The sequence below is a fragment of the Pipistrellus hanaki genome (genome assembly GCF_964339955.1).
Source record: "Pipistrellus hanaki genome assembly, chromosome: 17".
Classification (NCBI taxonomy): Eukaryota; Metazoa; Chordata; class Mammalia; order Chiroptera; family Vespertilionidae; genus Pipistrellus; species Pipistrellus hanaki.
The window spans coordinates 46,038,305-46,148,082 of record NC_140519.1 but is presented as its reverse complement, the minus strand read 5'-3'; the positions used below and the strand labels follow the sequence as shown (position 1 = coordinate 46,148,082).

The 109,778-nt window shown below is 47.3% G+C and overlaps 1 protein-coding gene and 1 long non-coding RNA gene across 3 annotated transcripts; one reads left to right on the top strand and one right to left on the bottom strand.

Moving 5' to 3' along the window:
* The first annotated feature begins 564 nt into the window (after nt 1-564).
* CYRIB (CYFIP related Rac1 interactor B) lies at nt 565-104,267 on the top strand. Its single transcript, XM_084864731.1, has 14 exons — nt 565-1,091; nt 29,087-29,139; nt 63,710-63,748; nt 77,664-77,746; nt 84,778-84,899; nt 87,444-87,549; nt 93,027-93,163; nt 94,367-94,444; nt 96,323-96,439; nt 97,675-97,754; nt 98,902-99,028; nt 100,199-100,269; nt 101,812-102,934; nt 103,133-104,267. The coding sequence occupies exons 4-13, from the start codon at nt 77,674-77,676 to the stop codon at nt 101,873-101,875; spliced, it is 975 nt and encodes a 324-aa protein (XP_084720857.1). The 5' UTR covers nt 565-1,091; nt 29,087-29,139; nt 63,710-63,748; nt 77,664-77,673; the 3' UTR covers nt 101,876-102,934; nt 103,133-104,267.
* Nucleotides 94,500-97,818, bottom strand: LOC311612049. 2 transcript variants are annotated; one of them, XR_014793203.1, is made up of 3 exons: nt 97,688-97,818; nt 97,112-97,534; nt 94,500-97,077 (listed from the first exon to the last, which is right to left on the bottom strand). It is a non-coding gene; the product is annotated as an uncharacterized lncRNA (long non-coding RNA). The 2 variants fall into 2 exon arrangements; XR_014793204.1 differs by having other exon boundaries at nt 94,500-95,627; nt 97,262-97,534.
* Nucleotides 104,268-109,778: the final 5,511 nt, after the last annotated feature.

The window sequence follows — 109,778 nt, the reverse complement described above, 5'->3', positions numbered from 1 at the left end:
TAGGGCCTCGGCGGTCCCGTTAGATGGGGGAAAGGGCCATCTTTGCTGGTTCAGACCCCGGGGAAGGTGGGTCCCCGTTATTCCGGAAGCTGTAATTACAGCGAGGAGCTTATTGTCTGGGAATCTCTGGACTGAAAGTCCTGGGGAGCCCCTTCGGAGAGCACAGACACCCCCTCCCCGGTCCAGCTCTATTTCCTCCTGGCACTAAGCCACTCTACTGTTATTGCTGCCCCCCCCTCTCCCCCCACCCCACAGGGACCTGTTTAGGCTCCGCTGTGCCCCCAGGGCCTGGCACCGCCGGCACTCAGCAGGCCCTCTGCACAGGTCCGGGGAGGAGTGCATGTTCTGGATGCACACGCTCCCCCTGACCCCGCTGCGGGGAGGGCCGGACCCGGCTCACCCTCATCCCCAGCGCGCAGGTGAGGGGATGCGGGCCCTGCCTGGCACGGAACGTGCTGGCCCGGAAGGCCAGGGGACTCGGGTTCGACTGGCGCCCTGCCCGGCCCGCCGTGACCTCGGGCCCTCCCTCTGCGCCTCCCGGAGCCGGGGTGCCCTCCTCCGCGCCGGGAGGGCGCCGGGCCGCGGGCGCTGCGGCGGTGACTCGCCCAAGGTCACCCCGGCCCCAGGCCCCGGCGCCCGTGTTCGGGGGGCGCCCGAGCCGATCGGCACCGCGTCACCCCCCGTTTTGGGGTGCGGGCCTGCGCGGGGCGGTCCCCGGGCGCTGACGCGGGGCCGGTGCGCGGGGGGAGGCGCTGGGCGGGCGGGGGGCGGGCGTCCTCCTTTTGTGCGAGCGCCGGCGGCGGGGCTCGGCGAAGGTAAGCGGCGCTTCCTCTTCCTCCTCCTCCTCCTCCTCCTCCTCCTCCTCCTCGCCGCGCCGCTTCCTTTTATAGCGATTTCTCGCCCGGCCCCCGCCCGCCCGGGCCGCTGCCGCTGCCGCTGCCGCCGCGGCGGGGCCGCTCGCGAACCTGTGGCCGTGACGTGCGCCCGCCAACCCGGAAACGGCGCTGCGACCCGAGGCTCCGCGCCCAGCCCGCGCCCGCCGCCCCCCGGCCCCGATCCCCGCCGCCCCCCGCCCGGAGCCCGGCCCCCAGGTACGTGTCCGCCCGGAGCCGCGGGCCGGGAGGCGCGGGTGCAGGGCGCGCGCTGGTGCGGGGAGAGGCGGGTGCGCCGGGCCGCGCCGGGCGCCGCTGGGGTTTGGGGGGTTTGGGTGGGAGGGACGCCGCTGGGGTTTGGGGGGTTTGGGTGGGAGGGACGCCGCTGGGGTTTGGGGGGTTTGGGTGGGAGGGACGCCGCTGGGGTTTGGGGGGTTTGGGGGGTTTGGGTGGGAGGGACGCCGCAGGGGTTTGGGGGGTTTGGGGGGTTTGGGTGGGAGGGACGCCGCTGGGGTTGGGGGGTTTGGGTGGGAGGGACGCCGCTGGGGTTTGGGGGGTTTGGGTGGGAGGGACGCCGCAGGGTTGGGGGGTTTGGGGGGTTTGGGTGGGAGGGACGCCGCAGGGTTGGGGGGCGGAGGAGGGACGCCGCAGGGTTGGGGGGCGGAGGAGGGACGCCGCAGCGTTGGGGGGCGGAGGAGGGACGCCGCAGGGTTGGGGGGCGGAGGAGGGACGCCGCAGGGTTGGGGGGCGGAGGAGGGACGCCGCAGGGTTGGGGGGCGGAGGAGGGACGCCGCAGGGTTGGGGGGCGGAGGAGGGACGCCGCAGGGTTGGGGGGCGGAGGAGGGACGCCGCAGGGTTGGGGGGCGGAGGAGGGACGCCGCAGGGTTGGGGGGCGGAGGAGGGACGCCGCAGGGTTGGGGGGCGGAGGAGGGACGCCGCAGCGGGGAGGCCGCGGGGCCCCGAGGATGCTCGGGGCCGGGCAGGGGGGAGGGCGCGGGGGGCGCACGCGGGTCCCTCCAGCCCGGGGAGCGCGCCGCGGAGCCCGCGCCGGGAAGGGGGGCTCCGGCCGGCCGTCCCCGCCCCCCGCCGGCCAGGTGAGGGCGCAGGGCGGACCCGGCGCGGGCCAGCTCCCCGGCGAACTTCCATCCGGGGCTGGCGAGGCCAGCAGCCGCTTAGAATTGAGGAACTGGAGGGGGGAGCGGAGTCTCCACGGGCCTCGAGACTTCCTCCTGGGGCGAGCACCCGCCCTGCTGAAGGAGCACTTCCTCTTTGCCCTTTATCTTCCTTTCCATTCTCTTTATTTTTAAATGGAAGTTCACGGTCAGCCCGCGGTGGGTGGCGGCCCCGGTAGCCTGCAGGGCTCTTCTGGGGCTGGAACACACACACTCCCGGGCTCGAACCTGCGTCCTGGGTTGGGGTGGGAGGAAAGAGGAAGCGAGGACTTCCCCGGCGGTCTTGGATTCCCACCTGGTTGCCAGAAATGGGGGGGGGGGGGGGGGGGGGAGGGGAGGAATTGAGCGGAAGGTGCCGCGAGGAGTGCCAGGTGGACTTTGCCCCTCTGGTTGAATTCCTGGTTCTGCCGCGGAATGGCTGTGTGACCTTGGGCCAGTCGCTGGCCCTCTCTGAGCCTCAGGCGCTGCTGGGTCTGCAAAATGGGTCGCCTTGAGTTGGCTCTAGAGAAAGTGAGCCTGGACTTCCTGAAGGCCAGGAGGGGTGCGGTCAGGGAAAGTGTGGTCAGGCACTGTTCCTTTCTGGCTCCCCACTGCCAAGCAGGGGTGCCCAGGGCACAGGGAGGTCCCCGTGGGCGTTTGGGAGATGAATAAGTGGATGTGAATTTGGAGAGGTGAGTGGGTGTGGCTCCACAGAGTTGTCTTCCTCGCTCCGTCACCTCCATCCCGCCATCCCCGCCATCCCCGGAGAGCCACGTTCAGCCACCTGGGGTCTGTGTGCGGCCCCTCCCTGCCCAGGAGGAGGATTGCCTTGGGAAGAGGGAGACTCCTGGCGAAGAGGAGCTGGCGCTGGCTTCCCGCCTGCCCCTCCCCGGGAGAGGGCATCCATCGGGTGGAAGTGGCGGGGAAGCCTGGTTCTGATGGCCGGGGCCAGATGCCTGGCGCGGGCCGAGGCCCAGGCGGGCTGCCAGGCTGACAGCCGGGCTGGGTTCCCAGGCCCAGGGGTTCCTGTAAACGCGGAGGAAGCGGGGCGAGTGGGTTTTCCCCCGTGGCGGGCATGCAGAAGTGGTCAGCTGGCCTGGGCTCTCTTCCTGCAAGTCGGGGGGGAGGGAGGGAGGGAAAGGCACATTGTGATTTGCATGTTCTAGAGCCCTGGAGGGGCGGAGCGTACGGGCCGCGGGGGTGAGGGTGCCTTCGGGAGGTGAGGGTGCACAGGGGAGGTGAGGGTGCCTTCGTGCCCGGCGGCTCCTGGAATGGCCCTCAGACAAAGGCCCGGCGTGCCTGTCTGCCTTCGCTTCGGGAGATCTTCAAGTCATTTCGCTTTTTCCGACGGCCGTCCTTTCTCGTTCTTTCTCGGCTTCCAGAGGCTCTGTGTCCCTTTGGGGTGCCCAGCTGTGCGTGTGTCACCTCTGGAGGGCAGGAGCCGAGCCTGAGGGCAACGGCAGGCACCTCTGCCCGGCCAGCTGCAGCTGGAGCCAGTGCAGGATCGTTTATAAGCTGTGGCGTGGTGCCCGTCCGGCGTGGCTCCGTGGCTGAGCGTCGACGATGAACCAGGAGGTCACGGTTCGATTCCCGGTCAGGGCACAGGCCCGGGTTGTGGGCTCAATCCCCAGTGTGGGGTGTGCAGGAGGCAGCTGATCCATGATTCTCTCATCATTGATGTTTCTATCTCTCTCCTTCTCCCTTCCTCTCTGATACCAATAATTTATATACATACATATGTAAATTTATTTATATACATAATGTGGTGTGGCCATGGTTACCTGAGGAACAGCCTTATTCTCCTTTGCTGAGACTTGAGAGAGTGTAGGGTTTGGCCCAGGACCCTCAGCCGGTAGGGGGCAGATTCCTATGGGCTTTGGCGCCATCTGAATGGCCTCTGTGTGTCCTGGCGCCTGGCAGGCTGTCTGGCATAGGCGGGCACGCGGTCCGTGGTTTCTGGCAGAAGGAACAAAAGGGGAAAGGTTTCCCCATTGCTCTCCTCGGAGGTACATTCTGTCTCCACCCCAAGGTCAGCGCACTGGCCTGTAGGTGACCTTGACACTGTTCTCTGGCGGTTCCTCCCAAGTGTGTCTAGATTTCCCCTTGTGCAACCCCAGTCTCTGCCAGCTCTTACCTCAGGGTCCAGCGCTGTGACAGGAGGGACCCCTGGGGGATGCGGGAGCCAGGGGCTGGGGCCTCAGTTCCAGCATTTCCCCTGTCTCCTTGATTGCCTGTGGCTTCGCCGTCCGGGACTCGGCCATCTTCCTTGCAACCGTCTTCCTGCGAGCATCATGGAGGCAGCGCCGTGTCGGAGAGAAGTCAGGTTTAAGACTGTTACCCTTTAGGCCGTAAGGCTGGCCAGGAAGCCTTAGACAGGTCACCGACCCCTCACAGCCCTCTTTCCCTCACCTGTCCACAGGCAAAGCACTCCCACCTCACCATCTGCCTTCTCACTGGTTTCCTAGTAAGAGATGGGATCATGGATGGTGGGGTGGTTTTGCTCATTGGGATCGGGTGAGTGAGGCCCTTAGCACAGGCCCCCATAAATGGCTATTGTCATCAGGACTGTTATTATCATCAAGAGTAATTATCGTAGCGCCCTAGCTGATTTGACTCATGGAGAGAGCATCAGCCTGCAGACTGAAGGGTCCTGGGTTCGATTCCAGTCAAGAGCACGTACCTTGGATGCAGACTTGATCCCAGCACAACCCCCGCGCCCGGTTCCGGGGCCTTCCACTCGCTCTAAGGTGAGCATTAACAATAACAACAAAAAAGAGTCATTTTCGCTGTTTTTCAACGAGTCCAAGCATTGCAGAGGCCAGAACCACTCCTCCCTCCGTAAACTTGAACTACACCTTCTCCGGAGAAGTAAATGGAGTGGGGGTTGGGGGGCACTTTTATTCTTTTCCTTTCTCCCTGTCGGGGTGGGGACATGTGCTGAAGGCCTGAGGAAGGAGAAGGAATCACTGCGATCCTGCTCCTCATCCATTTCTGAGGGTAGAGGGTCCCTTTCTCTCTCCCTCACAAAGTCGGCTCTTTCTGTGTCTGACACCGGCGTCATACCTTCTCACACTCGCGGCGACTCCTTCCCGCGGAGGCCTGACGCCCCCGGGTTCTCAGAGGGACCTGTCGCCTCCGTAGAGTTTTGGCAGTTGGCCCTGGCTGGGCTCAGCAGGTTCGATCCCCCGTTGGGGCACATACAGAAATCAACCCAGTGAATGCATAAATACATGTTTCTCTCTCCCCTCCCCCTCCTCTCTTTCTCTCTCTAAATCAAATACAAATAAAAAAGAAAGAACTTTGGCAGTGAAATCTGATGGTCTTTTTTTTTTTTTTAAATAATATATTTTTATTGATTTCAGAGAGGAAGGGAGAGGGAGATAGAAACATCAATGATGAGAGAGAATCTTTGATTGGCTGTTTCCTGAAGGCTCCACACTGGGGATCCATCCCACAACCCGGGCCTGTGCCCTGACTGGGAATCGAACTGTGACCTCCTGGTTCGTAGGTCCTCAACCACTGAGCCATGCTGGCTTGGCAAGTCTGGCAGTCTTTTTTTTTTTTTTTTTTTTAATATATTTTATTGATATCTTACAGAGAGGAAGGGAGAGAGAAAGAGAGCCAGAACGTTGATGAGAGAGAAACATCGACCAGCTGCCTCCTGCACACCCCCCACTGGGGATGTGCCCGCAACTATGGTACATGTCCTTGACCAGAATCGAACCCGGGACCCCTCAGTCCACAGGCCGACGCTCTGTCCACTGAGCCAAACCGGTTTCGGCAAGTCTGGCAGTCTTAAAGGGAAGGGGTGATTGGCCTCAGCCAGTTGGGAGGAAGACGATTTTGTAGCCAAGGATACATAAGGTTAAGGTCCATCTTATTTTCCTCTATTCGCTTCTACTTCTAGAGGCAGCATGCATATGGACGTGGGGGCCAGACTGCCTGGGTTCCCATTCTGGTTCCTGGTTCTGCTACTTCCGTGCTCTGTGACCCTGGGCAAGATTCTCTCTCTCAGAGTCTCTCACCGCTCAGGTGAGGACGAATAATCTCCACCTGCAAGGCTTTAGTGAAGAGCAACGCAGAGGCAGGATGGAGGTCCGCCCGGCCCCGTGCATGGCACAGAGTAGGTGCTCAGCAAATGCTGGTGACTTTCCTCCCACCCTCTGGGCTCTTCTGGGCCCTCCCCCAGTCCCATGGTCCTGTCCCTCCACCTTTAAAAAATGTTGTTATTCTTTTTAAAAAATTTTTATATCTTCATTGATTTCACAGAGGAAGAGAGAGGGAGAGATAGAGACATCCATGCTGAGAGGGAATCATTGATCAGCTGCCCCCCCCCCCCCCCCCCCCGCATGCCCCCTCCTGGGGATTGAATCTGCAACCTGGGCATGTTCTCTGACTGGGAATCGAACCGGGATCTCCTGGTTCATAGGTCGATGCTCAACCCCTGAGCGACGCCAGCCAGGCTGTCCCTCCGCCTGTAGGGCCCCAGTCTCCTCAAGGAGTCCAGCCTGTGGCTGTCAGCTTCGTCCCAGACTCAAGTTCCGGCTTCTGAGCTTTCTCAAACCCGCTGCTGGCTGGTGGTCGCAGGGCAGCATTCCTGGGACGGAAAGATGGGGCGCAGAGCTCGTCAGGTGGAGCCCCTGGGGCCCCCCGGAGTCTCCCTCTCCCATTGATGTCTCTCCCTCCTTCGCAAAGACTTCCTAGCTGCCATCTGCTGCGGGGAGGAGCCAGGCGCTCAGGAACACACAAATAGCCAAGTCGGCGAGGACATTTGTTTAATGAAGCATTGCTGAGAGTGATTTTTATAAATATTTAAGATCATCTGAAGCCATTAGAGGAATGGCAGGGTTTATTAAAACGCCGAAACGGGGTTTTGGAAGGGTTCCTTTCCTTTCCCCGCGGGAGGGATGTCAGGGTGGAGACTGAGGGAGGGACGGGGCGGGCCCAGGGGGGCCAGTGGGGCGGGCTGTTGGTTTCTGCTGTCGGGGTGGCAGCTGTGCAGTCCCTCATGTGTGGGGGCTGGAGGGCGGGAAGGTGAGGGCAGCCAAACCCACAGGACCAAGGTGGAAGCTGATGTTGGTTGCAAAGCGACATTTTTGAAAGCCATCTGGGCCAATGGGTCACCCGTGCCAGGAATCACCCTGGGCTGCACCTTTCAGATCCGCTTGTGAGTCACTGGCAGGCTTCTGGAAGGTTCCTGAGCCCTGCAATGGCCCAGAAATGGGGGGCTTTTTTTTTTTTTTAAAGTTCTTACCCAAGGACATGTTTCTATTAATTTTTAGAGAGGGAGGAAGAGAGAAACATCAGTGTGAGAGAGAAACATCAATCGCTTGCCTCCTGCACCGGCTCTGACTGGGACTCGAACCTGTGACCTTTTGGCATATGGGACGATGCTCTAACCATTTAGCAACCCGGCCAGGGAACTGGGAGGCTTTTGGTTGCCCAGTGTGAGGGATGTGAGTAGGGACACCTCAGAGCTGGGAGGGAGTTTGGAGCAGTGCTTCCCACACTGGAGTGTACCGTCCCCTAAATCTCGGGGATCCCCCTGCAGACTCTGAATCAGAGCCCCGGGGTGGGCCAAGTTCACGCATTTCTAACCCTTTTCCACGTGATGGCGTTTGCGCTCTTCCCGCGCTCTGCTGCGTGCGTGGTCCCACTCTGAGTAGGGGGAGCTGGGCGGTCCCCACTCCCCTCCTTCATTCGGGACCAGGATGGACACTGAGGATCCAGGTCTGAATGTGACACCGGAGGTTCCTGAGGCAGCTGATGGCTCAGTTAGTGGAGGAGGCAGACTTGTCCAAGACACGCATGACGGGAAGACAGAGGCCACAGGCCGCGGGAGAGCCCGGAGGGGTTGAGAGGAGCTCCGCTTCGTTAGCCCTGCAGGACTCTCCCGGAGCTCGAGGTGGGGAGGAGCTGGCGGGCAAGAAAGGGGAGAGCATGAGCCTGCCGGGCCGCCCACGTGACCGTGGTCTGGAAGGACTGAGTGGGACCTCATGCTCACAGTTCCAGGTTGTAGGCATCCAGTATCATTACTTTATTTTAGTTATAAATACATTTTTGTTGATTTCAGAGAGGAAGGGAGAGGAAGAGAAAGATAGAAACATCGGTGATGAGAATCATTGATCGGTTGTCTTCTGCACGCCCCCCACACTGGGGATGGAGCTGGCAACCTGGACATGTGCCCTGATCAGGAATCGAACCGTGACCTCCTGGTTCATAGGTCAATGCTCAACCACTGAGCCAAGCCGGCCGGGCAGACATCCAGTATTTTTAATGTAACGGATGAGAGAACCGGGACCCAGAGGGGGAAGGAAGCATCTTGCCCAAGAAGCTGAGTCAGGACTGGAACCCAGGTCTTCTGGCCCCCAAGCCAGGCTTTCACAGGCTCCATGGTGTCTGCCCATGAGGCTCTGAGGCCATGGGGATGCTGGGACTGGACTTCCTTTCCCAGCACCAACGATTCCTCTGCCCCTGCCCTTCCTTTGGCGGGAGCCTAAGCCCTTAGGTCCACGGAGAAAAGGAGGCCCAGCACCGGATAAGAGAGACACCATGTCAGAGACTAAGGGCCTCCTCTCCCCACCAGTGTCCTTGGACAAGAAGAGGGAGGGCAGCCCTGGCCGGTTTGCTCAGTGGATAGAGCATTGGCCTGTGGACTAAAGAGTCCTAGGTTCCATTCCAGTTGAAGGCACATGCCCAGTTTGTAGGCCCGATCCCCAATAGGGGGTGTGCAGGAGGCAGCTGATCAATGATTCTCTCTCATCATTGATGTTTCTATCTATCTCTCCCTCTCCCTTCTTATCTGGAATCAATAAAAAAAATAAATAAATAAATAAAATAAAATAAAATAAATAAGGGGGGAGGACAGTGAAGTGCAGTCCTGCCCAGGAGTTAAGGATGGGAAGAGGCAGGGCCGAAAGGGGAAGAAAGCTCCATCCTTTACTCGTCTGCTTTAGAGGGTCTCTGGCTGGCCAGGGGCTCTCTTCAGAATTTAAACTCAGTGCTGGTCCAGCAGACACTGTTGCACTGAGGTGCGGAAGGACCCTGGCCCTGCCCCTCCATGACTGTGTGACCTTGAATCATGGCACCTGGGTGAGCCAGAACTGTCACGGGTAAAACTGGGCTGATCTCACCTGCCTCCTAGACGTTTGGAGGACTCGGTGAGCTAATATGCATAAAAGCTCCTAGCCACAGCCCCTGGCAAAAAAAATCTCCAAAAATGTATCCCCTCCCCCAAGACATAGTCACAGGTGGGCGAGGACCGATTGTCCGGTGCTAATTCTGGGCCAGGGCTATCCTTCCGGCAGAGATATGGGGTATGAACTTGATGGCAGGGCAGGTATTTCTTTAGGATAATTTCAAACCGTGTGGCTTTCTGCAAACTTGAACCCTGGGGCTGGCCCCTCTGGGGTTCTCCTCTGAAAGGGGACTGTGGTGGGGTGAGGAACCAGGGGCTTTGGGGCCAGGTACGTCTCTGTTCACATCTGGCTCTGTAACTGGACAGTCTTTTGCAAATGGCATCCGGGTGCCTGTTTTTGTGTCTTGTTGTGGTTCTTGACTCAGAAAATGTCTGAATGTGCCTGGCTTAGAGCTGGGGTCTACGAGGGGCCCAGGAATTGGAGTCCCTGGACCCATGCAGCCCTGGGGGCTGGGACTCTGGAGAGGAGTCTGAAGACTCAGGCAAGTCTGTGCCCTGGCGCCAGCTTTGCTCAAAACCAGAGTTGAAGTAGAATTCAGAAGTCAATGTGGAAGTGAAACTCGGGCAATAACATCCTAAAATGTCTGCTCTGAACTCTGGTTTTGGGTAACTGCTCTGAGCTCCCGGGGCCCCAGGGACCAAGAGGCACGTACAGATCAAAGAGTCCTGCTCGTGAGCACACAGTGGTCTCTTCCAGTCATTTCTGAACCTGCCTTCCTGGCTGTCAGAGTTCAGTTTGTTGTGGAGGAATCGGGCCCTCCCTGCTTGTCAGCCACAGTAATTGAGTACCTACTATGCGCGAGGCCTTACTATGAGTACCTACGATGTGATGGGTCCAGGTAAGGAATGACTACTGAGCCCCACTGCTACCCAACACAAGTCCTTACGGGCCTGAGCAGCTTGGGGGAGGCGGGACCTTGGGCTAAGGCCCAGCTTGGGGGAGGCGGGACCTTGGGCTAAGTCGAGCCCAGCGCTTGGCCCTTCCTCGTCACTCAGGAATGGGAGATGCCCTCTGACTAGGATTGACGGTAGCAGGGAACTCGCTGGATGCCAGACGATAGACAGAGCAGCCGGTGGATGCAGGAGGAGCAGGAACTGGGCGTGAGGCTGCGTGTCTGATCCTTTGCACAGGCGTTTTCAGCCCAGACCAAAGCCTCTCTAATAACGCAGCGCCCATCAACATCGTGTTGTGGGGGCTTTGTGATTTGGGGTATTTTTGTTGGTCTTCCCCAAATAAATAACAGGTTTTCCTTATCGAGTTTGGGCAATGTTTACTTTGTTTATCTTTTTTTTTTAAAGATTTTAAAATTGATTTTTGGAGAGAGAGGAAGGGAGGAGAGAGAGAGGAACGTCGGTGTTGTCGCGTGTCAGGGACGTCTTCAGACTGCGCAGTCGTCCCATCCCAGTGGCTGGTGACAAATAGGACACGTGTGCCATAGTGATTTCTGGGGTCTCCCCTCTCGAGTGTGATTACTTTGGAGGGGGTTTCGGGGGGACACAGCTGTTCCGGGCTGGGAGACCCAGCGGACAGGAAGGGCGCAGCCGCCCTTGGCCTGGCGAGGTCTGACTCACTGGGTTTGAGTAAAAGCAGTCTCTCTGGTCCCAAGAGCTTCTAGATTTGTTTCGAACCCTTATGCCTGCCCTTGAGCCCCTGGGAGGTGCCCCTTTGTGGGGTTGATCAGAAAGGGGCTCCTGGGCCCACAGGGCGGGGGGTGGGGGGACCCAGCCTTTGGAGGTGACCCCCTCCCCGAGGCCCTGCCTCCAGGGGACCAGCTCTTTCCCAAGCACCCTTTCTCAACGCCTGGTTTCCTGGTTTCGGTGGTGAAACTGGCGGGAGGCAGGGGAAGTGTGGAAAGACATTTGCATGCTTCTGGCCTGACCTTCGCTGAAGCAAATGCGGAATCAACAAGGTCTGGCCTTCAGCGTGTCCCCCGCCCCCCCCCCAGGCGCCTGTCCCTGCGACCGTGACCGGAGCGTGGCTGGGAAATGCTGCTCTCCACGTAAACATCTTTGTCCCGAGACCTTGGGCGCTTAACGCTGAGAGAAAGGAAACCCGAGCTTTTGTTCGGATCCTATTAGCCAGCGGCGGGGGGCAGGAGGCGGGCGTCTTTGCCCGCAGGGAGCTGGCCCCCGTGCCTTATGGAGCTGGTACTCCATCAGGGAGACTCCGAAACGCCGATGTGCAGAGCCAGGGATGCAGAAAACCCAGCGGGGGCGGTGTGCTCCCCGCGCGGCGCCCGGGAAGGTGTCACCCTCGCGGGCACCCGCAGCTCCTTGCCGGTGGCCCACGGCATCCTCCAAAGAGCAGCCCAGAGAGCCCGTCTCTGGGGGACTTCTCTGTGGACACAGGGCTACACCAAGATCTTCACACTATGCCCGGCTGGTGTGGCTCAGTGGTTGAGCGTCGACCCAGGAACCGGGAGGTCACAGTTCAAATCCCGGTCAGGGCGTGAGCCCAGGGTGCAGGCGTGATCCCCAGGGAGGGGTGTGCAGGAGGCAGCTGATCCACGATGCTCTCTCATCATTGATGTTTCTCCCTCTCCCTTCCTCTCTGACATGAATAAAAATACATTTTTTAAAAAAGCTCTTCACAGGAACAAAAGAAATCAGAAACCACCGGGGTGTCTGACAGTAACTGATTCTCGCACCGGTTATACTGCCGTCACTCAGAGGCTGGGAGGGAGCCGAGGAAAGCAGTCATTTTTAGGGAAAAGCTTGGAAGGAAACACACAAAAAGGGTGTGGAGGTGGCTGGAGGCTCTCTTCCTCTCTCTCTCTGACACGCTTTCTGTAATGCGGTTCTGTCATTTCACCCCGTCCCCTCCTCTCTCCTCCTCCCTTCTCCTCTGAGGAACTAGGACTCCTCTGTTTCCAGGGACGGAAGAGACCAGCGTCCTGATCCCCTCGTAAGTGTTCTGCAAGGAACAGACCAAACTCACCAACACACAGCCCAGGCCGCAGGAGAGAGAGCTAGCGATTCTTATTTCATTTTATTTTTTTATTATTTTTTTGTTAGCGATTTAAAAAAATACATATTTTATTGATTTTTTTTACAGAGAGGAAGAGAGAGGGATAGAGAGAAACATCGATGAGAGAGAATCATCGATCAGCTGCCTCTTGCACACCTCCCACTGGGGATGTGCCCACAACCAAGGTACATGCCCTTGACCGGAATCAAACCTGGGACCTTTCAGTCCACAGGCCGACACTCTATCCATTGAGCCAAACCGGTTTCGGCTTGTTAGCAATTCTTAACTACAATAGCTGTCAGGGATCAGACCCCGCGGGGCCTACGAGAGAGAAGATATCATTGTCAGCATTTGATACGTGTGGTCACGTGGGGTCGAGGGAGGTCACGTGCCTCTTCCAGAATCAAACACTCGCCCCTGGTTAGAAGCTGTTGGGGCTGAGGGCATCCAGAGGGACCCCAATACCAGCAGCTCCCTTCAGGTCCCGTGGACGTTATCCTGGGGGAAGGCAGGGTGAGTGACAGCCGCGGGCTGGTAGCCATGGCAAGCACAGTAGTTTTCTGGTGGGTGGCCTTGTCTGGGTAAGGGTCCGAGCAGAGGGGGCTTCTGGGTCAGCGGTGAGCTGCTGTCCTGTGTGTTCCCAGAGAGGACCGGTAACCTCATGTCCACAGTACTCGCGTCTCCCCCCTCCTGCACGTCCGGAGAGCGGGGTGCACTTGACCTCCATGGAGCAGGGGCAGAGTCTCCCTCTGCCCGCACTCCGTGCTGGGCCGCCAGGGGCAGGGAGAAATGGGTGCAGACGATGCTGACTGGGTGGGTGGCTGAGCTCTGATCGTTCAGGGAGCACCAGGCTCCCCACAGCCTGGATGGTACTGAAAATGTCGCGCTGAAACCGGTGTGGCTCAGTGGATAGAGCGTCGGTCTGCGGACTGAAGGGTCCCAGGTTCGATTCCGGTCAGGGGCATGTACCTTGGTTGCGGGCACATCCCTGGTAGGGGGTGTGCAAGAGGCAGCTGATCGATGTTTCTCTCTCATTGATGTTTCTAGCTTTCTATCCCTCTCCCTTCCTCTCTGTAAAAAATCAATAAAATATATTTAAACAAACAAACAAACAAACAAACAAAAAAGAAAATGTCGCTTTGGCCCAGCCGGTGTGGCACTTGCCCAGGCTGTGGTGCGTGCAGGAGGCAGCCCTTCAGAGATTCTCTCTCCTCATTGGTGTTTCTCTCCCTCACTCCCTCTCCTTCCTCTCTGACATCAATAAAAATATATTTAAACATAAAATAAAACGTCGCTTTCTGCGGAGGTCTTTGCAGGCATGCGGCTCCCTCCTCCCCGGCGCCCGACACTCCTCAGCCGCACGCTCGGGAGGCACAGAATCCGAAAGGCGGGGACCGTGGGCACCAGGCGCACCTCTGATGAATAAGGCCACGAATTCATTTTCTGCCTCGGGAGGAGAATGCAAATGGCCATATTTTAAGCTATTTCGGGTGCCAAGATTCATAGTTTGACTCTGTGTGTATGTGTGTTCCTATGAGGAGATGGGAAAGAGGAACCCATCTTTAACATCTCACACAGGCGTGGATTGCATGTCCAGAAAATCCCCCTTCTTCCCCATCCCCTTCCCCTGCCTGGGGTCTGGGCGGGGTGCTCCTGAGCGCCCCCCAGAGGAAGCCACGTGTACCTCAGGCCGCCCTGCGGCTCTGGAGGAAGGAGGGAGGGACCCAGCCTCCCATTGCTTGCCCCCGGGTCCTGGACTGACCCAGCTGAGTGGGGCAGGGTCCCCTCCTCCTCCTCCTCCTCCTCCTCCTCCTCCTCCTCCTCCTCCTCCTTCTCCTCCTTCTCCTCCTCGCTGTTTCCGGGTCAGAGGCAGAACAAGAAGCTGCAGGCGGGAGAGGACCCCCACCGCATCCATCATCTCATTTAATCCCCCACATCACCGCCTGCCAGCGGGACTAGCTCAGCTCAGAGCCCTCCCGGCGGCCCGCGGTGCTGAGCCGGGCTGGAAAAGGCAGCTCCAGCTTTAATTACCTGCGGGCGTGGGTGTCCGCTGCTCCTGGGGCCTGGCCCCTGCGGTGTGTAACCAGCCCTGCCATTGGCCTCCAGCAAGCCCCTCTGGCGAAGCTGTGTGATGGCGTGCCTCTGTGTATTCCGTCTCCCCTTTCACTCCTTTCTGTTAAGTAATAACCAGGTTCCTACAAAGCATCCCTTAGACGTGGGGAGGATGCACTTGGGTGTGTGTGAGGCCCTGGGTAATAGGTCTCTCTCTCTCTCTCTCTTACAAATATTTTTATTGATTTCAGAGAAGAAGGGAGATAGAGAAAAATAGAAACATCAGTGATGAGAGGGAATCATGGGTCGGCTACCTCCTGCACGCCCCCCCACAGGGGATTGAGCATGCAACCTGGGCATGTGCCCTGACCAGGAATTGAACCCTGACCTCCTGGTTCAGAGGCCAATGCTCAACCCCTGAGCCACAGCAGTCAGGCTGGCCTTGCATTTCCTACACGCGTGCATGAAGCATGAGCCGTGTGCCCAGGTCTGGGCTAGGGGCCATTTGCAGGAGGCAGAGGGGCCTGCACGGTGGAGGAGATGGACATAAAAACAAGCCGTTGCTCAGGTTATAGAAATTTCAACGTTTGCAAGACAATGATATGCATTCTTTATGGGGGCACCGTCTGCTGTAGTAAAATGTAAAGAAATGCATGGCAGGGCTTACCCCTGGGGAACTGGGGTGAGTGGTGTGTGGGGACGGGGCACCCAGGGGACTTGGTAGTGACTAGACTTTACTCCTTAAGCTGGATGGTGAGATAAGAGGTGGTTTGATGATTCTTTAGGTGCTTTTTATACATTCTAGATCTTGCACAGTAACGTTTTAAAAATAGTGTTGGGAGCAAGACATTATCGGAGACGCTAGCCTGGAGGGTGTCCAGCCAGATCAGCGCCGGGCTCGGCCAGGCTCATGCACTCAGAGCCTGTCCAGCTGGATCTGGAGGGGCCGGTGAAGGATGATAGCGAAGGGGACCATTTCAACTGAATGTGAAGGCCAGTGCTGGGAACAGCATTTTAGAGAAAGGGAACAGCATAAGCAAAAATAAAAAATAAAAATAGGTATTCCAGCATTCCTGGAACTACAAGGTGTGAGGGGGACGGACTCCGCTTTGGAGGAGCAGGCCTTGGTGTGCTTTGCTCTTGATCCCTCATGCGCAGAGCGGCTGTGAGTCCAGGGCAGCTCGGAGTTGACCCGGGATGGACTCCGCTCTGGTGTTAGAACCCAGGCTGTTTCCAGGGAGCTCTGTGATGGTCGCTGGGCCTCAGCCTCGGGAGGTGGGCCCAGGCCGGGGAGACGGGCTCTGGCTTCAGGGGCAGAGAGCGCTGGACCTGCCCAGGGCAGACCCGGGGAGGAAGCCGCTGGGACAGAGGAGCCCAGGTTGCAGCCTTGTCTGACAGGAAGGCCCTGCCTCTCCGAGGGGGGGAGGGGGCAGGAGGGTGGCCACTCTGTGTGGGGCTAGGGTAGGGGTGTCGAACTCAATCAGAGAAGGGGCCAAAATCTAAAATCCAGCCTAAATCGCGGGCCGAATGGTTTACTAAACAGTCATAAACTGACAATGTCATAAACTGACAGCGGAGTGCAGTGATGACAGCGCGGTACAGGCCACATTGCAAGGCCTGGCGGGCTGGATTTGGCCCGCGGGCCTTGTGTTTGACACATGTGGGCTAGGGAATCGTGTCTATTCAGGATTATTTTCTTTGAAAACCGTGCAGAGCCAGTGAAGGCCTGGGGGAGCCAGTTGAAAGCAGTGATGGAGGTTTCATAAAAGGCACGGGCTGCTTTCTGGGCTCATGTTCACCCTCCCCTTCACCCCCCCATTGCTGCCCTCGGCTGTGGAAACTCGTTCATTGGGTTCCATTAAGGCTGGCCCGGGGTGTCACCCCTCATTTCCCGCTCTGATCCCTGGGAAGTGATTCTTCTCCAGGGAACTCCTGGGGGTTCCTTGGGGCTCCTCGCCCCCCGTCTTTGCCACTCAGGTTCCATCCAGCCCAGACTCCCGGCTGCGTTTCAGAAGAGAGGTACATCTCTACACCCCACGTTCCCGCCTGGACCCAGGAAGGGTGGGGTTTGGGGGAAGCAGCCATTGGAGGGGACCTTGGCCAGGATCTAGGGCAGTGGCCCCATGAGGAGACAGCCCTGCAAGGCGAGATGACAGGGAATGTTCTAGAAGGGTCCGTCTCTGACCCTTCATTAGGGAGGCTCTTTTCATCGGAGCCCACAATCCAAAGGCTGTCTGTCCCCAACTAACCCCCAAGTGCGCGGGACTTAAGTGCAGTCTTTCTTTGTTGTTGTTAATCCTCACCCGAGGGTACTTTTCCCCCACTAATTTTGAGAGAGAGAGAGAGAGAGAGAGAGAGAGAGAGAGAGAGAGAGAGAGAGAGAGAGAGAGAGAGAGAGAAGCATCTTTGTGAGAGAGACACATCGATTGGTTGCCTCCCACCTGCTCCCTGACCAGGGCCAGAGGGTCTTGAGCCTGCAACCCAGGGTATGCGCCTTTGACCAGAATCGAACCCGGGACCCTTCAGTCCTTGGACTGACGCTCTATCACTGAGCCAAACCGGCGAGGGCTTCAGGCCGTCTGGAAGCTCCGTGACAGCCTCGTGGCAGGGCCGGGAGGGAAGGCCACGTGAGCTGCGTGGCCGCAGGAGCTCCGCAGACCTCTCCCCGGGACCAGTCAATCCTGCAGGAAGCCCAGGTGCACGCTGCGCCGGGAACCCCGCGGCGCACATTCCCGTGCCCTACTTCTCCGCACGTCTGTTTAATCAGAGCCACCAGCTCCCAGCCTTCCCCCTGGTTTTATGAGCTGGTCCGTACCCACATTTCATCTGCTTTCTCTTAAACACTTTTTTTTTCTTTTTCTTCTGTGTTCCTAGATGCTGAGTAAACACAAATCCTCGACTTTAATGAGGAAGCCAGCAGTGGCTGTAAAAGGGGGCTCATTCCATCTGTTTCTCCTGCCCCGGGGGTGTTGAAAGGAGAGTCAGTGAAGGCAGGGATCCCCAGTAGCTGACAGGGACCTGGGAGTGAAGAGTTGTATGGCTACCCCATCTCCCAACAGGCCATGTGTCCTGTCCATCCATCCATCCACCCATCCGTCCATTCACCAAAGGGGTACCATCTTTTCTGCAGTTCATTCATCTATCCACCCATTCACCATAGGGACACCATCTTTTCTTTTGAAAAAAAATTTTTTTTATTGATCTCAGAGAGGAAGGGAGAGGGAGAGAGAGACAGAGGTATCAACAATAAGAGCGAATCATTGATCGGCTGCCCTTTGCACGCCCCTGAGGATTGAGCTTGCAACTGGGGCGTGGAAATCAAACCGTGACCTCCTGGTTCATAGGTCGGCGCTCAGCCACTGAGCCACAGCCACCTTCTCTGCACTCCATCCATCCATCCATCCATCCACCACAAGGACACCGCATGTTTGTCACACTGTTTCACAGTCAGGCCTGAGAGGGCTGTGACCTGGCCTGTGTTCACGCCTGCGTCTCTGCCCTCACACGGAGCATGCCGTCGGTGCTCAGGAAATATCTATTTAATGAATGAATGAATGACTGCCTGGCGTTCCATTAGCAGGAACCCATTCTTTGTTTCCATCACAGGCTTAGATCTTCATCAGATCCTACAAATGTTCCCCGGGAGCTGGGGGGAGGGGACAGAGGACATGAGGTCCCCAACAGTGAGTTGATCACAGGGAGGCAGATGGCACTCTGGTCCCCGGGGAGACGGGGAGCCAGGAGCTGGCTGGGGTGTCGAGTCGGGATAGAAGTCGGTGTGAAGAGAGAGGGAGTAGAGGCCCCGCTAGTCTGATCTGCAGGAACGCCCTGGGGATGGCACCTAAGCTCTCCGAGAAGTGAGTGAGCTGCTGAGGGGGGATGGTGATGCCCAGTTCTTACCCTGAGAGTCTCACCTGCTCCGTTCCCTTGGCTTTGGGTCCGGATGGGCCCCGTGAAATCCCAAGGGTCTTTGTAAAAGGGGGTCGGGAGGGTCACAGTCAGGGAAGGGGTGCGCTGAGGGACCAGAGGGTCAGAAGCAGAGACCTGAAGGTGCTGGCTTTTAAGGCGGAGGAGGCCTGGCCGCCTGGGACTGCTGCACCCCCAGGAGCTGGAGGAGGGATCTCCCAGGCTCTGCAGCCGGAGCCCGCAGCCAATGCACAAATAGCCAGAGGGCCGGAGGCCTGAGCCCCACTCCCTCCTGCACTCTCACCACCAGGTGTGTGTATGTGGGGGGGAAGGGGGCATTCGCAGGGTGAGACCCGATGTTGGTGCTTGGAATATAAACCACCAGGCAGGAAGCTGAACACTGAGACACGTGGCGGGCGAGCCTGGGCTTCCTCCCAGGCCGGTCTTCCCCCCGCAGGCCCGCCACCACCTTGGCCCAGCGTCTGCTTGGGACTTCCGCTTCCCCCTTGTTTGAGCGAGTCTAGACCCCCCCCTGGGTGGGCTGGGGAGGGGGAGCTGGAGCACACACAGGTTTGGTTTGTAGATGGATGCCTACCTGCGGGGGCTGGGAAGGTCTCTTCTGACCCAGCCGTGGGGCGTCATTGGCGGGGGCGGGGTCCTTCTACCTGGGCAGCAGGCCACTGTGCCCCTCCCTGACAGCCGTCCATGGGACATGGTATAACTTTGGACGGAGATCTGACAGCAAAGGAGTCTTGTGGGCCTTACATGATCATCATGTGGTGCAGGGCCATAGGGACTTGAGTGCCGCAGAGTCCTGTTTGGCCCCCTGAGGAACAGTGAGTAATTTCAAGGTGACTGTCAGAGGTCTTAGGCCTTTGAGGAGAACCTTGAGCATGGGGCTCCCATTCAGGCCTGATGCCCAGACTGCAGAGCAGGAGCCCAGGGCTGGCGGGGTCTGAGGGCATCTGCCCAAGGGGTGGTCAGTCACCCGGGGCAGCAGGCAGCCACCTAGGACCGGCCCTGCACCGGGGCGGGGGTGGCTGGCCAGGGCCGCACGGTGAGTGAAAGCTGCGGCCAGAAATCCAGACTCGAGGCTGTTCCTGAAATCGTCCTCCCTTTGCAGGATGCTCTTTCCTTAGAAATGAGTAAGATATAGCCGAGACCGGCGTGGCTCAGTGGATAGAGCGTCGGCCTGCGGACTGAAGGGTCCTGGGTTCGATTCCGGTCAAGGGCATGTACCTTGGTTGTGGGCACAGACCCCGTAGGGGGTGTATAGGAGGCAGCTGATCGATGATTCTCTCTCATCGATGTTTCTCTCTATCCCTCTCTCTCTCTCTGTAAAAAAAATCAATAAAAATATATTTTTAAAAAAATGAGTAAGATATAGCCTTGACCAGTTTGGCTCAGTGGATAGAGCGTCGGCCTGCGGACTCAGGGGTCCCAGGTTTGATTCCTGCCAAGGGTATGTATCTTGGTTGCGGGCACATCCCCAGTAGGGGGTGTGCAGGAGGCAATTGATCGTTGTTTCTAACTTTTTATCCCTCTCCCTTCCTCTCTGTAAAAAAAAAAAAAAATCAATAAAGTATATTAAATTTTAAAAACAGAAATGAATGAGATATAAACAAAACAACACGATGCTGCGTGTGAACGCACCTGGGGCCGGCTGGCTGGGCAGGGGGAGAACAGGCGTTTGCACACAGAACCCGCTGCCCGGGCCAGGAAGCAGGGACGCCTCCCGTTGCACAAGCAGCAGCTGCCCTTGAGGGCGGCGGAGGGGTGAGAAGCCGCAGGAGTCTGAGGCCTGGAGGCTCCCCTCACGCTGCCAGGAAGCGATGCCCCGTTTCAGACGCCCCGTGAGCGGCAGCACAGAGCACAGAGAGGCTCCTCTGTGGCCAACATGGCTCAGTGTATTTAAAAAAATATATGTATTTTTATTGATTTCAGAGAGGAAAGGAGAGTGAAGAGAGAGAGAGAAACATCAATGATGAGAGAGGATTATTGTTTGGCTGCCTCCTGTACTCCCCCTACTGGGGATGGAGCCTGTCACCCAGGCCTGTGCCCTAACGGGGGAATGGAATGGAGATCTCCTGGTTCATAGGTTGACTCTCAACCACTGAGCCACACGGGCCTAGCCACATGCCCATTCTTGAATCTAAAGAAGACTCTTATTGGCCACCTAGAATCACATGACTGTTCTGGAAGCAACTATTGGTTCTGGAAGATTGGGTGCTGAGTGCCGTGCCCTAGGTAACATGCTGGCCCCTGGAGCCCCTGCAGGGAGGGCTGAGGATGCCCCGTAGGAAAACGGGGTGCCTTACTAGAAGGGGCATGGAATCGGGGGGCATTGCAGGGAGCGCAGCCCTGAGCTCCTTTGGTGGCCTCGTTGGGGCTAGAGTGAGAGCTTAGCACTGACTTTCCTCTCCCCTGGTTGGGGAGGAGCCTGGGCAGGGTGACCTGAGTGTCCCAGAGGGAGGGACATGACCCTGGAGCCACTGCCACCTGCCTCCGTGGGTCCCTCCCCTCCCTCTCTCTCCTTCAGCGAACATTGAGTTCCGGTCCCTCTTCTGAATCCCGCAGAACGTTGTTTGCACTTTTCATGCCCCTCCCCGCTGCCCAGGGGTGCTGGTGAGCAGGTCTAACCTTGGGCACCCGTCAGGGTACTTTCTGGAAGCCGCCACGGTGCCCCACGTGAACGCGTCCCCTGCTGGAGCCTGGGGGCGCCTGGCAGCGCTGAGGGCGGGCCGCTGGGGGAGAGGGCTCTGCAACCAGCTGGTCCCCAATGTGCTGGAGGATTTCAGGGTTTTACCAGCGGGTGCAGCCTGCCACTTCCTGCTGGCAGGGTGGGGCTGGGGTAGACTGTGCACTTCATCCCTCCCGCCCCCACACACCGAGGGGTGGGCCGTTCACTTCCCCTGCTCACCCCGGTGCTGCGCAAATTCAAGGTCGTTTCTCCTCCAAGTTCAAGGTCGTTCCTGTGGGGTTTGACTGGGCCACCTCCATCCACACTCACTGTCTTTGCTTCTAAGCAGGGGTGGGGGTGAGGGGGGGCTGGGAGAGGTGGGGGGGGGATGTGTGTGTTTTTCTCCCCGTGAGTAATGCAGGTTTATAGGCCTTAGAGCGTGTGCAAATATTTGATGTTAATTAAGAAAGTCTGGGATGAGGAATAGGGAAGTGACTTCTTGTTCATTATTCCTGAGGGACCCTGGGATGGGGGTGAGGACTTTGCATGGTGCCTCCAGCCGCATCGCAGGTCACTGGTCCTCCGGGGCGGCCTGTGGGGACAGAGGGGGGCGAGCGAGGCAGGAGGGGGCGCACTTTGGAGGTTTGGGCGGGCTGGAATCTGGTGTGTGGGGTGGGTGAGGAGGGTGGTGCCTGCTGCCTGAGTACCAGCTGCCACCTGCTAGGACTCCCTGCTGGCTGGCCACGGGGGCCTTCTCCCAGTTCCTCACCCTCCTCCTGGCAAACGTGATCGTCCCCACTTTACAGCCGAGAAAACTGAGCCCGGACCACAGGCGCGAAGTGGGTCCAGGATCACCCAGCTGTCCGTTGGCAGCCTGTGTGCGCCAGACGCCAAAGTGTGCGAAACCCTCACCCTGTGGGTGCCAGGTGTTCTTAGGAGACCCCCCCCCCAGGCTGGTTTGGGCCTAGGTGGGTCCTACAAATGACCGCCCTTAGACGCATTAGGGATTGTCTCCTGACCGCAGAGCCTGGGTGGTGGCTGGCAGAGGGAGAGAAGGTGTGCCGAAACCGGTGTTGCTCAGTGCATAGAGCGTTGGCCTGCGGACAGAAAGGTCCCAGGTTTGATTCCGGTCAAGGGCATGTGCCTTTGTTGCGGGCACATCCCCAATGGGGGGTGTGCAAGAGGCAGCTGATCGATGTTTCTCTCTCATGGATGTTTCTAGCTCTCTATCCCTCTTCCTTCCTCTTTGTAAAAAAAATCAATAAAAAATATATATATATAAAAAAAGACATCCTAAAAAAAAAAAGAGGGAGAGAAGGTGTGGGGACGAGGGAGAGCGTGGGGAGGACCATGGGCCCAGAGTCCCTGCAACCGCTCGGAGCTGGTTTCCTGTTCAGGGACCGAGGGTGACAGCCACCACCGGAGCGGGCGGTGGGGGCTTCCTTGGTGCGGGCACCAGCCCTGGGTGACAGACCCAGAGCCTTGGGTTCGGGCCCTGCCCTCGGGCGCTCAGCGTTTCTGCGGGAGGAAGCCCTCCCCGGTGTGCGGTGCGCACGGAGGCGCTGGGCCAAGTTCAGGAGCTGCAGGAGGCTCTGCCTCTGGGGGCGCAGGGCCCGGGCAGCTGGTGGCCCAGCTGTGGCTGCGGGCCCTGCAGCCATCCCATGGGAGTGCCAGGCTCCAGAGGGAGGGGCGGTTAGCCAGGGGACTCCTTCCTCCAGCTGTCACCGCGCCTCTCAGCGGTGTGTCTCCCCCCCGCCCCCCCACCCAGGCTGCTGGTGGGAGTCACCTTCCCAGCCGGCAGAGGAGCGAGCCCGGCCCCAGCCGTGCGCAGGCCGCCTGGGGGCTTTCTGCACACACGGTGCGGGGAAACCTGGTTTGAAAAGCTCCCCTGGTGCTTCTGAGCCGCAGTTCGCTGCTCCTGGGCCCAAGGCCAGTTCCTGTGGGGAGATGGATTCGTTAGGGTCCCAGAGGCTCAGGGAGGCTCATCTCCTTACACCCCCCCCCCCCCGCGCCCCCCCCCCCCCCCCCCCCCCGCCTCCCCGCAGTGGCTGCTCAGCCGCAGCTCCCCTCTCCAAGCATCCCGCCCCGGAGGCAGCCAGGGACGGAGTCCTGTGCAGATGCACCCAGGTGCCCAGTGCCCCATGGGTCGCCCTGGGTGCTGCCGGCCTCCTAGGAGGGCACGTGTGCGCAGAAGGACCCCAGGCTTCCCCTGCGCGGCGCCTCCTCCCGGAATGTGGGAAATCCAATTTCCCTTCCTTCCTTCCTTCCTTCCTTCCTTCCTTCCTTCCTTCCTTCCTTCCTTCCTTCCTTCCTTCCTTCCTTCCTTCCTTTTTTTGTCTTGTTAATCCTCACCTGAGGATATTTTCCCATTGATTTTTAGAGAGTGTGGCAGGGAGAAACACTCTCTAAATGTGAAAGAGACACATCAATTGGTTGCCTCCTGCACGCCCCACGCTGGGGATTGAGCCTGCTACCTGGGCAATGTGCCCTGACCATAAATCAAACTGGTTCATAGGTCAATGCTCAACCACTGAGCCATGCCAATGGGTTTGATATAGCCTATATAATAAAAGGCTAATATGCAAATTGTTCCCTCAATTGGGAGTTCAACCAGGGGGTAGGGCGGGCCACACCCCCCCCCCCCCACAAGCGCATCTCCTCCTCCCAGCTGGCCTGGCCCTAGGGCAGGCTGGTCAGACCCCCACCCATGCATGAATTCATGCACCAGGCCTCTAGTTTTTTTAGTAGATTTGATTAGCAATGTGGCAGAGTCTGTGATGGGGGGTCATTTTAAGGCGCATCGGTTGTCATTAAGGTTATGCAAAGTTTGACTAAGATAATTTTCACAAAATTACATTCACAACGTCACCACTCATAACTTATAATACAGTTTAATTCCAGAATGAAATTCTTGCTTTAAAGATCTCCTTTCACATACATTAACAGTATGTAGCAGGCAAGCACTGTGCCACAATTATTTTCAAGGCACGGACGTGAGAAACAGAGCCCCCTCAATTGGTGTGCTTGACAGTCTACCTCAAAGTGGGCCAAAGTTCAGTATTAAATAAATAGGAATTCTTTCCTAATAAAAAATTTTACAGTGGGTTTCCTAAGGAAATTCATTCATAAGGCATTGTTTACATTCTCTTTTACTGCCGCCAGTACAGCTAGGAAGCTCACTTACGAAATGTATCCACAGAACAAGGGTTTTAATCCTGGGTCCACAGGAGTTCAGTGTCTCTTGACCACTGAAAGGTGGAGTTTGGGGTTCTGTGCGGTTTTTGTCTGGAACTTCCGTTCCATCGTGGCTGTGCTTAGACTGTGCAGCTCAGCAAACAGAACGTCTGCCCACGCCCGCAGGAACCCACGCCCCACAGGGTGGAAGGTTCGTCCAGGAGGTAGTTGTCAGACGGATCCACCACCTGCCAGGTGAGCGGGTGGAGTAGGGTGTCCGGGAACTGCCCTGGAGCTGTGTACCCAGCTCACCTCTGGGCAGTGCGCCTGAAGTGAGAGCCAGCACCTGGGCCGCGGTGAGCCAGGTGGAGGAGATGGAACGTGGGAGGAAGCGAAATGATCACCCCTGGGTAACTGGGCATCTGGCAGCTTGGTGACTGGTCCTGATGCTGCTGATCTGACGGTCTGACCCAGGCTGTTCCCTTCGTTCTGTGCTACAGTTTCACTCTCCTGTCAAATCAGGCAGGTAGACCAGATATCCCGAAGCAATAGTCTATATATACTTTTGCCAGTGGCACTTTTTCTTTTCTTTTCTTTTCTTTTCTTTTCTTTTCTTTTCTTTTCTTTTCTTTCTTTTCTTTTCTTTTTTTTTTTTTTTTTTTGGCACCTTTTCAAGTAAATACTCGCGTGGCTTTAAAGGCAATACATCCTTACGTGCAAAAAGTGCTTGTTGGATAATCACTTCTCCATTATTCCAGAAATACCGTCTTTGCTGTGCTCACCCGTTAATGTGTTTCTCTCCATTTCTCTCTTGAAAAAGGAAGGTAATGGTACACAATGACAGTGCTGCTATTTTACAGAGATGATTTGTTAAAGCTTCAAAATATTTATTTGGAATATTTGCTGATATGTTAAGCACTCTCCCACGTAGCATCTTCCTTTCCCCTCAAGTCACTGAGAATTCGTAAGGGTAAAGGCAACTTTTTCTCATGGGCGTAGAGCTGAAAGTACTACGGCGTCATGAGATAACGTTGTCTAACATGTATAGGCAGCGGATCATGATACTGTGGAATAATTATAAATAACTAACGTCTATTGAGTATTTAGTTTGCATTAGCCACTGTTCTGGGAGAAAACTATTAAAACAGTGATTAAGGATTGTGGGAAGTGCTACAGAGTTCTTGTAGTTGAATGGGGTGATGGGGCTAAGTTTATAACTTTATAAACAGGGATAGAAGGAATTACAGCTAAGAAAACCCAGCAAATAATCAAGAAGCTAATAAAATTAGAAGATGAATTCGCTGCGGAGGAGTAATTATTTGATTTGTAACTTTTTGTTTAATTAACACTTACTAAGTGCCTTCTGGGTTAGGTCGTTTTGCATCTGCTGTTTTATTTAATTACAACAAGTCCTTCGCTTCCAGATAGATTTCCCAGGGGGCTTCCTTTGACTAATGAGTTATCCCTGCCCAGTGCTCCCCAGTCCCGTTTGCTGTTACAATTACCTGGGGAGCCTTGGAAACTGGTGCTGGGGTTCGGTCCTCGGAGAATCTGTTTAATTGTGCAAGGTCTGGACCCAGCAACAGTGTCTTTAAAACTCACCCTCCCTCCTCTGGGAACTGCGGTTAAGCAAGAGCTAGAACGCTCAGACCAGGAGAGGGGCTATTTCACGTTCAGAAGCATGTTGACCCAGCTCAAGAGTCATAAGCACCTGTTGCAGCCCGGCCGGTGTGGCTCAGTGGTTGATTCCCAGGGGGTCACTGTTCGATTCCCAGTCAGGGCACATGGTTGTGCAGGAAGCAGCCAATCAATGATTCTTTCTCATCATTGATGTTTCTATCTCCCTCTCACTCTACCTCCTCTCTGAAATCAATTAAAAAAAATAAAAAAAATAAATATATATATAGCAACTCTTGCAGACTTCAGGAAGGATTTTGCTGGGCCTGGTGGCATACACCTGCTTTCCTTGTCTGTGTCCTGTGAACAGGGATGTGGGAAGCGTAGAATTCTAGAACGAAGCGGGTTAGAAAATGGCGCCCTTCAGGTCTTAGGCCCCGAATTTCCAGATGCTCTTAATTTGCTGCCTGGGTTTCGCTGTGATGTTTATCAGAAACATGTCAGTGACTTTCAATAGAAGTGCGTGTTGTATTTTTCCAGAAAAAAGAACTCTGTCTGCACTAGAAGTTGTTCCTTTTAATAGAATACACAACGCCCAGGGCACAGATCTCTGCCTGAGAGGGCTTCATATTTAATAGGACACGGATCGACGAGGAATTCTTTGGGAACAGGGTAGAAACCGCTTCTTTAAAAATCGTCTTTGATGTCATAGTTAGTTGTTAAAAAAAAAAAAAAAAAAAAAACTATTTGGGGAGCTCAACTTTTTTTTTTTTTTGAAAATTGTTAGAGCCTTAGATTCCCATGGTAGAGAATTAGCCTAAAAAAGGACCCATCCTCAAAAACATATCCAGTCTGTGTCTGAGGGAGCGTTGGGTTGGGCCCTGCCTGGTGTGGTTGGTGGCAGTGCTGCCTTAGACCTGCCAGCAAGAGGCATTTCCCCTAAAGGAAGCAGTGTTTCTGAGAGGGGGACTTCTTAAAAACAAGGTATCGCATCTGCTAAGAGACCTTTGGCAAGTCCTATCGTTCTTTTGGACTTGGGGTTCTTCATGGGTGTAATGAGGGGGTTGTCTGTTTTCAGGGGCACAGAGCCCCGGGGTCACCTGGAGAGCCGTGGGGAGGAGTGTTGAGTTGGCAGGTCTCCTGGTCTCTGGGTCTCCTGCCCTGCCCTGCTGTTGGGGCGCGGGGCCGTGGGCCGTCTCTGGTTGGGTGTTTCTTTGCAGAGAGAAGAAATTAATTCAGTTCTGCTTGCACTTTTGAGGACCTACTATGCGTCAGGCATAGAACCAGGTCTTGGGGACACCAGGTTGACCGGAACACAGTGTGGGTCCTCAGGCAGCGGGTGTCCTGGAGGAGAGAGGGACACGGACAGTCCCAGTGTGTCCTCGGCGAGGCCAGGGGCCGGGTGGCAGAAGACCGATGGTGTGTGTGAGCCCTGGGTGTTGTTTTTAGAAACAGGTGACCAGCAGGGATGGTTCTCTTGTGGAGTCACAAGAGGGGAGAACTGGCCAAGATCACAGAGCTCTGAGAGACGGAGCAGGGGTGCAGAGGGGTGAACTGGCCAGGGTCACAGAGCTCTGAGAGACGGAGCAGGGCTGCAGCCTCTGGTGGGAGTGTAAGGGGGAGACCAGATCAGGTCTTGCTGCCCGGACGGCAGAAGTGAAAAAGCCACCACCCTTGGTGGAGACGACCACCTTCCTCCTGGGGGAGCTGCCCGCTGTCCCCTGGGGCTGCCTCTCAGGGATGCCGTGACTAGCTTCCTCTTCGTGCTCTTAAGGGTTTTGTGAGTGTGACCTGCTGCTGCCCTCACTCTCATTTCTAGAGCTTTGGCCCCAGGCCCTAAAGATCTTCCTCAGGGAACTTCTCCCCGTTTTCAATTTTGTAAACGTGGTCAAAGAATCAGAGAGGAAGAAAGAAAAAATCCCTCACAGCAGGAGGAGTCAGGAGAACCGTAACCATGTTTCTGGGCATCTGTGAGTGTGCATGTACGCGTGTGTGTGTGTGTGATGTGCACACCCCCATGCAGGGGGCAGGAGTATTGCACACATTGGCTTTGATGATGATTAAATGAGATCCCCACTTTCTCTGGCCACGGAGCAGTGCTGTGATGATTATTTAAAAGGGAATTAATATCAATAATATAATATATATATGTATATATATATATATATTTTAAAATTTTTTTTAGAGAGAGAAGGGAGAGGGAAAAGAGAGTTAGAAACATTGATTAGTTGCCTCCTGCACACCTCCAACTAGGGATGTGCCCGCAACCAAGGGACATGCCCTTGACTGAAATCGAACCTGGGACCTTCTAGTCCACAGGCTGACGCTCTATCCACTGAGCCAAACCGGTCAGGGCGATTTAAAAGGGGATTTTAAACCACAGAAAAGAAAGCGGGAAAACAAAGCGTTGGGGGCAGACGCAGCAGAAGTGGTTGCCATGTTCTCCCGGGACACAGACAGATAGGGCCGAGGTCTCTGGAGAATACAATGAGGCAGGTTAAGTGGCTTCCGGCAGTTTCAACACCTGGTGAAAAGCAAGGAGAGCACACAGGCAGCTAAAGAGCCATTGAGGGAAGGCCACAAGGGGTCCTGTTTCCCTGCTGCAGCAGGCAGCATCTTTACACACCGCCGACCTTCCTGTCTCACTGAATGCCTGAGCGCGGGTTCGAATGGGATGTGCACTGTGGTTTCCATCAAAGCGCCCTCTGATTCACAAGTTTCTCATCAGAATCTCCCTGTGAGACGGGAGAGGGACGAGGGCGGTGTCACGTGCAGGTTTGTTTTCCTGCCTCTGCTGCGAAGAAACCCGAACAGGAAGTGAGTCAGGGGTGGAATGACTGACACCGGTCGACAGTCAAGTGGGGCTGAGCATGTTGCCGACCCAGTGGTGCTGGAGCCCAGAGTCCCAGCATCCCGCCAGGCCAGACTGTCCCTCAGGCATAGGAGTTGGTTTGGGCCTTCGCTCTTCACTTACTGTGCAACCTTCAGCCAGTTACTCAACTTCTCTGAGTCTCCAGTGTTTGATTTGTAATACGTAAGACTGTTGTGCACATTACATGAAATACATGTTTGGGCCCTAACCACTTTGGCTTAGTGGATAGAGCGTCAGCCTGTGGACTGAAGGGTCCCAGGTTCAATTCCGGTCAAGGGCATGTACCTTGGTTGCATACACATCCGCAGGAGGGGGTGTGCAGGAGGCAGCTGGTCGATGCTTATAACTCTCTCCCCTCCCTTCCTCTCTGTGAAAAATCAATAAAATATATTAAAAAGAAAAAGAAAAAACATGTTTGGGAAACGTGCTCTGTGAACTCAGGGGTCTGAAGTGTTGGAATTTGGAGTCGGTATTTCTCATTTCCCGGCCGTGGCTTTGGTATTGGGAAAAATAATGGTGGCCAGGATGTGCCGGGCTTATAGTGTGCTGAGGTCTGTTGGGACTTCCTTAATCCTTGCTCTGCCTTTGTTTTGCAGGAGAAGAAACCGAAGCCTGGAGTTTGAGTAGTTCGTTCAAGGTTACCCAGTTGGTAAGTAACGGAGCCTTCGCTGCCATGGCCGATGGGCTGCCGGGGTGCCCTTGGCCCCTTCGCTGTGAAGAGGAATGAGAGCGGGTGGTAATTGTAGCCGGGACGTAGATTTCAGCTCCGTAGAAACGTGAGCGGCCTCTGTTGAAATCTGAATCCACGTGCGTTCTTTCACCCACTCCATGAATATTTATCGAGACCCTGCAAGGTTATCGGGTCCCATGATTCATTTCCATAAGAACTCTACCTCTGAGGGGAGGAGACACGCCCAGCTCCTGTCAGCACGCATCCCAATAGCTAACATTTATTGGGTACTGTTGAAAGCTCACCCCATGCTCAGAGCTTTGTCTGAATGATCTTGTTTAAATTCACAGCGGCCCTAGGAAGTTGAAATAAGAGAAGGCATTTGCCCAAGTTCACTCTACCAGCTAGTGGGTGTCTCAGTCCGTTCGGGCTGCTGCTGCAGAATGCCACAGCCTGGGACCCTGCAGACAACAGAATGTAATTCTCATGGTTCTGGAGGCTGGCGAGTCTGGCAGATTTGGCGGCTGGCGAAGGCGCTCTTCCTGGTTCATAGATGGCCATCTTTTTTAAAAAAAATATATATTTTATTGATTTTTCACAGAGAGGAAGGGAGAGAGATAGAGAGCCAGAAACATCGATGAGAGAGAAACATCGACCAGCCGCCTCCTGCACACCCCCCCACTGGGCATGTGCTCGCAACCAATGTACATGCCCCTGACCGGACTCGAACCTGGGACCCTTCAGTAAGCAGACCGACGCTCTACCACTGAGCCAAACTGGCTTCGGCCATAGATGGCCATCTTTTTATTCTAACCCCACAGGGCAGAGAGGTCTGAGGGGCTCTCCGGCATCTATTTTTTTAAAAAAAAAATAAAAATTTATTTTTTATTGAATTCAGAGAGGAAGGGAGAGGGGAGGGAGAGATCGAAACATCAACGATGAGAGAGAATCATTGATCGGCTGCCTCCTGCACAACCCAGGGGGATTGAGCCCGCAACCCAATCATGTGCCCCCGACCGAATCGAACCCAGGGCCCTTCAGTCTGCAGGCTGACGCTCTATCCACTGAGCTACACCAGCTAGGGCTCTGGGGTCTCTTTTATAAGGACACGGATCCCATTCATAATGACTCCACCCTCGTGACCTAATCCCCCCCCAGTTCCCACCTGCATATGCCACCCATTGAGGGTTAGGTTTCCGCACATGCATTTTGCGGGAACACAAACAGTCTGTTGCAGGCATAGAGCCAGTCTCTGCCTCCAAGGGGTCTTGCTAGAGGACCAGTGATCTTACCTACTGGAAATGTGTTACTCCTTTTTTAATTGACGTCAGAGAGAGAGAATTAGAAATATCAATGGTGAGAGAGAGTCAAACTGGGAATCGAACTGTGACCTCCTAGTTCATAGGTTGACGCTCAGCCACAGAGCCACGCGGCCGGGCAACATATCACTCTTGTAAGGCTCCTCATGGCACACCACCTCCAGGAGCCTGGGTGCCCTCTGCTCACACCAGGGCATGCCCCTCTTCTTTCCCTGGACTCCCTGGTCTGCTCACCACCCTCCACTGGCTGAGTAGCCTCTGGGAGGGTTAGCCACAGAATGGAGGTCCAGGGATGATGACCGTTACACAGCAGTCTCTCACGCATAGTCAACTTTTATTATAATTGAGGTGTAACAACATGCTGTGACATGTACAAGTTATATCAATCACACAGCTTGATGAGATTTTTTTTAAAGATGTATTTTTATTGATTTCAGAGAGGAAAGGAGAGGGAAAGAGAGAGAATGATGAGAAAGAATCATTAACTGCCTCCTGCACACTTCATTGGGGATGGAGGCCCCAACCCAGGCATGTGCCCTGCCCAGGAATCGAACCTTGACCTCCTGGTTTGATTCTGAGACTTCCTGGTTCATAGGTCAATGCTCAACCACTGAGCCACACCAGCTTTTTAATATGTCACACCCATCTCGCCACCCAATGCAGGTTTACAATGTCCCCATCACTCCGGCAAGTTCCCTCATGCCCCCGTAAGTTCATTCTGCCCCCAGAGCCCGTCAGTGCTGTTGAGGCTTACGGAAGTCATAGCTCTGTCATATCAAAGATTCCTGCTTTTAACTCACCCAGATCCAAATATACTTGCTCAACAAAAACAGAACCCGGTGGAGATAAAAATAACACGTCCAATGGCGTGGGCGATCCTGTCATTCCATCCAACTGGCGTCTCTGCTGGAGTGAGCGCGGGAGCCAGACTCGGGCCTGCTGCTCCTTCTGTCGGTCCGGGTGCCCGTGGCTTTTTAGGACGTGAGCATCTTGTGCCATCGGGCGCCTTCCTCGTATTTATAGATTTTAATCACCATGCCGCATGGCCCCGGAGCCCACGCCAGCGATCTCCCCCGGGTGTCCGACCTGAGGAACCGAATTGGAGGCTGAGGAAAAATGGGTCTCATTGGACTTCCATGGGAGATGGGTTTATCAGTGTCCATGGTGAGACCTTCTTGTGGGATTTTCCCAGGAGAATTTAGTCTCCTTTCCATTTTCATGTGACATGCGGACTCTAGAAGGTAACCCTTGAGTAGGAGGCGGCCGTGATGTGGAAAGAACTCAAGTGGGTCAGTGGTTATTGCAGATTGGGTGACATGGAACACGTGACAGCGTGGTGGCCGGTGCTGGTTTGCGTGAGTCCTTCCTGATACGAACACAGAGTTGATGGAAATATACAAATGACATATTTGTGTATTTCAGCCATCAGGAAGGGAAGTCCATGAGTGTCAAAAATGGAGAGCCCTAGCCGGTTTGACTCAGGGAGTCAGCCTGCAGACTGAAAGGTCCCCGGTTTGATTTCGGTCAAGGGCATATGCCAGGTTTTGGGCTTGATCCTCAGTGGGGGGCGTGTAGGAGGCAGTGCGCCGGCTGGAACTGGTGAGCTGGCTCCAGCGCCCCAGAGGCTGGGTTGTTGGTTCTCGTTTAAAGGCTGATCTTTGGATGGTGCATCCAAGCGTGGAGTTTTCAGGAAGTAGGAATGTCACGTGTGATATCACAGGGGCAGGGAGAGAGGCCACCACAGGACAGCGTCTCCTTGCCTTGGTGTGGGCACCCGCCAAGATCCGGGAGACGAGAGCGCTGTTCACTTGAAAAGACTGACCTTCCTCAGCAAAAGAGTGCTGCTGGCGTTGTCATGGTTGTCTTCTGTCATCCGCTGCATTGCTCATCCGTCACAAAATATTTCCTGGAACCAGAGGCGCTAGCTCGCGCTCTCTCTCTCTCTCTCTCCCTTTTCATCCTTCAGAAACAAGATTAGTAAGTAGGTTATTCATCTTGAAAAGAGTTGTTATGATTTGACCAACCGTAATCCAAATGGGTGAGAAAAGGGGAGTGCAAAAGGAAGTTCCTGGAGTCAAAACCACAAATCTCACCTGAGCGTGGCATAAGGGTGTGACATCACCTGTCCCGTTCCAACACATTCTTTTTTTGTTGTTGTTAACCCTCACCCCAGGATATTTCCCCCACCCCATGGATTTTTAGAGAGAGGAAGGGATGGGGAGAGACTGAGAGAGCGAAACATTGAAGTGAGAGCGACACATTGATTGGTTGCCTCCCCCACATGCCCAGCCAGGGCCAGGGATCAAGCCTGCCACTGAGTTTTTTGCCCTTGACCAGAATCGAGAACCTGTGAACGTTCAGTCTGAGGGCCACTTGCTCTAACCACTGAGCAATTCAGCCAGGGCATCGATGACATTCTTCTGTGTGATGGCTCTTTGACCAGGGCATCCGCTGTCTTTCCAACACTACTTTGTGGGTTCGTTTGGAATGTGTCCTTACGCACTTTATGTTCATTTCTCCCGACAGCAGTGTGGGGTGGGGTGGTTTTAGTTTTAGTTTACCGTGAGAGAGATTCCCATCAACAGGGTGATCTTGACCCCCCTAACAGTAACTCTACCTTTCCTGCCTGAGTGCCCAGACAGAGTTGGCTGAAGTGCTCTTTCTTAGGGGAGCTTACCCCCCCACCCCACCCCCCGTGCTCCTGTTGCCTGTGTAGAATTTAATTAAAGCAGTTATCTTATTGGCTTTCAACAATGGCAGTTGTTCCCGGCTATCGCCACATCAGGCTGGGTGCCAGGGAAGATGGCACGGATCGTCTTGCTTCATCTGTGCATGGCCGGCGGGTGGCATATGTCACAGAACTTCCAGTTTCATTACTCAGGATTTTCTGGACCTTAACACAGGACCCCGCCTCAATCTGCCTTCTGCAGAAAGGGGATTTGCTGGTTTAGATCCTTCAACAGCCCAGGGATGGAATTTTGGGCTTAAATGGTGCTGCTAAGGCTTCATCGTTTTTCTCCATCTCTCAGCGCTGCCTACCATTTCTTTTTGGATTATGGTGACAACATGGCTGTCAGCAGTTCTAGCAGAAGGGGGGGGGGGGGGGGCGGGGGAGGCCATTTTTCCAACATTTCTACCAGAATCTCAGAATCGAGTCCCAATGTCTCTGATTGGTCGCCTCTGGGTAACCTGCCCATCCCTGAACTAATCCCTATGGCCAGGCAAATGCAGCGCTCTGATTGGCCATCTGGGATCAAATGCCCGCCCCCTCGAGAAGCTGGGGTAGGATCTGTACCTCCCAGAGCATAGGATTGAGGATGAGGGAAGAAGGCCTTTCCCAAGGAAATCTGAAAACCATTTGTGTGCTGGGGCGGGGGCAGGAGGAAGGGGAGAGGAGGGGAAGAGGAGGAGAAGTATGTAAAAGCCAGGATGTCCAACATGGAAGGTTTCTAACCAGCATTTACTCGGTGAATGAATGAACAGATGAATGAGCAACTGGGCGCCTGCTGCCGGTTCTGAGCGCTGGCTATACAATCCCCTGAGTGGGTTTCAACAGATGGAGCCTTTGCAGAGAGGGGGGATGAGAGAGCCTTGAAACCAAGTCAGAGAAGGGCGGCGATGACTGCGCTGAAATATTTAACACGAGACCGAGACACAGGAGACACACGAGCTGTTTCCAAGTGTCGGAAGGGCATTCCTAGAGATGGAAGGCTTGGGTCCCTACTTTATATCAGAGGAGCTGGATCAGGCACTTGGCGTGATCTTCCCCCACTTTCATTTTTATTTTATCAGGCAACCAATGTATGTTCATTCTAGAAAATGAAAAAAATGTACAAAAAAAAGAAAAAGGAAAGTCGTCCCATAATCTTATCCCCTAGAGCAGTGGTTCTCAACCTTCCTAAGGTCGCGGCCCTTTAATTCAGCTCATGTGGTGGTGACCCCCAACCGTAAAATTATTTTCGTTGCTACTTCATCACTGTCATTTTGCTGCTGTTATGAATCGTAATGTAAATATCTGTGTTTTTTGATGGTCTTAGGCAACCCTGCTAGCAGGTCTCAACCTGTGGGTCTCTACAGGGCCTAGAGCAAGCATGTCAAACTCAGAGGCTAACACGGGCCTGAGATTTTGGCAGTGATCAGAGGAGGGCATTGCCACTTGTTGAAGGCTAGGCACTTGACATATGTTTTCTCAGTTCTTACAATGTCTCTCTCGAGCAGATCAGTTTTGTAGCAGACAAGTTCAGAGAGGCAGCCGCATGCCGAGGTGGACAGCGAGGTGTTCTGAGGCCATAGGTCACACATTCCTTCCACTCCTCTGTGTGACGGCCATGGTGAACATAGATCGTCACCAGAGACCCCGCCAAGGTTCTCCCCGTGACCTCTCCACCGGAAGCAGTTACTGCTTTTCACATCAAGCTTTTATTCGAGAAATCCTGCCTATGTTTTTTTTCTTTTCTTTAAACCAATGCTAGAGGAGAGGAACGCTCCTCTCCCAGGTCTAGATAAGCAACAGATAATTGAATGAGATTCTGAGAGAAGCAGAACCATTGTTAGCTCAGTGCATGGGAAGAGATGGTTGCATTCAGATAATTTTACAAAAATTCCCCTCTCCTTTGACATTGCTGCCCGAGGCTGCCACTGAGTTTTAAAGCAACAGAGCGACTATTATATAATCCTACACAGTGCTCCTTCCCCATGAGCTCGAGGAAGCTCACCGGTGTGAAATACAGAAGACGTTTTTTTGGGAGGTTGAGAGTTTATGGAAAAGCCAGCATGGTTCCTAGATTAAACGGCCCAAGCGAGGGCAAACGAGCTGGGTTTTCAGATTTTCTGCAGACTCCACAGAGACATAATCTTCAGCAGAGCAGGAGATGGTTTGCTGGAAATGATTTCTGTGCTGGTGGCAACCTATCTGTGTCATACCGCTCCCGGCACCCACTGTGCGTGCCTTGTGCTTCGCTCCCAGGTGGAAGCATGCCTGTCTGTTCATAGTTCTGACCTCACTCTCTTCCACCCCAGCAGATGTCATTTTATCCTCGGAGAAATGAACAGAAACGGGGAAATCAAAACAGTGGTTGATGACAAGTTGATGCATAAGGTCTTCAACTTAGATGATGTGCTTCTTTAATTTTTAATCCTCAACGGAGAATATTTTTACATTGATTTTTAGAAAGTGGAAAGACAGAGAGAAATATCAATGTGAGAGAAACATGTTGACTGGTTGCATTCTGCAGGCACCCTGACCAGGGCCTGGGCCGGGTAGGAGCCTGCAACCCAACAGAGGCACATGCCCTGGACCAGAGTCAAACCAGGACCCTTCTGCCCATAGGCTGACGCTCTATCCACTGAGTCAAACTGGCTAGGACTTAGATGCTGTGCTTTTTGAGTTCCTGTGTCAGTTTTTAATGTTTATTTTTTTGAGTTTATTAACTGTTGATAATGACTTTATTCACCCCACGTTCTATTATGTTGTCTGCTGAGTTTTGGGTCCTGGGGCTGGGAGTTGAACAAAGCACACACAGTCTTAATGGCTAATAGCCTTCAGTGACCCTCTCCCAGTCTCATACCCTCCGAGTCTGTCCACGCCAGCATCACTTTTTGGTCCTGGTTTATGCTGAGCCAGGCAAACTTGTTCAGCTGGAAAAGGTGTGAAGTAAAAGCAAAGAGGAAAAGAGAATGACCTGAGGCTAATTTTAGGGCATCGGTGTTGGGTCACCAAAGGGTGACCACTGTGGTTGTTATTAGGCCTGTAATGTAGGGCTTCTTTGTTACCACAGCATAACCTAACTCATCCTGACAGGGGTGCGACCACCACTGTCATAGAGGTGCTGGATTCATGGAACCTGGGAGCTGGCCAGCTTGTGTGTATATGCGTGTTGGCCTCAAATACATATATGTGCAGATATGAATCTTGCTGCTTCCATGGCAGTAGTTCCACGTTAGAATCACCAGAGGATTTTTAAAATTCCAAAGCTAAGGCTACACACTGAGTGAATTCACTAACTCAGGGGGCAGGGCACAAACACTGGTAGTTGTTTAGCTCTCCGGGTGACTCCAGTGTGAGGACAGGTTCAGGAACCACTAGTCTGTGAGAATTAAAATAGTGTCATCGTTATTACTTGAAGAGGAGTAGAGATAATGGTAATGACGTTGGTACTAGACATCATTATTATTTACCGATGGCTATCAGGCAGAATCCTAGTGTTTCTTTTTATTTATTTTTATTGATTTCAAAGAGGAGGGAAGCTAGATGAGAGAGAATCATTAATTGGCATGCCGCACACTGGGGATCGAGCCTGCGACCAGGGCATGTGCTCTAACTGGGAATTGAACCGTGACCTCCTGGTTCATAGGTCGATGCTCAACCACTGAGCCACGCCAGCCAGGCCATCCTGGGTGTTTCATAAACATCCTAACATTTCACCTGCGGGACAGCTTTCTAGGTGGTTGGAGAAGGAAAACGGGTCATATCTTTCAACTCCAGACTTGCTTAATCCAGGTTGTCAGGTGAAGGCCAGAAAGAGGGAGCTGTGGGGCTCACGTCGCTGACCCCAGCATGGCCACCATGGTCTTCACTGAGGCTGAGATTTCAGGGTAGTTTGTAACACGTGTAACCTGGCCCCGCCTGAAGGATGCAGCCCTCCGTTCAGTAACCACAGTGGATTCGGGAGTCAATATGCAAACGCACGTTTTGCAAAGGTGTAAATCGAGGGTGAGTGTATTTTGGCCTGTGGCTTGGAAAGAGAAGCGAGTGTAGAAAACCGGGCTATTAATCTTGGGCTGGTTGATTCATCCATCAGAATCACTCGGTGTGTTTCAAGGAGGCAGGGTAAATCATTTAATAAAGCATGACCTTGTGTTTCTGTAGCGCTTCTCTCAGTGGGGAGCCTGGTGCTGTGCAAACCTCAGCGCATTGCTAGTCGTTTGCACTCGTCCCAGGAGGCCTGTCGGGCGTGAGTAGGGCTGCGTGGTACCATAAGGTACAGGTGGGAACGGAGTCACGTGGAAACGTTTATCCAGCGCCCACAGAGGTGCCTGACGAGAGCGTTGGTGGGTAGGTCCTAGTTTGGCCCGAAGGATGGAGAGTGTTGGCAAGGGAGTTCAGAGCAGACAGAACAGCCTGGGCAGAAGGCACAGGGCAGGAAATAGTATTTGCAGGGGCTCTGTAATCAGATTATGATTTTTACCAAGAAAGAGACCAAACCATGCAATGGTGATTGGGAAGACTCCTGAGACCGGCATTCCCACTTGTCGCTGTATCATTTGGTTTTGTTTGTTTGTTTTACTTTGGAATTGATTGGTGTGTAATGAAGGGCCAGCACATGGCTGTAATCCACCTCCTTCGCCCTGGATGCAAGCACAGACATGATGCTAGAGGTTGCACACTGCACGTGGGAGAGGTTTCTTACAGGGCCCGGTGGCACCTTGATGATCTGGACCAGGGGTCCTCAAACTTTTTAAAGTGGGGGCCAGATCACGGTCCCTCAGAGAGCTGGAGGGCCGGACTATATGAACTACTAATTCCTACTGTAACACCTCGGCTGCGCTCACTGCCCAAAAAACCTGGCGGGCCGGATCAGACTCCTCTGCGGGCCGCATGTGGCCCGCGGGCCGTAGTTTGAAGACCCCTGATCTGGACTAACCTGTGGAAATGAACTTGGTAGTTCCCTGACCGTGTAGACAGGAGCCCCTGTGACCTGCACTGGGGACCCCTCCAGGCCTGGGGATTGTGCTCCTGCACGCCCCTCTGCACCCCTCTTGGGCCCTCCACGTTCTTAAGCATGAAATGTTGGCTTGAAGGTGAATTCTGAGGTTCCTTTCGCGTCTACAATGAGGGGATTCATTCAGAAACTCACGAACGCAAGTGGCCTGTTCCATAAGAAAATGCTACATCAATGCCGAAATGGGCACCACGGGTTTCCCCTCCGGCCTGTGGGTTCGGACAAGACCAGAGCTTGAGCAAAGCAGCGTCCTCCTCCCTGCCGCCCTCCGCTTTAAAGCTGGGCAGATCTTTCTCTTGAACTCTGTGCTCTGACATGTGTGCAGCACCGGGATTTTAGAGAGGGCGCTAGCGATGCCAGGTAAGCTGGGGCTTCGCGTGGACCATGTTGGTTCTCTCTCGGGAAGATGCTTTTTAAGCCTTACCCAATATCTTTTCTCCCGTGGCCCCAACTCAGAGCTCTTCCCCTGCGCTTGGCTCATGATGGATATTCCCATGGTTCTGCCCACAGCCCTGTATTTCAACTGTCGGGCCACATGGCTGGTGACCTAAGCATTTGGCTGCTAAGGGAGGACTGAAATCTCACTCGCCTGCTTCTCCGATTTCCTGGTCCCAGTGCTATGGTCATGTTGGAGCCTCGGCGTAGGGTTAGGGCCCTAGGCCTGGGTTAACTCAAGCTGGCCTGATGCCCTCTCTGACCAGCTGCAACTGTTGGGTGGGGACCTTGTGCCAGGCATAGTGCCAGGCTCTGCTAGCCCTGGGGATCCTTGGTGACGAAACAGCACGGCCTGTGCCCTCATGGGACTCACAGAGCTAAGGAAATACAGACATCGCCCTCTAATTACAATCCTGTTCTCTGCTCTGACCCAGCAAGTAGCACAGGGCCCCCCAGGGTCCAGGACCTCACAGCAGGGGGTCTGACCTGGTGGGCTCAATGCTGCCTCCTTCAGGCGAGGCCCCTGCCTGGCACACAGGCCTCTCTTGTTCCTGACCCCCAACCCTCCGTCTGAAGTGGGGTGGCCAGTCCGGCTGGAGGGGGGTCTGCTCTCCCTGTCTGCCTCACCAGGTGGGTGAGGGGAGGCCCCTCCCTGGAGGGGCGCCACTGTCCCTGCCCACAATGCTCAGCGGGGTGTGGTCTTTTGTGTGACCGGAAGCGCTGCTTGTGCCCGCATGGCTTCTCTCGCAGCCAGCTCCCCTCTTGGGGGGCCGTGGGCTTCGGGCTGCAAACTGCTTACCACACAGGTGACCCTCAGCGACCGGCCTGGCCCTCCCTGGAAAAAACTGGCATCAGGGCAGGGATTGGGAGGGGAAACGTGAAAGATGCAGAATGTCTTTCCTTTCCTCTTTCTTACCATTACAGTCTTGGCAAGGAGACTTGCTCTTTATTACATTTGCCTGTGTCAGCACCGATTCCCAGATTGAACTCCTAGGCATCGACTTGGCTTCCTCATGCTTCAGCCTTTGCGGCTGCAAACCATTTCGCTTCTCTCTCTCTCTCTCTCTCTCTCTCTCTCTCTCTCTCTCTCTTCTTTTTATTTTTCTTTTCTTTTGGGACTCTAATAACTCCAGGTGGCGCATGGGCAGTGGGGAGCACAGTTCTGTGGAAATAAGCTCTAAAGCAATACAAACACCAAGAAAAAAAAAAATGGGAGGCTTGTCAAGCGGGACGTGCTGGATTAAAATGTTTTGCTGTTATTGACATTGAAGAACATAAGGAGGTCTCATGGTGCAGCCACCAGCGGAGGGCTGTGCAGCCTTGAACAGCCAGGTCGCTGAAGAGCCTTCGCTAAGGAAAGGTGATTACGGTAGATAATGAGATGAAACACCGCAGGATACAATTCGGCATCTGAGCCAGTTTTATTGAAATACATGCATGACTTTTATACCTTGTGTTGACATACAAAACCTTTTGGTAGGCTACCCACATGGCGTGGGAGGTTGGATCAGGAGGGTTTGTATTTTTTCTTTTCTTTTTTTTTTGCTTACCTTTGTTTTCAGGTCCCCCTCCCCCCCCTCCCCCCCCCCCCCCCCCCCCCCCCGGCAATCAACATGTATTATTCCTATAATTGGGTGACAGTGGTACAGGGGGGCCGGGAACCTCTCTTTTCCACATAGTCAGTGAGGGTCTCCCGGGAGCTGGGCGGGCACCGTGACGGGTCTTGGAATGGGCAGCCAGCCCTGGCCTCTGCCTTCACCGAGCTCGTGTTTTAGGGAGAGGCTTCTTTTAGGGACAACATTGTTAAGCTAAAAAAGAAAAATAATTACAGGTTGTGATAAGTGCTGTGAAGAAAAGAAAAGAAAAGAAAAGAAAAAAAGCCAGTGGCATAGTAGGGGAGGACTGAAGGGAGGTGGGTGGCGCTACGAAGGCGTGGGGGAGGGAGGACCCTTTCAGCGGGCAGCCCTTGAACTTGGAGGCGTGGAGGCGGAGACACAGCCACGTGCCAGGCTGAGGCCGGAAAGCTAGTGGAGCCGCAGGGAAGGGCCCTGGGAGCGATTTCCTTCCTGCAGGTCACGCCGAGGCCCCGGGAAACCTCGCTGTCCGCCGTGGGCACCGTGTCCCGCTCAGAAATGCGGCAGAGCTCACAGGTAGATGTGTGCCCGTGGGAGCTGGGTCCTGCGAGGCCTGTGAACATATTTTGCTAAGTGGCAGGAGTGCCCTAGGTGCCAGCTACTGGCTCTGTCTGGGCTTGGGTTCTTTCTCAGTAGCAGCTGGGATGCCATCTCTCAGGGCGGGATTCCTGGGCCTCCCGCTCCCGGCCTCTCCCACCCACTGGATGCCAATGCAGGAGGTGGGACCCTGGAATCTTAGTCCTTAACCTAGAACCCCTGGCTGTGGCGGGAATGTGCGAAGGTGCCTTTCTCCTCATGGAGCCGATATTCATTCATTCCATGAAGAGGAGGAGGGAAGCAACGGACAGAGTCCCTAAATGTTAGATTGAGGACTGAGCCTGGGTACAGAGGCAACCAGAACGATATTCTGGGCGCTCCCACTTATTAAATCGTGCATTTGAGTTAACAGTGGCAGCAACTATCCTGAGTTTTCTCCAAGGGCAGTTGGGCAATGCAGGGCAAAAACCATGGCAATGTTCAGATCCTTTGGCCTAGTAATTACAATCCTGGGAATTTATGCTGAGGTCATCTTTTTTTTTTTTTTTTTTTTTTTTTTAGGGGGAGAAACCAGGAAACCAACGATATCTATAAATAGCAGCAGCAATATGGCCAATAAAGGCATAGTTCTTTGGAGTTTTGAGCGTATTTTCCTATACAGTATTTAGGAGAGCTTTTCCACATTCCTGTGAAGTCGGCTCTTATGCCCATTTCACAGAAGGGAAGTGGTAGGTGAGAGAGATCGAGAGGGGTGGCCGGGTCCACCCTGGCAGATTCAGGCTCTGAACTCAAGCCCATGGATGGTTGCCTGGTGGGTTTTCTCAGAAACTCAGGAAGATGTTGGGAGTTGAGGAAGCCTGAGGAAGGAACCAAGTTGGAAAATAATGATTGGACTTCATGTAGGCTTTAGCTCTGTCCACGTATTTTACACGACTTGCCTAAGTTCATCCTTACAATGAACGTGTGGACAAACTGAGTCCCTGAGCAGTTGTATAACTTGCTTTAAGTTGTCGAACAGGTTTCAATCCTGCAGGTCACTCAGAGGGCTGGGGAAGCCTGCACAGGGCTCAGTCCAGAGTGTTTGAGCTTGTTTTAGCGGTTTTCTGTTGCTCGCTGCTTCACCAGAATCCGTTCCTAATGAGAGAATAAGTGAAGGAGTGGATTAGAGGGGGTTAGGCCTTGACAACCAGCTTCTACGGCGGGTTAGGCATCAGGATTCCCATGGTTGTTGGGCTCTTTGCCAGAGCTCTGCTGTTTCCACATGCATTACAAGTTGCCCAAGAGTTGCTGATTCGCTGGCCCTCGAGGCTACACTTTTCCACCACCCTTCACCTCAAAGCTCTCCCCCCCCCCCCCCCCAGCTCAGCTCATTCATTGCAAAACGCCCAGAGCTGAGTAAGTTCAGGGGAAACCAGGCATGTCGGGCGTGGACCTTCGGCAACGGAAGGAAACGGAGCTGTTTCAACATGATGCAATGTTCTGCAGCCATTAGAATGATAAATGTGGCTGTAGAAATAGGGAAGAGTCTTGAGAAACAAGAGTTGCACAGACCTGAGGATTCCAGTGGAAACCATGGGCGGAAAGGCTGGATGAGAAGGAATGAGAGCTGTGAGGCTGCTGATTGGGGACCCTTTGGGCCATGCCCCACAGCTCCTGCTGCTCCCTCCCCCAGATTCAGCAAGTCAGAGACTCTTTACCGATGCTACATCGCTAAGTGTCTTAGTTCTGGGGCCCATTCTTCTCCACGGCCAATTTCCAGGCTCTTGCTCTCTCTCTCTCCTAGGCTCCACAACACCTTCGCTGCCGGCTTCCATTCTCTCTCCCACCAGAGTCCAAATTGGACACTGTGGTCAGAGTGATCTTGATATAAAAACCCATCTGATCATGTCACCTTGCTCGGAAGCTTCTACTTACTTGTTGCCATCAGGAGGCAAGTTCAGACTCCTTTGCGTGGTGTAAGAGGAGGTCCTTTACAATCTCACTGCCCTGGTCTTGCCCCCGGCACGCCAGGAACTCCCCTTCCTCTGCCCTGGTGCCTGTTCTTCTCAGCCCTTCCCTCATCTCTCCAAAACCAAGCTCATCCTCTCTGAGATCTCCACAGGTGTCCCAGAGAGCGTGGGCCCCTTCACCCTCCTAAGTTGCAACGAGTCATGCTGTGTTGTAATTGTGAGGTTATAGCTCTTCCTCTCACCAAATTCTGAGCCCCTTCAGGGCAGGGACCACGTGTCTTACTGCCCCTCCATCCTAGACCCCCAGCCTGGTACCTAGGACACTGTAGCAAAGGAGTACCCATGTGTGTTGATTGAACAAATCAATGACTGAGTGAAATAACTGGTTCTTTATAATGTTTCAAAGTTGGTTTTCGTAGTAAATGAAAGTTTCAAGTCAAGCAGCATTTAAAGAAAGCATCGGGATCTTCTGAGATTTACAAAAGCAGGTAGAGTCAAGTGAGTGGAGAAACAGTCAAACTGTGGAGCTAGATTGGGATTGAATTCTGGTTGTCTCATACCGAGCCTGGGTTTCCTCATTTATGAAATGGACACGATAACAGGACCATATAGGGCGGCTGTAAAGAGCAAAAGAGGAAATATGAGCTGAGGGCTCAGTCTAGTGCCTGGTTCATTGTAAGGGCTCAAAAAGATGCCAGCAAGCTGCAGGGACTAAATCATCACCGAGGGCCTCGTGGTCTTAGCAAACACCCCTTTTTTTTTTTTGCGTTTTTCTGCTTGTCTTTTTTTTTCAACCCATAACGTTGAAAGCTTTGACCTCAGCTGGAATGTGACTACATTCATGCAGAATGGTGAAGAAAGGATGGAGGAAGAAGACATTCAGCATTTCTCTTAGGGTCTTGTTTTCTGTGCCTCTTTTAGGACATGTGACATGATGGGCAGAACTTACTCATGGGTTCCTGCACGGGCATGGGGCTAGGGCTGATAGGGAGAGAAGTGCCTTTGAAAGGGACTCCTCATAGGACTCAGTTTCCTTTACTGTTATCATTCCTCAGTGGACTGTTTTTCTTTGCTGGACTGTTAAGTTCCCCAAAGCCTGGCATCAAGTCTACTGCTCCCCAGAGATAAAATTCGGACCAATGAGTGACAATTGTTGGGCATCCAACGTCTTCTCTGTCTTCTCCATCTTCTCCGTGTAAAAGAAGAGGTTCCTAACAGTGAAAGGAGGCCGACAGTTGCAATACCGAGCTCCCTCTGATTGTAGGCATCTGAGCGAAAACTGCGTATCCATGTGTTGAGGATACAATGGAAGACATTTCTTTCTTGTGGGAGGTTGGGCTAGCGGTGTTGGTTACTCAGAGCTCACGGGACTGGGCGGGTATGTGAACTCGTCCTCTGGTTCAAATTGAGGACAGTGGTCTTTATGAACCAGGGTTATTATTTTTAAAAAATATATATTTTTTATTGATTTCGGAGAAGAAGGGAGAGGGAGAGATAGAAACACCAATGATGAGAGAGAATCATTGATTGGCTGCCTCCTGCACGCCCCCTCCTGGGGATTGAACCCACAACCCCAGCATGTGCCCTTGATTGGAATTGAACCTAGGACCCGTCAGTCCTCAGGTAATGCTGTATCTACTGAGCCAAAGTGGCCAGGGCTGAACTAGGGTTATTTAAGAGTTTCATTGTGTCGGGCAAATTGGACCAAAGTCCTTAGATTGTGAAGTGTATTTTTTTTAAAAAATACTGTTCCATTAGCACTAATGTTTGCAATATAAATACCAGCTCCCTCAGTTTAATGGAAATCGATGAAGATTATAACAGTGGTCGGCAAACCCATTGGTCAACAGAGCCAAATATCAACAGTACAACAATTGAAATTTCTTTGGAGAGCCAAATTTTTTACACTTAAACTTCTTCTAACGCCACTTCTGCAAAATAGATTCGCCCAGGCAGTGGTATTTCGTGGAAGAGCCACAATCAAGGGACCAAAGAGCTGCATGTGGCTTGAGAGCCGCAGTTTGCAGACCATTGGATTATAGTATAGAGCCCCCCAGATCATCCTAAAATGATATCCTAAAATATTAGGATACAAATCTGCAGCCTAGGACTCTTGACTTCAGTGTGTGCTTTCAACACATTTCTGTGGGTTATGGCCAATACCATTTGGTCTCCATGTAACTCAATAGGAAGACAAACGGATAAATAAGGTAAAAAGCTGCCCTTTGGTATATGGGGTGAGGAGTGTTTTCTTGGCCACATATGGGAAGGCCCAGATAGTTCATGGGATCCTATTTGATTGAAATAAGAATTCATAATCAGGGTTTCATAGATAGGCCTTCTGGATGCCTAAGTCCTCTGAAATTATATGCAAATTCGTTTGCATGTGTGCATTTTCCTGGGGAGAAAAGACTATGCTTTCAGGGGATTTTCAGTAAAGCTCTCAACCCCCAAATGTTCAGAAACATTTATCTCCATAGTAGTGATCTGTCCAGCAATCAACTGAAAATACTCCCCAGGAGAGGTAACACTGTAATCACTTACACTTTAGCGTTAATGACGAAGATATCTGAGTGTTGCAGAACAGCGTTAAGGATGAGCTAGCTAAATGGGATGTTCTGGTTTTGTATGCAAAGAGGGAACATTTCTGTTCTAAGAGTGAAAGGGGAATTAGGGGAAACGGGAGAGGCTGCTGCGCCCTCTGCCACATCCAAGTTCCCTATCTGGCATTTTTGCACAGAGCTGACTCCAGGGTGAAGCCTCATTTATCTGAAAGAGCTATGCGTGGCGCGGTGCAAGTCTCCAGTGGCGCCTGATTTCTGTTCTCAGAGCGATCATTTAACACCTCCCCAGGGCGCCTCCAGATAGCATCGCAGGGATAACGGTGCACCTCTCCGCGCGGGGAGCCTGCCAAGCGCATCTGCCGCGTCCCCGGAGAGGGAGCAAAGCTCAGCACCTGGCGGAGGCGGGGGGAAGGCATGCCCAGCACCCCAGCCATTCCAGACTTGGGGGTGGAGATTGGGGCGGTGGGTGAGGGGGTTCGGCTGTGACAACTTCGGTTGGGCTCAGCACTCAGAATCCTGGTCTGCGAGTCCCGAGGTCCAGTGCCTGTCATTTCTGAGCTCGCGGACCTGAGAGGCAGGTCACCCGTCCCCTCAGCACCTCAGTTTCCCTTCTGCAAAACCAAAAGGCTTTGCAAGACTCAGACCCACCCAGATGCTATCTCCGCGCGGAGGTGCTGCTCCTTTAAGGAGGGCGGCGGGGGCGCGGGGCCGGCGGCCCCGCCCCCTTCCTCTCCGCATCGCGCCGCCCGCCCGACCACCTGTCTCCGGCCTGGCCCCGCCCCCTCCGCAGGGGCGGGGGCGGGGCAGGGCTTACCTTACGGGGCGGGCTCGCGGCGCATGCGCACGGCCGGACAGGTCCGCGGCGCCCTCACTTCCTGGCATTGCCCCCTCCCCCTCCTCGCCGTTACCCTGTACATCCGGGTCACTTGCCCTCCCCGCTCGGAGCCGCCGCCGTCGCCGCCGCCGCCGCTGCCGCCGCCGCCTGGCTCGTCGCGGCTCCGCCACAGGGGCAGGTGCGGAGGGGCTTCCGGTCCGGCCGCCGCCGCCGCCCCGCGCCGGGCCCGCGGCTCCCCCTAGCGCCGCCGAGCCCGCCCGCGGAGGGCGGAGGAGCGGGGCTGAGCGCCGGAGGCTCGAGCGCCGGCGGGGTGAGTGGTTCCTGTGGACGCTTCCCCGCGCCCCTCGCGCCCGGCCGGCCTGCGCCTCCACCCCGTGTTGGCCGGGAGGCGGGTGCGGCGGCGCGGGGCTCCCGGTCCCCCCGGTCCCCCCGCGTGGTGGGCCCGCCTCGGCGCCCACCCCCGGCGCTGCGGCTGCACCCCCGCCGACGCCCCGCCCGCCCGGCGCCCCCCGCACCCATTCATTCGGGTCCTCCCCGCTTCCGCCCCGTCCTTCCCCTCGTGCCCCCGCGCGTGCCCGCCGCCCCCTCCGCCCGCCCCCGAGGTCTGGCCCCCGGCCCCCCAGCCCCCCGGCCTCCCGGCCCCCACCTCTCCGTCCTCCTCGCGGCCGCTGGTCCTCCCTCCCTCTCCCCCCGAGCCCGGCCCCGGTCCACACCCCCTTCGCCCGCGGACTCCGCCACGCCCCACCCGGCACCCAGCACCCAGCCTCCCCGCCTGGTCACCGCGTCCGAGTTGGTGCCTGCTGGCCACCCCCTCTCTCCACCTGTGCGCCTCCTGCCCTGCGTGGGCCTCCGAATCCCCAGCATTTCAAGTCCCGATCCTCAGTCCCAGGCTGTGGCCTTGGTGTGTTTTCAAAACACAGTTTTCCCCCCTGTGATCACCCAGGTCCACGACTGTCAGGCGGCGGTGGAAGTGGCAACTGCTGTGTGTGTGTGTGTGTGTGTGTGTGTGTGTGTGTGTGTTCCTTATGTGGTTCTGGGCCCTACCAAATCAATCTCTCTCTCTCTCTCTCTCTCTCTCTCTCTCTCTCTCTCTCTCTCTCTCTCTCTCTCTCCTTCCCAGAGGAATGTCTATGGTGGATTTTCTCTGATTGTGAAAATCTGGCAGATTGTCCCCCTTGCTGCTGCTCACTCCACATTCCTCCTCTCTCTGCCCCTGACTGGCAGCCTTACCTGTGCAGACGGTTGGGTGAGACTTTCTCTCATTCCATCCACAGCAGTTACTGAGTTTCCCCCTGGCGTGCGGAGGGAGCGCAGACGGATTGCTAGCATTCTTGTGGGCCCGAAAAGTGCCATTCTGGATAAGACGGGTTTTGGGGATTTGTTTACACGTGTTTCCCTCCTCCCGTGAATGCACTGAGTTTGCTGTCTTTTTAGTCCTTAACCCTCACGTGGCAAATGTGTGGCAGTCCACGTTGTGTTCCTGCAGCCCTGCGGGCTTGGCAGCCTGGCATTCCAGAGGAGTGTGGTGTACAGCGAAAGGAATCTCAGTCACTTGGGGGTTTGGGGACTTAGATTGCAAATTACTTTAGATTAATGTAGTACCTCAAGGAAAAGACCCGATCCTCTTAGGTCTTTAATTGTATTGAATAACAATAACGGCGAAGTTGGTGTCTAGCACAACTTGATAGAATTGGAGCGTATTTGACAGTCCGTTTTGTAAAATGTTGCAGTTAACTAAAACTGTCTGGTGGACTTTCGTAAGTGAGATTATAGTACTTTTTTTGTTGTTGTTACTTTGTTTTTTTGTTTTTTTTGACATTTTCAGTACATAATGATGAGCTTGTATGTTAAATAGTGTCACTCTTGAGGATGATTCGGCTCACATTAGAAATAGTCACTTACCTTTACTTAGTAAGTAATTGACTGGGGAGTCTAGAGCTATATTTATTTCATTTTACTCCAAGTCTCCTTGGGGAAAATATCGGGCTGCCACGTACTGTATATGAGGTTACTTAATTCATTAAGCATTGATGCACTCAACTGCTAGAGTCTATAACGTACCCTTTCACTGTTTAAGGAAAACAAAGTGATAATATTGGTAAATGTTAACATTAGTTATATTATGCCCACTATTATTTTTTGTCTCCTTTTCGGTTGCTACACCAGAGTTTAGCACAATACCTGCCTATTTACACAGTGGATACTTAATAAATATTTTGAATAATGGAATGAATGGCAAGGTCAGAGAGTTTTCCACTATAATATCATTTTGTAATTATGTGTTAAAAGTTTTTGGGGAAGATGTTGATTGCTCTCAGCTGCAGTTTTCTCAGTTGGCTTGTATATTTTGTGGGTTGCTGTATCTGATTGTTTAAATGCTTTGAGATTGGGGGAGAAAGGACAGTAAACATGTCATTTTGGGTTATGTGCTAGTACATTGAATGGATTTGTTCATTAGAATAGGTAGTGGATATGTGGATCTTGTCAGCATTCCTGAACAATAGTTAATTCAGATAATTTCTTGTGCAATACAAGTTTCTAAAAGTCAGAATAAAAATTATTGGATGTGTGTGTTGGTTCTATATTATGATCCGTTCACTAAATTAGATTAATTTTCAAGGCATATTTCACAGTGCAGAAATGGTAGGCGTAATGTAATCGTGTGGCAATGGTTACTTACCATTTCAGTGGTGGTGATGACGACAATGACATTAATAGTAACTAACAATTATACAGTGTTTACTACTTGCCAGGAAGTGTTCTTAGATGGTTAATCTTGATAGTAACCTTGTCAGGAAGGTAACGGTATTCCCAGCTCACAGAGATGGAAGCAGGTTAAACTAAAATGACACAGCTGGGTCTTGATAGAGCTGGGTCTTGGCTCTTAATCATTGTGCTGTAATAGCGAACACATGACAACCCTGCAAGATGTAGATTAATTCCTGTTAATTCCTCATTAGCATCAGGAAAGAAGGACTGAGACAGCTGAGGTGACTTGTCCAAGCACACTCCCACGTAGGATGAGGAAGGCTGTCATTTAAGCCCAGAGCTCTATGACTTGTAGTCTTTACTAAAATTCTGTTTCAAACTGCTAATTTGAGGTCCTACATTTGATATATATTTAGAAGGCATACTTAAAACAGCAAATCTCAAAGCTTTTTCAGCTGGAACACAGGATGGATAATGTTCGCTTGTTCCCTACTCTCGGGAGCATATAAAGCTTATAATTTCCTGCTCACTAACTATAGCTTCACCCCTTACCCCCACTCATGCAAACATATTGGAATGCAAATGAGTGACATTTGTAAAACTTTGTAAACAAGGAAACCCTTCTTAGAATTTCGATTCTTTAAATATGTACATTTCTTATGCTGCATCATACATCCTGATGGTGGTACCTTGGGTGAGAATGGCTGTTTTCAAAGATATTGGGTGGTTTTGTTGAAATGGAATACTTAATGTGAAGATATATTTTTGTAGTTATTTAATTTATTTTGAAAAGGTAATGTTCAGTGGTACCATTGTGTGCAACACTGAAGCTTTTAACCCTGTAGTCATTTTCTGCCACAAACATCCTCTCCTCTTGGTGTGTTCTAGCTGGTGCCATGTGGCTGGTGCGTATTAAATGTAGACTAATGCAGACACTCACTCTGCCTAGAATATTCTCCCAGTCGTGAATCGGCATGTTCTCAGATCACCCAAATTAACCTGAATACTAATTTAGGTCAGATAATTTCAGAAAACATTTGCTACGAAAAAAATTATGACTTCGCAGATGTTATTTGGGGATTATTTATGTCATTTCTCTGTTCTTAGGGTAACAGTGAATTGAAAGCATAAATATAAGTGAAATCTGAGATTTATAGGGTCCTGAAGTGCACTTTGTAGTTTGTTGACTCGTACTCTTGGTGAGAGATTCTGCTCGTTGTGAAATTGTAGTACGTATGGCTTGCTCTTGTCTGATTCTCAGATTATCTGTGAGAGGGGAATAGTAATGTCTGTTATGTGCCTCACAACACTTGTGAAATTCTGTATTTCAGTGCAGTGTAACAGGGAGTGCAGAATACACTTTACTAACCTAATGCACCATAAGTCAAATGATCAACTTTTTGTTTGTTTTTGATCATCTACTGTGTTTTTTTTGTTTTGTTTTGTTTTGTTTTGTTTTTTTACATCTGGCACAGTACTCGGTATGTGATTGCCATTAATCACCCAAACAGTTATTGAGCATATAAGCAGGCTTATAAAAGAGTGAATTAAATACTAGTGGTCCCTTCTTACAGTAGAATAGGACAGCCATCACCAACCTTTCGTACCTCATGGACCACTGGCTGACGACTGCTGGAACAGAAGACAGAGAACTAGATCCTGTGAATTCAGTGCCGGTGTGTCTTCCACAGATACCTAATCTTCTGAGTCAGAATAAAAGCCCATGGTGTGTGTAATGCCGTCTAAGCTGAGATTGAGCCAGTAGCCAGCCAGGCAAAGGGGAGAAGGCATGAGTGCAGGAAGAGGGAGAGGCAAAAGTCTGGAAGAGCGGTCACGTACATTTTAGAAACGGTTTCTGGTTCTGTATGGCAGTAATGTGGTATGGGAAAGACGTAGACAGTAAGCCAACCATAGGGGTGGCTGCTTGAGTCATGTTAACAAGTTCAGGTCAGTGTGACTGAACTCTGTGGGAAAACCATTATAGGATTTTTAAGGGGGATAAAAAGAAATACAATCTTTTCAAAAGATTGTTCTCTCAGCTTTTGGAGAATGGATTGAGGGTGAAGATAGACTTACAGGTAGGCAAGTTAAGAGTCTGTCTGTTCTCCACATCCAGGAAAGAATTGATAGTGTTCAGTACTTGAGTATTGACAATGGAGGGATGATGTCAAATCTATAAGATCTTATGGTTTACTGGATGTTGGCTCCATTGAGCCAGCAACTCTGCTTCTGGTGGTAGAGTAGGGGATACATTTCCTCAGAGGACTTGCTTCTGCTTTTTCATGTGCAGTTGAGATGCTGCTGGGGCGAAGGCAAAGCCAGTCGTATTCACAAACATGCATTTTGCTCAACACTCCACATTATTAGTCACTGAGAATGAGTTGACCTACCCCAAAGTGGAAATATCCCTCTGGAGACTCACAAGGCTTCTGTGAGTCAGGCATTCCATTTCCCCAGGAGCCCAGGAGCCAGCTAATAGCGGCCTTACACCAGGGATATGCCTGGTGGCTGTGTCAGGGAGGCAGAGACCAGAACTCAGGGCCACTGCCAGGACACTTCCTTCCTTTGTCAGAGGCTCTGATCAGTAAAGACACAAATCACGGAGACTTGTAACCCAAAATGGTCCTTAGGGTTGTAAGCTCAGGGGTACTAACACTTTACCTGCAGCCCTTCCTGATTGGGAGAATCCCCGGGAACCTGCAGGAGGAGGAAGTACAACATGTAACACTGATTCCTATTACGCATTAGGATGTAGAGGCAACGAGAGGACATTGAATTGCCCCAAAGAGCCGCACCCATGGGCCACATTAATCTCCCTTTTCTGCTATAAATCCTGCCCAAATCATATTCGCTGAGACTGGATGTCCTCTCCCTCCATGGGGGCAGATAGGGTGGCGATCACCTGGATTCCTATATCCAAGAGAGCCCTAAAACTTTTAAAAAAATATATATATATATATTTAAAATATATTTTATTGATTTTTCACAGAGAGGAAGAGAGAGGGATAGAGAGTTAGAAACATCAATGAGAGAGAATCATCGATCAGCCGCCTCCTGCACACCCCCCACTGGGGATGTGCCCGCAGCCAAAGTACATGCCCTTGCCCGGAATCGAACCCGGACCTTTCAGTCCGCAGGCCGACGCTCTATCCACTGAGCCAAACCGGTCCCGGCTAAAAAAAAATATTTTGATTGGTTTTAGAGAGGAAGGGAAAGGGATAGAGAGATAAAAACATCATTGATGGGAATCATTGATCCACTGCCTCCTGCATGCCCCCTACTGGATGGAGCCTGAAACCCAGGCATGTGCCCTTGGCCAGAATTGAACCTGGGACCCTTCAGTCTGCAGGCTGACGCTCTATCCACTCAGCCAAACTGGCTAGGGTGAGCCCTAAAACTTTTGAGTCCCTCTCTAAGGTTCTCTGAATAGCCTCAGAGGGGTATGTATGGCCTTCCCTCTGCCAGTCCGGGGAGAAGGAGCACTTGAGTGGCTGGTTTCAGTCCCACTTCTCAATGCTTAGTTTCTAAACATTAATTCCACTCCCTGTTCATGAACTGGTAGGACAGTGGGGCGCCTCCTCCCACCCCCAGTAGGACGCTCTCTGATCCCAGCTGTCTCCTGTTGCAGAGTCTGCCTTGGGCCTCTCCCCTCCTTGCTGGAAAGCCATGGCTCTGTCCACGTCCTGTTCTTGTTGCCCACACTGTCCAGAACCATGACCGTCTGCGATCTTTCTCTGCTTACAAGCTAGTAAGTTACCCGGCCACATTTTAATGGGTATTGGTGAAGACACGAGACACCCGTGGAAGAGATGAAGGATGATTTATTCCTCTCAGTAAGAGTAGTAGCCAGAGTGTCAGCATTTGTGCTGGTTTCCTGACCCTGAGTTTAGGCTTGCATAGAGGACTCTGTTATTGGAGAGAAGCGCCGAGTTTAGGGAGCCCAAATCTTTTGTAATGAGCTGTAGTGGGCCTGTCCTTTGCTCAAGGATGTCTTATAGTGTAGTGTGTTATCATACCACACAGTAGGCATGCCTGTCCTTTGCTCCAGAGGGAGACACTGTGCCTTTCAAGGCTGTTAGCTAAATAGATATCCTTGAGAATGTAGTCCAGAGCAAAGGAGAGTCGGCACGCTCAGCTTGCAGCACATTCAGAAAAGAGAGACCTCTGGGCAGTTCCTTCCCAACAGAGGTAAATTATACCTCAATAAATCTGAGTCAAAAAAAGTACCTGGCACGTAGTAAGAATGCAGTACACAGTCTGATTGCTATTCATTTCCTTGGTCTGTTGGGGCGGAGGAGGAGAGCAAACCTATATGTAGTGATCTTGTTGGAATTTTGAGATTTTTCTCTAAGGCAAGTGATAATAACATTTACTCAAAAAGCAATGACCAACATCTTTAGACACCTTTTTTTTTTTTTTTTTAATATATTTTATTGATTTTTTACAGAGAGGAAGGGAGAGAGATAGAGAGCTAGAAACGTCGACCAGCTGCCTCTTGCACACCCTCTACTGGGGATGTGCCCGGAACCAATGTACATGCCCCTGACCGGAATCAAACCTGGACCCTTCAGTCCGCAGACCGACGCTCTACCACTGAGCCAAACAGGTTTCGGCTAGACACCTTTTGATTTGAGAAAAAAAAAATTATATTGACCTTTTAAGAATTTCAGGAACATTAAATTAAAGTGAAATATGAGAAAACCACTTTGGGTTGGGTTGCAAGGTATGAGATTACTTTGCTTTTGTTTATATCAATCTACCTAAAGTTCTCTACTTAAAATTCTGGCACATTCTAACATACAAAACAATGTTAATTAAGCCCAGCATTTTTTTTTTAAAATATATTTTATTGATTTTGTCCAGAGAGGAAGGGAGAGAGATAGAGAGTTAGAAACATCGATGAGAGGGAGTCATCGATCAGCCGCCTCTTGCACACCCCCTACTGGGGATATGTCTGCAACCAAGGTACATGCCCTTGACCGGAATCGAACCTGGGACCTTTCAGTCCCTAAGCCGACGCTCTATCCATTGAGCCAAACCGGTTTTGGCAAGCCCAGCATTTTTAAGGTTAGGCTTTTCCTTTAGATCTTGGGACAGTAGAGACCTGGGGAGTAAGAGAGGCTGGCATAGTTAGCTGGGAGAGTTTTAAATTTGCAGTTTTCCACATGTGTGCATGTGTGTGAGTTTATGTGTGCATGTGTTCTTACACACGTGTGTGTATATATGTATATGTGTCCACGCTTTAAAGGGTAAGGCTTTATTTTATCAACTAGAGCACAAAATTCATGCACTCTGTGGAGAGGGGTGTCTCTCAGCCTGGCCTGTGCCCTCTCACACTCCAGGAGCCCTCGGGGATGTCAGACTGCTGGCTTAGGCCCATTCCCCACAGTTGGACATCTTTACTGCTGCTGCCGCTGCGCTCATTAGCCATGAGCCCAGCTTCTGGCTGAGCAGCGCTTCCCCTGTGGGAGTAGCTCCTTTGTTGAGCGTCTGCCCCCCTGGTGGTCAGAACGCATCATAGTGACCGGTCATTCCACTGTTTAGTTGATTTGCATATTAACCTTTTACTAGGATAGGATAGGATTAGTGCCATTTAATTCCTCCCTTTCAATTATTTTCTGTAAATAAGCATCTGATATTATTATTTTGAAAGCTAACTTTACTTGCTGAAGATTGTTACATTTGAACCTGTATTGACTTGAATATTTAATGTGTTCTGGTGTTACATAAAAATATTTGCTAAGTTGTTTTAAAAAGTACAGAGAAGTCAGCTTCTTTTCCCATTGATTGAGCTAAAGTGAACATGAATTTACAGACTTGGAAATGTAAAGTAATCTAGCTGTGATGGTGCCAGTTCTGAATTGCTAGTGGGTAAAGGTAGGTAGATGCCTCAGAATCAAGGACTGCAGCATTTTGGAAATAGTCTTTGATAACTGGAACTTACTTGAGATTTTCCTTTTTATTTATAGAACAGCATGTTGAAGCAGTAGTCAAACTATGTAGCCTGGGGTTGGCATGTTTTGAAATGGGTGTGCCAGAGTTCCATTATGGTATATGTCATGGTGACAACTGGCCAGGGTTCTGTCTCTGGTATGTGTCACTGACCCCTGCTTCATAGTTTATTAGTTTATTAAATATATATCTTTTAGGACTTAGTTTTAGATAATATTCCATGTTCTTTCTGTATAAACAACTTTTTGTTGGCTTGTTTTTGTTAATCCTCACCCAGGATATTCTTTTTGCATTGATTGGAAGGTGGGGAGGAGAGAGAGAGAGAGAGAGAGAGAGAGAGAGAGAGAGAGAGAGAGAGGGAGAGAGAGAGAGAGATCCAAGTTAACTCCCACATACATCTTGATTCAGCTGGGGATCGAACTGCAACCCAGGTATGTGCCCTTGACCAGAAATTGAACCCATGACCCTTTGGATGTGTGGGCTGATGGTTTAATCATTGAATCACAATGACCAGGGCTCTTTTTATTTTCTTAATGGTATTGTTTGAGGTGCAAGGATTTTGAATTTTGGTGGAATCCAGTCCTCCCTCTTCTTCTTCCCTCCCTCCTTCCCTCCCTCTCATCGCTCTCTCCCTCTCTTCCTTTCTTCCTTCTGTTTTTAAAGGATCATGCTTTTGGTGCTGTGTTTAAGAAATCTTTGCCTAACCCAAGCTCATGAAATTTACTCTCATGTGTTCTTTTAATAGTTTTGTAGTTGTAGCTCTGACGTTTACATGTATGATTTATTTTTTTAAACTCTATATAGCACAAGGTAAATTTCTAAGTTCATCTTTCCGTATGTGGATATCCAGTTGTCTCAGCACCATTCATTGAATTGTCTTGGTAGCTTTGTTAGTCATCAGTTGACTGTAGAGATCCGTGTTTATTTCGGGGCTTTCATTTCTGTTTCATTGGCTTACATGTCTGTCCTTCTGCCAGTCCCACATGTCTTTGTCACTGTAGATTTTATAACACAAATAGCATTCTTCTTTTAAGAATATGTCCTCATATTTATAAAAAATTGAAACAGTAGAAAAAGTAAAAGCAAAAATCACCATCTAAGTAGTCACTATTTTGCGGGACATCTTTCTAGCTTCTCTGAGCACACATGAATGTTGTATGAGCGCATACATCTCCTCACAGTTACACATAAAGACACGTCAGTATTTGCCCACGCTCATTGTTCTTGTGTTCTTTTTGAGTGAATACGTTTATTGTCAACTTTAAGAGAGAACTGGTTATTTGCTTTCTTTAGGCACTTCTGTAATCCTGTGAATTTTTACTGACATAAACTTGTGAGAGGAGCAAAATTCTTTGGGTAAGAACTGTGAACTCTTTTTCGTTGCTAGCATGTTAAATGGAATTTAGTTCTCACTTCCTCTGCTGAAAGATAACTTTAAAACAAATTTTTAAATGTGTGCTTTGCGACTAGATGGCAAATTATGTGTGAAACTTTAACAAAATTAATCCCTAAATCCACTTTTAAACATTGAAAGTTTCCATAAATCTGCTCTTGAGTATTAGATTAACATTTGGCAGTTGTGTGAGTGTGGAGCCAGTAGATAGTGTGTGTGGTGATAGGGTTTCATTTGCAGCCACACGGGACTGATCCCACAGGAGCTGGATGTTACCCTGTCCATAAGGAGGATGACCTTTGCTCTTTTGCGCTTTGTGAGTTCAGCCTTGTAACCCTATTGAAGACTGCTCCTGAGATACGCTCAGTGGCCATCATGGGGCTGGGACCAAACTTTGAAATGCTTCTCTGAGAGCATGTCAAAACCAGGAACTCCCCTGACATTCACTTTTTCTTATAGTCTGATTTTTACATGATGAATAAGCTTTAAAATCACATTTAGAGATGCAATAGGTGTAAGAGGTCTTATTTGTAGACTAGGGGCCCGACGCACGAAATTTGTGCAAGGGGCTCGGCCTGCATAGCCCACGCTTTGTCCAGAAGATCATGCGGCTGTCCAGTCTAATTAGCATATACGATTTTATTATTATAGGTTATACTTAATTTAAAAAGATTGGAGTTTAATCTCTGGCATTGGGAGGCATTAAAGGCTGTGAGTTTGGGGAATGATACAATGAGGCAGGTTTTAGAAAGTCATCCTCTTTGGTTTAGTGGAAATTTGGTGTTGGAAAAGGCATGCTTACATTGTGTGGGAAGCTGATTGCCCAATGAAATTATATAAATGAGGTTTTTTGTACAAGATTTAAAAAATTAAAACTTGAACTAAGAAATTTTCAGATGACAAAGAACTCTTTACAGAAAGGAAAGCAGTAAATCATGTTAATGGTAGCTAACTGTGTGGTAGGGTTATGGATTTTTCTTCTGCTTTTTGTGGAAAATTTAGAAAAATGTTAAGTAGTATATTATGTAATATGATGTTAAAAATGAAACACTCTTATTCTGAGTTTGGTCCTAAGTCAGTAGAAGCACATTTCTGTAGTGAGTTGTAAGAATACCTTGCAAGTCTTGCAAAAGAAAGAAGCAGAAAATGGATCTTGTGACTTCTAACACCCATCTGTTGATATAAAAAGATTCAGGAAGTTGGAAATTACAAGAGTTTTTGAAGTGATTTGTTGTAAATTGGAAGAGTTTTTAAACCAAGTTGTTGGTGTTTCCCCTAATCCCCTTCCCTCCCATTTGAGTGCTCCCCCAGAAGTGAGGGGCTTTATGGTGATGACTTAGAGAGCTTGGGGGGCATTGGGTGGGTGTCTGTCTCCCTCGGGCCTGGGTGTAAGAGAGGCTGGCTGGTTACTGTGTGGGGCACTGCCCATCCTCCGGGTGTTCTTTGGGGCCAGAGTACATGTTTCCCATAGACCAGATGAGGGGAGGCACTCAAGATCAGGGTGGGATGGGAATAGGGATGGGATGGTGGGATGGTGGCTCTAGAGAAATAAATGACTGGATTCCCAGAGGAGATGTGTCTTTCTACATCCCGGGAATTGTTGCAGTGAGAGATGCCCAGGGCCAGGAAGGAATTGTAGTAAAAGATCCATCCCCAGGGCGGAGTGGTGAGAGCCTGCAAGGAATCCTGAAAGCATTCCCTGGCAGATCAGCTTTAAACACTGGAGCCTAGCCAGAGAGCGCCTGTGCCCTCTAGTGACACCTGAGGTGGGAGAGGAGATGAGGCCCTCCTTGTTCCTGGACTGGCCCTGCCACGGCCTGCGCTGGGACGGGAGCAGCTGGGACCTGAGGAAAACTTCAGATGGTTATACTAAACGGGATCTCTTCACGTCTAGACTCAAGCCACTTTTATAACTTAAATGGCCAGTGTCCTAGTCTTGCCTAAATGAAAGTTCAGGGACATTACCGGCGCCACAGGATAACTTTAAAGCACAGTGAAGGACAAAAAGTTGCTTTATGGCTACACCCCACAGGTTCTGCTTGTTCAGGATAATGGTTACAATTGTTTTTCTAATGAGAAAAATATCAATGAAAATGAATTTTTATAAGAAAAATGTGTCCATTGAGGCATTTTGTTATGAATAAAGTATCAACAACTTTGGGACCAGACCTGAGCTTGAGTCAGACCAACCCCTATTAGCACTGATGAGGGCAAGTAATGTCATTTTTGACGTTGATTTTCCTCATTTACTTTTTATAAATAGGGTAATCCCTGTTTTGTGTTTATGAAAAACTATGGTCCATAGTAAAATGTGTGATACACAGTAGGTAGTCACAATATTAATAGCCCTCTTCCCTCCTTATAGCAAGTGTTTCCTATTGTTTTAAATATGTCTGACTCTCCTTAACATGTGCTTTGCTTCCTCTAAATATATTCCTTAAAAATACTGAATGATTAATGGATTCAGTATGACTACAGGATACTATCAAGGATGTAAGAAATGGTAGTTTTAGTGTAGCTAGATTTCGCTTTTGATTTGAAATGTGAAGGATTTTCAGAAATCACGAGAAGCAGTTTAACTTCTGTGTTGGTGTTCAGTGAGGAAGCATAGGAATTAGAGGTCTAACGCAAAGGTAGGCCCCAGAGGAGGATCTTTCCATCCCTGTTCTTGGAGCAGTGTGGAATATATCAAACAAAAGGAAGGCATCACTGCCGAGAGAACACATTGTAAGAACGGTTGGTTTTTTTTATTTAACGGATACATTTTATTTGTTTATTTACCCAGCCACAATGTGTTTATTGGGAAGGTTCCCCACTCAGCGTGATTCGAGGTGCTTCTCCTGCTTCCTTCTGAAGGAACATCTTTCTGTCAGCCTTGCTTCTCCTCCTGTTGGCGGACAGAGAACAGGGGAGCAGCCAAAGAGGGTGGTGGTTCAGAGCACCCTGGGCGGTTCCATCCAGGGCTCAGGAATGGGGCTCTGCACCAGGCGCGCCTCTCTGTGTCTTCCTCGCTGAGGGGCGCTGCAGTGTCCTGTCCAGGCCTAGGCAGGGTCAGAACAGAGCAGTATTACAGGAGCAGTGACCCTGCCCCGCAGCCTGCCATTTCCATACTGTCCATGTAAGCTCAAGCAAAGAAACGGTGCTTAGGTAACATACTTTAAATAAGTGGACATCTCCGTTTACAACAGAAGCTCAGAGAACTTATTAGGTCTAGTAATAATTAATGTCGTTTTCTAATTCTTTTTAAAATCTAATTTATTTAAACAATACAACAAAATTTAATCAACAATATAGTTGCCGTTGTTTTCTACTACTTGTGCCCAACGCTCAGGAAGCATTTTAATCCCTCTGTTGTAAAATTCTTGTGATTTTGATGCAAAAAATTCGGTCAATGCATTTTTGAGGCATTCGTCATTATTAAATTTTTTTCCAAGAAGAAAGTTTTGCAAAGAACGAAACAAATGGTCATCGGAAGGGGCAATATCAGGAGAATATGCAGGTTGAGGGAGAACTTCCCATTCCAACTGGCGCAGTTTTTCAGCAGTGATTCTTGCAGTATGCGGTCGTGCGTTATCGTGGTGAAGAATTACGCCCTTCCGATTAATCAGCGCGGGTTCTTTTTCTCTTAAAGCTTGGGCTAACCTTTCCAATTGGGCACTATACACTGCACTTGTAATGGTTTGGTTAGATGGTAAAAGTTCATAATGAAGAATTCCTTTAAAATTCCACCAAACACACAACATCACTTTTTTCACATGCAAGTCAGGTTTTGGCGTGGGCTGCGGAGCCTCATTTTTGTCCAACCATTGAGGCCGCCTTTTCAAATTAACATACAGCACCCATCGTTCATCTCCGGTAACAATTTGCTCTAAAAACGGCAAACGGTTTTGACGAGAGAGGAGCGAACTGCAAATTGTGACTCTTTGATTACGGTTGTTGTCGGTCAACTCATGAGGAACCCATTTTCCAAACTTTTGGACTTTGCCAAGTGCACGCAATTGATTGGAAATTGTTTTTTGTGAACAATTTAAAGTTGTCGCAAGCTCTTGTTGGGTAATTTGAGGATTTTGCACCAAAAGAGCTTGAAGAGCTTCTTGATCAAAATTGGACACACGGCCTCGACCACTCTTGTCATCTAACGAAAAATTTCCCTCGCGAAATTTCTCAAACCAACGCTGGCATTTTCTGGCGCTAACTGCATCTTGACCAAGAGCACTACAGATGTTTTTTGCAGCCTCACTTGCTTTTCTTCCTAATTGGAACTCGTAAAGCATGCAGTGCCGAATATGCTCTTCATCCGCCATCTTCTTAGCCCTAGTTCTGCAACAAAAACCAAACCAAACACAAACTTTTTCAAGCAAAACTTGTTAATTGCACTTCACACGTTCTGTAGATACCACGTGTTTGAAGGTTATGTCAATACAAGTCAACGCCAAGCAAGATTTTAAACGAATGTTTTGAAACGACATTAATTATTACTAGACCCGATAGAAAGTGGAAACTCAACCCAGGTCTCTCTCATTCCAGAAACAATGTCAGATTTTCCGTGTATACTTACTGTTTTGCTTTCTCACAAATTATCACGATAATCTTTTCCTCTCTAGATGTGATTTTATCTACATTTACATGAACTATTGAAACATTTTGGACTTTCTGTATTTAAAATTTTAATGATTGGTCTTGTCTTTTCTTTTAAAATTTCACATAATGCTTCAGATAATGCCTCTATTTTCTATATTTTGCAATTTAGTTTTGAGAACTACTTCTTTTTTACCTTGAGCATGTTAATTGCCACAGTAAGGCTACATGTTTTTAGAGAGCGCGCTCTTTTCATCACTGCATCTCCTAGGTACCTACTTTGTTATTATATACACAATAGACTTTCTGTAAATATTGATATTTGGTGGTTATACTTTTTTTACACTTATACACAGTTGGACCTATTCTGATTTCTCTGTTCTCATCCCCTTACTATATATATAACCAATTCCACACAATTTTAATTATTGGTGAGTAGGACTGATCCTTCTCATTTGCTCTTTTTTATTTAATATATTTTTAAATATATTTTGTTGATTTTGTACAGAGAGGAAGGGAGAGAGATAGTTAGAAACATTGATGAGAGAGAATCATAGATCAGCTGCCTCTTGCACACCCCCTACTGGGGATATGCCCACAACCAAGGTACATGCCCTTGACTGGAATCGAACCCGGGACCCTTCAGTCCCCAAGCCGACGCTCTATCCATTGAGCCAAACCAGTTTCGGCTTTTGTTTTCAATTTTTCATAAACTTGTATGTTTTCTTTACTCAAATGGATATAGAATAACCTTTTCAAGGTCTAAAACTGAAGCTCAGATACTGTACTTGTTGGAATTACTATATAAAAATGCACTTTTATAATGTCTGATCTGGAAACACAGTCAAAAGGCTCTTTAATTCAAGTGCTTTATTCTGTTTCTAAGATGGTTTTTCAGATTGCTTTGCATATGTCAAGGGGAACTTAAACAAATGGAATTGAGTTAGATTTTATCATACACCAAAGAAGCTGCATAACCAGCTGGCTCTCTATATCATCATTTGAAATACTGCAGAGCTGTCCACGTGTGACAGAATGTTCTAAAGTCATAACTGTTATGTTTTGCTGGAGACAAAAGAATTTTTAAGAACCTCCGAATTTGTGAATTTTATTTTAAATGCCTGGATTATCTAATTTACATGCTATCTAATAATCACTATTTATGCCCTGACATTTGATTAAGAAGGATGATAACAATTATAGTGTCTTATTACTTCTTGATTTATTAAGAATTAGACAGGATAAATAGGATTTTTCCTCTATGGTTTTATGCAAGCGGCACCAGTTTCCCCCTCTGGTTTATGAGAGTAAGGAGGTGGCCAGCCAAGCCACTTGTGTTTATTTCTGGGTGGCTGCAGTCAGCCTTAGGGAAGGAAGTTTTCCTTTGGCAGAAAAAGCAAGAAGTGTTTATTCATTCCATTTGTAGTAATGTTGATCCAAGAGGAGCTTTTGAGGAAAACCAGAGTGTTTAAGTCTTGAACATAAACAGCTCCAATTCATCTCCTAACTAGTAGAGAAAAGTAAAAAATTAGCATGATTAAATATAAATTATAGACAACGCAAAGTTCTAGAGCAGAAGTCGTAAACTGGTGATGGTTCATTAACCAAATGTAGCTCTCTGACACTCTTTTGGCTTCCTGAGTATTTAGAGAATTCCCTTAATCAGTTAATAACATTTAAAATCTGTTTACAAGTATACGCAGCAGCAGGGCATGTTAGTAGCAGTGGCACCCTTAGATTACGCATACATGTTTGTTTGCCTTAGTTGGCACTCGCAGCCTGATTTCTGCCGACCCCCTATGCGGTCACTTTGCAGTCCATTCCAGAGGCTCTTGAACACAGAATAGTCTAATGCTGCTAATGCAACTTTGAGTTAATAGGAGATGGGATAATAGGCATTTAGGTTCCAGATATTGAGGGTTTGATGGAATATGGGATGTGTGAGAAAGAGAAGTTGTAGAGGAAGCCAAGGATTTTACCTGAGCAGCTGGAAGGCTAGAGGTCCATCAGCTGAGATGGGGAGTCGGCAGCCATAGGTTTGAGAGGGGAAGGTGAGTTCAGCTTTGGACATGTTAAGTTGGAGGTGTCTATTAGAAATCTCAGTGGATGTACTGAGCAGGCAGTGGTATCAGAGTATGGCGTTAGAGAAATGTTGAGATGGAATAAATACGTTTGAGATATACTGTATTTATGGTACGTAAAGCCATGGAATGAAATGAGATCACAGGGAGAGGGGAGAACCTGGACTGAGCCGGGCATGTCAGCATTCGGGGGTCATTAGTTTGCAGAGGTTTGCCTCTGGCAAATAATAGATTATTGTCATGGAATACAGTCTTCACACCTGTAATAAACCTGATATTTTATTAGTGCCTTGAAACTGAAGGAACTTAAACTGTGATAGAATATAGAAATGCTAGAGGCACGATGCACCAAATTTGTGCAAGGGGGTTGGCCCTCGCAGCCCCAGCTTAGTCTGGAAGGTCGTTCTGCTGTTCGGTCTAATTAGCATATTAGCTCTTTATTATATAGGATACCTCTTTTAATAATTTTAAGCCCCTGTTACAAGAATAAAAAAGAATTACTAATTTTTCCCTTGTTACCTTGTTTCATAAGCTATAATGAGAACAGTGAACTTTTCTTAGTACACTTATTAGTCTTTGAGTGTCTTGAGGGTGACCACTATAGTGTTTTAAGAACTATTGGTGTTTTCCAGAGTGTAATATAATGCCTTACTCTTAGTAGGTCCTCTGTAAATCCAAGGAGAGACACACGCGTGCACATACACACACATACACACACACACACACAGCATATACATGTAATATGTAGTTGCATTCATGAATTTCATTGTTTTAATAAAATAAAGAGGTTTTAAAGTATAGTAATGTTTTAGACTTTCTTCCTTTTTTCTTTCTTTAAACAGGTAGAGGGACGAGGGCAGAATCACCAGCACTGGCTGAAGGTAAATATGTCTTTGGGGGGAAATTATTATTCAAATGCAAACAAGCATCATGATTTAAATTAAAAACTACAGTGGCTAAACATAATTTAAGGAAATGTTCTGTACATACAGTATATTGAACTGCTAAAAATGTCTTTAGGAAATAGTACCCTACAGTGTTTAGTTTCTGGTTTAGTCTAGGAAGTAGTGGGGAAATGTAAATTTAATTAGAACTTTTTTTTACAGCTCTCTTTTCATAGTAGAGGTATGCGTTTTGTAAATTCCCTTTTAAGTCATTTCAGCTATCACTAGTATGGTTGATCAGAAAAGGTCTACGCCATAATTCTAGTATGTTTATTTACTCATTTATGAATTTATTTGGAAGAAGGGAGGACACTTTTACATACTTCTTAATGGGAATTCTACCACTTATTGGTTTTGGTCCTTTTTAAAATGAGTCCTGAGTACTCAAACATTTGTAGTCCTGTAATTAATTGATTTAATTCTAACAAGTCAATGGGTATTTGAAAGTGTAATTTTTCTAGTGAAGTGTCCAGCGTAAGTCTCTCCTGGTGCTCCTCCTGTCATAGGTAGGGAAACTTCCTTTCAGAAGGTGCCTCCCTTTTCTCAGGCCCCGTGGCAGCCCCGGCGGCCTGCGGGCTGGAGCCTCACCTGTGCCGTGGGCCACACTGCAGGAGCCCTCCTGGTTTCTGGAACCATCACTCCATGGTCATCAGTGGGCCCTGTGCATCCCTCCTCAGAATAGTGATTCTGACAGTTGTTTTATGAAGTAAAATACATAGATTAAAAAGGAACCAGAAAATATTGAAATAGTTAACAAATATTGAAAATTTTTGTAGATTAATATCTATGCTTCTGACATTAGAAAATAAGCTTAGGCGACAATTCTGCTAAATACTGTACTTTTAAATAGAGATGAGTTTGCAGTAGTTGTAATGTAATTTGAAATTACCCTGATTTCTATGGATGACAAATTCATAGATATTTCTAATACCTCTTTGGTTTGTTGCCTGTAATCTTGCTTGAAGGAATAGCTAACTTCCACCAAGGGGTTAGTGAGAGTTTCCCATCCAGATTCACAGGCACTGAATTCTCTTCCTGGATCCCAAATTAAGAACTCCTGTTAGTGAAAATCAGCCAGACCTTTCTTTGTCATATTTGATAAGTGTAGGTTTTTTGTTTTTTTTTTTATTTTTATTTTTTTATGTTCTGTATCACTAATCTTAAATAAGTAGCATTATACATCCATACATTAAGTAATATCCTGATGGGGTGGGCTAGAAGTTTTTGAAATAGCTTTGAAGAAACTTCTGTTTGCTGGTTAATAATCACAGAAACAGCATTCTGTGGAAAATGGTGTAGAAGATGTGTTAAGCCTTGCAGTTTGCCTGCTTCCGAAGAACACACATTCTAGTTTCAGGAACATGAACTACACATGTTAACATAAAATAGTTCAAGATGCCAACAGTTAATCAGAGAAATGCCATCACTCGTTGCCACGGGAGGATGCAGATGGTAAGTGCTCTGGTGCTTGTGTTGTGGAAATGTTGGCGATACTGGCACCAGAATGTTGGACCAGAGGAATCAGAGTGGATCTTGGTTCTACCATCTCTGCTTGAATTAAGGCCAAGAAAGAATTCAGAGCCCAGACTCAGACTATAAGAGAAAGTTTATTTAGGAAGTCACCGAGGTAGAAGTGAGCCGTGGTAGAAAAGGGCCCAGGGAACAGGTAACAAAGGCAAAGGAAGGGCCTTGGAGTTTTGGAGAGAAAGGTGAAGGGGCTGCCCCTGGGGGAAGAGGAGAGGGAGAGGGAGAGTGGCTCTTCCCTGAGGCCCTAGGGCTCTTATGGGTGGGGGTGCCAGGGGACGTCCAGAGGAGGATCTTCATCAGCTTTCCAGGTGGCAGGACTTCGAGGTCTTGGTCTCCACTGATCGGTCTGCGGGGGTCATTAGTCCAGGCACTTGGTCCTGATGTCATTGACTGAGGGGCTTGGCTGGTGTTGCTGCTTCTCTGCGTCTGGAGCTGAAACACAGCTGAGGCCTGGATGTATTTGATGTGGGTCAGATCCTCATGTCCTGGGAGCTTAATGCTGAAGGGCTATTTTGTGGCCCCTTTTATGGTTCCCCATGACTAGCAAATTGCCAGGGGAGGAAAGGTCAGGGGAGGATACAAACCTCATGACCAGCTATGATATGAAAGGTCAAGGGGTCTGAACTGCATGACCAGCGATAAACTAGGGGAGGAAAGGTTACCCTGGGGGCAAGGTCCTTTTCTGCCCGGTTTTGCCTATTGATAGGCACTGAGACCTTTCCACACTGGTGACCTCCTGTACCTGGTCCATAGTCCTTGCTCTGCCATGTCCAATTGCCTACCACAGAAACACACACGCACAGTGTTTTTCAGTTACTTCTGCAGTAAGAGCTCTACAGCGATGATGTGCCAGCCTAAGTTAGGAAGGGCCCAGAGTGGTGTCACTAAATCTGAATGTGTTCACCACCTTGTAGCTGACTACCAATAAAGAGAATGGCAGATCTATTGAAATTTGGTTGATGGCAAAACAGCACTAATATTTGTTTTGAAGGGAACATTGTGGACATCCGGCTTTTGGGTGTTTTGGTCCTATCAGTGTGATCCGACCCTGATGCCATATTTTAAAGTTGTTCTCAAAAGCTGCACTGCCAAGGTCAGTGGATTAAGCCCTACTTTCAAAAAACGAACTTGCTGCTTTCACCCAAGTCGCCAAGTTTCTCTAGTCTTCAGTTTCTTCCTTTTACAAAGAATTGAGCTACATGTTTTCAAGTCACTTCATGAACCCTATATTCTGGGCTCGAATTTTGTATCCTTTCTCATTCCCTTCACTTCCTTCCTCATAACTTCAGACATGTAGTGAAAATATTCACAGTAAAGTGAATTGAACTTTGGTTTAAATATTTGGGTTGAAACTGTGTGTGGAACTTTCAAAGCTATAGATATTAGATAACATTTAGTTCAGAAAACTTTGTGATATATGCATTCTGTATTTATTTTAATGGCTTGAAAAATCCATTAAAAATTAATAAACTCCTCTATAGGAAAATGGAATACCTCCTATTTTTTTTTGTTTTGTTAATCTTAGTTTTTTTGTTGGAGGCGATTGGTAGTAAATTGGCTCTTAGACAGTGCTGTTTAGTGAAAGGTATCCGCCTGTCTTTTGAAAATAGTCATGGAGTATGCTTTTTAAATTTACACAGGGAATCTGTCTCCACAGTCCAACTGAAGTAAAATAGTATTTTTAAAAATGATACAATGAAAACATCCAGTTATAATTACTATCTTTTCTGCAATATCAAAATGTAATGACCTCTGTTAGAGTCTTTTAAACATAATACCAGATACTGATTTATAAATGTAGTTATTCAAGTACATATCTAAAAAATTATATGATTACTAAGAAGAGAAAATTTATTTTGCTTTTGTGATCTGTTTGATTATGATGAACCTGGAGGAGGTATATTTAAGGGAATGATTTTAATTGCAGTTCAGGAACAAGGGAAACGTGTGGCAGTGACTGTATCACAGGGGTCCTCAAACTTTTTAAAGTGGGGGCCAGATCACGGTCCCTCAGAGAGCTGGAGGGCTCTATATGAACTACTAATTCCTACTGTAACGGCTGCGCTCACTGCCCAAAAAACTTGGCGGGCCGGATCAGACTCCTCTGCGGGCCGCATGTGGCCCGCGGGCCGCAGTTTGAAGACCCCTGCTGTATCAGTTCCATCAGTGTGCCAGGCTCAAACAGAACCACCTGGTAGGGAAACCTTTAAGGACATTTCGTAGTACTGTCTGTCATCTTTTTCTAGTCATCTTTTTTTTTTTTTCTTTCTTAAAATCTCAATTTTATTTCTACTTTAGAAATTTCTTTTAGGAACAATTGAAATATTACAAAACTTTTTGGATGAGTTATGTGTACTTTCATTTATGACTAGGAAGCAGTATGGCAAAATGGTTAAGAGAATTGTTGGGACCCAGATTTGCTGGGGTGAATTTGAAGCCAGATGTTTAATCCTTCTTACCTTCAGGTTGCTCAGATGTAAAATGAGGACTGTAATGCTAATCAACCTCATAAAATGGTTGAGGATTTTACCAGGTAATCCTGTGTGTATACTATTTAGTATAGTATATGGCGCACAGTAAGACCTCACTCATTGACTTTTACTTTTGTTTAGTGCTTACAGCATCCGAGGCCCTCTGCCAGATGCTTTGGTTACAAAGATGAAATTATAGTCCAACTCCAGGAAAGCTGGTTCTGTGCCCTTAGTTCCTTTAGGCTGTTTAAGAAGGTCCGATGGCGAGTATTTCCTAAGTAACTCCTCCTAAACTTTATTCTCTTTCAGAAGCTAATCCTCACAATTACTAGACAGGAGACAGCTTGCTTGTAATTTTTTGCATGTTGAGTGGATGTATATAGCCTGATAGATGACTTTCTTTTGACCTCAGTTTAATATATAGTAAGATATTTCAAATATTTGATAGGTTCTCAGGTGGCACAGGTACTGTTTTGTTTGATTCTAGGAGGCCAGGGAGAACTGGTACCAAAGAGGAGAAATTAACAAGTGGGCGAATTTCAGCTTAATACAAGTTTTGTGTGGTTCTTGAGGGCAAGATGTATGTTGATTAATTGTGCATCACTTTATTATTGGCTGGCTTCTAAAAATTGGCTGAAGTCTAAAATTTAAGTCAGTTGAAAGTAGAGCACTTAATGGTGGTTGTTTATAATAGAATCATATTTTTTTCAAGGGAAACCATAATAAATTCTTGTGAAGTGGGTGATGTTGAGTTTTGCTTGTTTTTTCTCTTTCTGACACTCACCGTTCTGTGCACTTCTAAATTACTTACCTTGGAACTTTGAACTAGCCCTTCTCATACCCTGTGTCTCTACCTGCTGGGAGATATAGCAGGAAGCAGTTCTTTGCTTTCTTGTTCTAAATTTGCAATTGAGGCAGTAATTTGCATTGGTGGTTTAATTTTTAATGGCTAGAGGCATGGAAGAGCACTAATACTAGTAATCTCTGAATCAGTCAAAGATGTTGCAACAGTCTGATGTAATACTATTTTATTATGGTTCTCTTCTGTGTAAGGGCTAGTTTACTATATTTATTGCACATGGCCAGGCATTCTAGTGAGTCTTTATTTAAAATAGCTTAAGTAAGATTTTTCACTTTAAAATACTAAATCTAAGTGTATCCACTAGATGTCAGCATTAGGAAAGACGCAGCTTAGCATGTGGCATCACAGCCAGCAGCTGGGAGAGGTGCAGTCTGACAAGTAAACTGACCTGTGTGAAGGCACGTATTTTGTGATACAGTCGGGACTAGAAGTCAAGACTCCCAATTTCCATTGCACCGTCCATTTAGGTCACATTTCTGTAAGGCAAGTAGCTTAACTCCATATAGCTACTAGACTAATTTAATATGTCGATCTTGACATGTGCTAGGGATTCATGGGAAGGTTTTAGTGCTACTGTGATGTTGTGCAGCTGAGGACCCAGTAATGCCCAATTCCTGCATCTCTTCTTGTCCATTTTGCCAAGGAAGGAGAACCAAAGGATCACTTTATTAATAGCCACACTAGCACCCGATGACAGTAGATCCTGTTGGTAAGATTAAAGTTCAGCTGATGTCTAGAATTTTCTGTGTCAGTCATATTTCAGCCAGGAAAGCAGATACCTTGGTAGGTGTTTACAATTGGGGATTTAACATATGGATTAGTTTATATGAGGGTTGGAAGCCTGAGCAAAAAGAGGAATCTGAGGTTCGAGCATGTGTTTTCACAGCACCTCTGACACCAAATGTGTGGGATAATCCCACACCCCTCCTCCCCTCCCCCTCAGCCAGTACCCCAGCTCTCAGGACACTAGCTAACTGTCCAGCAGTTCACTCTGACACTGACTTTGTGGCATTAGTGCTGACCTCACAGGTTCAGGGCTCAGTCCCACAACATTGCCATCCCCCCCAGATGCCAATCACAAGTCCTACACCTATGCACTTTGACCCGACAGTTGTGATTTGGGGGTTCCCATGATTCCTTCTTAGGTTCAGTAATCTGCTATAATGGCTCCCAGAGCTCACTTCACTTTCTAGTACCGGTTTGCTCTAAGGGATTTTTACAAAGGATGCAAATGCACAGCCAGCTGGAGAGGTCCATCCGGTGAGGTCTGGAAGCGTCCTGAGCGTAGGAGCGCTGTGCAGTTGGGTGTGCCACCCTCCTAGCATGCCGATGTGTTTACCAACCTGGACCATCTTCAACCCTGTCACTTAGGGGTTTAAAAAATATTTTTATGGAGGTTCCAGTGTGTGGGCAGGACTGATTATAAATCGTTGGCCATTTGTGTTCAGTCCCTCTCCCTTTCCCGGAGGTCAGGAGCTGGGGCTGAAAGCCGCTTCCCTCTAATCAGGCATTTCCCTTTCTGGTAAGGAGCCTCTATCTTGAAGCTCTTTAGGGGCCTGCCAGGAGTCACCTCATTAAAATGAGAACCTCCATCACCCAGGAAATTCCAGGGGATTAGGAGCTCTGTGTTAGGAGCTGGGATTAAAGACCAAATACACAGTTCTTTTTTAGTCACTTGAGGTAACTTAGATATTAATGGTAACCACAGGAAGCAAATACCACTTCTAAAGCCAGGGGAACAAAAGGGAGGAGGAGGAGGACTACCCCGTAAGTCTGGAAGCTCAGACCTCTGCAGGGGCTAGGCCTGCACTGCTGCTCCAGTTCACAGGAATCCAGAACCTGGAGCCCTGCCTGTCTTTTGCGACACAGGAAATGCTGATGGGATGTGAAAAACAGAGAGAGGGACCTTCTTTGTTCTCACCTGCCACTCTGCTTTTAGTCCCTCCCATTGATGGAACTTAATGAGGAGTCAGTGGCAAAGTCTAGGAACTACTCTTTACAGCACTTAGTCCCAACGTCACAGAGCAGATTTAGGATAGGCTTGGGGGTGAGAGGTAATAGGAAAGTAAGTGTCACAGTCCACCTCTGACTACTCAGCATTCACTTATGCATGTACAACAGTAAGGACATTTTCATGCTGCTTCTCAGAGATCTGGTTCCTGCATAGCTCCTGCCCGAATTGTCTAGGGGTACAGGTGGAGGAAAACCCAGGGAATATGGAGTCCCGAAGGGGATGTCACTCCTGCTTACCTTATCACATTCAGTGGAACCATGAGTGGGGAGAGAGTGGAAGTCCTGGGGGCTCAGATTCTACTCAAGCACGCTTACACACAAGTCAGAAAACAAGAGCAAGAGAAGAAGAGATCTTGGCTCTGCCACTTAATGAACAAATACTTGTTGCCTGCTGGTCACTGTGTTGGAACAAAAGGTACTGTTTAGCTACTCCTCTTGTGGAAAAGAAAGGGGAAAGAAGGAAGTGAAGTGGGTGTGGAAGAAGGCTAAGGTGTGATGTGCATTGGCGCTATAGTCACTAGAGACAACAGCATATTGTCGGGTAGCTACTGCAGATGCTTTACTAGTAGACTTGCTTGAGTGGTTACCTCCATTGTTCTGGTTCTCACCTCTTTGTGGCGTTAAACGTCTTACATGAAGTTAGTCCATTCAGTGCCTTCAGCTGCCATGTTCCCAATGTGAGTTGCACCTTTTCAGAAGCTCAGAAGGAAGTGTGATTATGCCTCTCCTTTGAGTAATTGTGTACTCAGCCGATCCTTCAGAAAAGTGGTGCCACTGCATCCCACTATGCACAGTTAATTCAGTAGGTTTTTATTGAACATTTACTCTGTACTCTGTGGAAGATTCACTCTGTGTGCTTGTATCAGAGGTGCACTAAAGAAACATTGGGCCAGTCAAGTCAATATTCAGCCAAAACCAAGGCCAAAGTCGTCATAGAATAAGCTTTTCAGATACATTAATAAATATGGGAATTTATCAAAATTTAATGACTACAGTGTTAATTTTAATAGTCAGATTTTGAAGGTTGGACATATTAAACATTTTTTGTTTTTACACTCCTGTTTATAGTCACGCTGCTGTTCATATACAATATTAAATCCATCTTTGCTTTCAGAAGGTGATGTTGCAGTTTCGTAGAAGTAGTTCTACAGTAAGGCTTTGTGCCATATTTGGGGAAGGAGACTATTTTCAGAAGCAGATGTGCTGATGTGAGATTATTGGAATCATTTGAATTTTTTGGAGGTGTCTACTGTTTCAGCTTGTACCTGCTGCTCTATGCAATCACCTGAGATCTAGAAATGTGGAATTGGAGTTAGGTAAGTGGCTTTCCGGACAGCAAAACTGTGTGAGTTCCCACCTGCCTTTCAACTTTGCATTCACCTCCTTGCATTATTTGCTGTGTAGTGGGTTGATCAGAAAGAACTTTCTAGCATGTGCCATGTGATATTTCTGTAATTGCTCAATTTGGCTATTTCTTCAGGTTTCAGCAGATGAATTACATTCTCTGAAAGAACCATTGCCTATTAGTATTATTTTTTGTGTTGGCATTGTTATTATCTTCGGGGTACAATATTAATACTTCTTTAAATGTTGAAGCAGAGTTTTAACCTGTAATAGCTGCTTATATGACAAAGCAATTCCAACATATCTGGTAGTTTGGAAGAAGAATTATGAAAGTGATTCACTATATTTTTGCTTATGCAAAATATATTATATTACATTGTGTTATAGTTTCTGAACATACAACATAAGGGCAGATTTTCCTAACAACCAACATTTTAAAAATTATTAATAGTTGTACACAGAGCTTATGGCCTTTACAGAAAGGGAGAGAGAGGCAGAGAGAGGCTGTCTTCATCTCTTTGATTGGGAAGGCAGTGAGCTCTTTTTTAAATTCTAAGGCCTTTTTAAGAAAAGTCGTAAGTTTTCAGTTGTCAGTATCTTTCCTCTCCCCTCCTCGGAACACTCCTATAACTTTACCAAGTTTTGTTTCTTGGTGGGTTTCTAATTACGCAGTTACTGAGCAAACATTTGTGGCTACCTCCAACATCCCAGGCATCGTTCTAGGACTAGACAAATCAAAGGCCTGCCTTCTTCGGGCTTCCGGCAGCGGAGGGCAGGTGCCCAGAGGAGTGACTGTGTGAGCGTGTGTGGTGCCCGTGCATTTGGGAAGGTGACGGTGACGGGAGAGGGGAAGGGACAGATGGCTTGGTCAGGGAAGCCTTCCACACGTGGCCTGGAGGAGCAGTGTGCTGGGCGAGCTCAGTAGCTTGTCATTGATGTCTGTGGACAAAGCATTTCAAACCAGGAGTGGTTGTTTCTTTTTCTTTTATTGGTAAAAACTGTAATGTGAGGATAGAGGCTGAATTGTTGGAGGTTTGAGGAGATTTTAAAAAAGCCTGAGGAATGGTCACCTGGAAGAGGGGAGAGGAGCTTGACGGGAGTGTGGAGCAGATTGCTGGGCAAAATAGGACGCTCACTGAAAGTAGAGATTCCTAATGGGAGGGCCCTTTTGCCCCAGGGGATGTTTGGCAGTACCTGGTATTGGAAATGTCACTAGTGGGCACACTGGTGCTGGGGAGGTGACCAGGTATCTGGTGGGTAGAATCCTGTTCTGCTAAACAGCTTACAATGCGCTGGACAGACCGCACAGAAAAGAACTGTGTGGTTCAAAGGTTTATAGTTCCAAATTTAAGAAATCCTGATTTAGAATGAAGCTAGTCAATGTTGAGTTTTGCTTCCTCCTCATCCCCCACTTTATATTAAGTTTATAAACTGAACTGTAGAAAACTGACGCCGAAGGAGTGATTCAGATGGTGCCGTGGTGCTGAGAGAGGAATAGGGGGATGTGGCAGGAGGTAATGGGGGGGGAGGTGGGGCGCCACTGCCATTGATAGGTGGCCAGAGAAGCCTCTCTGAAGAGGGCACTGAGCGGAGGCCTGAGGAAGGATGGAGCAGCCTGCCGTGGGACTAGCCTCCCGGCAGAGGAGACAGCATTGGAAAGCCCTGGAGTTTAAAGGGGAAAGAAAGCAACCACATCTGGTGGGAACTTTCTAGAGAGAGAGGGAACTAGTTGTGTTTCCTTTGGCTTCTGTTTTAATTACGAAAGCTTCAAGTGCTTTGTGGGGAATGGTCTGCCGTAGTTAGTAAGCGCCTCTGTGAGCTCAGCTAGCCACAGGCCGCCGGCCAGGAAGAGCGAGTTCCTTTCCAGATACTACATCACCAGCTCTGAAACCAGCGTGCTGCGAATTCTACCAGAAACGGCACCGACACGGGAAGTGAACTACATTTGGTGTCTGTGTATTACATTTCTCCTTAGCCTACTCACTGAATATCTACAATATTTAGTCTGAATTCAAGGATTACAATAAAAATAACCTGAAAGAAAATTCTTTAGCTTTTCCTCCTAAATGCTGATTGTAAGACTTCTAAATATATTTATCACTTACTTTGAAATAGTGCTTCTATAAATCAGTAGCATTTGGGACCAAGTTGTATATAATCTTTTATATATATTGTTATCCTTTGTAGCAGATTTATGTATTCATCTGAAGTATAGAAGTCTTATTAGTCAGAACTCTTTTTAGATGCAAATGACCAAAGCCCAGTTCAGCTAAAAGGTAAAGGGGAAGTTGGTTGAAAGAAATGAGGGTATCTTAAAACCTGAGGAAAATCTAGCAGCTAAACAGGGAAACGGCAGCTGGAACCTGGGAACTAATGGGATCACAAACCAGGGACTTGAGGACACCTTTCTGGGGCCTCTGCAGGGGCCTCAGCTGCACTACATCCGCTGGCGGCATTCTTGTGTGACTGCCCGGCTGCTGGGGGTGGGGGGTGGGCAGGAAACCAGGCTGCCACTCCCTCGGCAGCCGCATTCCGCAGGCTCTGCTGTTCCAGCAGATCCTCTGGCTCTGCCTGGGCCATACCACAGCAGCAAGGAGATGCCAGGCGTCCTGTACCCACCTGTCAGTGTCTGAAGCCGCTGCGGTGATGTTTATTATTGTGCACATTGTACGGCTGAAGCGTGGAGAAGTCAGGAATCCTGACTCAAGTCCCAGAGCTGGGAAGTGGCAGAGTTACGGTTTGAATCCAGGCAGTCTTACAATGGACCAGAACCAACAATCGCCACCATATCGTATTCATTGCAATCAGCCACACCGAGGGGATGGAAGGTTTTGTTTTGTTTTTGGCTGAGGAGTAAAACAATGCAAGATTAGGATGTGGTTTTACTTTTTTTGTTTTGTTTTCCTTATAAAAAAAAGATATGACCGCTGATAACATAATGAACTGTTTTCAGATCTTTGGGGCCGCTGTTGTACTATGTTGGGGGTTCCAACCAGGGGCATTTGGCAATCTCTGGAGTTATACTCTGTTGTCCCAACCTGTGCGGTGAGTTACTACTGGCCTCTAGTGTCTACAGGCCCAGGATGCTGCTGCTAAGGATCCTACAGACAGGCCCCAGTTTTAATAGTGCTGAGATTGTAAAACTGTACTAGGTACACTGGGCCAGTTCAAACTTAGAGTCTGTTAGGGTCGCCAAAGGAGGTATGCATGAGGCCAAAAGTGGTCAATAAATATGAATTTACGAGATTATCTGGAAACAGATGGGCTGAACTCCAAGTAACACCAGCAGCTTGGTACCAGGGAGTGAGAGATTTTAAAGGACTCCAGTTGGGCTTTTTCGGAGGGGAATTCTCTGGGCAGTCTGGGTCCTGGGCGAGTCCGGAGGGGAAAGAGAATGGTCTCGGCGAATGGGATGTGGTCTAAGGAAGGGGAATGTTCATTGTGACGTGGGCCACAGGTCAGTGTCCCAGGGGAGAGGGTGTCATTCCATTGTTTGATCAGACCTAACAGTCTGTTTGGATTGAAGAGGTAAGAAATGCTAAATTTTTGAGTACTTGTGGAGAGTGGACATATCAGACCAAGTCTGAAGCAGGCGAGGGGGTTAGGGTCACATTTGGCTAGGATGCCTCGAAAGAAGGACTAAATGGTGAAGGGGAGGTAGGAATGTGGAGCAGACGGACTTGGCTAGTTTCAGTGTTTTCCTGAGGATCACCTGTGGCATACAAGTAAAAAGGTAAGGAAACTAACATCTCCCTCCCCCCTCGCTCCAGCAACTGTCGATGGTCTCATAGGAGTAGGCCGGTGGTCGGCAAACTCATTAGTCAACAGAGCCAAATATCGACAGTACAATGATTGAAATTTCTTTTGAGAGCCAACAACCGACTTCTGCTCATGGGCCACGAAGTTTCAATCGCATTGTACGTGTGCGCTTGCACGTGGTATTTTGTGGAAGAGCCACACTCAAGGGGCCAAAGAGCTGCATGTGGCTCGCGAGCTGCAGTTTGCCGACCACTGGACTAGAGTAATCCATTAATTGTGTATTTGGTCTCATTTCTTGCTAGTGAGAGAGTTTGTATATTTGGAAACAGAAATTCCATATATATTTGAAAGCTTTTAAAAATTAAATCTGTGAAATAGTCCATTTCTAAATGGTTCTTAAAACTTATTGAATAAATTTAGTAGCCAACTTGAAGTAATTGTTTGGATGTGATTGATGATTTTGGAACAGTATTTATATTTTTCTTACTGTAAAAGTTTGGCATTATTAAATTTTTTATCAGGTATAAGAGAAGATTAAACAGTTTCCTCTTAGTGTTTACCTCAGCTAATTCATTTGTGTAAAACATTGTACAAAATCTTTTTAGTAATTTCTGTGTCATAGGGATTTTGATATAAAAAATAAGACTGATCCCTACCTCCCATTGGGAGAAGATTGTTTTGAAAGAAAGGAGACCCTTCGTTATTTACTGTATTTGTGAATAAATTAGATTGTCCTTAAAATTTTCTAAGAAATGTATATGTCAGTCCAACAAATAACTGTTATACATAAACTGTTATTTCTCTTTGTGGGGAGAAAGTTAGGGACTTAGGCCATTGTCTGGGGAGTAGGTGGAGGAAGAGGTACCAGCACAGGTGGCCAGAAGTACTGACTCTTTTCAAACTCTTGTATGGGGATAATAATAAGTTACTCTTTCATTGATTAAAAAATACTGTTGCTTTTATGTTTTGTTTCATTTATGTTTGCCAGCAGTTCCATATTTGGAGAAAAAGTATTGAGATTGGGGTGGGGGAATATCTGTGCCCTGTAGTCTGACTTCCCAATAGTTACTGCCCCTTCCAGGTTTGAATCTGACTTCCTGATGGTCCTGACATCGCCCTCCACATCCATCCACACTGAGTCATGGCAAATTCTTGCGCAGGATTTACGCCGATACCTTATTTTTACTGTTTTTCCTCTGCAAACTTGTGTTATGGTAATTGCTGGATCCTTAGTACTGGTTTGCTATGTTAACTTTTGAGTTATATACATTGTATGGTTGTATCTAGTTAATATTGTTGAATAACCAGTCTGAGTAAATAATAAAATGTTTGATTAATCTTCGGAGTATAGAAAATGTAAGAAATGTTGTTTTATGTGTGGTAAAAATTTTTATGTAGGTTATTGATAATTGTCTTTAGTCTTGAATGGTTAAGTATGGTTTGAATACTGTCTTCCTTGTATTCCCAAAGGATATGATCTACAGAAGGAAATTACCCATTATTTAAAAATATAGTTTCAGTATTTACTTACCTGACAAATCTATTCTGATGTTCATTTAAACTGAGAATATATGCTTCAAACATTATAAAGAAGTAACCTAATATGGATTAATCAAATGTAAATATTTCAAGTTATATGTAAAAATCTGATCTTTTTCCAGCCTTGGTGTATGTAACTTTTTTTGATCTGTGGAAAAGAGGACAAGAGCTATAAACTCAGAGCCACCTGTGCTTTTGTTGTGCCACATTTTCTGTGCCAGGAGCACATAGACCTGCACCTATTGGTAATTCCGAGCAAGCCAGCCTTTGCCGAATCCCAGGCCTCTGCTTAAACTTTTTTACTGGAACTAAATGATGTTGCCATTTTTATTTTTAGGTTTGCTGGCATGGGTAATCTCATTAAGGTGCTAACCAGGGACATAGACCACAATGCAGCACATTTTTTCTTGGACTTTGAAAGTAAGTCTCTTTAGCCCTTCACAGCTGGTGCATAATGGTAAAGGTGAAAGGTGAATGATCCTCACACCACAGTGAAGGCCAGCCAGAACATTTGTTAATAAAGGATGGGGAATCAAAATTTGCATGATTTTTTCCCTTAATCATAGGCAAACATCACCATCATACGTATAATTCTTTAGTTTTTCATTTGCTAAAATCATGGTGGGTCTGTAGCCAGTGCTGTCCTTTCATTAGTCCATGAAGCAAGGAGCCTTATGATGAACATTCTGCTAGTATGCCGTGGTGACATGTGGTGACCTGCTCACGATCCTGCCATCGGCGGCGGCTACCGTCGAAGTGTGCTGCACGTCAGAATCAGGACTTAAATAACTGCCACCGCTACAAACCCAAATTTGGATAGAAATAGCCCTTTATTGCATGGCATACAGGAAGTAAGTTTAACATTCTAATCTCTTAAGATGAAATGCAGAGGTGAGCTGTGGCCAAAACTCTTGATATTTGGCTTTGAAACAAATTGTTGTTTCGGCGCAATTTTAAACAAGATTACACGTGAGTAATTCTTGATCAGAAATTTCTTTTCCAGAATACAGGCACTATTGGAATACTTACAGAATTTTTCATTATAAGGCCACTGATGAGACTTGTCTTGGGAGAATTTTGCGAAGAATTAGAGCAGCAGTTGTGCCATTGCGTACAGGAAGCCACATTTCACCTCTAGGTCCGCCACATCAGCCGTTGCCAGCCCGGTGTGCTGTCGCCCGAGCCCAGGCTCGGTAACCTGAAGGACGAATTCATGGCCTAATGAACATTTTCCCTTTTGCTGTTGAAACAAAAAATCCATTTCCAATGTTCTTTTTTATAAAGGGATATTTTCTCTTTTCTCATTCTTGTCTTGACAGGTACCTTAACATGGGGAATCTTCTTAAAGTTTTGACATGCACAGACCTTGAGCAGGGGCCAAATTTTTTCCTTGATTTTGAAAGTGAGAAGATGATTTTATATCTTTTTCTCTTTGCCTGCAGTAGACTGCGTTTGTCTTGCACTAAATGAATGTTTCCACTTTGCCATCTGTTTAACTGCTTTGCATGACTGAGCTATGAATTAATTGTTTGAGTCAAATTTCTGGTGCCTTCTAGAACTGCAAATCCTTTTTTTTATAGACTAAATTGTAAAATGCTTTTATTTGAATTTTTACAAGAGGTATCTCTTTAGTTGAGCATTTTTTACACTTTGAGATCTCAAATGAAAATATTTAAGATTCTTATATGAAAAAATTTCAGCGGAAATTTGTTAATAGAAGCAATTTTTGAGGGGAATTATTGCATTTGAGAAAAATTAAATATTAACTCTATACCTATTGAAGTATTTTAATACAAATCGGTTCTTGAAGGCCATTCAAAGCTTATTTGGGCATAATATTAAAAGGTAAGTGTGAACCTTAATTATTTAATCTTTGTCTATAATTAATTTGAAAAGTTAAGAAACTCATTATATGTACTTATTTCAGGAGTTAATTTTTTTTTTCTAACTCTAAATATAAAGAAAATAATGGGTTCACAGACCTTTAAGTAATTTGCCTTCTGTTTGTTTTATGTTGCATGACCTATTGTAATATGGTCTAAGGGTGGCAGGTAAGTGTCATTGACCCCATGCATGTTGAAAAGCTTTTGCATTTTTGGCTGTCTGTCTGTATTGCTTAAGCTTGTCTGGTTGTCAAATCAAGAACAATGATATTTAATTGGTGTATTAGTGTGAATGTTGCTATTTTAACTGATCATTAGAAAATTGTTAGGAAAGGGTGAAGAGAGCGCCTTAGATTGTAAATCGTGCGATCTCTTGCATTACCACTAAGGTTAAAACATTTGAACAGATATTTAAGTACTTAAACCTTATGACCTTTTCTGGCTTTAAAAACAAACAAATCCCTGAAAATAAATCCCCAGAGAGTCACTGCATTTTTCATCATCAACTTCTATTTAGTTTATGTGATATTATGCAATTCATTCTACTTTATGAATAATTTAAATATTTTTCTTGAAACCAGGACAGTGTCTATGCACACATTAATTTATTGTTCTACATCTTATGGAATAACTTATGGTCTCTGATATTTTTCTAATTTCATTACATTCCTATCAATGTTCTGTTAATAGTTTGGTAGTGTGTGCAGGCTAGCGAAGAGTAGTAATGCTAATATCAGGACCATAAAAAATTGTGGGTTTTTAGGGAACCATGTAGTTAAATAAATATTGGTTTTCTTGACCCTTCTCAACAATTTAACAAGACTGTTTTAACTGCATGTTTAGCATGAATTTTTATCAGCTTGGGGATGTTGAGCAGATTGCTGACTTAAAGGTTATTCTTTCAGATGAGGCAACTTACATTAAAGCTGTATTTTAGTTTATTTGCATCTATTTCAAACTTGGTCTTGTATATTTTTCTGCTATTCTGTCTCCCTCTTACTCTGTCTCCAATTCCTTACATTTGCAGAATCTTGGCTCTGACACAGTCAAGATCTTGTTCAAGACTTGGCACTTGATCTTTTTATAAACCGAGCTTTAGGTTGTGGTCCAGTGAGAAGCATGAGTTTACTGTAGTGCTTAAAATATTATATTATTTGGCCGCCTTGGTTTCCTAATCTGGAGTAGGTTTGGATCGTTATCCTTAAATTTAAATATAATAGTTAATTTAGTGCCAGGAAAAGGTCGGAATTGCTAACGACAACAATTAACTTCTTACGGGCAGCTATAAGTTAAAGAATGATATTGTTGCCTATATCAGCCAATGTAGAACTCTTGATTTGACACTTACTGGTATACTGTAAGTGAAATTTAGTGAAAACATTCTGCATCCTAGGCCAGAGTTTGCCTGTTATTTCTTATTTAGATTTTTAAAGTATGTTTTCTTTTGATTCTTAATCAGTTTTATCTTTTATTCGTCTTTTTTTTTTTTTTTTTTTTTGAAAACAAATAAAACTTTTCTGGTGAAAGCTTACCTTATGATTTGGCTACTAGAGTGACCTTAGCCCATGAGATGGGTCAAAATGGTCAACATTTAATGTGCCAGTTCCTTATGATTACAGAGAATAAAGCAACATTCTTTTATTGAATAAAATATCAAGTTCTACATTGTTTATTTCTAGATGAACAGTAATATTTAGGTTACTATTGTAATTTAGGTTTATTTTAGACATGATTTAATGGAGTCCTGAGGGTACAAAATAAAGACTCTGTCTTAACTTTAGCATGTGCACACAACGTGCTATTTTTCACTTCAGTTCAGCATCCATTTATGCCAAGCCTCCCGCCTGCCCACAAGTAGGTGCCAGGGACGCAAAGATACAGCTCTTGCCTTTGGAGAGTTCTCAGTCTAGTGGGATAGATAGAAATGCAGATTAATAATAAGCTTTGTGTAGTTTACATCCCAGGTGTAGCTCAGGAAGGGACTGGCTTTACCTTGCAGGGAGTGGACGTTCTGATGGTGACGTTTGAATTGGTTTGTGGAGGTGCAGTAGAACGTTTCAGGCAAATTTAGTGAAGGACATTGGAGAAGTATGTACAAAGTTACCCTGTTTTCAGTTAGACCACAGTAGGAGTGTAAAAATCGGTGAATTTTTATAAATGAGAAATAGAACCTTACTTCCTATGATTCTTTATTTTAGTGCCTTTCCATTTAATCATATATTTCTTCTAATTCTGTGTCTTTTGTGTTACCTGTGTCGTCGCCCCCCCCAACACACACACACACACACACACACACACACACACACACACACATCTTTTACAACTATTGGTACCCACTTTTTTAGGCTAACTTTATTTTCCATTTTCCCTTTTGTATATTTTCTATTGTTTTTGCTCTGTACTTTGAAATATTTTTAGTCTTATGGTCTGTCCTTATATTTTTTTCCTCTAAAATGATACAGGTTTTTATTTGTTCAAAAAGATGAAACTGCATAATGGTGTCCTTTAACTCATGCTGGAGGCATATTTATATCTACCACCTCGGTACCTTCTCATTCATGCAACAATTTTATTAGAAAATCTGCTCGGTACTGAGTTTGCATGCCATTCAGTGGCATGTACTGTATATTGAGCCCTGCCTTGATGAAATTTATGGGGTTAGAGAATAAATATTTATTGAGCGAATGTATGAATGGATGCCAGATTAAAGCATCCTTTATCACAGTTATAATTTTCATGTGATTTCCTTTTTATCTTCCTTCTTTTGTAGCTGATCTTTGCCTCTTTTTGTACCATAACAACTTTAGTTTTTAAAAAATCTTTATTGTTGAGAATATTACAGATTTCCCCTTCCCCCATGCCCAACTTCAATTTTAACACTTACTTTCAGCGACTCTTTTTAGGAAAGTGGGGTGAAACTATTACAATATTGAATTTTACCTCCAAACAGTCTGAGCAACTGAAACATGCTGTAATTGCCCTTGAGCAGCTTTTAAAGAAGCCTGATGAGTTAGCACTGCGCCTACTCCAGTAGTAGATGCATCCTTTTGCAATCAAACGACTATCCCTTTGTTAGCTGGCTAAGTGGCAGGCTTTTCCTTCAACTAATACAGTTTTTATTCTTTGCTCTGAAAAATCAAAGTGACAAGTCTTGGGTGCATTATATGATACCATTTTTTTTTTTAAACAAATGCTTTCTTTTACATAGTCTTTCCCCCTCCCTAGTTTCTCACCTTTTGCATGACTTGCTGTCGGTAAAGTAGTGCTTACCTGTCTGCTATTTTCTGTTTGTCTTCATTTCTACAGCAGTCTTCAGCAGCTTTCAAAATTCCAATGTGACTCCTGTGGCAGCTAAAGCTGCTCAGTCAGTGTGGTGCTGGGGCTGTCCCCCCCCCTCAGGGGAGACAGAAGCCTTTGCCTTTGTTTTTAAGTTTCTTGTTCCTTATTAAATCTTTAATAATCAGTAATCACTCCCAGGTCTATTCAAATCTACTTTATAATGTTTCTTTGTCTGTAAGTCTCAGTGTCACATTTTTCTCTTAACAACTAGTCACCACACCAAAAATGCATAGTAATTGCAAACTTTATAAATACCTCTTGGTTTATAACAGTCAAAATATTGTCCTTTGTCATGAATTCCCTCTTCATGAATTTAAACTATGTGTCTCCTATTGATGTTATGTCTGTAGTTTCACAGCCCACGTGAAAAAGTATAAAATTGCTGTTTTTGCATGTAAAGAGTATTTTCTCTGCTGCGCCTAGTGTAAGTATAAGAGTTACGAGATGTACTTTTTAAAAGTGTGTGTCTAAACCATGACTTTGGAGAACAAGGTCTGGCTAAATGTGAGAGGATATTACTGCTAAATGACAGGCTGATTTTAAAGTCATTTAACAAAAATATCATTATTCACTCCTCGTAAAACATGTATAACTTTGGACACAGTCTTTTTTTAATTGGCTCCTCTTATGTAATTATTTTGTCATAGAATTTTCATTCAAAAAGTGCATGATTTCTGAAAAGAAATTTTAAAATAAGGGAACAGATGTGAGAACACAAATCCCTAAGTTGGCTTTGCATGTAAATGTTACTGTGTTATGTTTTTGTAGTACTGTCCTTGAAATTAAAATTTGGTACTGTAATTGTTGATTTTAAAAATATGTGGTATGTGTTTGACTAGTTGGCAGGTTTAATAAGTGGGATTGAACTATGACTTGTCCCAAGCACAAAATAAAGTTACAGTATTTAGGCATCTGGATTCCTAGTTTCATGTGTCAACTTAGTTTCCTTAAATTTTCTAAGGAAAGGAATAGATATAGATTATTGTGTATTTGTGGGGTGGTGGTGTGGATACAGAAACTCTTTAGCACTAGTTTAATATAACAAAGAGATCAGAAATGTTCTTAATTCATATCATAAATTAGGTAAGCAAAACAGATCAGACATGTTCTTAATTCAAATGATAAATTTGGTCTCCCTTCCCTACCCTCATAAGAGAACATTTTAGTAGGGAGAAATTCTGCCAGCATAATTCCTCTAAAACATTATGGTAATTATAATGTGTATCATTTTAAATGCTTTATGCTGTCTCTGTAGAAGCATGGCCTAGTTGAAAAGATAAAGAAAAATTCAGTTTCCTCACAGAGTGCCCTATTTCCTCCACAAGCAATGTATTAGATGGAAAAGATTTATCCTTAGGAAAAAATGACCGCATCATTAAAAACAGAATTTCTAGCAGGGAGAAAGCTAGATTTAGTCACATTAACATATGTTCTGTGGCTAACACTTCAGGTGGTGGAAATACCCATATGTTTGTGTTCCTTGTCATGCTTTTTGTAACTGTAATTCTTCATTTTTTCCTCATCCTCAAGGACTGAGGAGCTCAGTTTTTACTTTAGCATTTCAAAAGCTCAGTGATAATATTGCAGCTAATAATATTCAGCGGCCCAGTGATTCTGGAGCAGTTTCATACTTTGAACTCTTCTGCGCTGGAATCTTGACCTTGTATTCATCAACAGAGAAGTTCATTTGGTATAGAATTTAAAGTGGTCCCTAGAAAAGGGCACATCTAGAAAGGATTCTTTTAAAAGTCTTTATATCAATATTCAGTCATTAAATTAACTTTATTGGAGAATAAAGTCATTTCATTCTTAAACATATTGATAGATTAGCAAGATATATTAGGCCTTTCATTTCTCTAGCATTAAAATAGATCATTACTCATGAATTTACAGTCATTACTGATAGTGACGACTGTAATGAAAAGCCAGTTATTTGTGCCATCACAATTTAAATTCGAATGATAATTCTCAAGTTCACTAATAAACCAACTCATTATTTGTATCTACAATAAATAATGTTTGGTGTTCCCTTGCTGCTTTGTGATATTTACAAACTTGAGGCTAGTTGTTCAAGTATAGAACTATGGAAAAATTATCAATGTTTTCCAAGAAGTGCAGAGTTTAACATTGAATAAATGTTAGTCATCTTTAGAAATTTGGATTTAGAGTTATATGTGTACTAAAAAATTCATGTGACTGTGAATTTTCTTGTGCTTTCCTGCTGTTTAGATGCCCAGCCTACAGAGTCCGAGAAGGAAATTTATAATCAGGTGAATGTAGTGTTAAAAGATGCAGAAGGCATCTTGGAGGACTTGCAGTCATACAGAGGAGCTGGCCATGAAATACGAGAGGTAAAGCATGCCATTTTCCAGTCAACTGGAATGCACTGTGTCCCTCCCTCTTTTTAATCTCTGACGTTTTCTATACTTTAGAACTGATTGCATGGTAAAAATTATATTTAAAGAAAGATCACTTGCATTATTTCAAAAGTGGTTACAAAATATAAGGGTAAAAGGAAAACAATGTTCTATAAAAATGTATGTATTTTATGTATATTAAAGAAAATTGGTTGTTATTGGTTGCTCTCACACCTGAAATTTACTGTCTCCATGGGGGGCCTATTGGTACTTTTATGGAGGGGAGGAGTGAACACACTTTTTCATCTAAACATCCTTGGGAAATGCTGAAATCTTCCTGTGATCTGACTCCCAGCTCTGTCTGACTTTTTCCTCAGAGCAAATGTTCGGTGTGGTCTCCCTCAGCCTTTTCCCGAACCTCTGACCTGGTCCACGTTTCTTCCTATTCATCTCATTCTCCATTTCTTCTGTTTTTCAGGAGAAGCTTAGTCTCTCTCCTTCTTACCAAGACTATGTTCTCTAACATTCTTCTTCGTTTTCCTCTGGAATTTCAATTCATCTCTTAATTCCATCTGTTCTTTCCTCTTTTACTGACTTTCTCCTTAGCATAAACACATACTCAGCAGTCCCGTTCTACCCAAAGAAACCTCCTGGCCTCTTTTTCTCATCTAAGGTAGAGTCTGTCAAATAAACAAGGCTTATTCTTTAGGATAAACCGCTAGAGATGGAGATAATGTTTTGATATATGTGTTGACAGTTTCGGTATTTTTGGAAATGAGAGTGAGAATACCTGCTCCATGACACCCTAACATTGACACTACCAAGCACCCTTGTGCACGTTGGGCTGTGATTGGTGCTGTACTAAAATGTTCTGAGCAGCAGTAACACTGGTGTGAAAGGAGAAGGAACCAGCATCATAAGGAGGACCATGACCTGTGGTCATGGCAGGGCAGCCTTGCCTTCAGTTCTGAACCCATCACGGCCAGGAAAGAGTTAACTGTGCTCGCTTGTGACAGTGTGTGGCATTTGCTGAAGCATTTGATTGTATGAGAATGAGCAGATATTCGAAATATCATTCTTAGATTCTTCAAAAAAAGTTGGCTAGGCTTCTCAAGAGAAGAAAGCAAATTTAAAGTTTTTATCTATTTGCTCATTTCCTGAGTAATAAATAAAATAAACAAGTTTCTACTTGTTATAAAACATTACTGAGACTGGGCTTGAAGCTAAAAGGATTTTTCATATACAGCAGGATAATATTACAGTTCCTTTGAAATATTCATATTAATATGAAATAAAGATTGTCAGATAATTTTAACATTAAAATATTTCTATATTGTCACATAAATGGGATTTACTTTGGACTCCTATAATGTTTAAGCATCATTTAAATATTTTTTATGTTAAACAATCAAGAACATTTACATATAGTGGCAAGCTTATAAAGCAAATTGCTTAAATAATATATAGCCCATTTAGTTCGTAGCTAATTTATTCAGAGCTTCTTCTAAATTTACCTGGTTTCAATTTTTGTTTACATTCCTGTTTTTTGGTTTTGTGTAGACAGAGTTAGAGTGCTAGCACCTTGGGAAAATGTAAACATCAGTACCTCCTGATCATGTTTATGAGTAGCCCCCACGCTCCTCTGGGGGTGTAAGTTTCAGCTTTCCGATGGTGTGTTTGGCTTGTTGGAAGATGTCAGAGAAAGCAAACCAGGTTGTTGAGAAAGACATTAAGTTTCATAAAGGGTTAATAAAGCATCTATAAGCAAAATAAAGATACAAATAAGAAAATACATTTCTTTGGGAAGAACCCTCTAAATTAATAGGAAATTGCTTAGTGGTTTGAAAGACGGGCATAGAGAAAGGCATATGCACGTCATATTAGGATCTTTAGATTGTGGTCTATTTCCTCTCCTTTCAGATTTGAAACTAGTTTTTATCTTCTTATTCGGGAAAACCCGAGAAAACTTGGGTTCCGGAATAATACTTTAGTTATAGGAAGTAAGTGTGCCAGTTTCTGAATCCCATCTTTCAGGTTGATTTGGGTTCTTAATTTGGTAAGTCTCTAAACTACTTTGGACCCTGGAATTTGAATTATTCAAAGTTTCATACCCTGTTCCACAGTTGGCATCTTATTTCATTGATTGCCTAACTTTCTGGTTTCTTTTTATTCTGCTAAAAATGTTTTTTGAAAGAGTACTGCTAAGAAAGCCTGTCTGTGATGCAAAACAATATAAATGGTTTCTTTTTGTGGCTCTAAAAGGTATCAAGGCGTAATATATTTAACCAGCATGCATTGTGTCATCCTATTCCATTATATCCATGCCCATTGCAAGGATAACTAAAAGTGTGTATGATAGGGTTAAGTATCCAGGGAGTTGGGAAGGCCCTCTCTCAGCAATCCTGTGTCCATTGTTCTGTATTTTATAGATTGTACCAGGGTTTCCAATATTTGTTAAGACATATATTTTAATGTAAAAAGAATGCTCCTGGACTTTTAGAACTCTTAACTTTTTTTCCCCCCCTTTCGATTTTGAAGGCCATCCAGCATCCAGCGGATGAGAAGTTACAAGAGAAGGCATGGGGTGCGGTTGTCCCACTAGTAGGCAAATTAAAGAAATTTTATGAATTTTCTCAGAGGTTAGGTAAGTTGAAAATTTTGTAATTATAACTTCCCTAGTGAAAAATGCATTTATTGGTGCCACCAGAAGTAATTTAGAGTATTTTATGTTCAGATTGCTATATTAATGTGCTATATATGTGAAGCAAGTTCGTTAGACTGTGGATATTATAGCATAAACCTAAGTCTTTATTTAGACTGTTGTCCTCGACACATTAGCACTTCCATAAGGCAAGCTATGCTTTCATTGCAGTCTAAAGGGTCCTAACGAGAGAAACCACTTGGTAGAAGTCCTCTCCAGCAAACCCTCTCTCCCACATGCAGGAGCTAATCCGTAGGCCCTGCAATAGTTAGATTTTGATGTTCTTAAAATCATTGCTGATTAGGATCAGTTAGTTCATGGATCTAAAACTACAGGTTGAGAACTAGGGAGCCAATAGGAAAAGCCACTGTGAGACCCAAACTGTGCCTTCACTACAACCAGTAAACAGTTGGGATTCCCTTCCTTGGAGAAGTGGTCAAAGTAAGATCTAGACATCGAGCTGCTGGTTAATTTGAAAGCTGTACATTGGAAGGGCTTTCTGTGTGACATTGTGGACATACTGGAGGAGCAGGTTAGGTATATCTGAAATTTGAAAAATGTAAATAGAAGTTTTTGACACGTTTTATATAGTTTTGAATCTCATAAAGATGTTATATGTTTTAAGTGAATTTGGTAAGAAACCATGCAGTAAGGTAAGAGTCAACCTGGGGGCTCATGCACTAAGTTTAGGCCTGAGATGTGATTTCTTGGGGCCCTAGTTTTAAAAAAATTCCTCATTAGATGCCAGGTTTAAAACTTGCTAATTGTTTGTGTTTTGGTGTTAAGTCTTCAGTTATTTGATGAAATCAGTAGTTTAAGTGCCAGTTGGTCAGTTCATCTGCATGTCAGTTGCCCGGAGCTAAGTGACAAGCATCTCTGTTTATTACTTAGAGCATCTGCTTTCTAGTTTAGTAGGTTCCCAAGGCTTCCTGGTTTTTATATCTTGCTTTTTGTATTCTTTTATGTTAGGTATTTGGCCATTTGTGTTTGCAACTTTTCCTTTAAAGTTTAAGTTCTTTTTAAAAAAAAACACTTTTTTTTTTAAAAAATAAGAGAATTGCTATTTTTCTTAGATACAGTATGCACTGTTAAGTGTGAAGACAAATATTGGTTGAGATAGAAGTATTTGGTAAATTATCCTTTTCTAACTAAAGATAAGAATTGTAATTTATTTTCCTAAGCACTGCAGTTAGCTTTTTTATGCTATTTGCCTTTCAGTCAAATATCTCTATCGTCTGTAGCTTGGTAGCTTCAGATCACTGGCCTTGACCTTGTAATCATGGTGGTCAGGACTCCTTCATATTTAGAGAGTTTTCTGTGCCTCTGGTTTCTGGCTGCACTTATAGTTGAATTGCTTTAGATGGTGCTGTCGTCTTACTAAGGCTCACTCTAGTCTCAGCATTTACCAACGAAGAAAGGACAATTATAAAATCGGCCAAACCAGTCATTTTATCATACCAGGAATTGAATGGGGCTCCTGGTATGGGTTCCATCATGGGTGCTATGTTCCATTTCAGCAGAGGCATGTGGTAACACAGGTAATAACTAGCAAAGAGCATCAGTGTCCATGCTGTCACCTGGAAGCCTTGAGTCTTCATCATGGTACTCTGGGGCCTCGGTAAAGTCAGGAGCATTGTATGCATTTAAGACCTGATGGCTTACTCCTCATGTCTTGTCCAGTAACCTGACTAGCAATGCTTCCAGTTTTTGCTTACAGGATGCATATCTTTGCTTGCATGTGATAGGAACTCAGTGCTTGTTGAATGAGTGATGCATTAATGAACATACACATCTGCTATATCAAATGTGTGTTGGGTATTTAGGAGAAGAAATAAATGGATTTTAGGCTTTGGTGGCATAATGGCCTATGTTTGAATTCTGGTTTGTTAGCTGTGTGGTCTTGGCCACATCTTGGTTTAAATTCTCTGAACTTTAGTATCCTGTCTGGTCCTCCAGTCTGTTGCGTCTTCTGCTTTATGTCCACTAAACCTCTCTAGTCTCTTCTCTTCCTGCCTCACTGTTGAGCCAGAGATGAGGATAAACACCACAGACAGCACACAGAGAACCACACCAGCATCAAATGAGCATGGTCCTTCAGAATCCTGCAATCTCAAGGAGAGGGTGGCTTGGCCTGCGCACTGCAGATAACCACAGGGTGCATTCCAGAAGAGGGACCTCGATTCTTTGCGGCTTATTTATGGAGGGACAGGAAAGGGGTCACTGAATAATCTGGAAGATGCTTAGCTTTGTCCATAACCCTTACTCTTGCTGGCCTGGGAAACACCCTGTCCTTGGTTGTTGGTCTCAGGCCTTCCTGGTTGAGACATAATATGAGGGAGGTTACATGATTAGACAGTAGACAAACTGTGTTGTCTCTTCTTAGTCTTTCTCCCTCCTGTTCAGGGACTTATTACAGAGACCACCTCCAAGGGTCATAATGAGTGAGTTTATGCAGTACGTTGAGTCCTTGTCACAGGGCTAAATGTACCAAAATCTATTAAAAGGTCCCCAAGTGCCCACAATAATTGTGGTCATGTCTCTTGGCTGTCCTAAATCCCCCCAGACCACATCCTTTGGGTTCTCTTCTGAGGATTCAGCGACTGGTCTTTGATAGTAGGTGGATGGCAGTTGGTGAGAATAAATGGCTCTTGTCTCTCAAGGGAACTTTCTTCTTGGTCCTGAGCTTCAGCCATTCATAGAAGTTCTCTTAAGTTCATTGGCCAACCCAACTTAGTCATATACTTGAGTCCACCGCTAGAGGGCAATGTCTCCTGTCTACCAGAGTGGTAGAGTGCTTTGAATGCTGAAATTAATCCCGAGACTTTATAAAATCTAGTAAATGCAAAAATTTTTGTAACAGTCCAGTTTTTTTAAATAGTATTGGTGGGTGTGTTTTCTTAAGTGTTCTTTCCTGCTCTCATCTCTCCCAAACTTTACTTTCTACTAACATTAACTCTGGTACACAGAATAAATTGTGGGAGAAATAAACCATTTTTCAGAGTAGCCAAAAAATCTTATTCCTCTTAATTGATTTTTCACATCCACATTGCAGCTCTAGGAGCCAGCCATAGGCCTACAATCCATTCTCCACAGTGCAGGTGAGGTGGTGAATGTAAATGCTAGTCTGTAATGCCCCTGTTTACATAGTTTTTCCAGGGATATCAGAATGACAAGGCCAGGGTGCTCATATGGCACACACATTATGTGCATACTAGAGGCCCAGTGCACAATGAAAGGAAATTAATTAGAAGAAATATTTTAATAGTGCTATTCACCCTTTCTCCATAATAGAAGTGTCAACCAAATTCACTGTCCACAATGACAGATGGAAACACATGTGAGCGATTGTCGCCAGTGAGCGCTTTATATATATAAACTTGTTTAATTAGACTTGCTTTCTGATGTAGCTAAACTTTTTCCAGCCCAGTGAAGCACCCCAACTTCTCTTTCAGGTCATTGTCAGCAACATAGCAGTAAATATCAACACAAAACAGATTATTATTGTAGATGATGCAGGGAAAACAAAGGGTGAAATATTTAACTGTAGACTGCTATCTATTTGACTATATTCTAAGCAGTGAGAGAACCTGAAGTCAGGTCCAACATTTCTTCTCTTCAGTCGGGTCAAGTTTCTAAACTTTCTAAATTCCGTTTTCCAGCTAATGAAAAGAAAATAGGATTCTACCAAGTCTCTATCTATCTATGCTCCAGGACTTCTGTGAGGATCAAATGAGATGAGGCATGGGAAAACACTTCACAGACATTTGGTTAAAGTGTGAAATGTTTTCACCTTGCCCTAACTGGTTTGGCTCAGTGGATAGAGCATTGGCCTGTGGACTGATGGTTGGAGGGACACTTAACATTGACCTTTTATGCAGAGAGAGATTGTTTTAATCTCCTCCACGTGCTCTATCCACCGGTATTGGTATTGCAGTGTACTATGTCATGCTCTGGCCCCAGCCCTGTCTGCACACTCTCCCTCATCCTTAGTGGACAATCCATTCTCAGCTCAGATGTCACTTACTCAGGGAGGTCTTTTACTGAACTTCAACTAGATGAGGTCCTATTTTATATCTTTCCATAATACCAAGCATTTCTTCTTAACACACATCACAAATGTAATAATTTCTCTTTCTTTTCTGTATAATCAGGCTCCAGTGGCCATAGGGAGCTGACTATACCTTCATCTCTGTTTCCCCAGCGCCTGGCACATAGTAGGCAGTCAGTATGTTTTTTGACTTTTATAAAAGGATATTATCTGCCATTTGGAGTTACTGTGTGGATGACAGATAATGTCTATGTAGTGTCTAGCCCAGTATCTGGCACATAAAAGACACATAAGTATGTATGGCTGGTAGTAATCAGATTAATATTTCATGAAGTTACAGGCGGCCAGGCAGAATGCTGCTTTATTTGAAAGACAGCTTAATATGGTGGAAAGATAGGCCTGTAGAGTCAGAAACACCTGGCATTTGCTAGCTGCACCCTTGGGGTCTAATCTCTTTGCAACTCAGTTTATCCACGGGATACCCATGTCATAATTGATGCTGAAAGTTAAATGAGAGAGTGGGTTAAGCTCACTGGATGGGTGTTGGTTCACCATTAAGTAAGTCTTTATCAATAGGAGAGCTAATATTTTTTTAAGTTAAGGGTTGATGATCTAACAAATTTATTATCATTAAAAAATTCTTGTTTATTGACCTGACACTTACTCATTAATTTCTAATCATCATCTGACTCTAAGCTGTTTTTTTTTTTCTGAATAGAGTCTAGCATTGTTTTTTGATTCTGTAATCTGTAACTAAGAGTGTGATTTCTATAACTTTTTTGAATGAAATGCCACTATTTACATTTTTAAATACAGTATTGATTAACTTGGCATTCCAAAAGTAGCACTTATTTTAAAACCATTTTTCTTAAACTCAGAAAGCTAATTATTAAATCAAAATATTTGTTTCCTTTAGTAACTGAAAGAAAACAGTTTCTGTTTATAAATAAGCAGCAAATTCAAAGTATGAGAAGTTGGTCCTTCGTTCCTAGCCATGGACAGATTTGACCGTGTGGACATAGGGCCACTGTAGACGTTACTTGACTGTGGGTAACAATGACCATTTCATAACAGTCAACACTGCAGATTGGTAAATGTAGTATAAAGGGCGCTCTCTGATCCTTTTACATTTTGTAAAAGGTTCCAATTTGCATTACTTTAAACTTGAGTTTATAGATTACAAAACTGAATTAGTCTCTCTAAGGTTTTTATTCTAAATAGTATCAGTTTGTGTGATTGTATTTAGATGATCTGGATTTTAAAGGGAACTTTCATGGAATTTGAAATCATTACATTTATAAATTGTTCACTTTCTAATTAACAAATACCAGGAGATACAAACAACATTTAAATCTTTTCTTTTTTCCTTTAGAAGCAGCATTAAGAGGCCTTCTGGGAGCCTTGACAAGTACCCCATACTCTCCCACCCAGCACCTAGAGCGAGAGCAGGCTCTCGCTAAGCAGTTCGCAGAAATCCTTCACTTCACACTCCGGTTTGATGAACTCAAGGTAGGATTCCGGCTGGCCTTGACTTTGTGAAAGCATGCGTCCCTCATAGAACACCAGGAGGGACGCGTGGAGACCTGGCTGAAATGTGCTTAAGTGATGGCTGATGTCCTTAGCAAAAAGGAAACTGGGTATAAAAAGTCATGGCAGGCCTTTTGATACACGCATAGCAAATTACCCGATATTCAGCCTTCACTTAACTTTGTTTAAAAAAGATCTCTGAAAGAATATTGACCTTTTCTGATATATTTTTTTTTCCTTTCTGCTCACCTCCAGTTTATCTCTATTTTCTTTTATATAAAAATGTTAACCCCTCAGTTTACCTGTCTATGTGCCTGTCTACCTGCCTCCCTCCACTGTGGGAGGGGTGTGTGGGAGCAAGCACTAGCTCTCCCAGCACCTGGGAGCAGGCCTTGTGACTTCCCAGGCCCTCGGATGCCTTGCCTGGGAAATGGAAGAGCAGGATTCCTAACTTCAGCCTTCTATGATTATATCTCAGACAGCTGTTCTCTTTTATTAACACTTACAGCACAGATGATTTATACACACAATTGTAGTCAGTCTGGAGATTGTCCTGTTGACCATGTATGCTTGTTTCTGGTGTAATTCCAAAGCAAGTGCCTGCAGGGTTTTTCTTGTTTTCGTTTTTTGGTAATCCTATGTTTTGGCAAAGCACCTTTTAGTATATTAAATGAAATTATTGAGAAAAAGAAGGGAAACTTACCATGACTAAAAAACAGTCTGTACATTTTGAATGTTCAGTGGGGACTGAGTGCATTGTGAACATGATTTACTTGTTCACACATCAAAAAAAGCCATCTTGCCAGGACCGGTTTGGCTCAGTGGATAGAGCGTCGGCCTGCAGACTGAAAGGTCCAGGGTTCGATTCCGGTCAAGGGCATGTACCTCGGTTGCGGGCGCATCCCCAGTAGGGGGTGTGCAAGAGGCAGCTGATCGATGATTCTCTCTCATCAATGTTTCTAACTCTCTATCCCTCTCTCTTCCTCTCTGTGAAAAATCAATAAAATATATTTAAAAAAAAAAAAAAAAGCCATCTTGGTGATACCAGTTTTATTTGTTAAAAGTGTTACTATAAATTGGGAATGCTACTTCACTAGTTAAAAGTGTATTTAGTAGATTTTCACTTAATTTTTTCAGTATCATTTATTACCTACTCCATTTTTCTTTCACAACTGTCTTCTTTAGATGACAAATCCTGCCATACAGAATGATTTCAGCTATTATAGAAGAACATTGAGTCGAATGCGGATTAATAACGTTCCAGTAAGTTAACACTTTGAATTAGGGGTGGTAATAATAACTCATCTCTCGGTTAGTACAAGTTCTTCTTTTATTTGTTCATTTGCTCATTCATTCTGATAAAATTAAAGCTAGTAAGCAAGCTGTGGGCCACCACAGGTGTGGGAAGAAAGAGCAAAATGTAGGAAACCATATGGTATTGACTCCTCTGACACACTTGTTCTCTTAAATTTCTACGACTACAATAAAATTTTTTGTCTATGTGACATTGATGCCGGATTTCTCTGTGTAGTCTCATTTTAACGATATAATTTGTGAGTTGGTGGATTTGAGCGTTTTGTCCCCATATTCATCAAATGGAAGACTCCGGGGAGGAACCGGTCTGGGAGAGTGTGGCCGGGGGTCTGGCTGGCTGAGCGAGTGGCTTCTGCGCCTGCTCCTGCCTAGCAGAGCACTGCTTCTGCTGCTTCAGGCGCGTGAGCCTCTGGACTCCTCCTCCTCTTAGCTGTTTCATACACTTTCTACTGCTTAGGAGTCAGAGGTCTGCCATGAGGAAAACCTTAAATTTGAAGAAATATTACATTTTTCTCGATATATTGAGGACCTACTTGTGTGGAAAACAGGGAAATTTCTAGGATCAGCCCTAGCCTCTAGTAGACGGTTTAATAAAGAATATTGCGTAGATGTATGAAAAGATGCTGAGTGGCATCAGAGGTTAAAAACACCAAAGGACACCATTCTTTTTCTTCTTCATTGATGAGTGTTGTGTGAGGTGGTTGCTCCTAAGACAGGTCCTGGGTTGGGGGAAGAAGCAGCTGTGCCTTGCATCGGTTAGATTTTGCGGAGCCCAGTTGCTGCTGTGAGACTGCCGTATCACCTGCAAATAAAGAAAAGCACCACACTCAGTGCTCTGTGAGAGCCGTCACTCAGGGCCAGAGACACCAGTCACCTTGAACTGTCGTTCGCCATCAACAGTTTTAAGTCAGTCCGGTCCTTGTCGAGTGAAGCGTCTCTCCAAGGGCTTCCCCGTGTCACCTGCTGACTGCATCCCAGTGGAAGCCCCTCGCGCTCCTTTCCGCGGTCGTTCTGTAGCCGGAGAGCTCATTGTCTGACCGGTGGTCTTCTTTCATGGTACACCCTGCCCACGGCCATCAGCTTGCTTGCTTTACAACACCGATGTTGTCATTCCTTTTCTCTGATGTTTTACCTGGTTCACCAGCGCAGACAAGATATTAGGCAGCATTTAACACCCTCTACATCCCACCCCACCTTCCTTCCCAGCCTGTCTTCCACTATTGCTGCCTCTTAGTACCCGGAGCACATCGAGTTACGGGGAATTACACTTCCACGTCATTAGCGAGCATGCTCTTCCCCTCCACCAACGGGGTGAACCTGCCCAGCATCACCTCCAAAGCCCAGCCCGCCCATGAGTCCATTTTAGTTTCTTCCAGCCCAACTTAGCCTCACCCTCTCCGTGCTAGTGTGGGTGCGTGTGTTCCCTGAGGGGCAGGGTGCGACGTCATAGTCACCCTCCCGTCCTCCACAGCATGTAGAGTGATCCCTGGTACCCAGAGGCAGCCTGTCAGTGTCCTCTTTCATTGCTTAATATTAAAAATGCAGGGTGGGGCAAAGTATGTGAGTATGCAAAACAGAGCTTATTGCATTACTCTTAGTGTGTTTTTTTCTCATACCAACAACTGTAAACCTACTTTTATCCCACTCCGTATTTTTTAAAGAGGTTATCTTTTATAAAAAGTTTATTGTCCTTTTTAATCTTTATTTTTGAAAACTACTTGAAGGTCTAAAATATAGTTTAAGTGTTTATTAGACTAATTTAGCAAGCATGAGACCCTGTATAATCATCTCTGAGCTGATGGCCAGGTGCTCTTATTTTCCATGCAGGCAGAAGGAGAAAATGAAGTAAACAATGAGCTGGCAAATCGAATGTCTTTGTTTTATGCCGAGGCAACGCCGATGCTGAAGACCTTAAGTGATGCCACAACAAAGTTTGTATCAGAGGTGAGCATTGCCGGGAAGTTTCTCTGTGGTGCTGCTCTGCCTGTCTGCGCACACGATGACCCAGCACGTCCCGAGACTGGGAATAGCAGCTCTAAGCCCCTGCCCCGAGGCCCACGTGTGCACAAGGACCCACCTGTTTGCAGCCTCCCTCTGGGTGTATGGTTGACTCTCCAGTCGTATTGTGACCAAACCAAAGTCTTGATTTTTCACCAACCCCTGCCTTGGCCCAGTCTCTCCTGTCTCAGTTGAGAGTACCACTGTAGCCCAGCTGGTATTGCTCTGGTTGAGGGTCGACCAACCCACCAAGAGGTCACTGGTTCAATTCCCGGTCAGGGCATATGCCCAGGTTGAGGGCTTGATTCCTGCTAGAGGGTGTGCAGGAGGCAGCTGATTGATGTTGATTCTCTCCCATTGATGCTTCTACCTCTCCCTTATCTCTCTAAAATCAATAAAAACACCTTTTTTTTTTTTTTTTTAAAGAGTACCACTGTAAAGGCACATCTTGTTTTATTATGCTTCACCTTACTGCACTTCACAAATGTTGCATTCTTTACCAATTGAAGGCAAAACCTCCCACCAGTACGACTCGCTTTATTGCAGTTGTCTGGAACCGAACCCGCAATATCTCCGAGGTCCGCCTGTACAAATAACTATGGCTTATTGATGGTCTGCCTATACAAATAACTATGGCTAAATTTCTTTCTTTATCTTACCCCCTCTGCCCACCCCATCAGACAGTCTTACCGGCTCCAGTATAAATGCTGAATCTGAAAACTGAACCCCTCTCTTGCTTCCTCTCCACATGAGCCCACTCCCTCTCACCTGGATGACTGTTCTGATTGCTCTTATTCCACTCTGGCCCCTGGTAGTCCTTTCTCCAAAGAGCAGGCAAGTCTTCTTAAAACAGAAACCTCGTTTCCTTCCTCTGCTCAGCATGTTTCCAGTGACTTCCCAGTTCCCTTGAGATGAAATCCACACAGTCCTGGCCTCCGGCCCTGTCTGCGTGCTGCGCTGTTTCCCCAGCTGAGTGCACGCCTCTCGGAGACAGGCCACGGCTGCCTAGCTGGGCTATATCCTCAGAGCTGAGAGCAGTACCTAGGATCAAAATGAAGAGTAGGAACCAAATATTAAAGTTGCCAATTTTTCATGTTATGGTAGGTTTTAGCTATATATATATATATATACACCTATATACTAATTCACTTTCACTCTCTGTTTTCCGTGCACCTTGACAGAATAAGAACTTACCCATAGAAAACACCACGGACTGTCTGAGCACCATGGCCAGCGTGTGCAGAGTCATGCTGGAAACGCCGTGAGTATCGTGTGGGCCAGTCTCTCACTTGCATAATCCTGTGGAATGGTTGCCCAGATGGGAACATGTCGTAATTGTAAGGTGGAAATTAAGGCAATTCCAGGTAACTAGTGTAATATTTGAGCAAAATTAAAATAACTTGGCAGCTTCATGGAACTTCTGGTTAACTGTCGGTCCAGCTGCTTTTCAGGTGCCTGAGACCAGCCAGACTAACTGAGACTCTTCCTAATGGAGATTTTGTGGGGCTTTGGGGGGAAGGGGAGGAGTTTTAATGCTCTTTCCGTTTTGGTTTTTATAAACATTCTCTATTCTTCTGCTCACCCCCTTTCCTCTGTATGAGTCCTCAGTCTTCATTTTTTCACCACTCGCCTGAGTCCCCTCCTGGGTTCTCCTCTCACGCCGTTCAGGATGTCTGCCTCATGCTGTCGTAGGCAGAAAGACTCCATCCTGCGCTCCTAAATATATGGTCTTACTTATAACCGGGGCTTTTGTGGAGCTTTGCGTTTTCCACAGTACTATATTGTGTACCCGCCTCCCAGGAGACCTTAGGAAGCATGAGGGCGTCTGTTCACCCTCCTTCCTCTCTTCCTCCCTTAGGAGGTGAGGCCTGGGGAGTGAAGGCACTTGTGCACAGTGACTGACCCCATAGGCTCAGGACTCTTCATCCCTGGCCAGAATTCTCTACTGGGGCAGGAGGCCTTTTATATAGACAGATGAGAGAATAGTACAATCACATTTTAGGGAATTAAAATCCACTAATGCAGTAATGTGTTGAGATAAATCAGCCCAGACACACTCGCTCAGTTAAGCTGGTGACTTTTTCATCACATTGGTGATAGCACTTATTCACAAACTTTCACTTGGGGGCTACTTTGGGTTTCTCAAAAATGGTCTGATCTCTGCTAGCATAGTATACTCAGGTGCATAGAAAGACCATAGGGCGGTATACTCAGGTGCACAGAGAGACCGTGGAAGGTAAGTGCTGACTCCCCCGCACCCCTGGCTGGGATCGCTATTACAGGGGAGAGGGGCGGCTTCCTGTTAGCACCTCTCAGGTTAACAGTGTGTCTTCCAGCATCAGCTTGAGAGTTGAATCAGCGAATTCGTTTGTGACGAGCCTCATGCATCGTGTCCTCTCTGCCCTCAGGGAATACAGAAGCAGGTTTACAAACGAAGAAACCGTGTCGTTCTGCTTGAGGGTAATGGTGGGCGTCATCATTCTCTATGACCATGTACATCCAGTGGGAGCATTTGCTAAAACCTCAAAAATTGATGTAAGTGACCTTGTTTCATGTAATTCCCATAATATCATAAAAGCCGGAGGCTGTTTGATGTGAAGCCCAGGCTGCCAGTCTGTGATGTGCTGGCCGTTGGCCTCCTCCGGCAGTGTTCCTCCAGCCTGGGTACAGGCGGGAGAATGACGGGAGGAGTGTTGTCATTTAGAGCACGTCCTTGTAGGGAGACCTCACACTCCTGCATATTGGGCAATATAAATAATCCGACATAAGAAAAAATTGTGTCCTTTCATTTGTTTGACCAAAGGCCATTTCAAACAAAAGATTTATATCTAAACATGCAGGGTAGGGTAAAAGTAGATTTAGCTTTATAAGTACAGAAACAGAGTTTATTCTTGCATTAATTATTAGCTAATTGCATTATTTTCCATGGGGACGATTGTAGGCCTATTTTGCCCACCTGTATGTGAAGCACCAGTCAAGGTGCTCCAGCTAATACAGGTGAAGACCACACATTTTCCCTCCTGCAGTCCTAGTAATCTGTGGCTCTGGCCAGGTTTCTCTGTTCTGTAACTTCTCCCCCTCTCACCTGTTCGTCAGAATTATAACCAGGGCTGGCTGGGAATTGTCTTCTGGGTCCCTTTCCCAGCGGGGCAGGCTCTCAGCACTCCTGTCTGGATTGCTGACTGCCTGCATTAGTGCCCATTATGTGGAAAGAGAAGTGAGTTCATTTGTTGAGTGATTACTGTGTCCCAGGAATTTTTCACTCAATCTTTCCGAAATTACTCCTAAGGGAAATTTAGGGAAATGAAATAATACAATGGCTCGTGAATGGTGAGCAGGATTTGGGTATTTTGAGCCCATGTCACCATGTGTGTCTATCTGAAGAGCGCCTTCTCTCCTTGCCAGGGGTGTGTGTGTGTGTGTGTGTGTGTGTGTGTGTGTCCGTCCCTCTAAAAGGCCACTCAGCACCTTTAGGAAGTCCTTCCCTAGCTCAACTGGGTTTCTCATTAGTATGGTTGACTGAGTTGGTTCTTAAAAAGTTTTATTTGACCAACGGAAAATAATAAGACTTGGGTATTTTTCTCTGTTTAAAAGTAATTCCATTTGTTGTGTGAGTTCTGTGGTTGCGGTGCTAGTGTAAGTATTACTGTTTTGAAAGTCATGTTAGATGAAAAAAGATTTTCACCTTTTCTGTTTTCTCCTTAGATGAAAGGTTGTATCAAAGTTCTTAAGGACCAGCCTCCTAATAGTGTAGAAGGTCTTCTCAATGCTCTCAGGTGGGTATATGTCCCTGCACATGTGGGTCGGAAAGTGCATGTAAGAACGTGCTTCACAGTGTGCGGAGCACAAGGCTGTGAACGTAAATGTTCACGTTAGGAACGTAAAGCTCTCCTTCTTATTGGTAATTTTGCTTCAGCTACCTAGTAAGCATATGTTTGTCTCTACTTCTCTAAGCATTTACTTTGAGTGCAAATATTTCTTTAATTTTTAAATTGATTTGAAACTAACCTAATAGGAATAGAGTTTAAATTTCTTAAATTCAGAGAGACGGTGTATGTGCCTGTTTATAATGATATATTCCTATGTGAGATTCTTGTAAGCCAAGTTGATAGAGAGTAAGTTCTGCCTGAGCTATCTCCACGACATAGCCCACGTTCAAGCCTTGGGACCCTGTTTGCATTGCTCCTCGTCTGGTCCGAGCTTTGGTCACCTGGACCGCGTAACAGCACCCCGGTTAGTCCCACTGCTGCTCCTTCTGCTCCCTCGGCGCCATAGCAACCCTTTGAGAACATCAGTGAAGTCACACATCGCTCCCCTGCTTCGTATCCTGCCCTGGCCCTCACGGACCTCAAAATAACCTCCACACTCCTCCCTGGGCCCGCAGCCTCTGGGTGAGCTGGGCGGTCCTGGCTCAGGCTTTCCTCCTTTGCAGCCAGCTCACCCTTCTGCGTGCAGGTATCTTACCATCGCTCTTCCTCTGCTCACTTGTGAGCTCCTGGAGCCGCCTGGCACATAGTAGGCTTGCTTATTGGATTTCTGCTGTTACAGAAATCCTGTCGTGAATCTTCTCTTAAAATACTTCTAGTGATTCTTTTTAGATTCTTAATTTGTATTTACAAACTTAGAGCAAAACACCCCTGCCTGGAAATAACGTGCCTGGAGAGCTGAGACATGGATGTGGCAAGTAGAACTGTCCTGAAGATGAGTGTGGGGAGCAGGGCCGCAGCCCTCGCTGTGCGGGAGTGAGGAAGTAGGGATCTAGGCTCTGGGCCACGTGGCCCTGTCCCAGCTCCTCAACTCTGCACGTAGTGAGAAGGTAGCCACAGGCCATGCTGACGTGACTCCCTCTGGTTGCGTTCCAGTAAAACTGAAAACTCAGTTTGTGTGATTTCCATGTTAACATGAAGTATTACTTCTATTTTTATTCACCTCCACCCCACCCCAACCACCTAAAAATGTAAGAATATGCTCAGCTCACAGGCCATACAAAAATAGGTAGTAGGTTGGATTTGGCTCAGAGGCTACAATTTTTCGACCCCTGAGTTAGAACAATAATTTTCCTCTGAGTGAGAAGTTACAGTCTATTGTTTACTTGAGAATTTAACCAGATCTTCCCAACAGGGCAGTTCTAGCCGTTTCCCAGCTGCGGGCTCTGCGTCTGGAAGGCCGTGGGAGGACCAGCGCGGAGCCTGAGCCCGCTGACGCTGGGGCAAAGGCCCGACAGAGAAGGTGGCCTGGCCAGTCGCTCGGCTTCTCATAGAGCCGGATGCCAGTGATGTGTGTTTTCTAACTCCCTACATGGGTGTTTTTCCCGTCAGGTACACAACAAAACATTTGAACGATGAGACTACCTCCAAGCAAATCAAATCCATGCTGCAATGACACTCCGGAGCGAGCGCCTGCGGTGACCGCGGATGCAGTTTTTAGTGATTGCAATTACTCTCTCATTTACTCCCGCTTTATTTCTTCCTCTGTCCCTCTGCCCTCTTTTTTAATCATGTTCTTGTTCTTAAGACTTCTTTTCTGTGCCAAAATCTGTCAAGCTATACCCTGGAGGGGTTGCCTTTCAGACAGGCCGCCTGAGGCAGCTAATCATGCATCGCATTGGGGTCTCCACTGAGAGAAATTCTGTGACTTGAACTAAATATTTTTAAATGTGGATTTTTTTTGAAAACTAATATTTAATATTGCTTCTCCTGCATGGCGAAACTGCCTACTCTGCTATTTAAAACCCTCAATGACTTTATTTTCTACTGCCGCTTTTTCCATGTGCAGCCAAATGAAAATGTTTAAATTAATTGTGTTGTACAGATGGTACCCAACACAAAAACTTTTTTTAAATTAGTAAGACTGTTGTTTAAAGTTTTAAGTTTGCATTTTGACCTTTTTGTAAGGATGTATGTTGTGTGTTTAACCTTTATTAACTAACGTTAAAACTGTGATGTGTGCGTAGAGTATTACGTATGCATGTTCATGTTTAAAGAATGGCTGTTGATAAAATAAAAGTCAGCTTTCATTTTTCTAAGTGTGGCCTGGTTTTCTGAGGTTTGGTTTTAGGCGTCCAGGGCTCTCCCATTGCATATTTTCACGAAATGCACGTAGACATTACACAATCTCTCTTCTTTTAGGAGAGAGCTGGGTCTGTGAATAGCATTTTTCTTTAGTATTGTCTGTGTGCACCCCATTTCCATTGCTTTCCTAAGCTTGCCGAGGGCAGTAAGATGGACTGCTACCCTGCTTCCCTCGTGTGGATGGAGTAACTGAAGGACGCCCACTCTTGCGTGGTCTGGTTCCCCAGGAGCGAGGGTGCAGCGGACGCAGAGGGGGAGGAAGAGCCTTCATGCTGGGAAGGGAGCGAGCGTGCGGGGCTCCCAGGAGGAGCTGAAGGCCCTGATCCCCTGCGTGGGAGAAGACAAGCATGCTTGTCGTCCAAGGCCCTAAGCCAGGGGTCCTCAAACTTTTTAAAGTGGGGGCCAGATCACGGTCTCTCAGAGAGCTGGAGGGCCGGACTATATGAACTACTAATTCCTACTGTAACACCTTGGCTGCGCTCACTGCCCAAAAAACCTGGCGGGCAGGATCAGACTCCCCTGGGGGCTGCATGTGGCCCGCGGGCTGTAGTTTGAAGACCCCTGCAAGCCTTACTTGGTGAATGTGCAGATGGGCGACGCTGCTGAAGGCTCTCTAGTCCACACAGGCCGGTGCTTCAATGAGGACAGAGTCCAAGCTCTGACACCTTTAAAAGGGTTACCCATGGACACGGCTCCTGGAGGCTCTGGGCGGCCGCACGGCCCAGCACGTGCTCGCCCATTGCAGCCGCCTCTGCGCTCGCTGTTGAGACTGTTGCACGCCATGTCCCACGTCATGCCCTGAGCCTGTCAACTTCCTCCCTCACATCCACCTGACCTTCCCAGGACCAGCCCTGGGGAGAGCATTCTCCAGGTCCTTCTGGGCCCTTCTGAGAGTATTGTCCTGGGTTAAATTGTGAACCCACAAAAGGTGTGCTCACCCGCAAACTGCAAATTCGATCTTATTGGGAAACAGTTTGTGCAGCTGAAACTGAGGTTTGTAGTTAAGACTATCCTGGGTTGGAGTGGCCTAAATCCAACGTCAGCTCTGTAAGAGGAAGGAAGGGGACGGGCACAGAGCAGGAGTCCACGGGAAGGTCCAGGCGGAGGTGCAGTGCAGCTACAAGCCAGGGAACACGGAATGGCTGGCACCGCCTGTCACAGGCCGCATTCTCCCTCAGCCTCAGCACCAAGCCTGCGGACACCTTGATCTCCAACTCTGTCTTCCAGGACTGAGACTAACCACTCGTGGGAATGCGTTATGGCAGCCGGAGCAACTAGGACAGGTATCTCCACCAGCCCCCTTCGGTAACGTCCTTCAGGGTAATTTTTTTGATCCTCAGAACTGGAGGAGGTCCATGGGTGATGTTCCTTCCGCACCCCGAGGACCTTGTGCCAACCACAAATTTCAGGCAGGACCAGAGAACCAAACACAAATTAGAATGACACAGCCGGGACAAGGATCACCCTGTGGCCCGCCGCCAGCCCAGTGCACACCTGCGTGTTGGAAAGGACGGAGAACCCTAACTGCACCGGGATTCCCAGCTAGTCTGCGGGCCAGCCTGCCCAAACTGCCTGTGTTTGTGAACCAAAGCATTTCTACATTTTTAAAAGGTTGGGAAAAATCAAAAGGACAACATTCTGTGGCATGTATAAAATATATGAGATTCAAATTCTGTCCATAAATAAAATTTTATTGGAACACAGCCTCATTGGGTTGTTTATATGTCACTTTGAACTACTTTTGCGACACTGTAGTAGAAGGGAATTCTTGTGATTGGGGCCATGTGACCTTCAGAGTGAAAATATTTACCATCTGGCCCTTTGCAGAGTTTATTGACCCCTCCTCTAATGATAAGAGCAAATTAATTTGAGAACTGAATGTCTTTTTTTATTTTTTATTCTTACCCAGGATATTTTTCCCATCAATTTTTGGAGAGTGGAAGGGAGGGAAGGAGGTGGGTGTGGGGGGGAGAGAGAGAGAGAGAGAGAGAGAGAGAGAGAGAGAGAGAGAGAGAGAGAGAGAGAGAGAGAGAGAGAGAGAGAAACATTGATTGGTTGCCTTTTGCACTCGACCAGAGCCAGGGATTGAACCTGCAACCAAGGCATGTGCCCTTGACTGCGAATTAAACCTGCAACCCTTTGGTGCATGGGCCAATGCTCTAAGCATTGAGCTACACCAGCAAGGGCCCAGATGTCGATCTTAAATGTTATCACCACAGAATAAAGGGTACTTTTGTGAGGTGATAACCTAATTGTGGTAATCACTGTATTATATATGTGTATGAGATCATCACATCACATTGTACCCTTACATTTGTGCTATATGCAATATCTCAATAAAGAGGAAAAATACAGTAATAAAATTCAGCTTCCAGCTTCCCTTTAGAGACTGATTCAGAAGATGATTCAGAAGAAATGGAGTGAGGTCAGGACTCTGTGTTTCCACAAATGTCCCAGGTGATTTTGATGCAAGGGGTCCCCATGGCACCCTGAGCACAGCTGGCACACGTGGCCCAGAGAAGTGTGGGGGCTGCAGGTGTGGGATGTGAGGCCCCAGCAGGGATACCCTCGGCTCCGCTGACCTGGCGGCTCTCCACCCTACACTCTTCACTTTGCAGATGGTGAGGAGACACGCTTTGCAGAAGGTGAGTTCCAGACTGGGCAAATTTCTTTGCCTAGACTTTGGGCCCCCCTGAACCTTGACCCCGATTTGGGGGTTAAATGGAAAGCCTGTGTGTCACCCCAATTTTAACCGAAGGAGGCCTAGAAGGAAGGTTAGGATGTGTTATAAATTAATGGGTGATGGTGTGTTTGCAGTTTGACAGCCAAAGCCTTAGAAGTGACTTGAAGTAAGGCTTAAACTGAAACAAAGGGAGGTGAACTCTTGCTATTTGGGGGACAGATTCCAGCTAGAGGAATTCACTAAAGGAAGAAATTCCTGGCATGTGGACAGCTGGAATGAGGGAGGAAATTAATTGGAAAGTGAAGTCAAGTGCATGCAGGCCGTTGTTGATCGTTATCATGACTTTATTTTTACTTGAAGTTTGATCGGCAGGCAGTACAGAGGTTAGATTCCCCAGTGAGGTAAGTGATGCCCTGTTGAAAAGATGCTGCGTGTGGACAGTAGACTGGGCAGAAGCGGGAAGTCTAGATAGGGAATTGTGATAATCCAGATAGGAGGTGATGGTGGATGGGGTGGGGCGTAGGCCCTGGAAGTGATAAAAAGCGATCAGATAGACCCTGGCAGAGTCAACAGCTGCAAGAGTGTAGGGACATGGCTTCCTACAGCTCTGACACTCAGGAGGAGTCAGGAAAGTAATTCTGAAACGGGCTGGTTGGTAGGGAGTGAGGTGGATGAAGAAGCAAGAGGTGAGAGGGAGGAAGCATGAGTGGTGGGAATCAGGGCAGCTGTGAGGCCTCCAGGGAAGAAATTCTGGAAAGATGAGTCACCATGCTCTCAGGGAATGTGTAAGGACAAGCTTACCTTCCAGTTTTCTGTAGTTTTCCATTTTTAGAAGGTGTATGGTTGGTGTCCCCACACTAAAGCTAATGGTCCATGGAGTTGAGGACTTCATCCTACTAATCTTGATACCCCAACCCTAGAAAATGAGTAGAAGGTGTAGACCCCAATCCTAGAAACTAGCTGGCCAACTGGCTGGCTCAGTGAGGGTGGGAGGACTCTGAGAAGCTCGTGTCCTGTATAAGGAAAGGGAGAGGGGATGTGGGGGAGAGCAGAAGAGGAGGAGCTCATGACTGAACCTCTAAGGCCTTGGGGTGGGGAAGGGGAAAGAAGAGGAGGAGGGGGAGGAGAAGGGGAAGCAGGTGTGAGGCAGGGAGGGGCTGGGAGAAGTCTCCATGAAAGCCTGTGAACAGGGACACGCTGGAAAAGAGCTAGTGGAGAATTTACAAGGAAATAACGTGCTGGGCAATGGCCACCCCACCTCAGTCTCCCTTGAATCCTTAAGTATGATAAACTGGCGTCGTTTACTCTTACGCAGGGCACCAACAGAAGATTCCTGGGCGAGGTTTGCCAGGAAGGAGGCATGAAAGGGAGGAACGTGGAACTTCTGCTTTTCCTAAATAGCTGCTTCCCCATCAGCGGTTCTCATGGAGCAGGATCAGGGATGCTTAACTGCAGCTACACACTTAAATCCTTTCTGTGGGATGTTAGGGGTTTCGGGATGGAAAACGGAACTGGGGAAGGAAAGCTAGCGGCAGCTTATGGTTATGTTGGTTTTAAACAAAGCCTGATGAAACCTGCCGGCTATCCTGGACTCACATAACTCGCCCAAATAGCTGAGTCACGTTTTCTTGGCTTCTGGAATGTTCCAGAGCAGGGCAGGGCTGTTAGGTGCTGGCTTGTGGCACAATTGTATGTGCACATACAAAATTGTGTATTTCGAGTCTATTTTTTTTTAAATATTGATTTCAGAGAGGAAGGGAGAAAGAAAAACATCAATGATGAGAGAGAATCATTGATTGGCTGCCTCCTGCATGCCCCCTACTGGGGATTGAGCCTGCAACCCAGACATGTGCTCTTGGTGAGAATTGAACCGGGGACCCTTCTTTCAATCCCCTGCCAACACTTATCTACTGAGTCAAACCAGCTAAAGCTTCGAGTCTATTGTTTTTGCATTGCAAATTATAGAAAGTAAATTCAGTTTGGGGGAATTCTTTGGTCTGGTGGGTCCGGTAGAAAGCACAGCTGTGAGCCCTCTGGCGCCTGGGGTGGGTATCCCATTCCCCAGTGGGAAGGGCAGGGGTGGGACGGGCACGAACAGTGGATGGAAGAAGGGGGATAAGCGCTGTGTGAAGCACCCTCAGCTGCCCTTCTGAGCGTCAGTCCGGGATTGCCTGCTCCCACAGGCTCCCTCTGCCAGGCATTCCCTTCCCCCATCAGGCCACAGGAGAGATCATGACAAATTAGAAAGTAAATGGGTTTGGGGCAAGTTGTTTTGTCCTTTTACAAAGAAATCTCCTTTCTCTTTATTAAAGATAGCTGTAAGATGGATTGTACGTGACACACAGGAGGGGTAGGTAGCATTGATTCCAACTGAACCAAGGCTCTGCCCAGGGTCCCTCATGTACCTCTTCTCTCCTGAAGCATATCTCTATCTTTCCTGCAGACACACAGCCATATCTTACACAGGGTGTTTAAGGTGGCATGTGGTCAAATAAGTTGTCCCAGCAGTCATTCATCCATGAATGAACCTATGAATCAGATTTGCTCAGATTGTTCTCCAGGTCAGGAACAGACATGCTCTGCTTCTGGCAATCCTATCTACTGTGCTGTGGGACAGCCTGGCAGGTACATGTATATATAGAAATCCTGCCAGATTCCAGTCTCCACTCGCCTGAGCAGGACTTGAGAGGTAAGACTGCGTGATCCAGAGCACAGCCCCAGATCTGGTCTGGAGGGGAGGAGGTCCTCATTTGCTTCTTGTTACAGGATATTGTCCTTGACTCAGGGACCTGCTGGTGAGAAGAAACACGACGAGCAGAGTCGCACTTCTCTGTTCCCTGGGTTTTGTCTGACTTCAGGCGGTCTGGAGTTTGGAAGGAGCCTTTCTCTATAAGACAATATACAACTGGTAAGTGCTAACCAGGGACCAGGAGATGAATAAGATACTGTTATTGGTGAAAATGGATGACTTGGAGTGTTGTGAAGAAAAGCATTTCCTGAGATCGGGAGGATGGGTTTTCATGGAAAGCTTTATTGATGATATAAAATTAAGAGGGTTCTCCGCCAAGGTCCCATTTTTGTTTTCATAGAAGAAGTCCAATCTTCTCTTCAGCAGGGCTAGGATCAAGGCCACTGCCCAGAATTTCTGTTCCATGTTTAACTCCAGCCCAGTCAGCACCTGGCTAGCTTAGCTGTGTTCCCAGCTTAGTCTATTGTGTGTGGGGTCAGCACAGCATGGACCATGGAGCTGTATAAGGCCACATGACTATGAAGAGAGACCAGGGGAGCACACAGCTGAGTGCAAGTCAGAGAAAGAGGGGGGCGGGGGGAGAGAAGAGAGAGAAAGAAACAAGAGCAAATGAGAGAGGGGACTCTGATTTTAACCAGGAGCTTCTCCAAACTAACCAATTAACTCACATGCTTCTGATGGGGTCACCCCCTAGCCAACCCGTTGTTCCCCAGGCTAGACTGGCAGGCCTACATCCCCCTATACCCCCCACCCTCTCCAACCCCCACTTCTACTGCACACATGTCCCCCCCCCCCCCTTTGTTCTGTCCCTTCCCCCAGTGACCTGCAGGGAGTAGACCGGTGATTCCCTGGGGAACATGAAGCTGCCCAGATGATCGTGCTTACAGTGTGTGGCCTCCCCTTTGCTTTTTTCTTTTATTAATATTAACTAGCTAATTACAGTAATTAGCTAGTTAATATTAATTACTGCAGCCAGAGAGAGAGAGAGAAATGTTCTCAATAGGTTTGAGAAGTGGGTAGAGATGTTTTTGGTTTGTTTTAGATTGACAAACATCCCCTCCCACCCTCAACTCCCCACCCTCGCGGCCAAATTAGCACTTCTTCCTACAGTTCTCCTCAATGCAGAATAAATCTGGGTAATAACACATGAGCAGATAAGGCTGAGGAATATATCTTTGAGACATCTTGTTTTTCACCCATCCTCCCCTTCTTCCCTTTGGTAACTACCAGCTCGTTCTCTGTATCTATGGGTCTGTTTCTGTTTTGTGGTGTTTATTTTATTTTATTTTATTTATTTATTTTTTAAGATTCTATATATAAATAAAATCGTATGATATTTGTCTTTCCCTGTCTGACTTGTTTCCACTTAGTATAATGTCCTCTAGATATATTCATGTTGTCACAAATGGCAAGATTTCATTATTTTTATGGCCCAGTCATATTCCACTGTGTAAATGTACATCTTCTCTACCCACTCATCTATCAGTGTCATCTACCTGTCCTCAGAATCTTCAGCCATGCCAACCCGCCTCAGCACTGTGGGTGGGACAAAAAAGAAGCAGGACGCTTAGGAGTGTCTTACAGGGTGGGGAGAAACTCGCTGTGCTCTCACTTGCCATGGGAGAAGCGTGAGCCACGGGGTTAGGAGTGTCTTACAGGGTGGGGAGCCAGGATCACTGTGCTCTCACTCCCCATGGGAGAAGGCATGGGCTTTGGGGTTAATCTTGACTGAATTGTGCTGCCTTGGTGGAGGGGTGATATGAAATGGCTGCTTCCATTCCT

Coding starts and splice junctions, on each gene's coding strand:
- CYRIB (XM_084864731.1), top strand. CDS start 77,674: ATGGGTAATCTCATTAAGGTGCTAACCAGGGACATAGACCACAATGCA. Junction 87,550..93,026: donor TGAATTTTCTCAGAGGTTAG/GTAAGTTGAAAA, acceptor TTTTTCCTTTAG/AAGCAGCATTAAGAGGCCTT. Junction 99,029..100,198: donor CTAAAACCTCAAAAATTGAT/GTAAGTGACCTT, acceptor TTTTCTCCTTAG/ATGAAAGGTTGTATCAAAGT.